We start from the raw sequence: 101,204 nt of genomic DNA, 5'->3' as shown, positions 1-101,204 counted from the left end.
GAGTGGACGTCCACCTGAGGGACAGGCGACGTATGTCCTCACAGCCGCTAGAGAGCGTCCCTGTCCCGCTTTAGAGAGACACTGTGCGAGCTACTTGCAGTGTTTCTGATTCGTTGTAGAGGCCTTTTCTCTCTCTTTCCTCATCTGATACAGCAGGCATTGTGTCTAAACAATCTCAACTCAAGGTAAACTGGCTTCCTTCGTCTAAATGATGACCGTGAGATTCAGTTTGAAGCACCAACATGAATGAGAAGGGATACTATTGATCTGCACAGAATACATTAGTAAGTGGAGGTTTATTTAAGATTATTTAGTCAAAATAGAATAAAATGAATGCTTTATTAATTCATGTGGTATTCGTGTCATCATTGAGCATTGGAAATGTGTACTTTTTGCTTTGCTGTCTGATCTGAAGCAAAGATTTATCTCAAGGTGTTTTTTTTTCTTCAACCAACTCGTGTTTTATATATTTCGAATGGTTAAATGTTCCCTTTTAAATTTAGTTCAAACTAGAACACCGGCACATGGTGAGCAAAAAGTGCAGTCATACATTGTTGTGTTTCCCCCCCATCACATCCAATGGGCACTGTGTATTTTGCTGTCTCTCACCAGTTCAGCTGCAAATGCTTTGGAGCTTGTAAATCATACATGTTTTTACCCCCCCCCCTCCCCCCCATCCACGGCTCAAATACTCATGTCATTCCAAAGATTCCAAGATGGTGAAGGATGTTGCATCCTTTTGATCTACATTCCAGTACAGGGTGCCCGATCCCGGGTATTCTCCGTAAGGAGAGCCGATAATATCCGGCTTGGACATCCTGAAGTTATGACAATGGAACCATGTTGTGCTGTCTCTTTAATTCAATTGTCATGTTAAAGTTGCATGTTAAAATGTATCACCGTCCCTCTTCTGCTTTACTAGAAATGTAGTTTGACGTATAAATCCACTAGCCATATTAGACCAACCTGAAACTACTGATGATAATTGGACAAATAAACTGAATTGTATTTAAATGCTATGCTCTCACAATGTAATCAGACAGCCTGGGATAATGTAGTCTGTCTAGACGGTGACAAGCCTAATGCAGAGGATGTATGATGGGCCAAAGAGGGGCCCAAATCCAGCTGTTAGAGCCAGAAGAGGGGATTGAAGGGAAGAGAAAAGTGTGCCAAATTGATGTTTTGATACTGTACAGCTAGGCTATAACCTGATATAATTGAGCAAAGTCATTCATGCCAAAGTGTTATTCGCCATCTGGTAATTGCACTTGATTCATGCCCATTAGACCTATCAGGATCAAAACAAAAAAACCTGGCAGGCTTGGAGGCGAGGCAGGTGTGAAGATGTAACAGATGAGGAATGTTTTCTTTCGTTTATCATATGTTTCCATGACAGTTTTACAGATATGACCAGATATGGAACTTAGTTGAATAATGACAATTGTGCGCTGGGAGACTCTCTGCCTCATTTTGGAGGAGCTTTTACTGGTGTCTGTCCAAATAACCTCCAAAGCCAGTGTACAGGAATAAACTTATACCGGACACTGCTGTTTTGTCCTCTGTCGTTTTTAAAATTCATTTTGGGATTTCAAGGTCCCAAGGTTGAGAGTTATTACAAGCTCTTTGTAGTATTTTTAGAGTTGCTATATTTTAATTTACACTTTGCAAAACAAGAAAATTGAAACAAAGAAAGGAGTCAGACTTCCCCCAAAAAATGTTCTTTTTTGGAGTCTTGTTAGAGTTGTATGAGAGTGTTTGGGTTGGGTTAAGGGGACATTATGTCTTTGTCCTTTCAAAGATTCTGCCTACGGCCCCCAGCCAGAAATATGTGTCATGTAAAATGTTGTCCTGGAGGCACCAACTACAGAAGCAGTTTTCAGTCCTTTTCCAGGTGTTTATTTACCGGATTAATTATGGGCCATTTCTTAACTGCTGGATGAGATGATTTACATCTTACAGCTGTGCAAAATCATCTATTTTAACGTGAAATATTTGAAGAAACAAAACACACCAGGCTATATAGGCCTTGCTTTGTAGCTTAAAGGTAGTTCTTAACGTCCATTTTAAATTTGAAGTTGGTATTGTTTACTCTACATTTTAACCGACCCGCTTTACACTATTGTCTTCTACAGGTAGTTTATAATACTTTTACTTGAGTAAAATGTCTTTGAAGAAACAGTAGTTTAATAAAATACAATACGCAACTATTATTGAGAGAAAAGAACAGAGGGAAAGAGCGGTGCCCAGACTTGGAGAGCAATGGAAAAATCCTGAATGTATCAGTAAACAAATTCATATAATCATCAAGTGACCCCTCATATTTATTATAGGAACCATGCATGCAGATGACATGAATGAGATGATCAGAAGCTACCGTGTTATGTCTTCCTATGGGCACACTCTCTTCTTTCCTTTTGTCTGTGAGATGTTCTGGCAAATTCCCAGAGGAGTCGTGCAGGGACATGCTGAGGAGAATGAATACGGAGGAGGGGGATGGAGACGAAGGGGAATGTGCAGAGGCCACAGGTAGATGGATAAGACCGATGTGTCTGTGTTCATCTGCCGCACCATTCTGCTGCCAGCAACTTGACCTCAAATGTAATGATGGAGAACATGAGGGATCAGATAAGGTCTTAAACGGTCAAAGGTCAGGACCATTACATGGAGTGGCAGGTTTATGGGTTTGGACTGATAGCTGTATACTTTTTAAGTACATGGTTTCCAAAGGATGTACACACAAATACACAAATACGGTCTCCTCTCACTACTTATTTCCATCAATCATTGGCAGGGCTTAGAAAACATGAATTTGCTGCTTCCAAAATATAAGAGCTCAAAAACATTTATGTTTTAAAGAAGAACACATAAATAATAAATAGAATAAAAACTGTTCTTTGATATCGAGATTTTTGAAAAATGTCAGCACTGTCAAATTATAATTAGCTCTGAAAACACTATTTGTTTGCTCCCACTTTCTTTTAATCTCAAAATCTTTTTTTTGTGTTATTAACCAAGTCAAGATATAAAGAAAAAAGGATATACAGAAAAAATGGTAGGTATCATTTCTTAAAGGAAACTATGATTGAAAAACAATATGGGAATCTCTTCAGCAATAAGTAACACAATTATTTGAATGTGACTATTTTTACTTACACGTTGAATAAACACACCACTAAAGTATTTTCATAAATCACATTAAGAAAAACTGAAGTATCTTTTCTAAGAAATTAACAAATAACTGAGAGAACCTTTGTGTTTATAAGCAGTGTGTTGTTGGTATAATTGTTCAAACACCCAATGAAACATTAAGATAAAGTTGATAAGTTGATTTCATGATTAAGTGCTCTAGTTTTCTTAACATTAGACCGCCGGTGTTTTACATTTAGAATCATGCAACTCTACTGCATTTCATATTAAGTGCATTTCACATAAACAACCCTCTTCATTTATATCTCTTGGGCTTTGAGTCGATGACTCCTTCACCCTCTTGACATTTGTCGGACAACCCGAACACTCTGCTTCCCCCCACTTCCGTTCCTCCCATCTCCGTGCTGGTCTAGTTTTCTTAACATTAGACCGCCGGTGTTGTACATTTAGAATCATGCAACTCTACTGCATTTCATATTAAGTGCATTTCACATCAACAACCCTCTTCATTTAAATCTCTTGGGCTTTGAGTCGATGACTCCTTCACCCTCTTGACATTTATCGGTCAACCCGAACACTCTGCTTCCCCCCACTTCCGTTCCTCCCATCTCCGGGCTGGTCTGCGTGGTAACGGTCTGCATGGTGACGGTTTGCGTGGTAACGGTCTGCGTGGTAACGCTCTGCATGGTAGCGGTTTGCGTGGTAACGGTCTGCGTGGTAATGCTCTGCATGGTAACGGTTTGTGTGGTAACGGTCTGCGTGGTAACGGTTTGCGTGGTAACGCTCTGCATGGTAACGGTTTGCGTGGTAACGGTCTGCGTGGTAACGCTCTGCATGGTAACGGTTTGCGTGGTAACGGTCTACGTGGTAACGGTCTGCGTGGTAATGGTCTGCATGGTAACGGTTTGCGTAGTAACGGTCTGCGTGGTAACGTTCTGCATGGTACCGGTTTGCGTGGTAACGGTCTGCATGGTAACGGTTTGCGTGGTGCCTTGCTGCCGTGGTAACGGTCTGCGTGGTAACGCTCTGCATGGTAACGCTCTGCATGGTAACGGTTTGCGTGGTGCCTGGCTGCCGTGGTAGCGGTTTGCGTGGTAACGCTCTGCATGGTAACGGTTTGCGTGGTAACGGTCTGCGTGGTAACGCTCTGCATGGTAACGGTTTGCGTGGTAACGGTCTACGTGGTAACGGTCTGCGTGGTAATGGTCTGCATGGTAACGGTTTGCATGGTAACGGTCTGCGTGGTAACGCTCTGCATGGTAACGGTTTGCGTGGTAACGGTCTGCATGGTAACGGTTTGCGTGGTGCCTGGCTGCCGTGGTAACGGTCTGCGTGGTAACGCTCTGCATGGTAACGGTTTGCATGGTAACGGTTTGCATGGTAACGGTCTGCGTGGTAACGCTCTGCATGGTAACGGTTTGCGTGGTAACGGTCTGCGTGGTAATGGTCTGCATGGTAACGGTTTGCGTGGTAACGGTCTGCGTGATAACGCTCTGCATGGTAACGGTTTGCCTGGTAACGGTCTGCGTGGTAACGGTCTGCATGGTAACGGTTTGCGCGGTAACGGTCTGCGTGGTAACGGTTTGCGTGGTAACGCTCTGCATGGTAACGGTCTGCGTGGTAACGCTCTGCATGGTAACGGTTTGCGTGGTAACGGTCTACGTGGTAACGGTCTGCGTGGTAATGGTCTGCATGGTAACGGTTTGCGTAGTAACGGTCTGCGTGGTAACGTTCTGCATGGTACCGGTTTGCGTGGTAACGGTCTGCATGGTAACGGTTTGCGTGGTGCCTTGCTGCCGTGGTAACGGTCTGCGTGGTAACGCTCTGCATGGTAACGGTTTGTGTGGTAACGGTCTGCGTGGTAACGGTTTGCGTGGTAACGCTCTGCATGGTAACGGTTTGCGTGGTAACGGTCTGCGTGGTAACGCTCTGCATGGTAACGGTCTACGTGGTAACGGTCTGCGTGGTAATGGTCTGCATGGTAACGGTTTGCATGGTAACGGTCTGCGTGGTAACGCTCTGCATGGTAACGGTTTGCGTGGTAACGGTCTGCATGGTAACGGTTTGCGTGGTGCCTGGCTGCCGTGGTAACGGTCTGCGTGGTAACGCTCTGCATGGTAACGGTTTGCATGGTAACGGTCTGCGTGGTAACGCTCTGCATGGTAACGGTTTGCGTGGTAACGGTCTGCGTGGTAATGGTCTGCATGGTAACGGTTTGCGTGGTAACGGTCTGCGTGATAACGCTCTGCATGGTAACGGTTTGCCTGGTAACGCTCTACATGGTAACGGTTTGCGTGGTAACGGTCTGCGTGGTAACGGTCTGCATGGTAACGGTTTGCGCGGTAACGGTCTGCGTGGTAACGGTTTGCGTGGTAACGCTCTGCATGGTAACGGTCTGCGTGGTAACGCTCTGCATGGTAACGGTTTGCGTGGTAACGGTCTGCGTGGTAACGGTCTTCATGGTAACGGTCTGCGTGGTAACGGTCTGCATGGTAACGGTCTGCGTGGTAACGGTCTGCGTGGTAACGCTCTGCGTGGTTACGCTCTGCGTGCGGCTGCTCGACATGGAATGCAGTGCTGGATTTTCCACAGGCGTCCGTGGAATGTAATCTGTTCCAGCCTGGTGTCGCCTCGGAGGGAGACAATCTCGCTGCTGTGACATCGTCTGGTAAACAAAGAGGGCTGTGCTCCCCTGGACCGCTGCCTCCTGCCCTCGACCCAACGCAGGGTTCCCATGGTCATGTGTGTGTGTGTGTGAATATACAAAACTCTTCCTGGAGGCTTAACCCACACTCACATTTCAAGAGATACTCTCCAAGAAATCAAGCTGTATACGAGGGCCGCTGCAGTGAGTCATACTGCTAGGGCTATCCCCGGAAGTATTAAAGGACAAAGTGACATCTGCCAGCATGAATGGTGTGAACAGCATTTTGTCTTCTTTGTAAATTTATTTTACCTGATGGTACGATGGCAAAATAATCATATATCACAATATTTAGATGTATTATTCCATCATGATTCCACAGAAAGATGATAAGTTGCCTTTTATAAATTATATCCGCACCCAAATGAACATTTAGCGAGCTTTGGTGCCTGGCTGCCGTGGCGATACTGAGATACTTACACACAGTTTCTGTGCAATCATTCTCCAAGAGGACGGTGGATGTATTAAGCCCCATTAGGAGGGATGAGTACCTTCAATGAACGAATGGATGGACTGATGAGTTGAGGCCTGACAGGTATTGATCAACCACCACAGCTTAAGTCTGTCCCTGCGGACTCCACCACCTGAGGCCTCCTCTTTTCTTTTTGATAAAAGCCAAGCAATGACATCAGAGTCCAGGGAGAGGGTCTGAATCTATGAGGAGCCTTTTCCTCTTTTCTCCCAGAGGATAAACCAGATGCTCAAAGATGTTGTCCTTTGTCCATTGTAACCCACTTGTATGTCCAGAGTTTCTTCCCCAAGTGAGTCATCTAGCCGACCGATTTGAGCATTTCCATGGAAACGCTGCATACATCAGAGATGTGTCACGCACAGTAACTTCTGCATGTTACAACAAAAGGATGGAGGTCTGCACTTTGTTTCATGATGTGTAATCACTGTGTAAGTAGCGATAGTCTATTTGCCAATTTGTGGTTTCACTATCGATTTGAATCATCTGAGACAAAACAGGCAAGTGTGGTAGAGGTGACAGACAGACGGATCTTTACCAACATGCTGAGCAGTCGATTTCTTCATCACATGATGGTGAATGTGTTTGACACTGATGGAAAACAGTTTTTCTCCGTTTTTACGCGCAAAATGTCCTACAGTTATTAGTCTCCCCTCCAAGCAAATGATTTATGCAATATTGTCTACTAGAAGATACCTTTATGTATTGATGATTTTAGAAGCCAATATATGTTGAAGTAATGCTGCTTGCATTACATAAAAGGGGGTAAATTTAACATAAAACAGTTCTGATGAACATTTGGAAAACATTTGGCGACAACAGACATTCAACTAAAGGATGATCTACATTTTTGTACACTCACAGCACTTTAATAGAGCAACATCGAACAGCAACGCAGCAAACATCTACAATCTACGTAAAGAAATAGAGGAGTAATGCCTACCTGAGCAGAAAACGAGATTACAGGCTGCTGAAATGCTCTCAATGCCGTTTAATGTGCTTTTCATTAAACTTTAGAAAAAGATTAGTCTTGGTTGAACATTGAGGAAAGCTCAAAAGAGACTTAAAACACAGGAAATAATATTTCAATTTTATACACATTTAAACTCCTTTCTTCCCCAGTCCGTAACCAAAGTGCTTTTGTTGCCTAACATGACCACATGTGCCAAACATAAAATGAGCAGCAAATTAATATAATTTCCTTTCTTTCTCCATTACTCTTCCTGTGTATAACCGTAAAAGTGATCATCTTTAATACTATACAGGTCTGTGTATCTCGATTTAACTTAGTTGTTACTATCATGTTGTTTGCCCTTTAACTCAGTTATGTTGTCCTTTGACAACCCCTCTTCGTATCTACACCGGCTGAAGGACAGGTGTTGTGTCTTGGAGAGATTCTGAATGTCTAGCCCTCTTTTAAACAACATGAAACTGGCTTGAGCGACAGGATCACGGAGAGAAAGGGGACTGGTATAAATGCATCTCATGTTCCACTCTACCAAGTTGTTTGTGTTGGGTTCGTTTTCTTCGAGGCATGTAGCCTCCAAATTAAAGTACACCGACTGCTCTCAAAAACAAAACCGTCATGTGCCGTAACTCCAGCTGCAGAAAAGAGAGAACAAACTGTACTAAGAAAATTCTGATAGTCCCCCAAAGTGCTGTGCTTCTCATCAACACTGCCATGTGGGTGTGTTTCCATCCACCTGCCGCCAAGAGTCAGAAAACCGACAGAACAATTGATGTTGAAGCACTCTGTGCGGCGCCAGAACGCACATTCTCGTGTCCGATCGGCTGCAGTCGTCCCACGTGTTCCTGGAACAGGGAGGACACCAGAGAGCTGGATGTGGACATGTCAGCAGCCGAGGTAAAAATAAATGATGTTGCCGACAACGCCACCGAGGTAAGAGCTAAGAGCCCTAGGAACTCAAATAACTAAAACTAAAACCAGGTTCTTTCTACTTGTTCCTGTTTAAAAAGGTACAGTCCCGCCACGTGTCACAAGGATACAATGCAAATCAAAACTGAAAACACAAATTGTTAATCATAATAAAACATGCCATCATGAATTAATAAACCAATAAAACATGCAATTGTCCCCAATCGTCCCCCCCTGTGACAGACATGTGTCCACTCCTCCATGGGGTCAGGAGATGAGACCTCCCGCCTGAAATGGTGCAGCTGGGATTCCCGGACTTACTGCGTAGCATCATGGGAGGATTGTGATGCAATGATCGGCTGAATGAGAGGGATTGTTCCTCAGCATGACTATGTGTGTGTGTGTGTGTGTGTGTGTGTGTGTGTGTGTGTGTGTCGGGCCCACGCCGTACGTCTGTCAAGTCCAAAGTCACGTCAGTTCTTTGTTATCATTAAAGTTAAACTTAAACATATTTATTGTTTATTTCTACAAATGCACGTCTATTTGTGTGCATGTGAGCGTGTGTGTTGCCTGTCCCTGCAGTGTCCCTCACTGAGGGTTCTTTGTGTGCGCATTCTATTGGTCCCATGTGTCTTCAGCCTCCTCAATTCAGTCTATTTCCGGGGAAAATCACCTCACAAACAGCAGCACCTCTGATCTCATATCTGACTGATCCCATTTAAACATCTGGAGTCCTTGTTAAAGCCTGAGTCACCACTGGGTGCGTTGGGCTCCACTATGTACATATCAAATGTATAAGTCTTACAACACAACGGCCACGGATCTTGTGAAACATGTAACAGGTGATTCACGCTCTGAGGCGCTTGGTGATGAATTGTAAGTGAATCACTTCCACTCGGTCTTCTGGTGGCTTCCTCTTCTGATCGAGGGCTGTTATCTAAGGGTTGTCTCACACTCACACGCGTGTTCTCCTAGGCCCCGTGACCTTCTATACATGACTCATCTGCTGCCAGTAGCTGTGGGAGCCACTACTTTACATTGCTTTTCCAGTTAGTGTAACTGAATCTTCACTGAGTGGGAAACAACCTTTAGAAGTAAAACTCCTGGAAATGATTGTGACGGTTGTGTCAATAAGACAAAACACAGCTTAGAGCACCTTTCTTCAGGAGGTTGCGTGAGTGGTGTTAAAGTCATAATTATAGTGTGTGAAGTGAATGTGTTGCCCAACTTTGCTCTCATTAGACTGTCAGAGAGTTGAGAGTTTCTTTCACTTCTGTCATCTAACAGTGTTTAGAGTCTTACAGGTTAGTGATTCGAATGATTATTAACATGTTCATGTCTAGTTATCTTTCAACCAGGCTTTTAGGCAGGGTACCAAGCACCAATTCAGAACAGAAGGCTGAATCTCAATAATGAGCAGATTATCTGAATGCTTTTTAATTTAAAAGTCTTGGGACTGCTGGTAGCATTGTTTTTTTTTTTTTAAACAAAAATGAAAGAAGATTAGTCCTTTGAGTTAAGGTCCAAATAATGTGTCAATTTACTAGAATCAATGTTTGAGCAAAAGTAAAAAAGACACATTGTTATGAGAGGCTTCCAAAGGCTTCTTTCAGTGGATGTTTAAAGCAATCTTTCATCTATTGAGTTTTGAGAAACAAGAGCATTGGCAGAGAGAGGGGTTTGGCTGACCTCTGAGAGGTCACAGTCCGTTTTCTGTTAAAGTGCCAATTATGTCGAGCAAGTTAAATTAACGGACATTTAAGTACCTTTGTGTGGGCAACGCTGTCTTTTGTCTTCACTGGGAGCCCTGCAGTCCTCCCCTACCTAGTTTCTCAATTATTGATTCAGGCTTCAGCACATTGATCCACCCCAACAGAGGGGGGGTCAGCTATGGCACAGCTGTGTCATGTGGGACCACCATGTCAGTCTCCTAAATAACCTAAACAAATCGTTCTCACTCTGAGTGGAAATTACAGATATTTTGTATTTTGTTGGTAAACTTAAATTACAAAGTGTCCCAAAGTTTACTGGTTTGATAAATCAAGTAAAAAAAGCCCCTAACCCTTTATCATTTCCTTAACCCATTCAGTTCATAGAGGAACCGAGGAAGGTGGTGTAAACACATTCCAGACACATGCAGAGGGAAAACATCTGTAATACATTCAGAGTACTGCCCAAAACACCTGCCAAAACTCCTCCTCCAGAAGCCACTTTGTACGTTTCTAGAAGCTGGGAGGTGTTTAAACGCCCCACCCCATTTCCTGGCTTCGGCAAGTGAAAATATACAACCCGTGACCACTAGATGGTGACCTGCGGGTCAGCAGCACCGACCACTGTGTCTACCACGCAGGGGCGATTGGATTTGGCCCCGCGGGGGAAAAGCCTCAGATAGAGTGGAGGAGACTGCTGCTGCTGTTAAAGTAGTAAGAAAAAAGAAGAAGAGGAAGGAAAGAAAAAATGTATAGATGAGTGCAAACTATTTCACTTTTAGATTGAAGGTTCAAGTCAGATGAGGAGATCCATGAAGGGTTAGCAAAGGGAAAGTGTGTAGAGAGAGAGAGAGAGAGAGAGAGAGATAGAGAGAGAGAGAGAGAGAGCTGATTTGAGGTAGTGAAGCAGGGCAGAGAGTGAAGGGGGGGGGGGCGGTGGTGAGGGGGGGTTGTGGGGGGTGGGGGGGAGTGGTTAGCCCTTCTCACTGCCTGTATATAGAGAAGACAGAGTCTGACGGAGCAGATCCAGTGAGAGAGTGAGGAATAGAGAGACAGAGTTTCTACCTCTCTACCTGTGGATGACGTCTTGAGCGACGCAGCAGCAAACTTCTGGAGTTTTCTATCGGATTAGCACTCTTTCTCCCTCAGCTTAAGGTAACACAAGTTTCCTTCACTTTTCAAACAGCAGTTCTTCTCATTACCAAACTCCAGGCAGGTGGAGGCTCATTACAGTATGATACTAATCTCATTTTCTTTTAATATCTTTGTGATTCATGGGTACTTTTAAAGTCTTTTAGAATTAATGTTTGCCTGAATGATTATTTTCTTTGAGATGAGATCCACTCTGCTTTATGTTCCAAAGGCACTGAACTTAAGCAAGTCAAGTATTCACTGTTACAATATATTTACCTTCTGGGTGTGGGGTTGTAGGACACAATATTCAAGTTATTAATAGGTTCAAGAATTTATTTTAACAAGGTAACGAGGTTCGAATGAGTTTGTCGTGACTCCTCTTGCAAAAAGGGCTTTATGCTGATAAATAGATACCTGAATTATCAGTTGTGTAATCCAGGAATATCTCAAAATTCAGCAGTGTGAAGGAAAGTGAAAGAGTGGGGTCATGAGAAAAAGCGTTAAAGGTATAGTGCTTTTTTTTGCACCTCTCGCCATTATAGTAGATAGTTTAGGTTTGTAGTTGTCCATATTGTAATACCCAACCCGAAATGTGTCAATGTCAATGCAGTGGTGAGAATGGTTCATTTGGAAAAATTACATTTTTTACAACCTGGTTCCTGGAGGTGCTACTCTCATGTTATATCATTTGGGTTAACTGACCTATTGATAAATAAATGCCTGTGTTGATGACTTTGTTGGAGATTCCTCACAGCTCGGTTTACTGAGATCAAGCAGGTTTAAGTTGTGACTGCGAAGCGGAGAGGAACTTTCAGCCGAAAGGGTGACAATGCAGCTCTTCTACTTTTACTGTTTGATGTGTGTATGCACTTCATGCATGTCCATGTGTGCGCGTGTGGGTTTCCCTTTGAAGGGCTTCATTTGTCCCGTGGCTGCAGTGTGGGATCGGTAGCTGAGCTTTACACTGGTGGCCCACAAAGAAGCTTCCAAACCATGTTGCACACGACTAAAAGGAGCCGATATCTGTTTAAACGTTAAGCTGAGACCTGCACCCAACACAATCAAATGTGGTCTCACTTTGAAGCTGCACGTAGAGTAAAGTTGTTCTTCACAGGAAAGTTGTTGTATCACGTAATGTCAGCAGCAGCTTCTTTACACTTCCAGTCAGACCCGAAGCCCTCAGCTTATTGAGCAGAGTGGGAAGATTTTATTGCACTACAGTCTGCCACAACAAAACACTGGTGTTAAGGAGGTGACCTGCCCATCCCATGCTGCCATATGCCTTTGTGTGTGTGTGTGTGTGTGTGTCTTGGCTAGGAGGGCGGTCATGCAGAAAGATCTTTACCAGGAACTGGCTCTATGTGTAGCTTGTCCATTGGGCTATGAGATCTGATTAGGAAATTAACGATGACAGTATTGTTAGGGTGAAGAGTTGTGGATTGCTTGATGTCCACATGTGTACACTCCTTGAAAATAAATAGTGTGACAATTGAAACCATAGAGTAACTACTGTATATCACCTTATCGATATAGCTGACCAAAAAAATCTAGTTCATATGAAACAAATGCTTCAAGTTGACTTTTAACAGAAGTTTGTCAACTTTTGATACATTTCATTTCTTAAATCACTGAAACCAATGATACACAAGTAATAGTACAGCACTGGTGAGATCATGCAGTCTCTGTGACTGTTAAACACACGTTGCAGGTTGAAGGTTCCCCTCTGCCTGCCATGCTTTTAGATAACCGCTGTTGTCTCTAAGGACCATTAAAGCTGGATGTGGGCTGCGTCTGCTCATTCAGACAATTTCTTGGAGTGTGACAGATTAGCTTTGACAGCAGGACATTGCTTTATTTTCCAGGACTGAGATAACATGCTGATCTGGGACGATAATATTGTGAACCTCACCCAGGTCCCTCACAGATAAAACAAAACGTGTATTTACAGCTTGATGTATATTTCATTGCAATGCCAACAGTGCTGCATTAGTGAAAATACTAATACTAAGCAATGAGGAATACTAAGCATAATGGGGGACTCACATTATCGGCTAAGACTTCAGCACGTACTTGTTTTCCATCATTTCTTGTACCTTTAAATATTTAGCTGCTGTTTGTTTTGGATGCTTGAAAGGGAAGTTGGAAGGATAAGCAGAAGATTCCAGGGATCACGTGGGTCTGCTGCGAGCTCTGTTTAAACACAGCTCTTGTGTGTGCTTCCAAGTGCATGTGTGATGGTGTGTTTGTGAATTAGGCAGCGGGAGGTGGATAATGTGTTGGCAGCAGTCACCTTCTCCCCTCTCTTCCTGTGGATTGGAAAGCTTTCAGAGTTTCGTCTCTTGTGGGGAAAAATCAGTTCATAAAAATGCCAAAATCAATGCTAGAATGGACTATACGAGGCAATGTATTAAATCACGTCACCTTTTACTTGACATCTGGAAATGTTATATCCTTCCTTTGACAGATTTATCATGAAGCTCTTCCTGTTGTCTGTGGCGGCGCTGCTCCTGGTGATGGGAGAGAGCACCGCGGAAAGAATCCTGTCGAGGAGGACCAAGAGGGACCTCGCCAATCCGCTGCATGTCGGAGGCATCAGGGACCCGTACGGCTCCTACTGCAAGAGGCGAGGAGGCTGCTGCCCCGGCAGAGACGACCTCTGCACGGTTCCCTACCTGGACACCATCTGTTACTGCGACCTGTTCTGCAACCGGACCATCGCCGATTGCTGCCCCGACTTCTGGGGACATTGTCTCGGAGTGCAGCCGCCTTTCATAGGTAAAAAGGAGTTTGCGTGTGCATCAGGGAGTTTTGCAGGTGTGCACGGGCCCTGGCGTAGTTATTTAAAGTCCGTCTGAGAGCAACGCGGAACCCCACTAAGTCTGTGCTGTGACACCTGCAAATGAATACATACCTGCTTTCTTAGACTAGAAAGAAACACGCTGAAGGTAAGGGAACAGACAACAATTATTGGACACATGCACGCCTTCTTTTGGGGGCGTATCTCAGAAGGTCAGCCTGAAATAGAATATATACAATATACTGTACATATGGGGTCAGAAATACCCTCCCCATTTCAAGTGTCCACAGATTTAGCGCGCCAACCTAAACCTCTGAGAGACCCCGAGGTGTAAAATGTGCAAGTGACAGCAGAGTGCAAACGGAACAGTAGGCTTCTTATTAACCCAGACTGGGGGGGGGGGGGGGGGGGGGGGGGGGGATGGAGGTCAAGAGAAAGAATGCGGGATATGCGCGGGGAGGGGGACTCAGACAACGGGTGCGGGACGGAGACGGAGGGGTCGTTGCAGGTATGTGTTACCTGGAGGACACAGCGGGGGCGTGACGGGGTGGCACGCTGATGTGAGTGCGCACAAACACGCATTCGACCGCGCGGCTTCAAAGGGCCGCTGAAAGGCCCTCAGACGGAATTCCCCAAAGGTGGGCTTTGCTCATTCTGTCATTTAAGTCGGTGTTTGTCGCTCTCATATTTGCTCAAAGAAAGAAAATGTCTCCTTTGTGGTATAGCAACCGACGAAACTGCATTTGAGCCACATTAACAGAAGCGCTTTATACAGAATGCTTGTAAATGAACAACTCTTTTTACACTCTGCAGTAACTGAGTTGTGACGGACTGGGTGAGACAGCTGCGACGACGCTGGGTAACAGAGGTCCTCAGTCATAAATCCCACAATCAGCTCTGGGCCTCACACCAGAGACAAGGAAACCTGCTCACACTGTAAATCCTCAGCCAGTAAATTCCGCCTGAGACTCACAGTGACGGCACCTTCCACCGTAAATCAGCCTGTAGATAAACATCCCTGTTAATCTTTTAGCCAACTCCAGTTTCATTCTCACAACCTGTTAATGTGCCAGGTTCAAACTTCAAGTGAAGTTTCCACAACAAATGCCGATGCTCTGTCGCTGCTTCTCGATTTCTGTGGTTGGTTTGTGGCGATGTGGACCAACGGACCGTTGGACCATTGCAGCTCACTAATGTTAATGGTTTTTCTGGTGCTTGGGCGTGGACTTAATGGCAAGCCTCTTCTGAGGCCCTTTTCCTCAATGTCACTAGCGGATGGTGAAGTGGAGCAAAAGCTGGTTAATGCATGACAAGGGCCCGGCAAGCATGGGAAGGCAGGAAAGAAGCTAACGCGACATTCCTACACTGGATTATTGGAGCCCGGAGCTCCTTTGAACTCACACAAAGACCTAAACACTACACACACACACACACCTGAGCAGTTAGTGACTTTTTTTTTTTACTGTGGTCACAAGTGAAGGAATTTTACCAGTAGAGTTGTGTCATTAAGTGAGAGTGCTTTATATATGAGTGCATCTCTGTCTCCCATTTGTGGATTTGCTTACATAAGTTACCCCTCTTTGTCTCCCAGACACCTGCGAAAGAAATGGAAACACGTTCTTCACAGGGCAAACATACAAAGAGAACTGCAATTTATGGTAAGTAAGCCTGTCTTTCTTCCTATGACTTCTCTTTCAGCCTCCTAAATCTGGGGCTTTCCCTTAAATGGACATTTAAGTCAGTTGAAGCTTGAAAAAAATGCTTTGCCTTCACTGTCTCTAGATGCTCTGTGCGCTTAATATGAACCATTGCATGTTGGTTGCATTGATCACATGATTTTCATACCCACACATCGATCATGTCTACTTGCACCTTCTCTACTGTGTGTCACACCTCTTTGTTTGTAACTGGCATTTTTTTATACAAACTATAGGAAAAGCCCAGATATAAAAGAATGTAGTGAATGATGATGATGTATGTAACTTGACAGCTCCAGGGTGCTGGTATTGGGCATGCTGGCTCATTGCGACACTTTAATAGAAGGGAGCCATTGTAATCTTGTTAGTATTACCTTTCCTCCAATAGCAGGTCAAAAAGCCTCGAAAAAGGTGTGAACGTAAAGAGGTAGAAAAGAAAGAAAAGCACACTTAGAGCGTAGTCATGGTTTTAAATGAATTGGAGAGCTAACACTGAAAAAAGTCTTCTATTATTAATTCCAAAGCTTTCTCTGTTATGGTACATTGTGAAATGCTTTATGTTACATCTGTAACATGAGAAACGGAACAGGATGAATCAAAACAGGCCCCATGCTGATGTTTCTGCTGATCTAATAATATCCACAGGGCCTCGGCCTTCTGGGTGATGTGGTCGATCTTTGAATTATTTTTACTTAGATGCAAATCGGCTCTCCTCTAATGCACAAGAGTGAGGCTCCATATCGTAAACACGGAGCTCATGTATTCTTGTTTTGATTAGAAGTCCTTTACAGTCTTGTTTTCTATTTCCAATTGGACAAATTTATAAAACATCGCTTTATTTTTGTAACCTTGACATGAGCTTCAGTGTCGCTGAACTGAATTTGAAATGAGCTCTCAGTGGCAGCAAAGTGCGTTTTTATAACAATGGCTTCCTGCACGCTGAGGGCACCAGAGCTCATGTGGCTGTTGACATTTTTCGTCATGATAATAATAACAGTCGAGGAGTGTGAGAGCAGATCTTGTGCGACTGGAGGAGAGAGACGCAGGAGGTCAAGTAAGAGAAGGCAGGAAGAAGGGAAATTGAGTTCTTCACCTGTCCTCCACTGCGGTTTCTCCCGTCTGTGTCATTTGATGTTCCTCAAAGCCCCTTTGTACGTGTGGGAACATGAACACTGGTGTTGATTTAACATCCTTTTGTAGATCCCTCTTCAATTTCTCCTCCCGCATGGAAAAAACACACTCTGGCTGTTTGTCTCGACACGTCCAACCAAAACAACGCCGACCCCGCTGATCTCCACCTAAAAACCCCGCGGCTGTTCAAATCCAGAAGCTGGACTGCGTCAATCTGACAGGCCCCGAAGTATGACTTTTATCCTGGCGGCTCAATCAGCTCTGACGTGTGTCGGTCGGCCTGGTTGGCAGTGGATGAATGTCCTGCTGCGAGTTAAAAATAACTTCCAATATGCTGGTTCACGAAGAAACCGTGTTTATTTGCTAACCCTCCCCTTCGGTGACAAACAAAAAAAGAGTCTCTACACACATGCCTGTTGAGGCAATACACATGATGCTAGAAAGATTGCACCGCAGCCTTGGGACACACACAGACACTCCCTTTTCCTACTCCTACTCTCTCCACTTATTAATTCCCTGATTGTATGTCCTCCCAAGTTTCAGAATCAGGGCTGCAGGGCGGAGGAGAGGGCTTCCGATCTCTCCCTCTGTTCCCTACAACGTGTCTCATTAGCAGGCATCAAGCTCACGCACACACTGTTATCCGAAGTGCTACATGCCTTCACTAACCACACGCAGAATGTCCCTGATAAAAAAGCTGCGTTTTGACTGTCAGTATTGCAATCGTAGAAAAAAACTGTCCTTCAGCTTGAAATAACTCCCGGGGCAGATTGTGTCAGTGCTAGAAAGCATATAACACAACCAGAGTTAGCCTGAAAGTAATGCTCATGTTGTGTGTGTGTGTGTGTGTGTGTGTGTGTGTGTGTGTGTGTGTGTGTGTGTGTGTGGCGATTTGTGTAGCAGTATTGTGCTTTCTTAATGGGATCAACCCAACTGGGACCTTTTCCTGAGCTGTGGGCATCCCGATAACTCCTTATCTGCTCCAAATGACCCGAAACGCGACGCCTCCTTCTCTCTTTGGCGAGTCAAGGCACCTCATGACATCCACGTGTGTGTCTCCATGCATGTCCGTGTGCATGTGTGGGTGAAGAGGGTGTCTTTCTCTAATAGGGGTGTGACGGAGCAAATGTGGCCTGCCGCTGACACTCTGTCTCCTCGTGTCTCCTCCTGTCATCATCCCTGTCTCTGAGTGCATGCCCAGTACTTTTACTGTGTGAATGTATTGCTGTCTTTGACCTACCTGTGCTGAGCTGCATGTACTTGTTACTGCTGGAGGAGGAGGAGGTGAAAGGTCATTGTCTCTTTCCTCCAGTCACAGCCATGAGACCGTCGGGGTTTAATCTCTGTCGCTGTGTACGAGGATGCGGCTTAATGTTTAAAAATCATCTTTGAGATTGAGAGAGCAAAGTCATTTTTTTTAATCACTGAGAAAGTGTGTCGTGATGGACGCAAATTACTTTAACTTTGTTGTTATTGTTTTCCTTTCATAGTACATTTTTGGAAATGATCCAGTAAGTTAGCTTAGATCAGCATAAAAAGTCCAGACACTGCAAACAACACATATTGTGTTAATTATTGAGCTCGAGAGATGCTGATCGGCAGATTGTGTTACTGACAAATCAAGGCTAGTTGTTTCCTAATGTTTCCAGTGTTATTAATAAACTAAGCCAAGCTAACTAGCTGTTGGCTGTAGCTTTATATCTATTTCATAGACGCTAATTGTATAGAATTGTGTGCACAATATATATAACAGTAGTAATTATACAAATAATTAAAATGAGTTATTAATATAAAATTAGAATATCTGCTGAATAAATGGAGACGCACCCATTTTGTTTTTTACCATTTTAAAAAGTCTTGTCTAAGAAGACAGGTGTTTTTATGGACTATATGTGATGCAATATTATGTAGATAATTGTACTTTCAAACAATTAATTAGTAAGTTTACTAAACTCCTTTGAAACTGACTTTCACACAGATGGTGACCTATCTGGACAATTTGAAAGTGCTGTTACTTTACTTTTAAAAAGTGTATTGTTACATCGTATTTTGGAGCAGATTTGCATTTTTACTCCACTACATTGTATTTGAAATATTTAAATTACTTTTGCTGATGAAACTTTGAATGCAGGAATACTTTTAGAAGTAATTTTACTTAAGTAAACAAGGATCATGATACTTCCACAAGCACACACACACACACACACACATTCTCTCATCATCAAAATAAGATCCTAGCACAAACAACTTACACTAGAATTCTTTTTAGTGAGTCATCCGGTTATTTTTGAACCTCCCCTGAGTAAACGTTGTTGTCGTCATTAATATCCTGCTTCTATCTCTTCTCTCATCTTCTTGACTTCTTCTCTATTTAGCCATTATTTTTTATTATGTTACTGACATTTTTCTCATTAACTAGATATTTGGGAACTCCACTGAGCCCTTGAATATTTGTCTATCTTAGTCCTTCTATTTTAGCTTTTGACCTCACTAGCGTAAGCACCCACATGGAACTCATGAGTAATGCAATCGCAGCCGCTTATGGTCTCACATCTTCGCCCTGTCTGTCTGTCCTCTGCAGCACATGTGGGGTCACAGGACGCTGGGAGTGTGAGCAGAACGCCTGCCTGATGGAGCCGGACGTGATAGACGGCATCAACCGAGGCAACTACGGGTAAAAAAAAACCCGACTTGCTTTAACGCACATACTTGATGACATGATATTTTACAGTAACATCTCTATCACACATTCAGATGGGAGGCAGCCAACTACAGTCAGCTCTACGGCATGACGCTGGACGAGGGCATCCGCTTTCGCCTGGGTACGCAGAGACCGTCCAGGACCATTATGAACATGAACGAGATGCAGGTACAGGACGCTGTTCATCCCTCACATTTTACTTCTGAGGTTCATAGGACAAGTGGACAGTGTTGATGGTCATTTTCTTTGCTCAGGTGCTTTTAAGCAAGACTTGAAACTCTTGCCATACCCACTTTTTTTTTGCATAAAAATGTTTCCATACAGAGAGTTAGTTGTCGCTGGGTGTTACCTCTTAAATCCAGTTTTGCTTTCAAACTCTACTTTAAAAAGGGTTTTCACTTTTGCACCTATTGTCCCATAGATCACATACTCTGTATTTACCGTTCCCACATGAAGCGGTTTGAGGTCGCGCTGGTGAATTGTCACAGTGCTGCTGCGGCCTGTCATTTCTTTGAAAGTTCCTGCGTACTTCCTGGTAATATTATTGTGAAATGCCAGTTTGGAACCTATTACAACAAAGGAGCGCTGATCAAAACGTATAATCATGGCGGCTTGTTGGTACGAGATGGCGTCTCGGGCTGGAAGCTCAGCCCTCTCTGATCCACTCAGCCTTTGTTTATGCTCGGCCCAGACAGATTACATCAGATGGAAACCAAACCATCAGAGAAGATGCAGGGGACGGGTACCGGAGAGTAAAGAGCAAACCTCGTCTTCAGTCTGCACCCCCCCACCTTTATGCATCCCTTCATCCACTGCCCCCCCCCCACCCCGCTGTTTACCTCTTCAAGCATTCCACGACTAACTTCACCCCTAAAAACCTCCCAACTCCCCCTCCTTCTTCCGCTGTCAGCGTGTCCCTACCTGTGCCAGGAACCAGACTAGAGACTTGCAGCCCATTCATAAATGGCTCTTTCCCACTGTCCTTTCATGTCTGAAGGCAGACTCTGTGTAAGGGTTGGGAAAATATGTATTCGTTAATTACTTTGAAACTTTTAATCTGGTGTTTTAGGATTCCTTCTTTTGGACTTTGACCCTCTAAGCTACATTCCTCAGTTATGTACGAGGTGGCCGATGATGCTTTGAATACCTTGCCATTAATCCGAAGAATGGTCCACAGGAGCCTGGCTCTTTTGGCGAGAGAGAGAGGAGGGTGGGGGGCTCTGTTATCACACATGACACACATGAGATTAAGGGAGCATCTGACCTCGAGTGGAGACTAATGGATCAAGTATGTTTGCTATGTTAGAAGCACCTGCCAGTGAACACGCGCTGTCAGGAAGATATCTGCACCATCATCCTAATCAGGATTTATCATCACAGCGATCTTGGTGCCTACATGAACGAGTTGGGTTGGTTCAAATTACGTATTGTTGGTATGTTTTCACAGAGAGGACCGGAATCGAAGTTCCTGTCTGTTTTACAGAGATTGACCCCTGGGTCGAATGGGCCTGAGTGCTTAAGGCTAAGCCTCTTCTACTGGAGGATTGATTAGCAGACTTGTGTAATCGGCCTGGGATCAAAACTTGTAATGCAAAGCTGTCCACAAGTACTTAGTTGCAGTTAGTTTGTGGGCAAATAGTTACACAGCTGTAACTCTGTGTTGGTAGTTTGAATCACTATTCGTCCTTTATCTTTCTTTAAATTCTCTTTGATATTGCTGTCTACATCTTACTCTTTGAGTGTGACGGCGCTTGAGCTCTATTGATCTGACCTGACCCGTTGCTCCTCTTTATCAGATGAACATGGATCCCGAAGGTGACAGTCTGCCCCTCTACTTCAACTCAGCCGAGAAGTGGCCAGGGAAGATTCATGAGCCGCTGGACCAGGGAAACTGCGCTGCATCCTGGGCTTTCTCAACTGCAGGTACAATACCTGAAGGCAAAATAAATATCCAAACACTGATGTCTTTGCCAGAAAAGGTCGTCCTCAAGTTTATGGTTGAAATATTTTGTGTTTCTGTGCATAGAAATCAGTTAAGCAGCACCTGCCAAATGTTTATGGATATGTATGATCACATCATATCACATTTAGTCTCCACACAAAATCCTACATAGTTTACAACAAATCGCTACGTGAAGGTTTTTGAATTTACTTTTATTCTTAAGCATATGACATTTGATAATAAACCCTGTTGTTTTCACTAGCTGTGGCCTCAGACAGGATCTCCATCCAGTCAATGGGTCACATGACTCCTCAGCTGTCCCCGCAAAATCTCATTTCCTGTGACACGCGCAATCAGGGCGGGTGCGAGGGGGGGCGCGTCGATGGAGCCTGGTGGTACCTCCGGCGTAGAGGGTAAAGACTTTGTTTTCCTTCAATCTACCATAAAAAAACCAAGAGGCGAAGCAACATATTAACCTTTGGTGATTACTTTGTAACTTTTAGAGATATGGCCCATTTTACCGTAACCCCTCTCCTCTGACAGAGTGGTGACGGAAGGCTGTTATCCATACCGACCGCCGCAGGAAGCACCGGCGGAGGTTGGCCGCTGCATGATGCAGAGCCGCTCCGTCGGCCGGGGGAAGAGGCAGGCCACGCAGCGCTGCCCCAACGCACACAACTACCAGAACGACATCTACCAGTCCACACCGCCCTACAGGCTCTCATCCAATGTAAGGCCTGCACAAACACAACACAATGGATGCATCCACTGGTATTACCTTTTAACATTTTCCTCTACAGTAACCAATGCTTTAATAAGCAATAAGCTTGCTGTACATTTTTGGGGGAATACCTTGCGCTACAATACTAAATGACAATAATCTCTTTCACTTGTTTATTATAATTACTTACTCACTGAATCAATGAAGGGCCGAGAGTTGTGTTTTTACTTGGATGTTTGCCACTGTAAGCGTGAAGGAAGTTGGATTGGGAGGTTGATGGAAATTCAATTTTGGATGGAGAATACAGGCCAGAGAGTGAAATAAACCAATTTGCAGACTGCACTTTGGATATCATCGTTCACAATCAATATCTACTAAAGTTCAAGATTCAAAAGCGTATCTGGAATTAGATTTCTGTTTTATACTTTCTAATAATGTAATCTATTGATGGTCAGCCAAAACAGGGAGCTGAATAAACCAGAGTTAATCAGTCCTTACAAGAGCATAGTTTTGAGTTGATCAACGACTGATAATATGTTTTTTTATCACTAGGTAATTCACATGCAAGGATTTTGCCTTGTGTTTCGTGCATACAATAACCATATTGAGAGGAAATTAAATCACACGCAACATTTGCAACAGTAAAAAAACTATTTATACAATAGAAAAATTTAAAGTATTAAAAAACAGAAAAAATCCTATAAAAGATAGTTTGTAGAAATTTCCATAGGAAGAAATGGTGAGCTGTGTTAGGTTGATATTTAAAGGGATGATTACAAATCGCTTTGATAAAAAAGCTGGGTTTATTTCCCAATTTAAAAAAACTGGATGATCTAAATCCATGATGTTCTTCGAGTCAGGTATTATTCTACGAAGCACTCCTGCCATGCCGAGCTCAGTGCATCTTCTCCCATTCAAAGTTGACCGCTGAGCTGCATCCATCATTGCTAAATGACGGCTAATGTCTCTCGAAATCATTACAGCCTGTTGTTTTTGACTCTCAATGGCCTGTAAATTCAATAAGCCGGGCATTAAGGCCAAGGGGCCCTGCTGGACTCAATGTTGTTATATGACTTTAAACATCCAGGAGGTTGTTTTTATCCTCTCCATTTCACTAACAGGCGGTGATCTTCCTGTTCTCCTCTCTCTCCTCTACCTATAAATTCTTGTATTGTCTCTCTCAGGAAAAGGAGATTATGAAGGAGATTATGGATAATGGCCCTGTGCAAGGTAAGGCCAATTCAATGTTTTATCGTCAACATTTGCTCTCAAGTGAGTGTTATTTAGAAAAAAATGTACTCCCAAGGGACTGACAAATTCACACCCAGCCTCGTGTCAGGAATCCAACCTGGGATGATGTCGTGTTTGACCTTGTTATCGTGGTGGTTTTGACCTTTGTTTCCACATTGACCCCGACTCACCCGGTCAGAAATAATGGGTCTCCCCGTCAGTGTGGTTGGATTGACCTTCCTTTACCAGCTCGCCTCACTGTCTGGTGCCCATCTGGAACATTGTCAAGTACACTCAAATAGAGGAGGGAATGTGTGTGTGTGTGTGTGTGTGAGCCTGTTCCAGCTTCTTGGTTTATTGTTTAGCAGTCCAGGACAAACTTATTGGCTCCATGTCAAGTTTCCTTTTTACCCTTTGAGCTTCTCTTGGACACAAAGGTCGAGATAAGTGTGTGTTCCTGTGTCTTCAAACATTTCCTTTGTGTTAGTTGTTAATAAATAAAGAGTCCACACACGTGACTTATGGCAGGGAATGGAATGAATTTCTCAGCTATACATCCAGAGAGCCTTTTTGCATTGACCTGAAAGATGAGATAATTAAACTAGATTCAGTGAACTGTGTGAGCTTTCTCTCTCTCTCACACACACACGCACACACACACACACACACACACACACACACACACACACACACACACACACTATGCCGCCTTGTCTGATGTATGTGTATGTGACTCGGGGGGGAAACTGGAATTTGTTTGGTGAAATTAGGTAATTGCTTCTAGATTAGTTGCGCTTTGAGCTGTTTGATATTTCCCTTCAGTGTGTGAGATTTATACACCAACAAATTCTCCCTGCTTGTTTGTTCTTGCAGCTATTATGGAGGTCCATGAGGACTTCTTTGTCTATAAGAATGGGATCTATAAACACACTGATGTCAGCTTCACCAAACCTCCACAATACCGCAAACACGGCACACACTCAATTAGGATCACCGGGTGAGTAACCAGTACAGTGCAAAACTTTGTGTGTTTTTCTGTGAACCAACATCCTTATGACTGCAGAGCTCGATGGATCTAGTGTAAGTTGTTTGTGCTAGGATCTTATTTTGATGATGAGAGACAGTGTTCCCTGTCTCACAAACTTGTGAAGCTAACAAACTTGAATTGAGCAGCTGCTTGATTCAGAGCTTCACCTGCGTGTGTGTTTGCACACACAGCGGGAATGTACGCATGAACAAGCTTCCCTCTTTGAGACACACCTTGCCCCCCACCCCTCCTGCGACCTCCTCGATCTAGTAACTACGACGACCACAAATATGTAGGCGGGTAGACAGCCAACACACCTGGATTACCGGCCCCCACCCATCTGTCTCCCTCCACATCTCCGGGGTGCCTCCAGCCTCCGCCCTCCCCTGGCCTTCTGACTCACTGGCCCTCTGTTTGAGTCACCGCTGCTGTCCGGAAGTGTGTCCGTCTGTCGAGACCGTGACGAGTTGCCGCTCGCCAGTTTCACTTGACGAATTAGAAAAGCGAGCAGCAACCGCATGGTGGTGTCCAGTGGCGGCAGAGGAATGTGTGATTGTGAGCATTCGACTGTGCCACAGCGTCCGTGAACATCCGTCTCTATAGACATGGTCTCTCAGTGCTACGGTAGTCTCTCTGCTTTTATCTGACATGGGCATTGTATGAGATCATGTGACATCTTAAGGTATGCGTATGATAGACACTCCAACCTGTACTTAGCTTGTTGGAACTGCTCTGAAACGTCCCCCTGTAAAAACTGTGCACGCACGGGGGTCTTTCACAACGCTCATGTGACTGTAATTACATCTCTGCTGCAATAGACCTTAAGCTACGCATTGGGTGAAATGACGCTGGGGACGAGGACGTGGTTTCGCACCTTTCTCTTGGCTCCTTCTACTGCCGCTGTGATCCCTCACCACTCGCTGGGCCAGTGGATGTGGATGCAGCAGCCACACTGGTTCACGGGCAGATTGCGGGGCGGGGGCGGAACGTAATGTTTTGAGCTCCAACCTGCCAGCAACAGGCATCAGTGTGTTTTCATAGTCCAAATCCCATAGCGGTGCGTTCCATTAAGCCCACGGCCTGGGAAAGTTTGTGGAAAGATCATCGGGGTCCAGTGTGGTGGAAAGGGCATTGTCTGGGCCGCTGATCCTGACTGCACCGGACAGAGAGAGGGGATCAATCCACGGAGAAGAGGTCAGAGGTGGGTTGAGTGGGCGTCGATGAAGGGCGGGCCACGTGGGCGCACCGGTACGCCCGGCATTGTCCCCGCCTGAGCAAGTGAGCTGATTGGAGGCCAGATTAGTGATCAGCAGTGGTCTGATTCTGTCTGGCTCTGTCCATGGCAAAAAATAGGCAGGCAGCCATGCATGTGGGATCCCACAAACACACACACACACTCACACAGGTGTGAATGTGCCCTCACTTACCAGCACAAATCTCATCTTTTCATTCAGGGTCAGATTGTAGTTACCATCTTTGTTAACGCAGATGTTTTGACTGTTTCTGCGTTTGTTCATCAGGGAAAAGGCATTAAAGACCTTCTCAAATCGAGGTTGGCGCCATCGGCCATGTGTTGTGGTGGTGGTGGTGGTGGGCTGCAGAGTTTGCAGAGCCAGAGATCAGCCACTGTATTTCCCAGCATTCCTTTCTCTTATGAAAGAAAACAAGTGATTGGTCTCTTGGGAAACCAAAGTCCTTGAGTGCAAAAACAGGATGGGAATTTGCTTTGGAGAATGTTATGACCACGAAGAGGAGCAAAGGCCGGCGTCTAAAAGTTGGCAGTGGCGAAGTGCAAAGTCATGAGCGGAATTTATTGGCCAAAGTTCAGATTCACATAGTATATTTGGGCATTTTCCATGTTGGTCTTGTCGTCGGTGAGTGAGTCACTAAGGCGGTGTTCCCTTCCTCGTAAACCCTCTCTCTCCTTCCGGTGAACGGACATGGCGGCGGAAAAGGGGATTTCCTTTCTGTTCTGGTTGGAATGATGCAGGACACTAGGTATCCAAGCATAAATACTTTTCAGGATGTTCTTAAGATAAAAATGTTTTTTCCCCTTTTTGAACAGTACTTACTGTTTTTCACTCTGAATAATATCAAGTGTGTTTTAGGTGAACACATTCATGGGAGGTGTCTACAGCGGAAGTGTTGGTTGGCCAGCATCCACGCTTTAAAAATAGCATTTCAAACTCTCACACATTTTATATCTGGATTTGAGGAGTAGTTGGTGTCCTGTTGTTTGGCTGTAATGCATTTTTGGTAACTATCCTCCCTGTTTTGTGCATCAGGTGGGGAGAGGAGAGACATTTTGATGGGACATCAAAAAAATATTGGGTGAGTCACCAACAACAGACAAACCCATGCCTGAATTTCCCCTCAAATGGCCAAAACATGTTGATCTTTCAAATGTAAAATAGATAAAATAGATTTTAAAGGGAGTGTTTCACTTCTACCTAATCTGTACTTTAATTTGAATATACCTTTTTTCCAGATCGCTGCAAACTCCTGGGGAAAGAACTGGGGAGAGAACGGCTACTTTCGTATTGCTCGCGGGGAAAATGAGTGTGAGGTTGAAACATTTGTGATCGGTGCGTGGGGCAGAATCACGATGGAGGACATGCACAGCCACCACCACAACCATCGTCGCCGGCACACTTAGAGACGCAAAGGATGTGAGACCTTTGTTTTTAGGAGAAGCACAACAAGAATCTCGAAAATTTAGCTCATCCCCTTCAGCATCAAGCTGGCTGGTACAACCTCAGAATCCCAGAGCCCCCGAGACCCTCTGATTTCATACCTCACTTCACTCCTGGCGTCAACATGACCTCTTATCTTCCCCACTTTCCCTGTAACTGAAGTTTGATGGCACCAAACCTACAAAGATGAACACAGCTAAGCTAAAGATCTTTTGCGTCGCCTTATTCTAAGGCACCTCAGGTAGCTACTGATCCAAAGACCACACTTCCCAGAATCCTCAGCGTAATATTTGGTGAAACATTTCAAAGACAAAGGCAGAAAGTCAGTCTGATCTTTTTTCTTTCTCTTTGCACGTCTTTGTTGACCTGAACCTTTAGTCTTTTCTAAAACCAGAATCCAGATGAATTTCTGAGGGACAGTTTGGACAAGAGGATATCCGAGAAGCGGATTATCAGACATCAGACCCTTTCAGAGTGACACACCCAGCCGAACCGTGTAACATGATGAGACATCACAGATGCTCTTACCTACACTTACGTACAGTTTAAAGTTTTTAAAGATGCTTTACAGTGCCATTGGCCATAAACAACACCACTGGACATTCTAAAGCAATTCAAAAAATGACGTTAAAAATGAATCCTAGCCCTTGAGATTAGACAAGATTAAACTTGTATAATTAGCTGTAGGTTAAATAAATTGTTTTATTGTTACAACTGATGAAAAAAGTCCCACTTACAAACAACTTATACATAAAAGCCATGTTGCCATTCTTAATACCATCAAACTATTTAAAAGATGAATCCCTGTTGCGTTAAGAGGAAAAAAAGAGTGTGACACCTTAAAAACTGAGTTTTTTTCAACCCGTACGAAAAACAGTGTTAGTGCATTATAGTCTTAATTTGCTCCACACTGCGTACACTGGTTCAATTTGAGCTAAAGACAATTCTTTTTTTTGTTACAATTATGAATTTTATTTTACTTCTCGTTTTACGTACTGTAAGTATTAACTTTCAAAACACACCCATGACTCGCTTTTCTACTTGAGCTTCCACATAGTTGTGACTGATCACCAGGAGGATGAGGTGGAAACTGCTGCTAACGTCCTGTCTGTGCTTCGGTAATCAACCTCAGTTTGTAGTCTGTAGCAAAACCACGTCTAACTAAGACACAACCCATTCAAGTCACACAGGTTGCAGATGTTTTTCTTTATGTTCTCGTTTTCACTTTTAGTGCTTTTTTTGTATGAAATCATAACACCTTCCGACTTATTCGCCGTGTGCTATTCTGTTTAGCTTTGTGATGTCTTTATTTCAGGGTAATTGAGGAAATGTCAGATCATCCTCACTTAAAAAGAAATAATTCTTTCTCATAACCACTTTCATCCTGGTTTTCTTTTGTTATAACTTCAAAAGGCTGTTTTACAGATACATGTTGGGATGGACAGACAATGTGCAGCGTGCTGGATTGATAAGCAGCATGTTTCTCATGCAATGAACTGAACCTTTGCTTTCATTCTTAAGTGAGCAAGTGCAGTGAAATATGGACTGCAGCCCATCAACATGAGATGCACAACAAGTTTGACAATAAAAATGAGAAGGACAAGGTTAAACTAAGCTCTGGCCTGAAGAGGTATTATTTCAATTTTTGTCATGAGAGAGAAGGAGATTCTTCTTTTATATATATTTTTGTACTGTATCTGTGGGCATAAAGCTCAACAAGCGGGAACACAATGACATTACATTTTATTTCCACCAGAGTTTGGGTGACATTATCTACCAAAGTTAAAAGACCTAATTACTGATCTCATGCAGGAAGAAGTATTAAAATCTGACTTAGTTTGCATTGAGTAAATGCATGTGATTGTTAGTGTCCATTCATTTTAATTTCAGTACATTGCATTATTTCAGGTTTATCGTTAGCTTGGACCTAAAGTATGATACTGAAAATCAGTGTCGGCTGACAGAACTTGTTTTGGTAGGGCCAATCAATTTCTGCAGACATCTAGCCCTGACAAAAACACAGTCTTGGGGCCAAACGATGATGGCCCAAGGCTGAATCTATTTCAAGATACGGATTGGCTAAAATATATGTTTGTCGCTCATGTATATCTTTAATCAGTAATTGGCTAAACTTCTTCTTGGACCTGCCTCTTTTGGGCCAGGCCTCAGCCCAGCTGAGACATGCAGACAGGCACAGAAAACGTGCAGGAAAAGCAAATAGTTTGCGCAGATATCTTCATTTACAAATATTACTGGGTATATTCCATATTGCAAAAACACAAATGCATACTTTTTTTTTCCTTTGGCTCAATGTGGGGCCAGTCCCCCATTGCCCTCTATTGGCCACTGCAATATATAGAAGCGGCCTTATAAAAACTCAAGTAAATGTGCATGAACGCTGCATTAATTATGATGATGCAAATCTATTCCGTTGTAACTTACCTTTACTTTCAACTCAACTTCTCCCAAAAGAAAACCACAACCCAGGTGCAGCAGCACAGAGCCACTTAGAAAAGTTGTGTATTTTATGTCAAATGAACCACTCCGTATTCACTGATGTGTAGACTTTATTTATGACGAGCTGTGTAAATTATCTACTGTACTTTTATTCCTAGTTTCCCTGTGCAATGTTTTTATTATCTCTTTTTCTTTTGTGTTGTGTGCACTAAATGCAATACCACGTTAGTATTGACTCGTGCGGCACAAATAAAGTCTTTCTAAAACGACACAATCTCATTGTGGACTTGAACCCTTTTGTGTTGCATGATTGAACTATCAAAACGAGGTCATGTGATAAGGGAGAATGCTTTTCTGTAGGTTGGATGGTTGACATGGAGAATGATTTTTGAGAACATTATGGGAACAGTGAGTCGCAAAAGGACTTGGGTGCATGTTCAGGGGGAGCTCCATGGGACCAGGGCAGTTTTTCTGCTGTGTCAGCAGACTCTTCCATCAGTAAGAGCAATAACTTGTGACCATTGATCAGTTTAAGACATGGCCGAAGGGTAAGCCTAATCCTCCACAAATATAATAATTAAGTATATACAATTATTATCGTTGTAAATTAATATAATTATACTCATAAAATGGCTTGAAGAATCCCCTGAAAAATCAAAACTCAAATAGCTGTTGAATTTGGATGAGCTTAAGTTTGCGAACTCTGTCTCAAAGACTCAAAAGATGGACTATTAATTTAGTGTTTACTCTTATACCTCCAGTAAATGTTTGTGCCTGGGGTTGGAAAAAGAAGAAGATCTGATTATGAACAGTGTTAGAGTTTGTAAAATCATTAAACTGAAAAAAGAAGAAAATCTTCATTCAGTAAACCGTATTTCAATAAAACAATTTGGGGAAATTGCCTCCTTAGATTTGTTTTGGTGGTGTGTTTAGCATGTTTGTATTTACATATAACACCTGGGTGAACATCTGCCTTAAAGAGGGAGAGTTTTCTAACATGGAAAGAGGACACCCTCATGTTCGAAGTGAGACAAATTGTGGGTCTACATAATTAGCCCAATTCAGCAAACGGCCCCAAATACCAGCAGGTTCTGTTGGTGAAAACTACACAAAAACACTTTGGCTAAAAGAGGGGTGAGCAGACCTTGAATTTGCCTTCCTGCATTCAATTCCTCACCCAGGACACCTTTTTTCATATCTTGTTGTCTTGTTGCAATATGTTACAAGCCCATACTCAGTCTTAAAAATATCTTCATTTTTGCACCTAAAATGATCTCCAATACTTTCGAGAGTATTTTGCTATGTATTTTTCTGAGCTGAGAAAAAAACCTGGATTTTGACCTGGAAACTATTTCTATATTTCAATCTCTTAGAGTAATCCCTGAGAAAATCACACTCATATTAACCACCCCCAGTGTTAAAAAATGTTCAAATGCTCAGAACTATCTTTGTTTTTGAAGGGACAGATGCATGTAAATACCTACTTAATCAACTCCTCAATTGTAGTAACCTCCCTTTCTAGTCCTGCAGAAAATGAGTATAATGAATCATTTAGTAGTTTTACTAGTATGTGAACATTTGCCAATTCATCCCACGGGTTATTAAGACCCGACCCTAGTGAAAGCTTAAAAGCAGCGATATGAAAGTATCTAGAGAAAAGCACACGATGTAACAGAGCTTATCTCTTCACAGCAGCCACAGGGACCAAGTAAGGGAACTTGGATCAAGGGATCGGCCCGAGGACTGTTTACATTTCTCTCATTGTTCCTGCGTCAACGGGTAGCCAAAGCATTCATTATCCCGGCTGCTTCTGCTTCTCTCCTCCCAGCTGATGGCGAGGAATTAGAAGAATTACAGAAGTACCAAGAACATTGAGGAAGGTAAGGGAACAATAAGTGGCTTGAGGCCCCGCCCTGGTTACCCCGGTCCAGGAACAGGATTTTTCTTCTCATGTTGTGTTTGTCCAACGTTGCCTGTTTGGCACACACTTGAAAAACCCTTTTCCATGGGCTGACTGCACTTGAATATACTCAGGGGATGTCAACAAACATGTTGTGGAAGATCACGCTTGGCTGCCAGAATCTAATCCCTTTTCCCATGAACAACAAACTAATAATCAATGTACATAGTTGAAGGGAATCTTTTCCCAACAACGTACTGAAGTGGGAGCAAATCAAACAGCTTCAGGGGGAATCCTGAGACGAACCTGTGCACTGTGTTCCTCCCAGGTATCTTTCTATGCTGTGTAGGCTAATATTACACACCTTCCAGCAATATACAGTACACTACTACTTTCCTGAAATTGCTTCTGCCATCTGAGACACTGAAGTTGTTCCAATGACTGTAGGCAAAGGATTGATGATTCAACAGTCTGCAGTCTTATCTGATGATTGATCCTGAATGAATCCCTATGGATCACATCGAAGTACGTGGAGTGGTTTAGTGCTGCCATCTTCTGGCGGCCATTCAGTACAGTTGTAAAAAAAAATCACAATGTTCGAGGATAAGCTTTATTTAATGTGCCAAATTACAATTGGAATGTTTTTATCAGAAAGTAAGTAATACCAATATCCTATTACAATAATTATACTTATTTAGTTCCTATTTGCAAATCATCGCCAAACTAGTTTCCACATTAAATGGAATATAACATAGAAAACATGTTTAGAAGACAGTCAAAGCCAGGATCAGCATCCAACGTCATCTCCTCAGTAGATCAGTTATGGCTGCCTTTTGTTTGATTCTCTTCTTTTTTTGGTTTAAAACTGTCTCGCTCTAGCGTGGACCATTTCCTCTCCTGCATTCACACATTCTGTATGCACATATGTAGAAAATACCTGCAATGGACAGAGACACATGTACACATGATGTAGAGATAACACAGTTCCATTCAATATTTCTACTAACAATGTTAAACAATCTGACTTTATAACATACGTGCATATATATATATATATATATATATATATATATATAGCTCTTTGACAATAGCATATTCCCAATGTTGGTGTAGTTTACGATCTGGACAAAGATTGATCTTAAACATATATATTTTCTCACCTGCAAAGAAGTTCATGAGCATGGCCACCCAGCCCAGTATGTAAGACCAGGAGAAGCGCCAGTCACCGAAGCGCTTTCCCAGCAAGTTGATTGTCACTCCAGTATAAATGGCCATACCCAACAGAACAAAGAAAGCTAAAATTGGGAGAGGGAGGTATATGTCAGTTATGATTAAGTTAAAGTTAAATTTGCATCAATGCAGGAGGAAACAAGACTCACTGGAGACAAAAAACATGATTCCTGCAGCAAAGGAGCGGTTGAACCTTTCAAAGGAGGAGAAGTGGGAAAAGGACATGATGCCAGCAATGATGCCTGCGAAGCATGACATCCCTGAGAGGATCATGAAGGCCCTGGTGGCATTCCAGTAAGCTAGAAGCAAGTGGGTAGAAATCATCAGATTGGATGTCATCATTATGAAGCTATTCTCAAACTTATAATGGACCTAATGCACGTCCCTTGCATTAGCTTTTTGAACGACATTGTGATTGTCATTACCTATGCTGTCAGTCTGCATGTAGCACTTGTTGGACATGCAGTACCTCCACAGGCCCTGGTGGGCATATTTTCCAGACATGCGGTACTCCATCCAGTAGTCAGTTGCAGTGGAGACCACCAACAGGATATTACCAACAATCGCGCAGAACAAGCCTCCTCCCATGAAGCTGTGCATCTTGAGCTGAGATAGCGGTGCCGCTGCAGAGCAACTGCAATGTAAAAAGAGAAAATCATGGATGGTAAGTCCATCATATTTGGCTATTTATGTACTGCAACAAACATTCACACACACTATTTATGTCAAATTGAAGACGTTTGGTACTTAAATAGACACATCACTCTATTAAGATGTATAATTGCTGAAATAGACAGTGTACATTACAAACATCCTGTAAAAATGTAGAATAATGTCCCTTAAATGTGTCATTCAAATGTATTCACTGAAATTCTGCTTCAAAGAACCCATTAAAAAAGGGGGTTGTGATAGTTTGAATTTGAAGATCTGTTTAAAACCACAAATGTTTCCAGCAAATTATGAAAGGCATCTATGGACAGCCATAAAAATATGACATAAACATCTAGAAAGAAAACGTTACTTTAAATATGAGCATGTAAAAAATCACATTTAAAGTTGCTTGAATCCTCCCCTTTTAGGTGATACACTTGACAACCGTTCAATCAAACATACAGTATTTACCTCTTCTTCAGTGGAACCATCACTATAAGTTGAACAAATGCAAAACAAAACCACGGTGAAAGTTACGATGTTGCAGTTTCTTGCTGTTGTCCCCCGTCCCAATGTCACACCAGTGCTTTAATGAGGTTTTATCTGATTCCGCCAGCCTCTGTCCAATCACAGTCATCATCTATGAAATGTGTTGCTCTTGAATACACACACAGAAAAAACGTAAAATCTGATCCCTTACCTTGTTTCCGTAAATGCACCCTCTTTGCTGCCCACCTTTCTAAAGGTAGAGATGGAAACGAGTGGAGGGGAGAAGAGAGAGGCGTTGCTCACTTGGGGGCAAAGAGACAGAGAGTCGCAGACAATTCGACAACCAGAAAGTTGCCCCCCCCCCGTTTTTCTGTTGATGAAAGCAAAATGCTTTGCCTCAACTAGTCTCCCTGTGTGAGATGCGCTTGAATGAAACACCACAGGGGTCACAATGCATGTAACCCTGTACATTTGAGTGTGTGTGGGGGTTTGTGAGGCCTTGAAAAAGGGATGGTTGTCTATGTTTCTATTTTTTTGTAAATGGTATGGCCTAGAATTGGGGATATGCATAGGTATGCAGGACTGTCTGTGTCAATGTAACATGCTGAAACACACACTTTTCTTTCTTTTGAAACACAGAGGCAGTGGGGTGGGACACATATGGAGGGAGCGCTGTATAGTGGGACACTGTCTCTCACTACCTCTTCTTAATTAAATATAGATAAGTACAGCATATATTTATACATATATATATATATACATATACATAATATCCTGAGATGAACTGTAGGGCTTAACAGTATCTACTCTCTTTCTTACTCTTTTTTTGTCTATTTACCAAACACATTCAATCCCAATAAAGGTAATGGACAAGCGATTTAAGCCCCATCTACTCCAGTGGAGCTACCAGAGGCCAACAGATTTTAGTTGTACTTCATGAATTTTGAGATCTGCAAGCATTTTTCCTGTTTCCAGTGGTCTCTTTGGATAAATATGGGTTAAAAAATGGTAAGGAAAAATGTAAGAGAGCATGTTAGCATTTGTACATTAAATCCCCTCTGAAACAGACCGGGTTCTACCGGATGACTCAGGCCGGCATCCACACAATAGGCCGGATTTACATTATTATTTCTAAATTCAAACCATTATAAATGTCTAATATAACATTAGTTACAGGTTTGATTCCAGGCAGATGCCCCCCTAAAGGAGCCTGACCATTCGGGACCATATTGAGATGTATTCACGACTAAAGAAAGACAGCAAACTTAATTAATGTGACAAAAAAACAGCCTCGTCCACTGTTAGCGCTCACACAGATGCAGACACAGAATGATGGGATGCTTGTCAAAAAGCAACTGATCATGACATTTTGTCGCCTCTGATTCGGTAAGAGCTGTGAGCGTTGAACTGACAGACCAACACTGAATATGAATCATATGCCCTACGTTTTTTTTTTAAATAAATGCAAATGAATAAATTGAATATTCAAATTGTAATGCAATTACACCTTGTATTAATAAAAAATGCAAGGGTGTTTTCATCTAAATTGAAGTTGTGTGCTGTAGCTGAGGTTACATTTAAGCATTCATCAAAGGAATTGTGAATTAAATGTCAGTAAGTTATACAAATATGCAAGACCACTTGATCGCAATCCATTTGATCCAAAACATCACATTCCCCGGTATGCGGTACCAACAAAATAAAAACACGTTTTCAGGTGATGCTAGAGATGACCAGGCAGCGGACTTAGGAACTCCTCACATTCATTCTGGAAAGACGTTTGACCTTTTATGATCCGGAAGCTGACGCCAGACCCCAGCTGTTCCATCGGCGGAATAAAGATGGCTGACCAAGGCGCCGCAGATCCTGGGAATAACAATAATAATACACCTGAAGCATCGGAAGGAACTATTATTAAGGTTACAGTAAAAACCCCTAAAGACAAAGAAGAAATCGCCATCGCAGAGGATGCGTCTGTCACTCAGGTTTGCTCTTTTCGCATGTGGGGAGCTGCTTTGCGGTTCAGCGCCTGCTCTAACGTCATGCCCACAACTTCAGCTAGGAAGCTAGTTAGCCATGTTAGCATGTGTCGCTACTCTTACCGGCTAACTGGTAGTACGTGAAATCAAAGATGTCGTGTTTGGCGAGAGTATTGCTGCTTGGTTAAACAAGTGATTGGTGTTATCAACGTTATAGACAGCCAAAAGAGAGATATAACCTCGTTAATATTTCGAAATGGCTAATCTGCTAGCCAGCTAACGGTAATAGTTAGCTAGCTTAGTTAGCTAACTCTGCTTACAAGCTAAGCCAACGATAGCTTGGCTAAACTGTAGCCAAACAAGTGTCAGCTGACGGGTTGCGTTTTAGCAATATTGGCCTGGAACCATGGAAGTGGTTTTGGACCAGGGAAATGTTAAATTTCTTCTATTTCCTATTTTAGCTCGAGAGGCTTGAAAGATGCTAACGCTTGCTATCACTCTAGAACATTCTCACTGCTGCCACTGAGTCATTCAGCTTTCTGGGGAATATTCAGAATTCCCCGAGCTAACGTTGGCTCGGCGACGAGTTGAAGTGAAACCACGCAATCCATGTAGGTTCCTGTGACAGACATGTTTGTCTGGTTGTGTGCTTTTCACGGTTATATGTTCACAGGTGTTTCACGTTGAATCATTGGACTTAGATCCCTCACACAAGTGTGTTGAAATCTTTATCTAACGTTACATGAAGCATTACTGTATGTAGAATATCTTTCATTATCTGCGATGCACATTTTGTTCATGGAGCTGTGACATGTTCAAGATGAGGACTTCTGATTTCTTTGTCTTTTCTTTGCTTCAATCCTCATCAGCTGCCACAAAGTATGTTTTATTTGTCCAAGCCCTCACACTAAACTAAATAACAGGAAACCTGTTAATAAATAGTCAATAGTAAGAAAATAATAATTAAGAACGTTCTAAATCACAGATAACTGATAACACTGACTTGACATTCATCCTCTTCTGTTAATCTGACTTTTTGAAGAACTTAATTTTTTAATGTCTTTTTTAGTAGATCCACCCAATCTGTTTCAGGTATTGTAATTCAGTTAAATGTAATTAAAACGTCCAGTTTTTAACTGACAATGAAAGATGTAAAAGACAGCTGCTTCCTTCAGGATTCGACTAATTTCGGTGCAAATTGTGCTTTCGCACAAAAGTCAAAGTGTGACTGACTTGTCAGATTTGTGCTTGGACCGCTGCTGATAGGATAATTTCAGAGGAAATTCTACACGGCCCGGGGTTGAAATGGAACAAAAAACATTTGAGCAGCTCTACCGACATTGATCATACTCTTGATATTATCCTTTTAATTTCCTTTTTATTTCCCTCCTGTTCATTTTTCAATCTATTCATTTCTTGCTCATTTTAGTTTAAAGAAGAGATCTCGAGGCGGTTCAAAGCCAAACAGGACCAGTTGGTTTTGATTTTTGCGGGGAAGATCTTGAAGGATGGCGACAGCCTCAGCCAACACGGCATCAAGGATGGTCTGACAGTTCACCTGGTCATAAAGACAGCACATAAGTATGGCTAAAATATTATCCCAACAAAATTGTGTTTAACCGCAGCAATGATATGTAATAACTATTGGCGTACATGAGTACTTGATTTCACATGTGCCATTACTCTGTAGGGCAGGAGATGGCGGTAGCACCTCAGCCTCAAGCTCAACCACCACTCAAGCAGGCAATACCTCCACCTCTAGTCCAGGTACAACCCCCTCCTCCACAGCAGGCTCTACTGGCACTGCTGTACCACCTACACAGACGCCCAACCTACTGAGTGAGTCCACATGTGTGTTACTATTTACCCTCAAACACCCATTATTAGCTCAGCTTTACATGGATGATGTTTTGATACCATCACTCACCCATCTGCTGTCACTCAGCTGGCTTTGGTGACCTGGCTGGTCTGTCTGGACTGGGAATGGGCTCATCTAACTTCATGGAGCTCCAGCAGCAGATGCAGAGGCAGCTCATGTCCAACCCAGAGATGCTGTCTCAGATCATGGAGAACCCGTTGGTGCAGAACATGATGTCCAACCCAGACCTGATGAGACAGATGATCATGGCGAACCCTCAGATGCAACAGCTAATGGAACGCAACCCTGAGATCTCCCACATGCTCAACAACCCTGAGCTTATGAGACAGGTAAAGGAAATAGAGAGGGGCTGAAAGGCAGAGAGAGTGGGCCCTTGCATGAATACACATTTTGCACCATTTATTTAGGATTTTACTTCCTGTGTTTAGAATGAACTACAACTGACTTGCATCCTGCTCCTTTTATCTCATCTCCCAGACCATGGAGCTAGCGAGGAACCCGGCCATGATGCAGGAAATGATGCGAAACCAGGATCGGGCCCTGAGCAACTTGGAGAGCATACCAGGAGGTTACAATGCCTTGCGGAGGATGTACACAGACATCCAGGAACCCATGTTCAGCGCTGCCAGGGAACAGGTACCTTGGAGGGATTGTTACTGAAAAAAATCCTTGTTTGTTTTCCGCTGTGTTAGTAATCTTTTATAGCCTAAAGTTTGGCTTTACTTGCAGGCATTAAAGGGTTAAATATTTTTGGACTTTTTTCACGTTTTCATATGTGTCCAATCTTTCCCTGTAGTTTGGTAGCAACCCATTCTCAGCTCTAGGTGGGAACTCAGAGTCTGGCGCCCAGCCATCACGGACGGAGAACCGTGAGCCCCTGCCCAATCCATGGGGGCAACCAAATTCTTCTAACCCCTCTGAGAGTGGCGGGGCCTCCACAGGAAGCACGAGCACCACTGGAGGAACCAACCCCAGTGTGTCCAATCCTCTGGGCATCAATCCTGGCAGTCTGGGCAATGGTATGTAGGATTAACGAGTTTGTGGTTATCAATACACCTGCTTGCTAAGTAATTGATGTAATCATCTGTATATGTGTTTACATATATGTTTGTTGTCTGTGTGGTGCAGGGATGTTTAACAGCCCAGGCATGCAGAGTCTACTGCAACAGATCTCGGAAAACCCTCAGCTGATGCAAAACATGCTCTCCGCTCCATACATGCGCAGTATGATGCAGTCACTGTCTCAAAACCCAGAGTTAGCCTCCCAGGTATGAAAAAGAAAGATGTGTGAACACAGGCTACAGGCCACTGTACTGAATTAAAAAAAAGGGTATTTTATATTTGTGTCGTTATTTAGACCCAAAGCTTGCTTTAGAACGCATTGATTATACATGTGGTCCACAAGGTGAATAACAATGTGTTATGTTGAGCTTTGAACTTTGTAATAAAATGTAAATAAGTTCTAGCCTGTTGTGCATTAGGCAAATAAGCCTACTCAATGGAGGGGATTGTCTGTTAAGCTCATTGCCAGCAAGTGTAAGAAAAAACTACCAACAGTCAGCCCCGACTTACTGGGTTCTAACGAGCAATGCTGACTACACCAAACCAGAAAATCCATAGTGAAGTTCTGCTCAAACAGTGAAAAATGGCACAGGGAAACTCAAGGCTTTTATTTTGGTCATTCAACATTTTGGTGTTGATCCATGTCTAATATAATTATCAATTGTCCTTTTTTCTGTCTGTCTCTGCAACAGGTTTTGATGAATAACCCCTTGTTTGCTGGAAACCCACAGCTGCAGGACCAGTTCAGATCTCAGTTGCCCATTTTTCTGCAACAGGTATCACGCACATTTTAGTCCGATTACTTGAGTTATTTCCCCCAGTAAGACACAAACACATCCCTCATAAATGCAATAAGGAATGGCCCCAATAGTTTTTTCTTCTTCTAATTATAAATATTGCATTTGTTACTATTTGACCAGTTCTTGTAAGCTGCAAGTAATTTTTTCAGAAACATGTAAAATGTCTGAATTTTCTCCTTTCAGACATTTAGCAAGTCTTTGGCTTGTTTTGTTTTAGCTGCATTGAATGGAGTCGCTGCTTGGAAGTTTGGTCAATTCATTTTTCCACTGTGTTTGGTTACAGATGCAGAACCCAGAGGCCCTGTCAGTGATGACTAACCCCCGCGCCATGCAAGCTCTAATGCAGATCCAACAGGGTCTGCAGACACTGCAGACAGAAGCACCAGGCCTCATGCCCAGGTATGCTCCAACTGACGCCTACACAGATATTGCGTTATTTGTTAAATTTTTTACAACTCATCCTTCTTTCTTTTTTTTTGGTGTAGTTTGATGACAGGCGGAGTTCCAGGCGGTGTTCCTGGTGTAATTCCTGGTGGAGTTCCTGGTGTAATCCCTGGTTTAATTCCTGGTTTAGTACCCGGTGGATCTCCTGGAGGAGCTCCAAGTGGAGTTCCTGGTGGAATTCCGGGCATACCAACAGGTGGGGGCTTGCCAGCAGAGAACCCGGCTTCCTCACCCAGTAGTGCAGGAACAAACGCCGCCCAGCAGCAGCTAATGCAACAGATGCTCCAGATGTTTGCCGGAGGAGTTGGAGGAGGAAGTGCAACGGTACACGGACGCACCCATGCAAGGATATTGCATCTTCCACACCTGTATGCTCTATGTTTTTGAAATAGCATTTATTTTTGCACCTGTAGACCCAGACCCCAGAAGTGCGGTTCCAGTCCCAGTTGGATCAGCTGAGCGCCATGGGCTTCATCAACCGCGAGGCCAACCTTCAGGCCCTTATTGCTACTGGAGGAGACATCAACGCCGCTATCGAGAGACTGCTGGGTTCACAGCCCTCGTAAAGACATGCAGTACATACTGACACACAGACACGTGCATACATACATACCTAACTCATAAACACACCCAGCATCAACAGAGAACCAAGAGAAATTTAAGTGTATTGTCCCAAACTTTACAGAAGACACTTGGCAGCATCTGTTAGACTCTCATTGTACATCTGTTCTCAGATCATTCCCTAGTATCCACACTTTTTGGCGTCATTGAACCAGATCTGTGTCCCAGAGTACTGCTGTAGAGCCGGACTCTGAACATCTCTCATCTTGAGGGGGTGTTCTGGTGCAGAGAAAGGAGCGAAAACATCTCCTGAAAAGGGACTCCCAACCATTTCTTTATTCCCTGTTTTCTTTGCATAAAACTGGAGTCGAGTGTTGCAGGCATTTACATTATACAGATTAAACCCATGTGATGTGATTGGCTGTGGCTCGGATTTACACATGGCCATTGTTAGGCAGATTGTTAGCGTTTATCTAGCAATTCCATACATGAAGAGTTTCTGGTATACTGACAGGAAAACGACTTGTCCATACAGACGCTCAACCCCAGTCCGCCCTGAAACCCCATTCTCAAGATTCTACATAAATAGCTGTTTTTGTCCAACAACTCTCACTATTTATTGCAAGCGCTTGACAAAATGACGCCCTCCAAACTTACCTTAACTTGTAATTTGTCATTCCAGATAAAAGTGCCCACTCACAGGTGCACAGTGTCTTTTCCTTCTGAGGCACCACGGCTGTGCCTTCTGTCCTTCCCTTCCCTGCCCTGTAAGAGCTTTGTCGGCAACGACACCCCACACACAGTGGTTGATTAGAAAACCCCCTCTAAATTCCACATGGCGTAATGCACGATGGTAACCATAATCAAATATCACATTGCAGCCTCTCGTAGCAGAGGACGCTGTAAGAATGAATACGATTGAAACAAATAAGCTTTCCTTACATTTTAATCTGATTCTTCTTTGTTCATTATATTTTTCTTCTTTTGAGGTGCAGTTAGTACCTAGAGATGATTAGGATTTGTCTCGCATAAAAGAAACATTGAAATCAAGTGAGTAAAATAATAAATGAATAAATAACGGAAAGGCTGTACAAACAATTACAGTATGGTGGCACTATACAATTTCTAAAATTCAAGTTGTAGGTTGTCTTTTTCTTTTCTTCTTTTTTTTTGGAAAATCTCAGCATTGTAGTTGTGGTTACCTTGACAACTGCTGCTATAGCTTTGCTTTGTCTGTTGACCTCAGCTGGAAAAAAAATCCATCTCACAATTGAACATGTTGAAACTAACTTTTAACAGTACTGTACTAAAGAAGAATAAAACATGGTCAAAAACAGTCCACGCCCTGTGTCAGGTGATTATAGCCCTGTGAAGATCTGTAGCTTTCTATTCATTGTGTTCTTGTCTGGAAGTTAATATAAAGTAATTAAATCCATAATCTGCTACTGTTGTTTAACATGAAAATGAGCTGTGTTTGGGTAGAAAATCGTCACATTGAGAGGTAGGTGGGCTGTTTATTTGGTCCGCTTTTGTTCTACACATCACATTCCCCAATCTTTTCAAATAAAGGAACGGTCCCCCGAAATTAAAATCAGGTTTCTGGAAACCATCTTAATTAGATCTACATTGCCCAGTATTACAAATTTGCCTTGAGTAGTTTTAGAATGCATAGAGCATACCACGCCATCTTTCCTTAGATCTTGTAGACAATAGTTGTCTATTGGTATCATAAATTTATAAAACCAAAATATTCAATTCTAATCAATATTTTCTTTAGACTTTTATGGGCATATTTCCTGTTTGGAATTTTGTGTTAACTAGTAAGTACAGAAAGGTCAGCCAATTGGTAGAAATTGAGTGTCACAGGCCGAATCGAATCCACACGCATTCCTGTAGCCATCAGATATGTGGCCACGCCGCCCTGTAGTAAACAGACCCACCTGTCGGGTGAGGTTCATTGTCAAAAAAAAAGAAAGAATGGGTGGAGTCTCTTCCTGACTATTAACTGCCAGTGGTTCTACCTGTTTCACCGGCTCTCCACCCCCCCCCCCCCCCCCCCCCCCCCCCCCGAACACTCCCTTGGGTGTCAGCTGACGAGGGATCGGCAGGCTGCCGGTCCGTCTGTCCTGCGGCACGAGCCTCCTTTATCCAGAGATAAAGGAGGAAGCGAGTAGCAGCCGCTGAGCCGGCTCTCTTTTCTCTCCTCTGTTTTCACCTTTTCACCCTGCACGCTAGAAAAGGAGCTACACAGAGTTTGTCCTCATCTTTGGCTTCTCTATATTTAACAGGTGGAACAGAATTCCACTGTCACTAAATGCAGCATGGGGTCCGATGATTCGTACAATTTTGTCTTCAAAGGTGAGTATTGTTTGCTTTAGCTGTGAACGTGTCGAAGAGATAAATCTTATATGGTGTCTGTTCCGTAGAAGTTCTAAAGTAAAAGGCTTACTGATCATTTAGCTCTGACATCTTAAAGGAACTAATGATCACTTCCTGCTTAACTAAGTCTGTTGTGTTTAAGCCGTCTGTGATTTTCAATTTCGTTCATTCCGAAGTAACCTCATTCCCAGTGGGCCCACGTCCATGTGACGACACCGTGTCTGTTGAGGGTGACTGCAGATCTACTCAGATCAATGAGACCACTTTATGATTCCTCACAGGAAGGCGTAGTTCTTAACATTTTCCGTGGTATTTTGGACTTAATAAGTAAACAAAACCAAAAGAAGAGCGCAGACCCATTAACCAGACCCATTCGTCATAATGAACTAATTCCATATTCTATTGTTCGTTATTGTCTAAGTGGTTTTGATAGGGGAGTCTGGTGTAGGGAAGAGCAACCTTCTCTCTCGCTTCACCAAGAACGAGTTCAACCACGACAGCCGAACAACCATCGGCGTGGAGTTCAGCACGCGGACTGTTATGCTGGACAACTACACCATCAAGGCCCAAATCTGGGACACAGCTGGGCTGGAGCGCTACAGAGCTATCACCTCAGCGTGGGGGCACACACACACACACACACACACACACACACACACACACACATGCACACACACGTAAAAGAGACATGAAGAGGAGAGAGTCCTCACGTCAGTGTTTGCTCAGACGTGCGCAGTCTCTCCTCCTTCGCGTCACCACGCAGCTTCCAGTTTGAGTCAGAAGAGGAAACTCACATCTTCGTGTGTCCCTCTCCCCTCTCTCAGGTATTATAGGGGGGCAGTTGGAGCACTGTTGGTTTATGACATCAGCAAGCACCTGACCTACGAGAGCGTGGATCGATGGCTGAAGGAGCTGCTCGACCATGCAGACCCTCACATTGTGGTGATGCTGGTGGGAAACAAGAGGGACATGGAGTCCGTCCGCACCGTGCCGACAGAGGAGGGCAAGGACTTTGCAGGTCAGTTGGGACCCGGTTGAATCACTGAGCTTTTTTTCTTTTTAAAAAGCACCATCAAAAGCAACGTCAATATTGCTCCTTGAATATGTCTGGTTTTTTGTCGCTTGGACTATCCCAGAGAAGCGAGGTCTCATGTTCATGGAAACGTCCGCGTTGGACTCCACCAATGTGGAGGATGCTTTCAGCGACGTCCTCTTAGGTACGTTCAGTCAGCATGTCGACAGTACGCCCCCCCCCCCCCCTCCCCTCCGCCGAGGCCCTGGCGCAAACCGGCCCTCTTTTGTGTCATTGTTTGCAGCCATCCACAGGAAGGTGGCCAGCAGGGAGGTGACCCGCGGCTCCATTTGCGCCGTGACCCTCTCCAACCCCGTCGGACCCAAGAGCGAGGCCCAGGGGGAGCGCAGGAGCTGCTGCGGGGGCTCCTAGCAGAGCTGTGAGGACCCCGCTGGGTCAGGCCCGGCTCCCGCCGAGGCTTCAGCATGGTTGAGAGAGCGAGGAAATACAGAACCCCCCCCCCCCCCAATAGATCAAGATTTGTATATTGGGAAAATCTGTATTTTATATGCTGTATTTCTTGTGGCGGCGTGTTTTATTAGAAATAGAAGTGACATTTTTCTTACGGTTTACAAATAGGTTGTAAAGTTCTATTTCTTTTATGAGACAATGTCATGACTTTATTATCTTATTATCTTATTATTAGAAAGGTCGGTGGAAGAAAAACACCAAACCGTCATTAAAATATATCTTAAGTAAAAGTGCAGAAGTTTTGTCAATAAAATTTGCCCAAATAAAACTTTTATACCAATGACTATATTATAGGGATGTTATTAAAAATGCACGTTACCAATGTTTAGTGTTCGGGTGAACTAATTTATATGATTTAGGTAGTTCAATCGGCAAACAGATCATAGTGTTTGTGAACTGAATTGCATTTGAGTTTAAATATAACATTCATTTACTGCTATCTTAAAACTCTATGTACAGCACTTGACTAAATTAACAAAATTGGCTTCCGGGCCAAAACATAATATCTGTCCGTTGTAGTTGTACACATGGACCTTTTGAGGAGTTGCTTCATGATAAAGGGTCACATTGAAGAACGAGTGGGACGTGGTGGTCTCTCCTCCACCTCTAGATGTCAGTGCTGCTATTAAATGTAAAGCCCAGTTCCTCATTAACTCCGGCACGACTCACTCCGCCATCTAATCCCACTATTCATTTCATTAATGATTATAATATTAAACTCATGTGGCGCTGCAGTTTCGTCACCATGGTAGCGACCTCTGATGCCCTTTTGACAAGCTAAGCAGCGGGCCCACGGAGGAGGGAACTAATTGCGACTTTCTCCACAAATAATACATTTATTCACAGATCGAATGGTTTTATGTTGTAAAGACTATGGATGTAGTTGAATAGGCTCATAATGCACAACTGTGAGAATATAAATCTACTGCAGTGGTAGTTAATGGTATTTTGGACAGATAGTGCTCTGATGCTCACAGATGTGCATGTGGTGGGTTTGTGTCATGTCCCTCTTGTTTTAGCCCAAATGAAATGTCCACAGATTCTTTTATTACATTTCTTCTCTGTAACTATGATAGGGACGCCTCTGCACCGAGGTAAACATGTTTAATTATTCACTCTGAATAAGGGTATTTTTATTGGCTGAGTTAAAGCATCCGCTGTAATAATCCAAACAGGCTGAACAGACTTCACGGGTGAAAAGGTAATGACATCAGTAGATCTCCCTCAGCCTGACGATAACGGTTATCTGTGATGACATCAAAACGAAAGAAAAGCTTTCTTTGTTCATTGTAAGATTCTAGTCCTCCTGGATCTGTGTGCAGACCCTTTTCTGACCTTCTAAAGCGCTCGGAAAGACTTGGATTTATCACATACATGTGGTGGCTATTACGCACATGCTACTTGACATGTAAAGCCTGTAAAAAGTGTTTTAAACCAGGACTCATATGTTCTGAAGTGATGAGTGGTATGGCACCTCTGACCCCAACATGGAGCTTTTATCTGGTATGATGTGAGAGACCTGCTCCTCTGGCACTTTGTGGGTAATCATGTGCCCCCTTGAATTTTCTTTTGCAATGTCACATCTGTATGAGTATTATTATTGTGACCTTTGTGTTCTTATGACCTTTGAACCCATACCTTCCATCCATCATCCTCCCGTACCTCCTCCCATGTAGTAAATTTCCTTTTTGCACGTCCCTAACGTCTGTTGCACTTGGCCGTCCGTATTCAAGGTCACGAGTGTCCCTTAGGGGCGTCCAATGCAGCAGGCTGCCAGGGACAAACTGACGTGAGAGACCTCAGCACCGCTTCCCTTACCATAATATTACGCACCGCAGTTGCCATGACAACCCCAGTGTTTGTCTGTGAGCGCCGAGCTAAACGGCTGCAGGTGTGAAGCGATGCAGTGAACTATTCTTCAAGTGCTGCTTTCAACTCAAAGATTTGACCAGAAACAGCGTGAAATTGGATTGTCATTAACACATTAGAGCTGGTGTCACAGGTGAGCAGTCTTTGACATGACACGTTTCAGTCACATTAGCACAGGAAAAGTATTTTAACAAAAGCCATAACGGTTTACTTTTTCAAACCCACTGACCCTGACATTTTTCTGACAGCAGTCCAACATTTTTACACGCAGAGAGACCTGGCTGAAGCTCATACAGAGCCCTGAGCTTCCAAATGGGTCTCTGAGAGAAACGTCTTCCCTTCAAAGGGAGGGCCGAGAAAGGCAATAATACCACCCATCCCCTAATATGTTCTGCTCTTTCTCAGAGGATCACAAAACGTCTGGCACTACGTAAATGACAGAAGGGGCGTCAAATTGAGTTCATGAGAAGATGTGGCTTGTGGATGGAGGTGCAGTCCAGATGACATGGCATGGGCAAGAAGATGCAGGTGTTTACTTGCCACTGAGCTCTTCTCCTAAATGACCATGCACATGGTCTTTCGGTTAATATTCATTCAAATGTCATGTCCCTTTATGGTTTTGTCTTGTACGTCGGCCATATAATGAGGGCAGAGATATCTGCCAACTTTATGTGCATCGCTGATTAAAATGTTAATTCAAGCACACAAAGGCAGTGTGTGTGTGCTTTTTAAGAACAGTTGTTGAATTGACAACTTTCCAGGACTGAATCTCTGTGGATTTGCAGATTGTGGGGAAACACATGTTGTTGTTCACTCTGCTGATACTCAGGGGGGGGGGGGGTTAAGGAATATGAAAGTTGAACCAAGGTCTCTGCCAAAAAATACACAACATCTAAACTCTCTACGGATGTCTGTGTGGGCGCGCTTGATATGAGATATCAGATATGAACATATGTATAGATTCCACGCATGCAGTGTAAATGAGTCCACGCAAAAGGACCAATAAAAGCTTGACAGCTCGTGACTGTGTCATGTGTCGTGTGTGGTTTCCTCTCCACGCACTGAAAGCTCTGGGATGCGTCTAAAAATACCCCGACCCCCGAGAGGAAGGCGAGGATGGGAAAGCATTCACAGAATAAGAACTCGGGGCTCCTTCCACAGGCGGATAGGAGTCACCTTGTGGCCTGATGGGAAGGGTTTCCCTCTTGAAGGTTTGCTTTTTATACTTTAAATCTTTTTTTTTTTTAATGGTCAGAAACCTTCTCGGTCATTTGGGGTGTTATGTGAGTGATACACTGTGAACCCAGATGTGTTTATTGCTCTGGTGGCATGGAGGGTTGCAATAATCCAGGGTGGTGCTGTACACTTATTAGGGTCATTTCCGTCTGTTTACAAAGTTAAAAACAGATTTCTGGGGAATGTAGATGCAGGAGCAGGCTTGAACACGAATCGTGAGGAGATAAAGGCGGAGGAGGAGGAGGAAGAGGAGGAAGAGGAGGAGGGGGATCCAGATGGGAAGGAGCAGCGTCGCGCTGCAGGAGAGATAGAGAGGGAAGACAGCCTGTGGAGGAGAAGACGCGTCATCTCCGCATGGAGATTAAATAAAATACCAAAATCTAACCCTGAGCCAACGGACTTCCCCCGGTGCTGCCATGTATTTTGGTGAGTAAACGGTGCTTTCTGATGTCAAAGGAGTCTTTTTTTGTTGTTGTTTCAAACGCAGCGGAGTCACTTGTTGCTATGATGAGACGGATGCGCGCCTTGTGAAGTCAGTCCCAGGTTTTAGAGGATTTGCATCTCTTACAGGTTTGTTTTAGTTCACTTCGGTTTTATTGCGCGTGGCTTCACAACAAGAAAAGTAACACGCGTTCCGTATATTGGTGCATGGCGCCTAACGGGATTATAGGACAACACGTTTGACAAAGGAGAAAATATATAGAATTATATAGCTTTAGATTATTACATGCAGTTTGTTGAATTATGTTTACTGTTATTTTTTTTAGACTTTAAGAAGTATCAAAACAACCCGCGTGTGTGTGTGTGTGTGTGTGTGTGTGTGTGCGCGCGCGCGTGTGTGTCACCTGGTCCACGTGTGTCTTCTATATGTCATACATTTTTTATAGTAACATCTCACAAAAGCACACTGGGGTGCGAGGGGCAGCTGCAGCCTTTCTCTGGTGAAAATGACGTGCACGCTGAAGCAAATAACCTTATCGAGTACAACGTGACGTGCGCGTGCATATTCTGACATGAGGTTAAAAGTGGTTTTATGCAATCAGAGTAACGCCAGGGCGGATGGGTGTGACCTTAATTATGATTACTCGCGCGAGCTTGTCTTAAATCGATGTGTAATCAACCGGAGAGAAACTAGAATCTAGAAATTAAGCTTCCATAACCAGGACTTTAGTTACTACTAAACAAGTGTGTGTGTGTGTGTGTGTGTGTGTGTGTGTGTGTGTGTGTGTGTGTGTGTGTGTGTGTGTGTGTGTGTGTGTGTGTGTGTGTGTGTGTGTGTGTGTGTGTGTGTGTGTGTGTGTGTGTGTGTGTGTGTGTGTGCGTGTGTGTGTGTGTGTGTGTGTGTTAAAACACATTCGGAGTAGACATAAAAGCCTGCTCACTGTGAAGGAAGTTCACTGAACGTAGACCAGACTGCCATTATGTTTAATCACTTAATCCATAATGATCATACACGTATGTAGTATGAGAACGATTTTTTTAAAGTTAAAAAAAATGTATATAAAAATACAAACAAACCAAACTTGAACAGACAACCTCATATTTGATGAACCTAATCTCAATCTGCAAATAATATTACACTCTAGTGAAGTGGTAGAAAAGGACTAAATGCAACCCGCTTCCACATTTTACTACATTGTATGTAGACGAGCAGGAGTTTCAAATTGACAATAAAGTAAACTAGTTTTTGATCTGAGTGCTTCTATTTCAATAATGTGAAACTTAAATAAAACAGATGAACAGCAAATCTTTTTTTCTAGTCAGCTGTTTAAAAGGCCAAATAATTATATTATATTCATCACATGAAATTCTGTTCATTGTATTTTATGTTTATGGGCTTTTTTCTAAATAGGAAATCCCCCTGATCTCTATTAAATAATTTACCTGTCCCCTCCCCAGGTAGTGTGTGTCACAGCGCTCTGCTGCAGCTGGCCCCCCCCACGCTGGGCAGAATGCACCTCAGCCCGGACCCGAAGCCCCACGTACCCTTCCACCTGCTGCCGGGATTCACCAACGTGAGTTCTGTCAGTCATCGCGGTTGTCACGGCAACCACGATCTCACCAACTATGCCTTTTGTAAAGCCAATCTAAAATCCCCAATCGATCAGTTCATCGCGTCGATTTCCTGCCGCCGAGTGTTCATTTCATGCAGCAGTCCTGCCTGCGTGGAGTTATTTTTTTTTCAAACACACACATGCAGGAGAGAGCTGTCTACACCATTTCCAAATATATCCCCTCTGATGCAGAGAGCTGTGACATTTCCACACCAGCTGGAGGGTGGAGCTCATTCCTTGATATTCCTCACGCAGCTCCTCTCGGAGCGATCTGTCCCCGTGTCTGTGAAAGTGGAGAGAAACAAAGCCAAGTCCGGGCCTCGCAGAGAGTTGATGTGTCAGGCAGAGCTGATATGTGGGCAACAGGGGATCGTACTCTATGCGCCTCCATTTTTTTCCAGCCTCGATCAATGCAGAGTGAAAATGGACCTTGACCCCCCCCCCTGGCTGCTACGTATTTGAACACAAAACCCCTTTATAACACTTCTATTTGGGCCGAGCACATGACGCCAAAAATAAAAAACCTGATGTGTTTGTTCACCAAACCTGTTAGAAAACCTGAACTTGAGAGTTGAGATGACTCGTGATCACATGACCGAGTCTGGCCAAATACCCGTGCACTTCGAGGGAAAATACCTCCCTTCTCATTACTTTGTTCTTGACTTTAAACCCTGATTTTGTCTTTGATGTTAAGGACAGATACAGACTTTAAAAGAACACAGGAGTGTGTGTGTGTGTTCAGTGTGGTAATACTGCTCTCTGATAGGGGACCCTCGCCCCCTTGTCGAAAAGCCATTCTGCCACCTGAGGAGGTCTCGCCCCCCCCCCCCCCCCTCTATTTCACCTCTCTCTCGCCTCCTCACCCATCCTGTGCACTTTACTGTGTTGTTCTTGCTCCATCGCACTCTTCCCTTCAGCTCTCTTTTCTTGTATTTTCCACCCGTCTCCCGCTGTCATCTTCCCCATCTCCCACGCTTTCATGCATTCTTTCTTACATTCAGAGTTTTTGACTCTGCATCACTCCATCACTGGCCGAACCCACCCTCCTCCCTCCCTCTATTCATTTTCTCTCTTGCTCCTTTAAAGCCCTGATATATTGCAAATTCACAATAAAATGTCTCGCTTAAACACATGTTGAAAGATGTCTTCTGAAGACTCACAAGAGTCTCTCCCTGCAGAGCTTCTCAACTATGTATAGCTTCTCTTCTTTTATTCCATTTTCAACACTTCTGCCACTCTGAGGGGGGATATTGTCTTGCCTGCAGGGCTTTGTGTTGGCTCGCTGTAATTCGCCAGCGATCCAAACCGGGACTTCAGAAGCTAGTTTGGCTTGACAGAATTGGAAACTAAAAAAGTGCTCTTGATACCGAGCAAATACCAATTTAAATGACAAAGAACCCAAAGCAGCAGCTCATTCATCATAAGCCACTTGCTGCTTGACGTCATGTGCACACGCATAACAGTCACTCTTGTATACAACATGAATCCAGGCCCATTCATCACTGTACATGTTGAGGCGTTTGACTGTGGTCCAGGTATCAGTCTGCTTCACTTTACTTGGCCATATGTTTCCGCCTCAGATGATCCATCCAGATGAGAACTTCTGACACGCAACCGCTGTAGAGGATGAGGGCCTCAGAAAGAAAGAACTGATGTCTACTGAGGTCTTTGTTTAATGTAAAGCACACTGAATTTACTGCCTTTATTTGTTTTAATGTCCCAACCAGTTGAGAGTGTGGATGTAGTATGTATGCACGTAGGTTTTCGGGGGACAAAGAGCATGTCTCCATCACGTAAATCATTACGTTTTAGGGTTAAGAGTGTGTTTAAGGTTATAGGCTCAGAGTAAGTCTCCAGGAAATGAATGAGTCAATGTAATGAGGCAGAAAGATGACTTTGATCAGCCGGACACGGACGACGGAGGCAAAGACTTCAGAGGGCAGCAGATGTGGGGGGAAAGTTACACGGGAGTAAATAGTTAACATTATTGTGGCCATGTTGTTAGTGACATGCATTGCAAACTCACTGTACATGTCCCTGCTTATTACGTCTAGTTACTGATTTTTAAAAAACCTTTTATGATTCCATGATTTGTGTATCAGGTATGGTGCGCGATATTTTGATGTGTTTTTATGAGTTTTACATAGACAGACAGCTGCAGGGAAACACAGAGATAAGAGACCAGTGACTGCAGTGAAACATTCCACTGCAGCTGCCTGGAGGGATGATCAAAGGAAATGTGCACACACACACAAGCAGACACACACACACACACTGACACACACTGACTTCCAGACAGTTTCAGTTGCGTTTTTAACGTTTGAAGAGCAAATAATTCATCTGTGACACTCAAAACCGAATGTCTCTTGGAACAGTTAATCTCCTCAGGTATTCATCACAACAACATATACGGACAGATTTCCACGTAGCCTCACTGATTTTGGATAATTATGTGGCCCCCTGCATTTAACCGCATGTAATAAGTTCGTAATGCTCCAGAAAGGCCTGTTGGGTTTTAGTGTACCGGCCCATTAAACCCGTAATGTTCACAGGTGATGTGGGGTCTGTTAGGGGTTTAAATGTTGAACAGAGACACACACACACACACACACAGAATGACATGCACAGACTGCATGTTTGTTGCACTGACAAACAAACTCAGATTTGTGGTGAAAGGGCACATTTTCTGTTTGTGTTGAAACACCATCAGCAGGATGTGATTCAAGGACCGGGTGATGCTCAGCACGAAGCTCTCACTCCCCTGTAAACTGTAGTTCATAGTTTGTCCCTTCGTGGAGAATGGCGGCCTGGTGGTCAGGTGGGACTCAGGGTGGACACGCTTGACCCTAGTATTTACGTGTTCGGAAAATTAAATCATCAGAAAATGATAAATGACTTTTTCCAATCTCTCTTTTCTGCAAATGCCACTGTGTCAATCACTAGCACTAGCATATACCAACTGCTACTAAATCATATACACCATTATTGATTACTGTATCTAATTTAAGCTGCACGGCTATATCTTATTATTTTTTTCTCCTCTCTTAAGAGAGAATTGAATGAAGCAAGCCAAAGTATATTTCACAGTGTTTTGACCAACAGTGACTTGACACTGGACAACATCAACATGACTGTTAGTCATTGTTAGATGGCCCCTTGTCAGCAACCCTCAAGCTTTTGACTGGCAGCTTTCAAATGCAAAGGTGCTAAGGGCTTCATCGACACTTAGTCACTTAGTCGGGGGTTGGTCGAGGTCTTGCCACATTGGATAAAAGGTCATTCATGCACTTTTGTGTTCATGCATCTGGGTATTGGAGAATCACTACCCCATTAGGCTCCTTCTTTCAATACCTTAGATTTAATGGATCTGGTTTTCTTGAAAGGTGCACATAAGTAACTAGCAGACAGCCTGCTATTAACACTAATGGTGATCACTTCCACTACCTACTCAGTCCTTCCTTTTACGACCCTGAAGTGGTCGTGACCTTAATTCCACGTTTCTGCTTTGTTGCAGATGGATCACATCCGTAAAGCTCTGATTGGCCCGGGCTTCGGACTCCGAACGCCGCTGAAAAGGAAGCTGGGTTCCTGCGGATTCTGTCCGCTGAGGTGTAACCCCGAGGTGGGCGTCGTCGTGTGGGAAACACGCACATCGAGTTGTTTTTCTTTCATAGGTGCTTTTATTTCTCACGCACACCCTTAAGTTATTGTGTAGTTAAATGGCTTAGACCTGAGGTTAGACCTGCCCCATTTCATAATCGGGCGAAATGTGCACACCTCTTAATATTTGAGTACTCATTCATTATACCTCACTAATCTGGGATTGGCATCTAGCGGGTTGACCCAGACTTCCCTCTCAACATTTTCCAGCTCATTCTGGGGGATCCCGAGGCGTTTCCAGGCCAGCTGGGAGATATAAATCCTCCAGTTCTCCCTCTGCGTCTTCCTTCTATGTCTATGTGTTCAAACATCTGTTAAAGGGAAAGCCGCCTTTAACACTATGTGTTGGAGCTACATTTAGATTCAAGTGATGTATTGTTGCTTGATATGAAAACATTTTCAGGTTCATATAACGTAATAATGATTGACCTCCTTCTTGTTTGCTGTTGTGTGAGCAGGCTCAGGCTTCTACACACTATACTGGCAGCAAAAACTCAAAAAGGCTGAAAGCGATGGACACCCCCGATTTAAAAATCAGGACCTCTGAACCGGTTGCCAGGGAAACCACATCGCAAATCCTCCCGTCCCCCTGCTTACAGCCCTCCAGTGCAGACACAGGAGGTGTGTATCTCTGCAAGCAGTGCCTGTGTTTGAGAAAAAATTACATATATGACAATGTTATATACGTAATATACAAATATATACCGCTTTTTTCAGGCATGATTTTTATTCTTTGATGTGATAAACCTCCTGCTGCTTCGGGTTTCACCGTGAAAAGCATCAAATTTGAGAATTACTCTCCGCTCCTTCTCATTATCTACATTTACTGACCTCTCAAGTGGGCTCCTAAGATCAAAAACACGTTATTGGTCTATGAATATGATTAGTAGGTAACTGTGTATCTGAGAGAGTTTAGCAGTGTGTGCATGGAGATGTGTCAATGTAACTGCGGAGGTGAATCAAAGCGTTGACTGCTTTCCAGCATGTTTGTGTGTCTCAGTGTCGAGAAGATTGAAGAATCGTACTTCATCCCTACTGTGAGAGTGTGTTTGAAGGCTGAGGGCAAGAGTTATAATTTACCGTTTTAAGGGAAGTGGATGAGATGACAGGAGAGCTCTCTGAAGATGTGTTCAACAAACAGCCTTGTCGGGCTCCAAGAGTTGGGAGTCAATAGCAACAAGCAGACACCCACTCAGCGTAGCAGAGCTAATCATTGTTATTTGCATTGAATCCTTAAATCAGCACACGCTCCTCCAGGGAACTTCGACCAGTCAGTCTGACAGAAGACAAAATCAACTTTAACTCAAAGTGCCGGGAGTTAGAGCATTTTTTTGTGATTAGGGATGTTGAGAGCTCATAGACACCTGTAGATTTGTCAGATTTTATCTCTGTGTACATCATGAAATCAGTTCTTCTTATTGTAAACAGTAAAAGTTCCGAATGGGATAAAAAAAAAAAAAAAATCCCGCTTCGTGGTCTCTCTGCCTTTGCTGACTCTCTTTTCTCTCTTCATACCGTGTTTTTGTTTCTCGCTCCACGTACACTTTCTTAGTGATAGCTTTCGGTTTCTTTCGGCGTGCATTTCAGAGCCAACGGCAGTGAGCCGCGCATCCGAGGCGTCACCATCGGGCCGCGGCCCCGCTGACCCCTTGAACAGACCCTCTGACTCTCCGCTGGCCCCCGGCCCGAGGACACCGGAGCCCGAGGAGCGGAGAGACGGGCGGGTGGATGCGGCTCCAGAGCACGAAACAGAAGAGGAGAAGGCCTTACGTCTGCTCTACTGCTCCCTCTGCAAGGTTCCTGTGAACTCCGCCTCCCAGCTGCATGCCCACAACAGCGGTGAGGACCCCGAATGCGCTGCCGTAGTCGAGCTTCAAGTTTTTGGTGGGCTCTGTTGACGGGGGGGGGGCTTTACGTCTGCTCAGGCACTAAGCACAAGACCATGCTGCAGGCCAGGAGCGGCGAGGGAGCCATCAAGTCCTTCCCGAGGACGGGTGTGAAGGCCAAGTTGGTGGTGGCGTGTGAGTCACCAACCGGACTGCAGAACAAAACGTTCCACTGTGAGATCTGCGACGTGCACGTCAACTCAGAGACGCAGCTCAAACAGGTCAGTGGTTGGCTGTCGGACTGTTAACACAGAAACGTTGATGATTGCGGGTTCAGACCTGTTTTAAGCATCGGCGGAGATTTGACATTTGAACCTCAAGTCGTCAGACTAAATTGAGATGATCCTAATTTGGGAGACAACTGGTTACTATAAAACGAGAAAAATACCGCCAGTAAAATCTACTTTTTGTTGCATTGCTCATTTTTAAAATAAAATACATTTTAAACAGATAGAAAACAAATAGAGCAAGACATGAGGCAGATGTTAGTGACAGAAGATACAATTATTTGTTTGCTTTGCAATGTTATCTTTAAGAAGTTGAGCAATAGTATTTTTAAAAGGTATTCAAATGATTTACTTATGGAAAAGGACCAGTTGGAAATATTTCATTATCAACATCTCACTTAACTATTGCAATGTTGTGAGGTATAATAGTGTAATCAGCTAAAAGTACTTGATTTCATTCTGCAGAAAAACTGTCCCCTGTTAATGGAATGGTATTACACATAATCATATTAGATTGAAAGCAGCGTTTAACTGATGTAGCATCATGTGGAACTGTTTTAAACTGCCTTGTTTAAAATAATGTCATTGGTTTCCATCCTGTTCTGAGAGAAATATGGGGCCAGCAAAGAAGAAAAAACAAAGCTCCACTTCAAAACAGAGAAAGAACAAAATATTATAAATAAATATTTTTGAGGTATGCATTACAGAGTTGCAATTGAGGGCCGTACATATTTTCTGTCAAATCCCGGCGCGAACATCTTACACCTGTTGCTGCAGTTAAAATCACAGATCCCCCAAAATAATGAGAGCCTTGTCTTTTTCAGCGAGCGTCGGGATGCCACGTTAGCATCTCTGTTCGTGATATGAATGCTGCTCGTGTTTAAAAGTTTACTTCGGCCAGGTGCTCATGAATATTTAGAGGTACACTGCCGATTTTGTGGCCGTAGCCATCTGTTTGTGCTTGTCAATCAAATTAAAAAGATTTCCAAACCCGCCCCTTCATAAATATTTTAAATCTCAGTCAGAGCCAGCAAAATATCAACATGAATCACCAAACGGAGAACTTTGATTAAGCTTCCTTCAATTATCTCTTCTCGGATTATTTAAATTTCCCCCAAAAGGCGACCGATGTCTTCGTTTTTGTTGCGGCTGTCTGAGTCTGACTGCTTGTTTGTCTCTTCTCCAGCACATCAGCAGCAGGAGACACAAGGATCGAGCGGCAGGTAAACCAGCCAAGCCTAAGTTCAGCCCTTACGCTCCCGTCCAGCATCACCAGGGTCTCCACGCGGTGAGTACTCGGCTTGATTAACGGCGATCCGTCATCATTGTGCTTGTGCTTGACTTGTGTGACTCTTTGCACCCTCTTCCAAGAAGCTTCACTCCCTTTTGTCAGCGAAACAGGTTGAAGAATCTCATGGCTGATATGTTGTTATCCTATGACCCTGTGAGAGGGAAGACAGTTTGAGCCTCTATTGGCCAAGTAGCTGACAAGACTTTATCTCCTTGTCCTTTTTTTTTTATAACTTAACGGGTCGATTTCCTTTTCAGAGACAAAAACCCTTGATTGCAGTTTGTTTTGTCTGTGGTTTGCAGATATGTCTCGCTCTACAGAAGAAGCAGGACCTGACCAAACCTCTGGCCTCCTGCCTCCTGCAGCGTCGACTCTCACAACACCCTGTTGCAGCCGCCGCTGCCGCTGCCATGGTGATACTGCCCCCCTTCCCCCTCCGCCCGGCCTCGAACGCCAGCCCCGCCCTATTTCAGAGTCAGACCCTCCCCCAGGCGCTGCTGCATCCGGCACCGGGACCCATCTGTTCTGCACACACACAGGTTCTTTTTTCCCCCTACTGACCCCGTCAACGTCTCAATCCGCTCCGAACTGCAGCTCAAAGCAGAGACACGAAGAAGACAGTGCTCCACTAACACTACGTGCTGCCGGTGTCATGGACCAGGACCCAAGGTTATTTCACGCGCCACGAAACCATAGACTAGATTGCGATGGAGGAGATGCAAAGAAGCAGAACAGTATTTTCTGATGTGATCATTTGGGCAAATGTGTTTCAGGGCATGTGCATCGAGCCACCATCATGTCCAACTTTTACCACACTGTGTCATTCTTTCAGTAATAAACACTTTATATATGCTGATAATCTTTTTGACAATCAGAAAATCGATTTTTAAATGGGCAATTCAATTAAGTACAGATATGATATGTTAGATGCATTATGGTGAACTTCGAAGATCTTTACGGCGGTGTGTATATATATATATATATGAAGAGGTTTATTACTTTCCAATAAATAACACAGCAATCCAATGCTCCATTACATGGTGTTCATATGTTGATACGTCTTTGTTAAGACATATACTTTAACAAACTAATCTATATCGGTCTCTTCAGACAGTGCTAACGTGGAAGCACATCACACCCAAACCCACACCCACATGCAGTCAGTCGCATTTCATCCTCCTTTGAAAAAGACAGAGATCTTTGTATAGTAATGAAAACAGTGCAGCTACAGCCTTTACTTTGCTGGGGAGAATATTTACGTTTTTTTTTCCAGCCTCAATCAATGTGTGGCTGATATTTGGTAAGCTAACGTTGAGTTCTAGAGGTATAGAGTGCGTGTTTGCGACTGCGTAAGTGCAGCCAATAAGGGGTTTTGTTTCATTGCGATAATCAAGATATGCATGAAACACCAATCATAAGTACAATGATAAACAAACACAGTTTGGGTTTTCACTTGAACATATACAGATACTGATTGAGAAAACAAATTAATTTAGTGAAGGAGGACTATTATAACTATTATCAGAGGTTAAAGTTTAAACTCACTCCATAAAAATCAGGTGCTGTGTGATAACAGCTTCTCAACTTTCTCCGACCTCTCAAGCTTTCTTGTTTTTTTCTTGTTTTCTTTCATCAGTCGACTGACACTAAACTGGACCAGTCAGTCGGATATCTTTTGCTTCTGCCTCACTCGGCAGCTCCAAAGTAAATAATTTCACCGCCCGATTCCGAGGATTATCTACCAATCAATCACAGACTGGTGATTCTCCAGTTGTCAGACCAGTCATTATTATTATTAATCGCCTCGGGGTGATTGTGAACATCTGTGAGTGGAATTCCCAATCCTCCACAAGCTGTCAGAATCCAGACCTCCTCAGGCTTAACCCTGCCCTCTCTGATCCCTCTGTGTCATCTTTCTCTCGTTATCTCGCGACACGTCCGCTGCTTCTCTCTTCACAGCCTCTCTGTCCGTCACCCCTCTGGAGGAAGCACACGCAAACACGTCGGCAACACACAAGCCCGACTTGGCATTCGGGGAATGTTTCATTCTTTGCTACCTGGAGACAGTACAAAGGTACAAAGAAGACCTTTGCAGGCCATATGAGTTTTTTTTAACTTTTGCGTAGGTGGTCATGGGTCCGTGCAACAAGACTGTGAGGTTTGGAATTTTTGTTTCTTTCATGAAACTCAACGGGATAAAAACACATGAAAAAAATGCAGTTTTCATTTTCTAAACAATAAATGTCTTATATAAGTAATACATTTTTACTTGTGCGTTAAATAAGTGCAGCATGAATTAAATGTAATGAATCAGCTGATATACATTCCCAAAATACAACTTCAAGATGAGAGTAAAAAGTAATAAGTTTTGGCATTAAGGGAACAGCTCAGGTGAGCAGTCCTACGCCAAAAGACTTGAGAAAGCTGCCCTGGGGAGCAGCGATCCTCTGGCCATTTAGCAGCGTAGACAAAAGGTGAATGGCAGAAATGTCGCACAAGCACCATCTGTCTGAATGTCCTCTCGTTGTTGCCCTTGGCAGCACCAGAGAGGATTTGTTCAGTCCCCGCGAGGCTTCACGTTACTACGTAGGCCGCGCGCCGCGTATGGCACGGAGCAACGTGAGGATGTGGGCCGTGAGTTAAATGGCTCAGCGGGCCGTGAAGCACAATGACCAGTGGTTTTTAATCAGAGGATTCAATTTGTTATAGTGTGGGTTTGGAAGATCTAACACATCCTAACATGTGGATGGCTATTGGAATAACCTTTCTTTAGTTTTCCATCAATATAAGATCCATCAAACAAGAATCTCATTTCCTGAGCTGCTTCTATCGTTACACAATCTGTGTAATGATTTCATTACCGAAAATTGTGAGTGTGGCAGCATACTTTTCTATATTAAAAAGTAGGACTGTGTATTCTTGGCCCCAGTTGAGGCGACTGCACTGATTAGAGATAATACTTATCATGAAGCAGATGGTCTTTTCATTGGCCATTCAGCGTCTGGACAGTGATGGGGGAGCCAAAGATGTGATTGGACAGAGATGAATTGGTTTTCTGTTAATAATGATACCAGTGTATCACATCAATAGATAAATAAACATGTACTGGCTTTTGTTGCACTGAAAAAGGAAACTAATTAATCCATTCCGAAAGTCGAGTGTCCTACTTTCTCTGGCTGCCACAATGCTGAGTGCATTTTAATCAATTATTCTGTCCTTCTGTACCTGTGATAACGTGTTTCTCTCGTCTTGACACGTGAATAGCTGGAGGTGTCATTAAAATGACTGTGTGATAGATTTGTCCATTAAATCAAGCTAACCTGAAACTCTTCCTCTCTTGCTTTCTGTTTAATTCAGACTCACAAAGCACACTGCTCACTATTTCCCTGCTGTGAGGCAACAGCTGCAGCACTTAGTGGCTTTTTGCAAGAATAACACACCTTTTAAGAAAACAGAAGTGATGTTATGAAAACAGTGAGTCATTACTCGGACCCCTTAACTACAGTAAAGTTGTTGCTAAAAGAACATGTTAGCTTCAGGTCAGGGATCTTCAGCTGAAATAAAATGTTATTTATTTGGTATAACTTAAATACTACGTAACCTTAAAAATGCAGTAATTGCCATTGAGAGCAAACAAACCGTTTACTATTTCTGAGGAAAGTCAGCTAAATCAAGAGCTGTCTGTATACATTACTTAATAAGGGTTCTAAAGTGTTTCCCAGCTGCAACGCCCCACTGAAGTCATTAGTTGTCAGCGAGTGACACTGACAAAACCCAACCACACTCCTCCTGTAGCCCCAATTTGACATTTAGTAGGCTGTTATGGACACTTTCTTGGACCCTCACTAACGCTGGGTCCAAATGGATGTTACATCATGCAATGCCATGCAGGAAAGGTCTGACTTTCTCCCCTGCACTTTGCCAAGTAAGACATGGCGGTTGGATGTTCAGTATGCAAAGTAAATGGGATCATAATTATGTATAATAATAATATTCATACAAAATCATAAAAATCTCAGGAAGAAATGCATGTGTGTATGCATGAAGGTAAGTGTATACATATACCATATGTAAAGAAATAATCATATTGGACGGTGGATCAATTCTTTCTAGCTCAAAGAATTACTGTGTATTCTAATCTTGGAAGAGCCAAATGAGGTACTGAACCTTCTTTTTATAGTAGTATAGTAGTTTTGCTTTGTTTGCCTGCCACGGACAAACATAAAAACGGTCAAAAAAACTAAAAAACGATGCTGATTGAAGAATAATTACCGATCTAGCGTGCTATGTGTGTGTGTGTGTGGGGGGGGGGGTTACTGTTTAATTTAAAAGGATCCGAATATGCATACCAATAAAGCATAAAAAAACAGTTAGAGGGAAATGTACATAATTTATTATGTGCTCTGCATTAGCGCCATCTAGTGTATGGTAGTGTCACTCAAAGGAAGTGACGTCCTTCCAATTTACAGCCAATCAACAGCCGGGGCTCAATTTTGAACGCCAACTCGCGGAGAACGGATAGTCGGATGTGGTGTGTTAAAATGTTTTATGTTGCTAACTAACTTAAGTCACAATCATATTGTGTTCAAATACAAATAGCCCAGTGGTTTACGCGTTCGGGTAAGTTGACATTTCGGTTGCTCGTAGATGTTTCCATGCGGAGATACATTAACGTTAAATAGCATGCTAACCGAGTTAGCACGTTAGCTTAGTCGTTTGTTTTGCTGAGGTTTCTCAGCAGGCTGCTCCTTTGACAAACTACATAACGTTGAGAAGACATTTTTAAATAATCACAGATCCTGAGCCATGGCGAAAGAACGAGCCCGGAAGAAGTCCTTCCAGCAGAGTCTGGAGGACATCAAGGAAAGGATGAAGGAGAAGAGGAACAAACGGCTGGCCCGTGCTTCAGCCCCCAGAAGAGCACTGTCCAAAATAATGACCAACAACAGCAGCAGCAGTGGTATGGAAACGAGCCATGCTTATACATCGCTTTCACTTATACATACTATATATAATATACAACTATAACATTCACTTTACGTTTTTCTCCCAGTGGTCAACTCCATTCACACCATCCTGAAGGGTGTCCAGCAGAACAACAAGGAGCTGGCTCTTGGCCTTCAGGCTGAGAAGGAAAAGGGGAGACAGGCTACTGCGGTGATCCTGCAGCTGAAGAGGGAGCAACAGGCGCTCTTCCTTCACCTACTTCTGCTCAAGAAGAAGCTCAAAGAGCAAGAGGCTCTTGCACTTAGAGCTACAGAGGTACACCTCTGTGACCTAGGCTGTTGTTTGTTGATTAGCCATTCAAAGAACATTACTCTTCTTAATATTTAATTATCTCTTTTCATTTAGACTAAAGCTCCAAATGCCTTTGTGGAACCTGTCATGACAGAACCCAAACACCCTTTGGATTCGTCAAGGTAACTTTTTGGAAACAAAAATAAATTGCATATCCTTGGATGACTGAGATTTTTGACTTTCAGGATCTATTATCTCTAAATTTACAGAAGAAAGCTGTCCAGCCAGAACCCTGATAACCCGCTCGGGTGCAAATCCTCACCAATTTGTGCAGGTATTGCATACAATCACCACTGCTGCTAGTAGTACTATATATTACAGATTAGCCAGAACGGATCACTTATTCTCAGCTGCTCTTCTGTAACATTTTGTTAGTTATCTTTCTGCCTGGATTTGTAGACTGATTAACAGAACACATATTGGAATTTTTTTTAGATTACATAGTTTTTTTCACATTTCTGGAAGAAATTGGAATAGGCCCACTGGTTTAATAACTATTGAATGTATCTTAAAATGTAAACTGTGGTAATGATCGTGTGTTTTTTTTTTCCCCCCACAGACCTCCCGCCCTGTGAAAAAAACGCACAAACGGACCGGCTGGCTTTCCTGCCATCCACGGTGGATGTGAGACGTCGATATGCAGAAGGAAGCAGGAGGTCTGAGCGTGTGCGAAAAAAGAAGTCCTTGAGTGAGGGTGACCCCATCACAGGCGTTGGTACTTTGTTAGCGAGTCCCATCCGCAGTGACCAGGAAAATACAAATCCGCCTCAGCAAGAAACGGATCTCGCGGACCCCGTGGGAGACGGTGAATTTCAGCATTCTACCCCTGAACCCGCCCCACCCAAAAATAGGGGCAACCAACTGCGGCCCAGCAGGAAAAAATCCCAGCAGCAGCCCCGAACCAAACCGGTTCCTCCGCCACAGAAAGCAGAGAGAGGCCGCAAAGCAGACCGTGCTCCATTGAAGAAACCGTGGGAGAATCCCAAGCCCAGAGCTCGCTCCAAGAGCCGGGACCGGTCGGCCACGCGGGCCCAAGCGCCAATGCCGTCACAGGGGAACAAGCTCAACAGCTCGCTGGGTTTCAATGACACATTTGACTTTGATTGCGAGGAGGCGGTTCACCTCACGCCGTTCAGGGCCAAGGCAGAGGACGGTCTGCCGGCCAGGGCCTTCAGCGAGGAGGCTCCTCCGGCCAAGGCCACGACTGTGGCTTCCGAACAGATCGAATCGAGCTCCTCGTCGGCCTCCTCTGAATCGGAGGACAGCCTTTATGTTCCTCAGAAGCGCAGAGGGGCTCAGAAACCCCCCGACGAGACCAAATGGATCACAACTCGTAGAGGCCGGCGCTCTAAAGTCGTCCTACAGAAAGAAATCGTCCCTCCAAAACAAAAGAACCCTGGTGAGCTTTTGTGTTTGGTGTCCTTAACTAAATTCATATGTTTATTTTCTGTGGTTTGTCAGAGTTAGATGGCTATTATTAAACATATTAATTAATTAGTTTGTCTTTTGTAGTCTTTAGCGATGAGAAGTCAAGTCCTGAGGCTGCAGAGCCGGGGAAGAAAGAAGAAGAAGAAGCAGCGCATCTCTCCCCTGACTCCAGCTTCTCTAACAGTCCCGACCCGGCGTTTTTGAGACAGGAAAATCCACACGGTGAGTAAATGGTCAGAAACACGTTGAGTTTTATAGTTCTAGCTCTCAGATTTGTAATGTAATGTATTAGGGATACGCAACAAAGCTGTAAGGGCACACTGGATGGCGTGATGACGTTTTGTAGCATCCGCATATGATCTTCCAATTTCTCAAAATGCGTTTACTGGTTGTTTTTATGTTTGATCTAAATATTCAAAAATCTGATAACCCGTGCAAACCCCAGAAAAATTTCAGTCATTTAGCAAAAAACATTGGTTTTGAGACCTTCTTTCTGCTGCGTTTCCGAATGCGGATGACATTATCATTTTCTTTTATTATCATTTTTCTCTATCTAGTTCTCTATCTAGCCCAAAGATCTTGCTTGGTGTTACTCTCTTCTACCATGAGGCCCTCTTTGTTAGAATGTGTCTGAGCTTCAGTGTTGTGTTTCTATTCCAGAGCCTCCGCGAGGGGTTAATGAGAAGGATTGTTTGCTGGCAGTCAGCCCTCTGGTCGAAGTGGAGATGATGAGAATAGACAACGTCCTGTCTAACTTTGGTGATTCCTCGGGTGAAGCTCCTCCTCTTTTACCTCACCCAACGCCCCAGAGGATCAAGACGTGCAAGAAACGTACGTTGACCCGTCACCTTCTTAAATCTGCCTGTCAAAAGTCAAATCTCACAGGTCGATTGCTGAAAGAAGAGATACCCGTGACACCAGTGGGCACCTGGGAGGCGTGGCCAGAGCGCACCTTCATCCCCGTGTCACTTCTCGATGCATTTTCCCTGCAGTGTCCTTCGGTGGCTCTGCGCGTGCGCACGTGAATCCACGCAGCTGTTTTTGTTTTTTCTTGCCTTGGGTCACCTCTTTCGTCGCGTCTCCACAGGTGGTCTTGGTGTGAGGCCAGCAGGGCGGGGCTTGAGTCTGTGTGATGTGACCAATCTGTCCCCTGCAGCCTATCGCAAGTTCTCGCACAGTGACGCCCGATGCTCCACCCCTGTTCCTTCTCGCAAGCGGCGCTGCACCATGGTGGTGGACTACAAGGAGCCGGCGCTAAATGCGTAAGTTTACCTATCGCTGGCGCTCTCGCACACGCTCACATTTCGCCGTTTGAATGCTCAACGATGCCCGTGTCATGTCGACAGGAAACTTCGGCGCGGGGACAAGTTCACGGACCTGCAGTTCCTCCGCTCTCCCATTTTCAAGCAAAATCCCGGCAGAAGGTCCGTGCAGAAATCAAGGAATGCAATCAGCAGTCAGCAGGGGTTTGATAAATACAATGAGTCATTTGTAGGATGTCGCTGAAGGCCGCCACCTTTTGGCGTTTAGGCCCGCTGCGTCGGTTTTAATGGGATTTTTTTTGTTTGACAGAAGTTTTATATTTTTTTTTTGATGAAACACTGTGATTAGTTGATCTTCTTTGTTGGCTGCAGGAATTTCTTCTGTCTGTCTTTTCTCCTTAACCTCTCAAGGTGAATGTATTGATGTCTATTTTATGAAGGTGGACAATTCTATTTGACAGCATCTTGAGTTCTGTTTGATTTTATTCTGCATTAATACGTTGTATTGCTAATACATTTGTATCTTTTCTCAGTCATAATATACTGTATTATGTGAGAATAAATGCTGTTTCCTAATTTTCTCTATTGCAACTGTATACAAGTTTATTTCAATCGCTATGGTAGCATCATAATAAAATTAGCGTGTCCGCTCAGTATTGTATAAACAATAATAAATGAATTTTAAGGCGCTTGACACCATATATTTTTGACCTTTTAAAACTGTATAGATGTGCAAAGAGGTTGTCTGCTTAAGTTTGCATAATTCCATCATTGAGTAGACACCTGGAGGATTCTGTGTAGCTTATTCATTGAAGCTTGGCTGACAACTGCCGCTTGATAACACCTTTTGCAAACAATTGTTAAACGACCTAGCTATACAATTTATTTGATGCTATAGAAACTGATCTCATCAGATACGCAGCTGCTAGAACGTTTTTGGGTCTTCCCGTGCAGTGCAGTCGGACTTGAGCCTCATCAAGCTAATGCATTCAATTAAGTGTCAAACTTCTAACTTTTGCTCCTATTCTCTAATGAGTCAAGGGCCTCACTGAGACTTAAAGGACTTTTTTATTTGAAATGTAAAAGGCTACAATAGTCATCAGTATCAATCAAGCCCATTAAAATGTATTTGATCTTACGTAGGTCTATAAACTTAAATGAATAAATCTACGTAAATATACTTAAGTATTCTGAGGCACTTTTCTAACATACAAATCATTTTTCTAACATACAATGAGTATTTTTGACATGCTATACTAGCAGAACTAGCATTGATGACCAAGTGTATTTCCAGTAAAAAGACGCACAGGGCCGCTAGTCATGCATTCTTTGCCTTTCCGATGTAATAGCTTGGTAGACCTGAACTGAAATACAGAAGGCTTTGGACACTGAAAAATAGCTTGAAAATATGATTTAGCAGCAAAACAGTTACCCTTATAAGATATAATAAATTAATATTGAGTTGTGTAGTGTGACATTTGCAAGTGATAACAATGTAACAAGTGAAGGCTGGGAAAACCATTTATGTCCTTGAGTTGAAAACTACAGACCCTAAATTAGCTATAAAATAGGCAAATACTATGTCATTAAAACCAGTTGTACAAAGAGCATGAGATCATTTTCCAGACATCTTACAAAATGTATTTTTTTCCTAAAGTTTGAAAAGTACAAACACTTTTTTACAAAACAGCAAAACTACATCGTATTGCACAATCTTTTCATATATCTCCAAAGTATAAAGTTCAATCTCCTTCTGCAGAACAAACATAAAGAATAAATTAAGACCTTGTCTTAAGCATAATTCTTTTAAATTACAGAACATAAATAAAAATAAATTGTAGGTAATTGATGTTAGTCCTAACAGCGGTGATGTGTAAAAACAATTCTAAAAAAAAAAAAAAAAAAGTAACAAATACTTAATAAAAGTGCATTCAATTAGTCAAACTGCCCTATGTGGCTTATTGGGGAAAAGAAGATTGTTTTTTGTTCTGAAACAGAAAATATATGTTATGTACACGTTTTAAATATACAATTGGTATAAGTGCTTTAAAATAATTCAAATCTGTACATATTTAAAGTATGTATTCCTCTTTTGGCAGGATCAACTCATCACAGACAAGCTTTAACCTCATTAACTCCGGGCGCGCTCACAGGAACAAAGTGAATTGGACAGGAAACCGGAACTCTCCGTCCCGTTCTTCACAGGTAACACTAAGTCACGACTTCATACAATGCAGATGTGGTTACTGCTCTTTACAACTCTACCTGAGCTGAGAGGAAAAGGCAGACAATCAACAAGGCAGGGGGTGAAAGTAAGACAGGTGGAAAGGAGTCAATCTCCAATCAGCTGTCGCTATTTGTTACTTTTTATTCTCCACCTCAAAAATAATGACTGGTTTTCTGTCCTAGTTGAAATATATGATTCTTACACCTTCCGCTGCCCCGTGTGTTTCCATGGGCCCGTGGGATATGTGTTGAAATGAGAAGACACAATGACTCTTGTGCTTAATGTCAGCCACAGCCTAAATAAAGCCTTCAACTCTTTCAGTGTTAACATCAGTCTTAGCTACTGACTCAGGATCTGGGTTGGCATGCGTCAAACATCAAAATAGTGCCGATCTGAGACCCGTTTGCATCTTTTAAATTAAGATATGTGTTTCTGAAACCCAACCGCTCTGCTCAGTAGTCGTATTCCTAACTTCTCCATGCATACAGCTGTTTTTTTTCTACTTCTCGATGAGGCCTGCTTCTTTGATCTTGGTGTAAAAGAACTTCTCCAGTAAATTGGCACACTTGTAGTACTCGCTCTCCGGGGGGTTGTATTCACGACAGTTGGTGAAGATGCGCTGCATGTCGGCCATGAACAACTTGCGTGTCGTGTAGTACCTGCTCTTCAGGCGCTCGCTCATTGTCTTAAGGTCTGTGAGGGGAAAGAAATTGTCAAGTTTTTTGAAATTTTGAACCCTTGATTAAATATTTACGCTACCAAACCTGGAGCTCTCCTCCCAAAGTAAAAAGATACGCGACTAAGTATGTATTCTGAAATGATCCAACGACTTTTGATGCAAAACATTGTTCTCAAATGTCATTTCTCCTTTAATTGAGCTAAGTAATTAGCTGTGGCTCGACCCTCTTATACTCCAGACATGTACTGTAAGCTGTGTACGTACCCATGGGGAAGCGAATGACTTGGTAGTACCCGGGGGCCTCGGTTTTCTTCACTGGCTCCATGAAAGGCCAGGCATTCTGGTGACTCTAAGACACAATGAACAGTCTGGTAAGATTTAGATGTGTGTATTTGTTAAAAGGATATAATGGGCACATGTGTGTCCGACCCTTACTTTCACATGCTGGAGGATGGTCTTTAGAGTGCTGTACAATTGATCTGGGTCCTTCAGTTCCTTACTTGAGTACAGAAAGTAATAATAATAGTCACGTTAATAACCTGAATCCGTAAGTGAAGCAATGGGAAGGCTTTCTTAAATTTAAATCCAGCACAGTAGAGTCAAACTCACCCTTTTCCCACAGGCTTCCAGCCAGTTTCACCTTTGGATATCAAAAAACAAAACTTAAATTAATATTTCATACTTAAGACATCCATAAAAGTTAAATACTAACTAAGAGTAGTGTAAAAGAAAGATATACAGTTTACCGTGAAGTCATAAAGTTAACTTACGTATGCCAGGAATGCTCTCAATGGGAATCTGCCGAACTCCTTCCTTAAAACAGGAAAGCCCCGGATAGACTTTTCTAATCTGAGCCTGCTTCCTCTCTATCAGCTTCTTGATGATCTGAGGGAGAAAAAACACAATTAAAAGCTAATGAGTGCAGGAACAAAAAATAGAAAAAGAAAGCATTCAAACAGTTTAAATGCAAAAACACACACCTCCTTTTGCTTCTTGATAATGACAGAAAACTCAGTGTAGGGAATGCTGGGGTTAAGCTCACAGCCCATGAGCGTAGCTCCTTCATAGTCCTTGATGTAGCCCACGTACTTGGCCTTGGGGACCTTGATGTCCTTCGAGAAACCCTGAGAGGGAGGAGATGTCTGTATTGTTGTAGCTGTACAAAAATGAGCCCACTTAGAAAACGTCCCCCATACTTTAAACTAAAAAAATGAAAAGGGAACCATTACAACTGTATATTTACATTGGAAACATGTGAAATTGTCGAAAGAGAATGTTTCTTTTCTTGGAGGCCAATTAAAGTACCACTATATTCATATTTATGTAGAAGAGGTTCTGTAGAAAAGTGGGAAAGTGAATTGTGCTTAATGCAACCAAAGTCACCACAATACACAAATCCGACATGCACCTTAATGGATGTGACATGTTACCTGTTTCTTGAAGTAGCCGATGGCGTACTCATCAGCATAAGTGAGGAAGTTGAGGATTTCATGCTTTATGTGATATTCCTTCAGGTGGTTCATTAAATGGGTCCCATAACCCTGCAACCACGCAGCCAAAACAAGGCAACGATCAGAACCGAAACCATGTGACAGCATGAACCCACCAAGCACAAGCACAAGAACAGGAAGCGCTCCCACCTTGACCTGCTCGTTAGAGGTGACGGCGCAAAAGACAATCTCCGTAAAGCCCTGCGAGGGAAACATCCGAAAGCAGATCCCTCCAATCACACGGCCGTCTTTGATAAGTGACAACGTCTTGTGCTTCCTGTAAAGGGTTAGGGTTAGGGGTTTTCTCCAACTCCATCTCTGAATGTGATGAAAAAAATGCCGCTGTCACTCACGGATCGAAGACCAGGCGCGTGATGTACTCCTTGGGCATGCGGGGCAGCTGGTGAGAGAAAACGTTCTGGAGGCCGACGAGCCACATCAAGATCCTCTTGTTGGGCTTCTGGTTTAAGGAGTTTCCAATAACGTGGAATTCAATCACCCCCCTGCGCTCCTCCAGGCGAGCGGCTTCATCGCGAGCAGAGTGAGCCGACAGCAGACTGGTCTGAACGAGGGAATTGAAGCATGATCCTCACTGGCTGCTTCAGAGGTCTTAATATGCATTCTCTTCATTAATGTCCCCCCCCCTCCCCCCCCCCCCACCATTCCTAATGAAATGATCCTCGATATTGGACAAGTGGATCATTAACAGCATTATGCAATGCCAGGAGTAAGCTAATCAAACCTACCACATCTACCTCTATTACACTTACTACTATCAACAGCTCATCTATTACATACGTATGACATGATCAGTTATAAGCAGTGTGCGAATTGAAATGATGCTTCCTTCATACAACTATTTACCTCTGGAATGGCGGCCGGGTCGGTGATGGTTGCCATGACCTCATTGATGAGCTCCAGGGGGATGTCCCCCACCACTCTGGGTCTCTTGCTCTCCTCGTGGGGGAGAGGCTCAGTGGGTTTGCGCTTTTCTCCACCTGCGATCACGCATGGGCACAGAGGAAGGTGGTTTGCAGGACTTCTGCACCTGCACTCCAATAATTGCAATCTTTTCTTTGGGAATTTTCTTTGGAATGAATAAAGTTTTATATTTTAAACCTTCTCAGCAGTTTGGTAGTGTATCACCAACAGGCCTTTTGTTTATCATTGCAGGGTAAACAGTTGTGCAAATTATTTATGGTCCCATCCTGACTTGCTTTCAGTATGTTAGGCTTATTACCGGGGGTGTTCTTCTGTTTCTTGATACAACTTAAGGTCAAGATTCAAACATTTAAAGAAATAGGTTAGCTTCAACTTGAAACTTTGAATCAATTGAATGAATAAAAGTATTTGGATGGAGAGGATGAATCTTTGTCAGCTGAGGAGGTTCAGGAGCAAAATGCTGCAATAACCCGTGCGCATGGTTTGGATATAAAACACAAGCTCTTTCCTATTGCCCACTAAGGAATGTGGTATAACGCCGTGGAATCATGGTGACCACATGACTGATACCTGCGGTCGGCTCCGCTGCAGAAGCTGCTTTCCTGGCGGGGCTGACACTGCCGCAGGTGGATGGTTCCACCGACACGGGGCTGGGACTGTAGTACGACGGCTTTGCCACAGGGGACACACTGATAACTACAAAACAACAACAGTCTGAGAACAATTCTCACTCTATCTGAAGTTAGCTCGAAGGGTGTCTGTCACCTGGGCGGATGGGTATCTGCCCTCCTGGAGCTCCCGCCAAGAAGCCTTGGCTCCAGATGGGAGAGCTGTGGCTGTACACCTCCTCCTCCAGCATAGACAGGAACCTGAGTCAAAGAGATGTTTGTCAAGCATGCACACTGCTGCGCACCTGGATGCCGAGGAGGGCTGTGCACGTGTAGTGTGTCACGTAGTGCCGTATCCCTTTGGGTTTTTTTTCAATCCCAGAGTCACTTTTTTTCTTACTTGGGAAAGTGCGTGAGGATGAGCGTGCGCTTTTCAGGTGGCAACTTGTCCTTTTCCTGTCTCGCCTGCTCCAGCAGCTGTTTCCTCATCACGGTGAACACTGAACGCAACAGCGTCCGGCCGAAGATCTGAGTGGTCTCGTACCGGGGCAGACTGTCGCAGAACTGAGGCACGTTGCAGTAACAGAGCCACCTGCAACAGAAATAGCTCCTCATGAAGACATGTGATGCATGCTAACAGGGTATTTTGCGGGGACATCTGGCAGTGCCGCTACCTGGTGTAGTTGGCTTTGTATCCCGCTGCATCGTCATTGAGAACCCTCTGGCGTCTCTGAGAGGGCGTTTCAAGCTGCCAGTAGTTGATTTGGTTGAGGAACATCTTGGCCAGTTCCATTATGGTCTGACGTTCCTTAGAGGGAAGGTGACTGAATTTGTACTGGACAAAATTGTTCACCCCCTAATGGAGAAAAAGAGAAACTATATTTAGGTGGAGGGTGGACGCGGTTAGTGAACAGTGTGGTTTTCGTATTAGCGTGGTCGATGCGGCTGGTAGAAATGCGATCACCTGCTCGATGCTGGGCTTTTCAAACGGGGGACTGTCCTGTGCTTCTAACATCGGTTTGCCCATCTGTACGATGGATTTCCTCAACAGCTGAAAAAAAAGAGGACGAGAAAGGATTTTACTCAATGTGGGTCGTAAAATGCCGTATATTTTTGTTTGTATATTTTGATTGTAAAAAAAAGGCTTACTTTGAAGAGGGAAAAGTAGACCTGCTTAGTGTCGGCATCCTCCTCTTTGTGAACACATGTGTAGAGATACTCCACATCCAGAACAATACCTAAAAGTCTGTTCATTTCCTCCTCAGAAATATTTTCTAGATGGGTTACATGATCACCTAGGGCGGAAAGAACCCATTTTAAAATGGCATAGCTCCGTTTAGTATTATTATCCGCTGTAGCTTCCTCAGGGGCCATAACACGTATGTATGCAGACATACCCAAGGTGTGAGAGCAGCTCCGGCAAGGCTCCTGCAGGTTGACTGCGCTGGACTGCTGGTCGGTTCGTGGGGGGGTCGGAGGGGGGTTCTGACTTTTCCAGCCGTTGCACTTACATGCTCCCTCAGCCTAGGAAAAAAACACAGTTTAAATGAGACCCTGCTTCGAGTTAGGCACAGGATATTATTCATATTATTTAGAGGAAAGAAAAGGGGGGAAAAAAGCATAGAATAATCATTTGCTAAAATGTTTTGTTATTTGTGGTGTTTTGTGGCTTTCAGGTGTAGTTGCAGTCACTTTATCCGCTTTATTTCAAATTATGCATTTTAAAACTTGAAAAATACAGAGCACGCTCAGGATAAAAGAGATTTGATATGCAGGATTCCGTTCGCTATCAGGAGGTAGGGGTGAAGAGGCCTGTCAGCGTCAGCTGGAGCTGCCACACTGCGCATGCGGGTGAAACAACAACAAACTCCGCCCCTCCGGCAGCTGTCACCCTGTCAAAACAAAGACCCCGTCGCTCTATGCGGATGATGCGCTGCGTAAAAACGATCAAATCCACTCAGCACTGGGGCGCTCTGTAATTCCCCGTGAAAAGCCTCAGACCGAGCACGAGCTCTCTCTCTCTCACACACACACACACACACACACACACACACACACACACACACACACACACACACACACACACAGGGATGCAGCCCTTGTGCAACCAGCCTGCTGCTCCCAGGCGCCAGCGCCAAGCCGATGTTTACGTCCACCGACCCCCCCCCCCCCCCCCACCTACACAGACACAGTAACGTTGTGCACACAGTGGACACCTTACAGCTGGAAGGCCCCTGCATTGCAGTCCTGCAACAATAACGCTTGCATTGTCTAGATTATTAATGTCGCCCGGGCAATCTTTGGTTGGTGCATGCACGATGAAAATTTTTTTTGAAGTGCGGCAATGGCTTCCTTTGCTGCGCTTGCATTTTGTAAACTCTTTGCAACCGAGCCCAGGAAATAGGATTCATTAAATAATAAATACACCGCTGTGTTTAAAAACACAGGCGTTTGCAAAATAAATAGCATACTTTGCAGGATGAATACACGCCGAGTTTTTCCAGTTTCTTCGGCCGAGGTGACGCGCGGAGTTGCGCCTTCTTCACGGCGATACGTGCGGATCCTCCAGCGGCGCCGGAGCCCTCCGTCCCCCCGGCTCCAGGAGCGGCCGGAACCAGGCCCGCTGCCCCGATGGCCGGCGAACCTTGCTGAATCCCAGCGTTGTCGGCCATGATTCACACGGAACCCCGACGGGAGCCCCGGCCCCGGGGAAATATTCGCTCTGCCGTCCGCTCTATTCCACCAGCGGAGGATCAGACATGGCGCTCATCCTTATTTTCAATGTCTCGCTGTAGGCCCATTTTCCTCCGCTAGGGGACTCAAACGGGAGAGGCCGAATCCACGGCAATTCCGAGAGGAGAGGTCGCGAAACGCAACCATTCCGAGCTCAATGTCAAGGTCAAATGAAAGAGAAAAAAAAAAATCCACATAATTAGCACCCGGTGACTGGGGAATAGTGGTGTTGAGTAGCATTACGTAAGTATCATTGAAACTGGAATAATAATAAAAAATGTTCATAAAAGACTGTGTTTAAGTCCTTGAATGATGGGCTCTAATCAGATTTATTATTATGATTATTTTTATTGCAGACCAACGGTCTAAAGAATTCAAAACAAGCGTTTGCCAATTCAATATCAAGCCAAGAGGCGTGTAGGAGAGTAAAACGAAGTTATGACCCACAATCATCAAACACAGGGAGATTACAGTAAGAAATGATCATATTTATTTCAGTATTTATTTGGTCATTACATACCAGAACTGTAAAATGTACGACGAAAAAAAACATACAATTTACATCCTTAAATGTGTTAATCAATTTATTCATGAACCACCATCGTGCCAGCTGATAGTTGTTACACTGAACCACAAGGTTACTCAATTGTTATGGAGGGGCAGCCAGGTGGTTAATCAATGAGTATCATATTGTGTCCAACTCGTCTGGAGCTTTTACATCCAGTTTTTCAGGAAGATCGGGTCTGATAACAGGAAGACGTGCTGGACGAGTAGCCGGATACGACAAGAAAAGTAATTATGAAGTGCAAGAAAGAGATCATGTTAAAAAAATAGAAACCAAAATGTTTGGATATTATTTTTTTTTCTTTTGAGAAAAAGATACAAGAGAGACAACTAAATAAATGCAATTTCATTTTTTGTTAATAACAATACATACATCTATAGGAACACCACTGATTCTAATTTAACCTTTTGTGTGAAAAAACAGGAACAGCAACAAATCTCCAAACGCAGATTGTAGCTGTTGTTTCCCTGCTAACTGTACAGTTTTTTTTTTATGATTAGACAACTCCCTACCGAGCATTAGTCCTGTGACTGGTAAATTGAAAAAAGGTAGACTACACTGCAACAACATATTTACAGTATATTATTTATATATTTATATATCACACTGGCTGTAATTATGACATTAAGATATATTCATGAGCGATCATTAGTACAAGGCATGAGAAAACAGTTGATCACATACATGTATGCATCTATATGTGTGTGTGTGTGTATATATATATATATATATATATATATATAGGTGTGTGTATGCGGATGTGCAACACTAAAGTGAGGTGAGTGGTAAAGGGGAAAAGAAAAGTCTCAACCTTATGAGTGAGAGCTGTAACAGACTGTGTGTGTGTGTTTATATACAATTAGAAGTCAATGTAATGTGTCTGTTCAGGTGCAAATGTGTGTTCAAAGACACACACACACATATAGAAAATAAACACTTAAAAATTACAGAAATGGACACGTGTAAGTGAGGCTATGGATGAATTCTGTCATCAGCCAGCCAGCGCCGGCTGTACAGAGACACACGACTGTGTCGAAAGCACTTCCTAAACAAGAGAAGATGGCAAATCATTTTGATTCAGAGGTGATTATGAAGCAGCCTTACATATTGCAACTCCCAACTCACTACCCCCCCTCTTCGCTTCTTCTATTTTTCTTTTTTTTCTACCAGGTGCCAACCCAGCAATATTAAACATAATGGAAAAGGTCATATGATACAGATAAAATCATCCAAAGACAGAAACCAAGAGACCAAGGTTTAACCGCAGGGACGGTCTGCACAAGACGTGTGAAGGGACGCAGCATCAGGAGATGGGGTTTGACACCGATGTGCCCCTCAGAGGCCACACGTGCCTTGTTTTGAAGAGAGCCGGCTGGAACAGTTTTTTTTTTTTTTTTGCTGTGCTGCATTGGTCCTCGCAGACACTTTCGTCACAGATTTAATACTGTGAAACATTGCACAATGCCACTCGGGACAGCTAGAAGCAGGCATGGCTCCAGAATGGACCCTTAGTAATGTTCACTAGTGCTACTTTGGGTTTAGTGGGGGAAAGGACATGGACAGGCGGGATAATCTAAAAGGGACTACAATCCACAAACAGTTTTCAAATTTAAGATAAAAGGATCCAAATGACCCTTAGAGGTTTGTGTCTTTCTATCTCTGCCTTTTCGATTTTATTAGATTCACAAGAGTACCCTTCTTCTTCTTCTTCTTCTTCTTCTTCTTTAACAGACATTTCTGCGCTACTGCAGACAAAAGGTTTGGAGTTTTTCTATTTTGGGCCGTGTAAGTATATAGGTTTGAAAAAAACATTGCAAACAATAAGTAAGAAAATCAAAAATGAAGAAATGCAGTAATAAAAAGACCTCAAAACAGGGAAGTGGCCACTTCCTCTAAATTAAACGTGTATCTACAAGCTGAAAAGGAATGGAAGGCCAGGAACACTGATGCTGCTATTATTTGCTGACACTAATCAATCAACACTAATTGAATTATCTCATTTTTTAGGGGGCTTAAACCAGGTCGCAGCAGAACCGTGATGACTTGAAGAGAAGTGGGGGCTGGGCCCAGGGCATCGTTTTGCACATCAGAGAATTGAAGATAGGAGTACAACACATTGCGTTACTGCGGTGGCATTCGCCGCATTAGTTACTGCTCTACAGGATGGTTGGAAGGAAGCCGTTCTCCACGTCAGTTACTGCAGCACGGAGCCTTGACTGGCTGGGCGGCCTCCGTCAGGTCCACCCCCCGGTTCCGCCCGCTGCTGGCTCCTGCGGCCTGCGGCTCACTCTTCGGCAATCTCTTTGCTGTCAGGGAGAAAGAACAACAACAAAAAAACACCACAATGAACAACAACCAAAGCAACAACAACCACAAGACTGAAAGAAGTCTAAATAATTACCCACCAATGGCCATAAATATCTCATTCACGTTCATAGATGTCTTTGCCGATGTCTCCATGAAAAGTAAGCTGTTGTCATCCGCGTAGGACTGGGCATCCTTTCAACACAACATAAACACCAGTTTAGTTTTCATTAGAACATGCATTCAGTGGTAACACAACTATTTGATGCTGTTGCAGATGATTTTAAATCATGTTTTGTCTATGTTTTGGTTATAAATACATTTAAACATATTACCAAACCAAAAAAAAAGAAACAAAGCTATTTATAAAAAGCAGTAGATCCATATTCACAAAAAATGATAAACTGAGACCGACTGTCATGACAGGTGTTTGTTCGCTCTGACCTGGAAGTCCACAGCTCTCTTGTTGGCTAGGTCAGCCTTGTTGCCTGACAAAGCGATGACTATATTAGGGCTTGCTTGTCTCTGCAGCTCCTTCACCCAGTTCTTTGCTCGTGCAAACGACTCCTGCATGCAGAGAAAGAGGAATATGTCAATACCGTCATGGGATCAGTATCTTTAAAAAGGTGCTTCCTTTCTAAAGCTGACATTTTCATATAGGCTACCGGCTGTATTTTGAACTACAGCTGCAGTAATCTTAGTTCACCTTGAGGGGATGATTATCTTAAGTATTTTCTGTCCAACTTTAAAGGACCAAGTAAGACGTTGTAAAATCGTATTGCGAACTTGGTTGAGGGGCGAATGAACGTGCCTCGTTTGTGATGTCGTAGACCACGATGGCCGCCTGGGCTCCTCTGTAATACATAGGTGCCAAACTGTGGTAACGCTCCTGACCGGCAGTGTCCCAGATTTCAAACTTCACTGTTGTATCGTCTAAACACACCGTCTGGGTGAGAAAGGCAGCTGAAAAGGACAGGATAAGCTAGTCAGTATCAGATAAGGAATATTTACACAATATATAATATGATGCTCTGAAACCGTTTTATAGACGACTACAGTTCATGAATATATATATATATATATATATATATATAAAATAATAATAAAATGTCCACTTCAGAGAAAATGGGCCCGATGACTTTTTTAACTCAATTTGGCGCTACTTTACAAAAAGTGAAAAAAAATTCGGACAATTGTGAAAAGCACCCAGTTGGCTCTTCGGAAGTGCACCGGTCATACATATCACATAATTGCACAACAACCAACTGGCAGTGAACGGGCAATAGCCTGGTTTGTTGATATGAAACTCACCCCCTATCGTGCTCTCCTGGAATTCATGGAACTGACCCTTGACGAAGCGGAGAACTAAGCTGGACTTTCCAACAGCTGACTCCCCCAAGAGCACCAGCTTAAACTGACAGATCTTGTTCCCGGCGTTGGGTCCATTGGGTCTCGTAGCTCCTCCCCGATTGGCCATGACCTAGTCAGATCCCTGAGTGCTGTGTGCCAAACCTCACTATGAGGACTCCTGCTGAGAGAAGCAAGAAAAGAAAGCGGTTTTATGGCTATCAAGGAGTAATTAATATGACTCAGCAAGACTGTGCAAGTTTAGAATGATGAATACAGTCTGCAATACCATCTTTCCAAATAAGGGGAGTGACAATTTGTGGCCAAATTTAAAAATACATAGAAACATTGCTAACTAGAGCGAGGCCAATAGTCACCATTTATCAAAGCAAAAGCAGGGAATGTGTCTGAAGTTGCAGTTTTCAAAATTTGAAAGCAATTAAGATTACAATAGAATATGAATTGTTTGAATGTATGCTATAATGGGTTACTTTACATCCTGCAGTTTTGAATGAATAAAAAATAAGTTATATAAATATGGCCAACTTCATGGTGAAAGCTCCTCAAGTATGTAAAGCTTACATTTAACTATAACACTGTTATTGTTGACTCACGGTTACAAACACATTAAGCATTTCTTGGCTTTGCGTATGACATTATCCATGGAGACCTTATTAAGAAGTAAAGTTCTTTCTTTGGGTTTCAAGTCTTTCACCCACCCATATTAGTTGGTAGAAACTATGTATGGATACATGCCTCACATTCATGGATTGCAGAATAACTCATTTAAGACTGAACAGCTGACTAATTTGTACAACAGATGGCTGTTGTCAGGAGGTAAAAAAAATCTGTCTGATTGGCAGAACTGTTTGCCAGGGCACTACTGCAGAATATTTTACATTCAGTTCCTTATCGAAGAAACACATTATAGACTCACTAGCAGAAATAGATTAAAAATACAGAGCATACTCACATATGCTTTATAATACAATGAATTGCAATGGCTACGCATCAGTAGGTCAGTAGTTAAATTGGAATATGGTTCTCTGTGGGGTGTTCATGGACTCCGCAGTGAAGACTGAGGCTGCAATATGACATTATCTTACTTTTGCTTAAGTTGCTGATTTGTTTACAACATATGGAGTAACTTGCCAGATCCGTGTGTTAAAATACCAAAATACAAAATCAGGGAATGAAGCAATAACACTACATTGTCAACAAACACTGCGCACTGCAACGCTCACACACTGTGTGGCTCTTACAAAACACTCCTGTCAGCTGGACACCGTTCATTATCTGTTTTGATCTCAGACGGGACGCCGTTTGTTCATATTGTTTTGTTGTGTAGCTAGCTGGTTAGCATTTAGCCAAACATGTCTTTTTAGCAAACTGGACAGTAATGTTGACGTTAGCCTCCCAACCCATTCCGATGAAGACAAAAAACCTCAGGCTCAGCTAACAAATGTGCATAAAACCAATACGGTGGGTTAACGAGTCAGCCGTTGTATATCTAAAAACACGTTATTAGATTAGACTGTCGGGCTGGTTCGTCCTTTAATGGGAAGTTGGCAACCCCTAATTAATAAACACCAGTGTTAGCATGCTAGCACTGTTAGCATTCCTCCCACTTACCAGATTCCAACCATTTGGTGTTAGCTGCTAGCTGTCACTAAAAGAACGCTTGACGAACCCCATAATCCCCAGCACTTTGCTAATGACACTGCGTCTACACAAAAAGAGTAACCACTAGACGCGACAAGGGGGGCCTGCATCTCTGCATCCTCTTAGCTATCGAACACCACCGACAATAACATTAGCTAGAGGCAGCTAGCGACGGTGCTAGCTAACGTTAGTGCCCGATGAGCGTTAGCTGGTCAGCTGGACACCACAAGTCGTAGATTCGCGTCAAAGCACACTACCTGACGGGCAGACGATGTTCGGAACTTGAAATGCCACCGCTGTAGTGTTTACGCAGGGAGCCCCGGACACCGTGGTGGGGAGGTGTTGTGGGAAAGAAAACACAAGAAAATAATTTCAACAATCCCGTCACGTCTCCTCCTTTCTTTCTTCTCGCAACTTCCCTTTAGAACCAAAACACAAACAAGTTCTTCCGGCCGCGTGCCACGTCACACAGCCCGTCGGGCCTCCGCCGATGATGCCTGATGATGCTACCAATAACAAGGATTGCACATATGTTTTGGATATATATTGCACAAGTCTTTATTTTGATGATGTTGCATTGTTAAACAGCCACATCTGATATAAATATGCCTTTATTGTCGTTTATTAAAAGGAACAAAGCTGAGGTAGGACACACATAACGTGGTGTGCCAATACATAAAGATTCCCTTAAAGTTCCTTCTTAGTTCTGGTTTGCATCAGGTCTCATGTGCTGTGAAATTCTGAATAAAAGGGGCACATTCATACATGTATAATATATACAGTATATGATCATACACTATGAGTTACACTATATCTAGTATGAACATGCATTGTATCAATATGCATACATATGGGTTTAGTTAGGTATGAATACATGTATACACACACACAGAGGGAATTAGAGGGAAGAGTGATGTGATGTTTGAGCAAGACACAGAGAAAAGTGGAAGTGAAGAAATTTGCATTAAGTTACACAATCGCAAAAATGAATTGGGAAACACTTGTGTTCAACAGATAAGCTCCTGCTTTAAATATATCACTTGGGTGGAATAAATATGCAAATGGTATTCATTTGAATGACCGCCTGCAGCCTTCCACAGATGCCCGCGGTGACAGGAGAGAACTGCAACACCGCGACGAGCCGGTAGGTGGCGGTACAGCAAATTTACTCCTAAAGTTTAACCAATCAAAGCTCCGCCCTGCTTTTTCTTCGCTTCCGGTCAAAGCCATATCAGCACGTTTTATTTTGTATTTATTGTGGATTATACATTTAGTATATATTTATCCTTTTTAAGTCTTATGACAGGGATATCATAAGACGTCTTTTGTCTAAAGGCTAAAGTTCACAGCGTCGAGTCATGGAGGAGGAGACGGTGGAGACACCGGAGGAGCAGCTGGCGAAGCAGCACCGCAAAGAAAAGAAAGATGCGCAAGGTATCTGACTGTTTTCACGTCCTCTGTCTGCTTCTTCGCGCCTCATGTGTGGGTTTATTTCTTGGAATTTCGCTCAATCCGGCCCTCAACAAGCCAAGCTGTAGTGTGCAAAAAGCGTATTCACGGTATGCACTTGACCCTATCGCATAGCTGTCATTCTGTTCTAGTCCCTTTTGTACATTATGTTTTATAACAAGTAGCTCACATTGAGTGTGATATCTGGGGGGAAAATCCCAGTGAATGTCAAGAGAAGAGCTGATGCACAGATCCATCTGCTCTTCTTGTCATTCTAACTCAGATAAATTAGTTCATCGAGAGAGGTGCAGCATCAGGTCGTTTTTGTGGCCTTATTTCTTCTCACCAACAAGCTAATATATCGGTACATCATAGAAATTTGTGAGCGCATTCTTCCTTTTAATCACCCTGGTAATCATTTTTATTTGTACCTTTATACGAGAACTGTATTTAGTATGTAGGTGTTATTTAGGACAATCTGCTCTTGTTGTTAATTTTCAGCTAAAATCCAGAGCATGAAAAATGCAATCCCCAAAAATGACAAGAAAAGGAGGAAACAGTTGACAGAGGAAATTGCAAAAATTGAGACTGACCTGAACCAGAAACATGACGAAGAATTGAGGCAACTCAAATCCAAAACCAACACAGAGGTACCTGTCTGCACTCCAACGATTGTCAAATCTCATAGCTACGCAATTACATTTTACATTATGGAACACGGGTACAATTTTCAATGTGACCCCCTAAATAATCAATTGCACAACAAGTATTTATATAAACACATGACTGGCTCTAAAGGAGACGCATGTATTTATTTGAAGTGCACATACAAGTGCACACACATGGACAAATGAGCAATCCAAATGTGATTTCTTTTACACATTTGTATCTAATAATGCCAACATGAAGTGTCAATGTGCAACATAACTAAAGCTCTTTTCACTCCAATCTAAAAGGTAGAGGTGTTAAATGGAGTGGAGACGATGAAGATAGCTGATGGAGATGAACAAGAGGAGGGGAAACAACCACGTCTAACCAAGGCCCAGAAAAGAAGGGTGAGATAGTTCCCAACTCAAAAAGAACTGTTTTAATTGGTTTTTGTTGATGCCCACAGCTTTATAACTGTAATTTAGAGCTCAATGAAAGAAGCACACTTCAAGCTAATCAGAAAATTGAATTCCCATTAACATATATCAGTACTTGTATGGCATGTAATTCCATTACATTTCATTTATAAATGTAGTTCTATTATTCATGTGTTTTGTTTTCCTCATCAGTTTTGGTTTTACATGTCTTTTTTACAAGTAATATCATTTTTGTCCTTTTAATTGATTCCTCAGGACAAGAAGGCTGCCGAGGAGAAGGAGAGAGAGAGCAGGATCGCAGAGGCTGAGGTACAAAACCTGCAGGGTGTGAGGCACCAGGAGGGTTTAAAGCTGGCCCAGAAACTCGCACAGCGACAGCTTCAGATCAAAGAGATCTCCTCTGATGGCCACTGCATGTATCGTGCCATTGAAGATCAGCTTGCAAAGCGTTCAGAGGTACATCATCTTGTTATAGGACGGTTGTAGCTGTAGTTTGAAAACTAATTGAAATGTGAAACGCAAAGTGTATCGGCTCTGCACTGTAGTTACTTCCATTGAGAATGGAACAATGCTCCTCTGACAGACATTCAACATATTCTGTGTTTTATTCCAGCCCGGATCAATCACCAGCGTGAAAGAACTGCGGTCCAGCACTGCTCAGCGCATGAGAGGCTATGCTGATGACTTCCTCCCTTTCCTCACCAACCCCAACACCGGTGACATGTACACAACAGGTAGCAAACAATCCGTCATGGAAAGTCTGTTATACTGTGTACACAAAGTAATCATGTGTGCGTGTGTGTATGCGTGCGTGTCTGTGCGTGTGCGTGCGTGCGTCTTGGTTTCCAGATGAGTTTGACAAATACTGCAGTGATGTGGAGCACACAGCAGCTTGGGGTGGACAACTGGAAGTAAGCTGTTGAAATTGGTCACAGATGCACTGTGCTGTCGCTCTCTGCACTTTTCAATAATTTTCTTTTTCCTATCCCCCCCCCCCACACACACACTCCTCCGACAGTTGCGAGCTTTGACCCAAGTGCTTCACCTGCCAGTCGAAGTGATCCAGGCCGACTCCGCAACCATAAAAATTGGGGAGGAATTTGATAGTGAACCCATCACCCTTGTGTACGTTGCATTTATCTTGTCTGTAAGGGATACAGGTTGCTTTAGAATAATAGTTCAAAATGTATAGCCAGTCGAAATAGGGCTAACGTTACATGTACTTCACATAGGTTCACGTAGGACGTTTCTATGACCCTCACGTAACTACATGATAATAATGAATTGATAACCTCACGGTGATCCCGCAGCACACCAATGAAGCAGAAGATGGAAACTTGTAGAACTTTAATCTAAGCACAGACAGTATTAAATGCCACTTTTTGATCAAACGTTTTAGGGTTTTGAAAGGTTTATCTCAGACCTCTTAACTGACAGAATGTTTTTTCTCCATGTTTGCAGCTATATGCGTCATGCCTATGGACTAGGAGAGCACTACAACTCTGTGGAGGGCCTGAAGGAGCCGCTCAACGCAGAGGAGAGCTGAGAGACCGCTGATTCGTGGTGTGATATTAACCAATGTGTGTTCGAAGAGCCCTAAATACAAACGTATTTGGAGAGACCCCCCCCCCCCCCCTTCAATACAAGCTGGGTTAATAGAGAATATTGCCGTTGTCTGAGTAGCTTTCGCCATACAGAATGGTATGTGTCTGTTCAGAATTCAAAAGATGTCAATGAGGACTGTGAAATCTAGTTGGGAAAACAGTATCATTGTGCTAATGAAATGCAGTATAAGTAACGTGTCAATGATTTTATATTGGACGGCCTTGGTCCTAATGACCACCAGGGTTTATTTCAGTCAATTGGGGAAAGCAGCGTGTACAGCATACCTATGACATCAGTTGGCACTACTTTAATCTAGTTGGTGAACAGATGTTGATCATTCATGTCCCCCAAATGTCAACAGAGTCACTGAGGGTTTTTTGATCTTCTTTAATGTTCTTGGAATGAACAGAATGATGATTTTACATACACACATACAATACTAATAAGTTATGTCATTGCTGTATTTTTTTGGGGTGAAATATTACAAGTTGTAATCTGTTGTTAAAACAATACTGATTTCATTATCAGACTGTGGAAGCTGGCTATTACTTTCCTTTAACTGAAGGTGATCATATGGCATCTATTAATTCTTAGCAGGTGTTTGGCAAGAATTATCTGTACTCCTGTCTCAGTTATTTTATTCTAAATAGATGTGACATTTTACCACAGATGGTCTCTCTCAGGCCTATTGAAGTGGTCAGTTTAATTAAATAGTTAAAACATATGTAATTACTGTGATGGTAAAAACAACACACACAAACTAGGCAACAGAAAATGTCAACAATGACACATTAATAACTTATAGTTCATCCTTGTATACTGTTCATTTAAGTATTTTTTTTAAATCTTAAATTCAAATGACGTGGGATATATATTCATATTATTGTATCTATTAAGTATTTATTTGACATATATGAGTGCCAGTTATGTACTGTAGGTGTATGTTCTATACTGAATTCATTTACTTTATGAAGAAAAATAAATCTATTGTTTGATTGTTTGAAGTGTTGTCACGTAGTTTATGAATCCTTCGTAAATAAAGAAATTATATCATTGCTCTTTCTACAAAGAAACCCCAGAGAAACGTAAAACCTCTGAGGTCCATACTGACCCATTAACATCAAGTGTAGGGCTTCCTAATTCTCAAAAATAAAATGGACAAAAAATAAATCAAATACCGAACGCTCAAATAATCATTTAACAGTAAATAGACTATTTAGACTAGCATTCAGTGCTTTATTTTTGTAATGTAGATTTATATTGAGATATTTCTACTTTTGCTTGAATAAAGTAGTTCCCCTTGTAGTAGGAAATGCTGTGTGTTGAGAACTGTACATTTCTACAGTAATTACTACAAACTAAAGCATGTTGGAACTTCCTGATGTGCTCACCGTTCACCACTAGAGGCCGCTATTCCTCAGACTCCCTCTCAAAAAGCGTCTTGTTGCCATGGAAACCTGAATGTTACCGCTTTACTGGTCTTAGACATGACGAAGTCAGTGGTGAGAGCTTTATATGGAAAATCAACTTCCTTAAATTTAAGTTCCAAGAAAATAAAGGTCGTCCCCACTTGTATTTCCAGAATAACAAACCTGAAAATCCTCCTGCTGAACAACAACTCCATCAGCAGCCTTCCTGCAGAGCTGCTCTCGCTGCAACACGTGAGTCTTCTTCGTTTGTCTGCTTTCCTCAACATGTTTCACGACCACTCTTCCAATCACACAGATTTGTGACTATATCCTTCTCATGCCTGCAAGCTCGCTGAGCTAAATTTGGGAAATAATGCCTTGAATGACATTCCTGCTTCCCTGGGCCGTCTGCAGTCATTGACCAAACTCTATCTGTACAGCAACCAGATTACAGCCGTGCCACCTGATGTGATAGGTAAATTCTGTTCTAAATAATCTCATAAGCACCTAGGAAGATTTATTTAGGCAGAAGAAAGCTCATAAGTATTGTGATATTAATATTTACAGATGGTTTACGAAACCTTGTTGTGCTTAATCTGAACCACAACCAGATTCAAAGACTTCCACCAGAGATTAAAAGGTAGGTTATGCAACCATGGTATCCAAGAATGAAATACCTGCAAAGACTAACACCGATGCAATAATTAAAGCCTGCAGTGCATATAGTTACTTTTTGATTAGTAACTCATTGCAATTGCTTCTTTTTAACTTTAATAACATAACTCCATGACATGTAACCAGTGTTTTGGGCTATCTTTCTGACCTAAAATCTCTTTTAATCTCTGGTCTGCCACCAAAAGGGCTTAAAAATCTAACATGTCTTAAACACAAATGCAAACCTGTCTCTATCATTAGTTTGAGCAGGCTTCGACATCTGAGTGTGCTGGACAATAAGCTGGAGGAGGTGCCTGATGAGTTGGGTCATCTCACCAGGTTGACCGAGATCAACTTGACTTCCAACAACTTGTCCTGTTTACCTCAGCAGCTGTACCAGTGTAAAGAACTAACCAAGTTACACGTAGCCAGAAACCAGCTTACCAGCCTACCGGAGGTGAGTTTCGGCTGGTGTGATGTTCATTTATTTTAAAAGTCATCTTCATGAGCGAAACTCTCACCCTCCACTCCACACAGGGAATTGGGGCACTGGGCAAACTTCAAGTCCTGGACGTGGCTGGAAACAAGTTGTCCGTGTTCCCCGTTGAGGTTTGCTGTGTTAGGGTCTAAATCAAAAACATTTTTGGAATCACCCCCCCCACCCCCCCAAATGACACAGGTCCCTTCCCCCCATGTAGTTTCACCTGCTGGCCCTCAGGGAGCTTTACTACGAAGGCAACAGGTTTGTGGGCTGTGAGCCGATGGCCTCAGCGCGCGATGCACAAGTGCTTACGTTAAAGGTAAAGTGTCACAGAAGTAGGGCAGAGAGAACACTTTGAATACTTTCCCCCTTTTTGTGTTTAGCGCTGTAATTGCTTCACCTCTGTTTGCCAGGAACTGGCTGGCAGATTTGTCCTGCGCGAGGACAGGTATCGGTCCTCCCTGGTGCACATGATGCTCCCCCACTACCCGACCCTGCCGGCCCTGCTCGCCCATGGCAACTGCTGCGCGCTCTGCCTGGATCCCTTCCTCGCCACCTGGGTGGAGTGTGTGCATTTTGTCAGCCTGAAGAAGGTTGGTTAAATATGTTTTTGGGTGAATTTTTTTTTCTTCCAAAAAAATAGGATTCTATATAGAAAGAACAAAATGGCTAATGTAATCAAACGTGTGTCTTCATTTTCCTTATGTGTGTTTTACAGGACATGAAATTGAGGAGTTCAAAGACTATTCCAGTGCGCGCCCTTCTTTGTTCATACAAGTGCCTTAATACGGATGGACACTCCTACTATGGCGTTGCAGCAAGATAAATACAAGTTCATTAAAATGTACTATTCATGATCTCAATCACTGAACCTCTCTTTTTTTTAAACTAAAACTGTGGAAACAGATCTGTTAATACACATATTTAATAACAGGTGATGTCCAGTGTGAGAAGAGAACGTCTCACAGGTGCCATTGGACTTAGCCGTCACTAGGTGGCATCGAATGAACATCCAAAACCGTCCATCTGATCGGCTCCTATACTTTTACATACAGGTTCAATTGACGGCAGGTGGAATACATTGTTCCTTTGTGCCAACCATCACTTTTCTATCCCGACAATAGAAGTTTTTGCTTTGACAGCTGGATACTAGTTCTGAATACTATATTTTTATGCAAACTATACTTTGACTAAAACCTTTGTACGTGAATAATTCCAGGTGTGATTTTTTACCCTGGCTCGTCATTACAGGTATTTCATATATAAGATGCAGCTCCGTAGGTACCTATACTATATTAGCTTATGTTCTGTTTTTCTGATCCACATATCTGGAACAAACTCCCAGAACGCTGCAGTTCTGTTGAGAATCTGAGCTGCTACAAATTAGATTTGAAGACATTTCCTTTTATTGACAATCTACAACTGTCAATATTAAACAGCACTGCAACTTTTATTCTATTTTTAGCTTTTTAATTGTATTAACTTGTGCTTTTAATTCCCTCAATGTTCTTACTTGTTTGTAGACTTCCTTTTCTTTTATCTAATATTTTGATGTTTTCATGTGAAGCACTCTGAATTTCCTTGTTATTAAAATGTGCTATACAAATAAACTTGGGCTGCGTGGCCTTTTTCATATCAAAATGTTAAGCGTTACCAACTAATAATTGTATGATTTTGTCCACCTCATTTATATCAACGAGTGGAGGCTAAAAAAACGGAAAAATAAGTTTTTATTGCAGTACGGTTCATACAGCCCCATAAACCTGCATCCTTTAACCAATCATAAAGTTGACTTTGCCAAAAACCAGAGGATGTAGTCCAGGTCTGTTATATTAGACTACATTAGTTTTAGGTGTTTAAAGCAATTCCTTCATTGCTGATGAAATTCTAGTTTTACCTGGATCAAGGTTCTACGTGATGTGTACCTCTGTATACGCTGGCATCCTAACCCGCACATACATTTTTTTCTACTGAGATCCTATTCCCTTGTCAGGGTCGATCAAGCTATACTGAGACTCCATGGCTGTCCCATATCTATCTCCATCTCCAGCCAGTGGCATCTGTTCCAACCTGCCAGACAAGAGAGAGATAGGGGGGGGGAGAGGGAGAGAAAGAGAGAGAGAGAGAGAGAGAGAGAGAGAGAACTTCGTTCCTAGCAAATTAATTTCCCATCCACGCCTCCAGAGCTTGCTAGATCGTTCAATGGCCGCTGCTGCATGTGTCTACTGAGTCGGAGCCTCATGCATAAGGCATCAGGTTTAATTGCAAACCCAGAAACTAATGACTTTGGACTGGTTAACAGCAGGGGAGCCATCTCAAGCAAACTGAATGAAAAATCAGCTCAGAGGAGAGAAAAAAAGAAGCCCAGCTCCTAATTGATGAATAATTGAAGCGGCGAGCTACAGGGCATAATTGTGACATTTTGTTTCAATCAATTTCCAAGTGGTGTGGGCGAAAGTGCACTTAAAAGGGAAAAGTCAATGACAATGAAGAAAGAAAGGGAGAGATAGAGCTAGCGGTTGGAGATGGAAATGGACATTGGGTCTTCAGTCATTACAGTGACATTTTCTAGGGCGAAACACCACACTCTTTAAAAACAGAATTACTTTTCTCTCTCTTTACAATTCACTTTGTAGGCTTTATTTCAAACTACTGTTTTGCCAAAGTGAAACCTCTTTTTCTGCTGTCAGACAATAAATCCATATCCTTTTAAAACAATTTCCGTTGTTCATTTTTCCAAAAAGTACATTTCAGAGCCAGTGTCCGTTTAAGGCACAGAACGACTACAATTAGACTGGAATCTATTTAAGAGGATGTATTTGTGTGGTCAGTAAAGCCTGAATTCAATTTACAGTCGGCTTTGTAAATTGACTGTCAATATGAGTATGAAGGCATTGTGATGGAGCTGAACACCACCCCAGTTGGTCATACTGGCAAACAGAGCCACTGGGGCACCGGACTAGATGTTTTTTTTAATCTCTAATAACTGACTATACTAATAAATATGCTTGCAATGTGCAGCACATCAATGCTTCACACAAAATGCTCTCATTAAAATGATCGGTAACATTTGACAAGAACTACTCCTCGAGTAGGTGATCAACATACACACAAATGTCTTATTCCTTTTCTTGCAGTTGGATAAACATATTAAATATGGTCATGCATGTGCAGTGAAGATTAAGCTACGCTCTATTAAGACTACTACTACTAGCGCTCTAATGCTAGTGTGGCTTTTGTACAGGTTCAAGTTTTAGGTTTATTAATCCAAATGAAACTTGCACACAACATGCTTGTTTTACATTTGCCATGAATAATAACACTGGGCACCACTATATTGCCAATTAAGTCTCACTGTTTTGCACTTCACAGGAACATTTTTTGCCTGGTTACATCACTACCAACTTTGCTCCTCTGCCTGCGGCACTGGAAGAGAACTGTATGTTAACATGTCTACGTTCAAACTTTTTAAAGATGTAATTACCAAGACTAAGAATACACAGACACTGTTTAGTTATGGGGGAAATTTGAGAATAAATTCATTATAATTTCACTAAATATTCACTACGTTTACATAATGACCTAACAAATTCAAATTGTTTCCAAGAGGTGTATATGAACGTGCCTGATAAATAGGTCATTCCATTCCGCTGGAACCGTATTAATAGGTGGAAGGCCTTCTCGAAGGCAGCAGATGTTGGGGCCTTATGCGTTGGTGGTGGCCTGGTGGCCTCGGGACTTTGTCGGTCTGGTGCGTGGTGTCAAGCCTTATGCATGTATTCACACATACACACAGGCCTCTTTAACCCACTGCGGAACAATCAAATACAAATCAGTCCCCCCCACCCTGCATTGATGGAGCATCATCAAGATAATTCTGCCCGCATCGCTTGGTTTTCATCTGGTCTCTTCACAAAACACTTTATCCCCTATTCAGAGGGCCCTGTGTTTTCTGTACAGAATATTTCTGCCACGCACAGCTTGATTGACGTCTATGGAAATGAGGAAGTTACATCCTCAAAGGAGACACCATACGGATGGGAGCAGCACACTGACGAGAGGCATCTACAAAAAGCCATTGTAGATTCCTGACATGCCTAGCATATGTTAATGAGCCATTCTCTTTCTCTGATATAATTACTGTGAGGGGATATTGCCTTTGGTGGAAATATCTGTCTCGCATGCTACGGCCACCACATGGGGGTGAAAAAAAGTAAAGAATGACAAAGTAGTGGGTGCATAAAATCTCATTTACTGTGCTTGGAGGTAAAGAGAGAGATGTTGGCAAATTCACTCAGGATGATGTATTGGGTAGAAGCCGCCGTAGGTTCATTACACACCTTCTTTGTTAAAGCGCTCTTCTGCAGCCTTGTATAGTCTGTTAGAGGATATTTAGTCTGTCTTGTCATTTGGACCACTTTCTCAGGATGTCTCCTAGAGGAGCCTATGGCTGCTTTAGCTCTAATCGCATCTTAGACGAAGAAAAGCATGTGATATGTTCGTTAAAAAGAAACGTGGGATGCTGCAAGATCATAGGATGCTGGATGGAAGCTTTGTGTTTGCTGCTGAAGGTCAAGCGCAGCCTCGTCTCTGCAATCACGACTGTGACGTTGATGTAATGTTCTGTTTGTACCATTAAGTCTGTGTATCTGCCTATGAATCAATACATTTACACTAAAAGACATAAACAACTTTGTGCAACTCGTTGGAGTAACAAACCCAGCTCAGCATGTCATTCCCACAGCAGCACTGTAGAAGGTTTAGTCGTTTTCCAGAGACCCAACAAAGTCGCGATTGCCGTCTTTCTCTCAGAAAAAATGATTTGACACCAACTCACCCTGATTTCTCTTCTTCTGTCCTCGGGGGCAGCCGCGGAGGTGCTATTAAAATGAGTAGCATTGATTGCTGAATTAGGGGGCTTGTGACTGAAGAGAGAGAAAAACAGCCATTCGATAGCGAGCGGTAGGCCAGTGTCATAGCCGGGAGTGCACACCACTCCAATCAGTAGGATCTATTGTCGTGCATCGCTGCCCATGACAGATCTTGGTATCGAGCCACTGGCAGAGTACCAGGGTATTGTCTGGCTGATGGCTGCACAATCAATACTGTTGTGTTACCAGTGCCTGTGGGCACTAGGGGGCACTATGATTCTCTGCTGGCTCAGATGAGGATGCACTGATGCACAGCAAACTGAGGTATGCCTGATGAATCAAAGAGATAAAAACAGCTAATAAAAACAGGAACAATGAGCTTTATTGGAATGGGTAAGCTTAATTGAAGTCTCAGCCCGTGGAACAAAGCATCGTCAAAGCAAAGAGCCATGCGAGACTATCGAATTTAAAAAAGTTCACCCAAATGTAATAAAAGGTGTTGGCTCACGCTCATTGATGCATATCAACAGAAAAATAGACCACAAAGACACCAGATGTACAAGACAACAACGGAACCAGTTATTCATCAAAATCAACACAACTGAACAAAAGTGCATCCTTGATTGGGAACAAAAGGGAGGGGGGGGGTTTTACAGGAGATGGCTCTGAAGATCGGTGGACTGTGAAAAGATGCTACAATACAAAGCCACCCAGATGTGCCGGTTGAATAACCTGGCTTCCTTCTAGTTGTGTTATTCTTTTTCAGAACACAATATAATATGTAAGAAACACTTGCATTGTAAGAGAGTAAACTGTCCTTTGAGGTTACGCCGAAGCGATGCCATTACCGAGCCTTTCCTCATTAGAGTCTCCAGACAAGGGCCAGAAACCCTCTCTCTGCTGGTTCTGGGTCAGCGCGGATCACACTGACAAAACAGCATGCCGCAGTTGGTGAGGAAACAAAACCGTACTGGGAACTTCAAAAGAAAAATAAATCTTTAATCTCGAATGCCTTTGAATCTCCTCGAAAGTTTCCACGGGTTTGGTAATGATGGAGACAGTGGAGACGGATGAGGAATCTATTTGGGAGAACGTCTTTATTCACCAGGGGAATATAACTGAAGGGGAAATCAAGTTGAAAGAGATGGATGCTGAATTACATCTCTTGATGTTACCTCTGATAGTTCACTCAGTTGGAGGCCGAGTGGTATTTTATGAGCCATGTTTCAATGCTGTATTTCTTTATTGAATGATATTCCTTCACATTACACCCAGGTTGTGATATCTCTCCTTACTCTGTAAGTCTGTTTCTCAACCATCTTATTAAATTCATCATTCAAAACAACTTGGCAAATGAATTCCGCCTGTCAGACACACAGCGGCAAACCTGCTGAGTCGACCCCACTAGGTCTTTCGTCTCCCAGCTCCGCTCTACTCTATCATCGATGTGATTGACGGCACACAATCTGAAACCCCAGTTTGAGGTCAAGTGATGGCCACTGGAGCATGCCCGGGATGGCAGTGCAGCAGGCGGGTGGGACACCAGGTAGCAGCATCTGGTCTCCGGGTTTTTCTAGAACACACACTGCCTGTGGCGCTGCAGGCTTGAACGGCCCAACATCTGTCGGGCGATGTGCAGGCCCGGCTGGATGAGCAGACCCAACCCAGCCGGGCAGCCATTCGAACGTCCTGCCCGAGCAAACGTCCTTCAGGAATATGTGGCTTAATGTCTCTCTTATCTCAATCAGACTCTACTCATTCTACTCAGCTGCTGTCACGTTTTTTTCTCCCTTTTTTCCCCCCTCCTACGTCAAACAATCCACAAAGCAGCTGTGGCCTCCATTGACGAAACTGAAACTAGAAAGAACCATGTTGTGCACATTTCAACCATGTATTCTTAAATGCAATCAATGGCATGAATAAGAAAGGTGTTTTTAATGCTCACCGCATATATTGCCATTTCCACAACACTTGCTTTTGCAAACAGAGACATAACAAAGGTGTCTTCCTCACCACAGTGTATGAGTCACTTAGCATTCATGCATACTTAAGAATTAAGTCCATACTATTAGTTATGCAAGGCTGTAGGGCTACTCGGGAGCTAAAACGTTGAGTTTAGAAGGTATAACATTGACCATCTAAATTTCACATACTAGCATTCTAACATTTTACAATTAGGACACAAGGACAGCTGAGACTAATAAAAATGTAGGTAGCTTTTTAATCATTTGAATATATATTAGGCATCAAACAGACAAAAATGGCACCAGATGAAGAAAAATAAAGATGTCAGCAGATGTCAATCCGCCCAATAGTTGTTGGAGATTTGAGTTGACATCCTGGTGCTTCTGTAGTAATAGTTAGCAGGATTCTCCCTCTGGGGAACATGAATGGCTGAACATGGAAGTTTACCAATAGTTGTGGAGATTTTACAGTCTGGTGGACTTACCGACAGACTGACAAAAACAAAGTAATAGCTGCCCTCTGCTCCCTCAACAAGTTTTAAATACCACGCTACACTTGAACGGTTCTAACTAACCTTTGCATTTTGTTTTTTTATGTACAATCCCAACAAACTTAAAATTCATAGGTTAGAGCGGCGTAGGCAGAGAAAAGAGTTTATTATTTCTGTGTTCAGAATGACAGGGACCTGCTGTGAATAAAGAGGCAGCAATTGTAACCTTGCCAGGATAATTGAAGGAACTTGCAGCCACTGTCATGTCAATCAAGCATTCTTGTGAGGTCTCCCCCGTGAAGGGGTAAACATTTCGAAGATAATTAGGAGAGAGTTCAGTTTGACGAATGCCAACCCTCTGCTTGTTGTTTCAATGCATCCAAAACATTCTGTATGTGATGTTGCCTTTGGATTTTCTGGAGGAAATATGAAAGAGCTGCTACATTTACATTCACATTTGTCCTGTTGCTTTTGCCTCTAAGCTGAGCAACACCAACGGAAGTGAAAACAACAATGTTATAACGGCTCAACATTTCACGCAGCTCAGACCAACAGAAAAAAGAGCAACATGATGCATTATGCCCGGTTGCCGCCGTTCCAATCCAGCCCTGCCGACACCAGATGGCTGCCTCTCCCATAATGCAGTGCGGTCGCAGATGCCAACAGACGAGGTGACAAACACTCTGCAGGTGTCTGTCCCTCTAAGTCCACCGTGTGCGTGCGCGTTTGTCTGAGTGTATGTGTGTGCACGCGGGCGACAGGGGGACAAAGTGCATCTTCCTTGCCGGGAGAGGTGAGTGTAATTGATAGCAGAGGACAACCTGCAAGAAGGAAGTGCCATCCTCTTCCTAATGGATGAGTTGGCACGGAATGGCACAAACTCCTCGGACAGATGTGGCAAACGTTGCTCATTATTGAATCTTAAACGAGTGAACTGAGAGTTTAGTTTACCGACAAAATGATGCGCGAAGCTTCGTTTCCAAAAGCACTGATCGGTCTGGAGCGATCTGCAAGTTGTGCAGTAGTGTTGGGGGAAAGTCTTTATTTATCAGGGCCTCAAAAGACGTAATTACATGCATCCATAACATTGCAAGCCGCTATCAATGTGACTGCGTCATTTTATGCTGCAATGTAGGAGTGCTTTTGGCTGCACTCTGCAATCTGTTTCCTTTCCCTCTGTGTGTTGGCCCGGTCCAGGTGTGGCGGTTGGCACGGGCTACTAGAGCCAGGTGAGCAAGCTGCTGGCCAGGTGCCCCCCCCAGAGGCTCACTAGACTGACCAGATACCAGATGGCTGTGGAGCACCAGCAGGCGGGCACACACACACATACTCATGCAAGTGGGCCATCTCACATATACTTTTATATACAGTGTGTATACATGTATAAACATAGAGTGACACCTGACACACACAGTTTGCATTAAAGGAGAGCTTTCAGAAACATTGCAGCCCCCACCAGTGAGTTTTGTAGTGAAATAACTAACTTCTTTCCTAGCGATACACAACTCCCCCCTTCTTGGCTCACTGGAATGTCACTCATAAAGTCTGAAGCTCAACTACATCCGGAGGAATTTTGACACTTCATGGGACTTCAGTTTTAGTTCTTAAATAGATAAATAGTTTTAAGAGATTCAAATATATTAACTATATTTACCTCTTTACCTCTCACCATCTAATTAAGATTTAAGGTTTTCTTTTTTAATTATTGTGCAAATTGAGTCCTTCAAAACTCTTATTATCTTATGTTTACATTGCCTCACCACCTTTACCGAACTGCAATCCAAGCTGATAATAGATCTATTTGGATTCAAGGGATGCCAATCCGGAGCTTTGAATCTCGGCCTAAACCCGATAAGCTTGACTGGGGTGTTTATTTGATTAAGAATCTAATTCCCTCTGGCTCAAATTGGGTCAAGTTTAATTTCATTTATTTTGAATCCATATTGCATTTTTGATCCGATGGTCTTCACATTGCAATTTGATATTAATACACATCTCGTGTCTACAATCAGCCAATAGAGGAACCTCTAAAGTTAACAAATGTTACTTCATGATGAAATCATTTGTCACATTTTCATGTCAAGTATAAAGTGACCCTTTGGATAAAGGTAAAACAGAATACACACTCAAGTCGGGTTATTTTAGGCCACAGTTTTGTAATTTTATTATCGAAAATCAACTCTTTGCCTTTGATCATTCCCTTCATATTGGACAAGATATCTTTTTTATAACTAACACCTTTACACTCTAATACAGTCTCAATAACCTGTTTTAACTCCATCTACAGAATTCCATCTACATTCAAAGCAGCAGCCAATGACTTAACTGCAGAAGTGTCTGAGATCACACACACTACATAGCTGTTCCACACGCATTCAGTGCATAATATCCAGCTTTCATACAGAGACAATGACAGCCGTTACTTTTGCATCAACTGACGTTTCATAAATCACACTTGTGGGCCGGGCCAGGAGAAGACGGATTGGCCGTCTGTAAATATTTATTCAGTATCTCTATAATTAAATAGAACCAATGCATCATGTCGAGCATACATGTGCTGTGACGACAGCTCACAGAATAATAAAGTGTGGAACAGCCTGGCCAAACATTTGTTGTAGATCTGAGTGAGACAGCAAGACAGAAATCGACGGAGAGCGAAGAGTTCGTCCAACATGTTAGAATAGCAAGGGATGGACTTCTAAATGCACGATGGGATCTGACAAAGAGTGATAGTGGAGAGGAAATCAACAGATTGAATGATAAATACCAAGTGATGAAGGAGAGAGAGTGAGAACGAGCAAGGAAAGATGAATCTGAGACGTCAGAGGAAGGAAAGAAAGAGAGAGAGAGAGAGAGAGAAGGAGGCAGGGCGGGAAGGTCTGATTGTGGAAATAGATTCCTGATGGTCTGTCAGGAGCTATTTGACCCAACATCGCCCTGTCCTGAAGGAGAACAGAGTAGGAATCAGGATTCACTGGCATCAAATCCACCGGATTCTCTTCATACCAAAGATGTAACTTTACAATAAAGTCAACTGTACAATACTATTTCGGTTATAGTGTATTTTGTGCCTCATAGAAAAAGCACTCATAGATTCAATTTTCAGAATAAATATATTTACACTATTCCTATTGTATTTTTCCAGTATTCCTCCTTTTCTTTAAGTCTGATTAAACGGAAATTCCAGGCTAATAATTTATGGTAATTCTTAGCTGGAGGAGTGATATCTTAGCGGGTTTGACTGAGACCAAATAGGGTCAAATACATCATATCCGGGTCTTTGGTTGGTAGTGAGATGGAAAGTCTGTTGCAGAATGTAGTTCGCTACAGTACGTAGCTGCCTTACAAAAGAGAAAATTGAAATTGCCATTGGTCTTATCGTCATGTAAGAGTGAACCCTAAACTAAACTAAGTCATATATATAAGAATATAGTTAGGTCAGTAAAAAATGAACAGTGACTAGGACTGACAGTTAAAGTTATTTCAATAAATGAGACAAAAGTGTGTCACATCCCCTATAGAAATCCTCTAATGTGTATAAATTGCCCTCCAGGACCGTGTTCCCCACGAAGCCCAAAACCCATCAGGACACCCTGACAGGTTGCCACTGGAAACCATTTTGAGAATTATCCATTGGTTTCCATTGGTGGAAACCTCTTTTTAACATAATAAATACATCAAAAATAAGCTCCCCGTGACGCCTCTATGTGTAAATCACTTACTACCTGAAGTTGCAAACAAATGACTATCATTACTGGTTCAGAGCACGTTTTGGCCAATTAAAGTACATTAACTCCTGTTTGAGGCTGGCCTGACAGTAATGGTTGACAGGTTGCCACTGGCAACCATTAAGACATTCCTCAATAATGTGCCCTTGGTTGGCAGTTGAGACCACATTTTAACATAAAGACGGCATTACAAATTTGGACAGATAAACGCGGCAAACAAGAACCCAAAATAAAAACATTTTGTTGCATTAGGGACATTTAGATATTCCTGTTATATATACCGAATATACATGTATATTCAGTCAAACGCTGATGCCTAATTTTAAAAAGTTAGTATTCGACTCACATGTCTCAGTGGGTGCTTTGCTCATTAGTATGCAGATTGTGTCTGGATTTGAACCATAAGGGAGCTGGCATTTCTGATCTGAGACATTTCACGCAGATACGGAACAACTTTGCAACCTCCCTCAGGTCTCCAGACATCCAGCCACAGAAAGTCTTCATCTATCTTCCCTCCCTCTCGCACCAATCATTTTTTATGTCAAGGGACAGCAGAAGAAGCCCCATGTAAATTTCAGCTAAATATCTCAGCTAGTCTGCATTGCAAAACTCTTCGATATTTGACATTTAGAGTGAAATATTGATTTCACCAACAAACCATTCACCAGTAAAATTGATTTTAATCAAGATGAAGCCTGTGGTGCTTCTATAATGTTTTGACATTTTTATTAATACACAGCATCGGGGTAAATTAATTTCATGTTGTCCACAGAGACGACTTTATGAATTGATGAATATTCTATTGGCCCTGTCATTCTTTCACCATTTCATTATTATGAAAACATTATTCGTGACAACCAGCACAAACAAAACTGAATAATGTATGCAACATTAAACATTGACAACCATGTGTTTTACGATATTAGCCCACCATTGCATGCAGGGCCTAGGTAGCCGCTACCCAATGCTTTAGTTTGGTACACAGCCCTAACTCCCCATGTCTCTTTACCCCCCTCCCCTCCCCCGCCCCCCCCTCCCCCACACACACTCACACCTCCTCAGAGAGATGGATGGCATGGATTCCCTTCCTTTTCCTAGGCCAGCATCCAGGTGCACAACAGCTGGGGGACCCAGAGGGAGGGCGCTGGGTGAGGAGGGATGGGGGAGTAAGAGGACCAGGGACGCGTGGATGGAAGGAGTTGTTTCAGGAAAACACGATACTGTTTTTTCTTGAATATGATGAATAATGTCTTTAGAGTTCAATAAAACGCTTCTCTACCAGTTATCCAGTAATCCATTTAAAACTAGGCATGGACATTTGAAACAAACCTTTTGTTGTTATCCTTTGAGACAACAATCTGATTCTTCTTTCTGTCTAAAATGCCCAGAAACTGGATAATACTTTCTCCTCTTATCTTCCTTCTCTCAGTCCTCTTCCTCCTCTCTTCCACGCAGCTCCTGTCAGACGATTCTTTCCTTTTCCACAGCTCACAGGTGTGTCATTCCTGTCACGGTGGAAAAAGGGCTATTCTGTGCATTCTGCTACACTTGCAAAAGGCATTACTCACTATTGACTGACTTTTGAGTGATGTAATTGGATAAATGATTAATCAAAAAAGCAAACAATCGTTAGTTTCAGGCCTAATGACTTGTATGTTTTTAAGTCTCTGTCTTTCAACATCGCAGACAAGCTGGAAACAAATGTATCACCGATCAAACTAGCCGGGAAGATGAGATACGATGCCCCGACTATCCATATGTTGTGAGGTTTATATGAGGCTTCATGCGGCGTCTATAGGAGCAGTCCGTGTGCTATTTGAATGTTATGGGATGGATCCACTGAGCAGGAAACAATGGGGTTCAAGATGACTGATGGAGGGAGATGTCCCACTGTGTGTCGGGGCAGACAGTTTCTGGATGTGATTTAAAGTAAGTATATTGAGGGGGGGGGCGTTCCCAGTGCATTACCTCGTACTTATACAAATATAAGACAACCACAGATACACCAACATGTAAATAAACCTTTCCAATGAATATAAATGTGTTCCATAGAGACCACACACAGGAGCACATCCACACCCACTGTGAGCGGTATCAGGTGTAGTCGTGGGTCCTGTATCTCAGCGTGCCATCCATCATTGGTAAAGCCGCAGTAGGCAGTATACAGTGTACAGTGTCAGTTTGGCCTCAGCTCCTCATTCAGTCCTCATTAGCCATCAATCCCCTCCTCTCTGCTGGCTGCCTGCATGGGAAGAGACCTCCGGACTTCACCTGCCAGCAAGATGTTCCCCTTAGCAGCACACACTCACACACACACACACACACACACACACACACACACACACACACACACACACACACACACACACACACACACACACACACACACACACACACACACACACACACACACACACACACCGGAGTGAAAGCTTGTACTTGCTCGGCCCGTGAGGTCAAGGTGAAATATTGAGAGGTTATAGTTGCAGAGATGTTTGTTTGTCCTGAACAACTGTACATCTTAAAGATGTACGACTTCCTGATCTCATGTTGCTAAACAAGAAGTCTCCATTGAAAGCGTTTGAAGTGATAAAGCGTGGGTGGTACTGCTTTAAACCCAATCATAAATTGCTAGCTTTTTTTCTCCGCAAATTGAACAAGTATGTATGTCTGTAAATGCTTCTACTTAAATGTGCGTTTCATTGTGTCATTTTTTGTGAAACCACTGTGGCTGTTTAAACTAGAGAAGCTGCATGGCAGATTACAGGAAGCTGACATTGCTTAGGGGGAGATTGAAAGGGGAGGAAGCGAGTCTAAAGAAAAAGGAGAATCCTTTTCAGTGGGTTTACACTATTCCACACGGACATAAGCAAGCAAAGCATATTTTTTTCTCTCCACTGACGCACCGGCCAGTGTCTGGAGACCATTGCTCGACATTGATGGGCTTTTGTCCTTGGCCTGTGTCACTGCTGAGGAGACTAAATGTAAGGTTAGGCCGTTCCTCACACAGAATAATTGGAAGTTTGATTCTGTGATTTGTTTGTCTGTTATTTCACGTCAATCGTCCCATTCTGTTGCAACTCTGATGAGTGACCCTCCTCAAAGTGTTTAAGCAGGTCACTATACCCTACAAATGTTTTATCATATGATTTCACCGCCATAAATCATGTTGAACTCATATTTGCGGGGTTGCTTTTAAACAAATGTCACTGATAAAAAAAGCCTTTCAGCCTCACGTCCTTTACCCCTGACTTCCTCACGCTTCCCCTCCTCCCCTCTTTTTTCCTGCTCATTCGGGTTCCTCCATTCCTATCTCTTCCTCCACCTCGCCTCATCCATCTCTGCGTCCCTGTCTCTTCTGCCATTTTTTCCCCCTTTGCCTCCCTACTGTTCCCTACTGCGTATCTGAGAGTGAGAGAGAGTCCTGACACATGGGCCCAGTTCCTTAATAATGCCATTCAGTGAGAACACTATTAGCAGATTACCCTCGGCCCAGGGCAGCCTAACCATGTGCAGGAACTAGATAACCTTGTGTTCAGTAATTTAATATCATCACTTCCCCTCTTTTCTTACCACGCTTTACAACACACAAATATCCTGCTTGTCCCCTCCGGTCCTATTTCCTGAGAAAGAGGGAGGGTGAGAGAGAGAGAGAGAGAGAGAGAGAGAGGATTACAAGATAGTGACTTCTTGAAGATGCTTTTGCTCTGCTTAGAAGTGTGGCAAATTGTCCCTTGTCAATGGATGTGAGAAAATACATAAACAGGCTTATAGTGAAAATTCCATCTGATTTAATGCAGTGAATTTAGCTCCGGCAACATCAAAGGAGCCGCCCATCTTTTTACAGTCCCTAGATCGTTTCCCCCTCCCTCTAGTTCTTCTCCTCAGGGGCTATCATGGCCCCAGCATGTACCACCTACCAGGGCAATATGAAAAGCACAGAGGAAACCGCGAGTCTCGCAGTTTGATTTTGTGAGAGTGGGTGGGAAATGCAGGGGCACGACAGGAAGTGTGTGTGATAGCTATCAGTTAAAGGAGCAAGCTGTTCGAATCCAAACTTTATCGCCCCACAAGCTGAATCCCCGTCCCGCATTAGCTGCTGTATCACGCTTTGTCCGGCTGCAGCTCTTTTTTTTCCGTCGCCAGGGCCAGCGCCGTCCTATCGCACACCGGCACGCTCCCATGCCGGCATTACCACGCCTTTATCTCATCTCCAGCAGGCCGGCGCGGCCGGCCTCCCCTCGGTCCTCCGGGCTACTTTACTAATAACCTATGGCTTATCAGTCACCGTGCACCTCTGCCTGTGATCAAAGAGCCAATTAATGGAGCGGGGAAAGGTGAAGCATT

General features: G+C 43.1%; 10 protein-coding genes across 16 annotated transcripts; 7 read left to right on the top strand and 3 right to left on the bottom strand.

The window, feature by feature from the left end:
- The first annotated feature begins 10,909 nt into the window (after nt 1–10,909).
- tinagl1 (tubulointerstitial nephritis antigen-like 1) lies at nt 10,910–27,079 on the top strand. Its single transcript, XM_037474587.2, has 12 exons — nt 10,910–11,060; nt 13,504–13,814; nt 15,428–15,494; nt 19,246–19,338; nt 19,419–19,533; nt 21,162–21,288; nt 21,570–21,720; nt 21,851–22,037; nt 23,213–23,258; nt 24,132–24,255; nt 26,571–26,616; nt 26,774–27,079. The coding sequence occupies exons 2-12, from the start codon at nt 13,511–13,513 to the stop codon at nt 26,939–26,941; spliced, it is 1,428 nt and encodes a 475-aa protein (XP_037330484.1). The 5' UTR covers nt 10,910–11,060; nt 13,504–13,510; the 3' UTR covers nt 26,942–27,079.
- Nucleotides 27,080–32,006: 4,927 nt separating this feature from the next.
- On the bottom strand, nt 32,007–33,207 carry LOC119219391 (lens fiber membrane intrinsic protein-like). Its single transcript, XM_037474572.2, has 4 exons — nt 32,991–33,207; nt 32,715–32,864; nt 32,496–32,630; nt 32,007–32,272 (listed from the first exon to the last, which is right to left on the bottom strand). Exons 1-4 carry the CDS (start codon nt 33,163–33,165, stop codon nt 32,211–32,213), a joined length of 522 nt encoding a protein of 173 aa, XP_037330469.1. The 5' UTR covers nt 33,166–33,207; the 3' UTR covers nt 32,007–32,210.
- Nucleotides 33,208–35,501: 2,294 nt separating this feature from the next.
- LOC119219390 (ubiquilin-4-like) lies at nt 35,502–41,766 on the top strand. The gene is made up of 11 exons (XM_037474571.2): nt 35,502–35,690; nt 37,114–37,265; nt 37,375–37,523; nt 37,630–37,892; nt 38,041–38,199; nt 38,360–38,582; nt 38,692–38,831; nt 39,318–39,401; nt 39,709–39,824; nt 39,911–40,193; nt 40,283–41,766. The coding sequence occupies exons 1-11, from the start codon at nt 35,547–35,549 to the stop codon at nt 40,433–40,435; spliced, it is 1,866 nt and encodes a 621-aa protein (XP_037330468.1). The 5' UTR covers nt 35,502–35,546; the 3' UTR covers nt 40,436–41,766.
- Nucleotides 41,767–42,561: 795 nt separating this feature from the next.
- On the top strand, nt 42,562–44,665 carry LOC119218729 (ras-related protein Rab-25-like). The gene is made up of 5 exons (XM_037473327.2): nt 42,562–42,788; nt 43,231–43,426; nt 43,634–43,827; nt 43,946–44,026; nt 44,126–44,665. The coding sequence occupies exons 1-5, from the start codon at nt 42,752–42,754 to the stop codon at nt 44,251–44,253; spliced, it is 636 nt and encodes a 211-aa protein (XP_037329224.2). The 5' UTR covers nt 42,562–42,751; the 3' UTR covers nt 44,254–44,665.
- A 3,054-nt stretch (nt 44,666–47,719) lies between these two features.
- Nucleotides 47,720–57,644, top strand: LOC119218726 (zinc finger protein 385D-like). 2 transcript variants are annotated; one of them, XM_062558691.1, is made up of 8 exons: nt 47,720–47,883; nt 49,361–49,472; nt 53,026–53,133; nt 53,630–53,792; nt 54,759–55,010; nt 55,097–55,278; nt 56,471–56,572; nt 56,878–57,644. In XM_062558691.1, the coding sequence occupies exons 2-8, from the start codon at nt 49,410–49,412 to the stop codon at nt 57,133–57,135; spliced, it is 1,128 nt and encodes a 375-aa protein (XP_062414675.1). In that variant the 5' UTR covers nt 47,720–47,883; nt 49,361–49,409; the 3' UTR covers nt 57,136–57,644. The 2 variants fall into 2 exon arrangements, with proteins under 2 accessions (XP_062414675.1, XP_037329221.2); XM_037473324.2 differs by having other exon boundaries at nt 49,357–49,472; nt 56,878–57,643.
- Nucleotides 57,645–61,024: 3,380 nt separating this feature from the next.
- On the top strand, nt 61,025–65,384 carry sgo1 (shugoshin 1). 3 transcript variants are annotated; one of them, XM_037473295.2, is made up of 10 exons: nt 61,025–61,106; nt 61,372–61,535; nt 61,629–61,837; nt 61,928–61,995; nt 62,083–62,147; nt 62,433–63,272; nt 63,386–63,523; nt 63,962–64,132; nt 64,389–64,563; nt 64,648–65,384. In XM_037473295.2, the coding sequence occupies exons 2-10, from the start codon at nt 61,382–61,384 to the stop codon at nt 64,805–64,807; spliced, it is 1,980 nt and encodes a 659-aa protein (XP_037329192.2). In that variant the 5' UTR covers nt 61,025–61,106; nt 61,372–61,381; the 3' UTR covers nt 64,808–65,384. The 3 variants fall into 3 exon arrangements, with proteins under 3 accessions (XP_037329192.2, XP_037329193.2, XP_037329191.2); XM_037473296.2 differs by having other exon boundaries at nt 61,059–61,195; nt 64,458–64,563; nt 64,648–65,383; XM_037473294.2 differs by having other exon boundaries at nt 61,059–61,195; nt 64,648–65,382.
- A 686-nt stretch (nt 65,385–66,070) lies between these two features.
- On the bottom strand, nt 66,071–73,302 carry kat2b (K(lysine) acetyltransferase 2B). Its single transcript, XM_037474870.2, has 18 exons — nt 72,981–73,302; nt 71,907–72,033; nt 71,659–71,804; nt 71,474–71,560; nt 71,184–71,365; nt 70,910–71,101; nt 70,667–70,770; nt 70,472–70,597; nt 69,824–69,957; nt 69,313–69,521; nt 69,110–69,236; nt 68,900–69,010; nt 68,450–68,593; nt 68,240–68,354; nt 68,079–68,109; nt 67,905–67,968; nt 67,734–67,818; nt 66,071–67,483 (listed from the first exon to the last, which is right to left on the bottom strand). Exons 1-18 carry the CDS (start codon nt 73,179–73,181, stop codon nt 67,290–67,292), a joined length of 2,379 nt encoding a protein of 792 aa, XP_037330767.1. The 5' UTR covers nt 73,182–73,302; the 3' UTR covers nt 66,071–67,289.
- A 412-nt stretch (nt 73,303–73,714) lies between these two features.
- On the bottom strand, nt 73,715–79,575 carry rab5aa (RAB5A, member RAS oncogene family, a). 3 transcript variants are annotated; one of them, XM_037474614.2, is made up of 6 exons: nt 79,378–79,575; nt 77,423–77,642; nt 76,923–77,074; nt 76,556–76,678; nt 76,213–76,306; nt 73,715–76,113 (listed from the first exon to the last, which is right to left on the bottom strand). In XM_037474614.2, the coding sequence occupies exons 2-6, from the start codon at nt 77,586–77,588 to the stop codon at nt 75,998–76,000; spliced, it is 651 nt and encodes a 216-aa protein (XP_037330511.1). In that variant the 5' UTR covers nt 77,589–77,642; nt 79,378–79,575; the 3' UTR covers nt 73,715–75,997. The 3 variants fall into 3 exon arrangements, with proteins under 3 accessions (XP_037330511.1, XP_037330513.1, XP_037330514.1); XM_037474616.2 differs by having other exon boundaries at nt 77,423–77,639; nt 79,378–79,574; XM_037474617.2 differs by lacking the exon at nt 79,378–79,575 and adding an exon at nt 79,091–79,281.
- Nucleotides 79,576–80,306: 731 nt separating this feature from the next.
- otud6b (OTU deubiquitinase 6B) lies at nt 80,307–84,257 on the top strand. 2 transcript variants are annotated; one of them, XM_037474994.2, is made up of 8 exons: nt 80,307–80,554; nt 81,071–81,219; nt 81,526–81,624; nt 81,910–82,110; nt 82,268–82,388; nt 82,504–82,565; nt 82,673–82,779; nt 83,116–84,257. In XM_037474994.2, exons 1-8 carry the CDS (start codon nt 80,479–80,481, stop codon nt 83,198–83,200), a joined length of 900 nt encoding a protein of 299 aa, XP_037330891.2. In that variant the 5' UTR covers nt 80,307–80,478; the 3' UTR covers nt 83,201–84,257. The 2 variants fall into 2 exon arrangements, with proteins under 2 accessions (XP_037330891.2, XP_037330892.2); XM_037474995.2 differs by lacking the exon at nt 80,307–80,554 and adding an exon at nt 80,563–80,679.
- Nucleotides 84,258–84,742: 485 nt separating this feature from the next.
- lrrc69 (leucine rich repeat containing 69) lies at nt 84,743–87,239 on the top strand. The gene is made up of 8 exons (XM_037474675.2): nt 84,743–84,920; nt 85,017–85,143; nt 85,236–85,308; nt 85,584–85,779; nt 85,860–85,931; nt 86,021–86,122; nt 86,217–86,396; nt 86,522–87,239. Exons 1-8 carry the CDS (start codon nt 84,747–84,749, stop codon nt 86,627–86,629), a joined length of 1,032 nt encoding a protein of 343 aa, XP_037330572.2. The 5' UTR covers nt 84,743–84,746; the 3' UTR covers nt 86,630–87,239.
- The last annotated feature ends 13,965 nt before the right edge of the window (nt 87,240–101,204 follow it).

This window comes from Pungitius pungitius, chromosome 17 (genome assembly GCF_949316345.1).
Source record: "Pungitius pungitius chromosome 17, fPunPun2.1, whole genome shotgun sequence".
In the NCBI taxonomy this organism is placed as follows: domain Eukaryota; kingdom Metazoa; phylum Chordata; class Actinopteri; order Perciformes; family Gasterosteidae; genus Pungitius; species Pungitius pungitius.
The sequence above is the reverse complement of the archived record's forward strand: the minus strand, read 5'-3'. Positions and strand labels throughout refer to the sequence as shown.

Excerpts from the sequence above, each read along its gene's own strand:
- tinagl1 (XM_037474587.2), top strand. The coding sequence starts at position 13,511 with ATGAAGCTCTTCCTGTTGTCTGTGGCGGCGCTGCTCCTGGTGATGGGA. Across the intron at positions 19,339-19,418 it reads ATCAACCGAGGCAACTACGG|ATGGGAGGCAGCCAACTACA; the intron begins GTAAAAAAAAAC and ends TCACACATTCAG. Across the intron at positions 24,256-26,570 it reads CACTCAATTAGGATCACCGG|GTGGGGAGAGGAGAGACATT; the intron begins GTGAGTAACCAG and ends TTTGTGCATCAG.
- sgo1 (XM_037473295.2), top strand. The coding sequence starts at position 61,382 with ATGGCGAAAGAACGAGCCCGGAAGAAGTCCTTCCAGCAGAGTCTGGAG. Across the intron at positions 61,536-61,628 it reads CAACAACAGCAGCAGCAGTG|TGGTCAACTCCATTCACACC; the intron begins GTATGGAAACGA and ends TTTTTCTCCCAG. Across the intron at positions 63,524-63,961 it reads GAGACAGGAAAATCCACACG|AGCCTCCGCGAGGGGTTAAT; the intron begins GTGAGTAAATGG and ends TTTCTATTCCAG.
- LOC119219391 (XM_037474572.2), bottom strand. The coding sequence starts at position 33,165 with ATGCACAGCTTCATGGGAGGAGGCTTGTTCTGCGCGATTGTTGGTAAT. Across the intron at positions 32,865-32,990 it reads CATGCAGACTGACAGCATAG|CTTACTGGAATGCCACCAGG; the intron begins GTAATGACAATC and ends ACTTGCTTCTAG. Across the intron at positions 32,273-32,495 it reads GCTCATGAACTTCTTTGCAG|GTATTTTCTACATATGTGCA; the intron begins GTGAGAAAATAT and ends TGTCCATTGCAG.
- kat2b (XM_037474870.2), bottom strand. The coding sequence starts at position 73,181 with ATGGCCGACAACGCTGGGATTCAGCAAGGTTCGCCGGCCATCGGGGCA. Across the intron at positions 70,598-70,666 it reads GCAGATACCCATCCGCCCAG|TTATCAGTGTGTCCCCTGTG; the intron begins GTGACAGACACC and ends GTTGTTTTGTAG. Across the intron at positions 69,522-69,823 it reads ACCCGGCCGCCATTCCAGAG|ACCAGTCTGCTGTCGGCTCA; the intron begins GTAAATAGTTGT and ends TCCCTCGTTCAG.
- otud6b (XM_037474994.2), top strand. The coding sequence starts at position 80,479 with ATGGAGGAGGAGACGGTGGAGACACCGGAGGAGCAGCTGGCGAAGCAG. Across the intron at positions 81,625-81,909 it reads CCAAGGCCCAGAAAAGAAGG|GACAAGAAGGCTGCCGAGGA; the intron begins GTGAGATAGTTC and ends TTGATTCCTCAG. Across the intron at positions 82,111-82,267 it reads AGCTTGCAAAGCGTTCAGAG|CCCGGATCAATCACCAGCGT; the intron begins GTACATCATCTT and ends GTTTTATTCCAG.
- LOC119218729 (XM_037473327.2), top strand. The coding sequence starts at position 42,752 with ATGGGGTCCGATGATTCGTACAATTTTGTCTTCAAAG. Across the intron at positions 42,789-43,230 it reads GTACAATTTTGTCTTCAAAG|TGGTTTTGATAGGGGAGTCT; the intron begins GTGAGTATTGTT and ends TTATTGTCTAAG. Across the intron at positions 43,427-43,633 it reads TACAGAGCTATCACCTCAGC|GTATTATAGGGGGGCAGTTG; the intron begins GTGGGGGCACAC and ends CCCCTCTCTCAG.
- lrrc69 (XM_037474675.2), top strand. The coding sequence starts at position 84,747 with ATGACGAAGTCAGTGGTGAGAGCTTTATATGGAAAATCAACTTCCTTA. Across the intron at positions 84,921-85,016 it reads AGCTGCTCTCGCTGCAACAC|CTCGCTGAGCTAAATTTGGG; the intron begins GTGAGTCTTCTT and ends CATGCCTGCAAG. Across the intron at positions 85,309-85,583 it reads CTTCCACCAGAGATTAAAAG|TTTGAGCAGGCTTCGACATC; the intron begins GTAGGTTATGCA and ends CTCTATCATTAG.
- rab5aa (XM_037474614.2), bottom strand. The coding sequence starts at position 77,588 with ATGGCCAATCGGGGAGGAGCTACGAGACCCAATGGACCCAACGCCGGG. Across the intron at positions 77,075-77,422 it reads CCAGGAGAGCACGATAGGGG|CTGCCTTTCTCACCCAGACG; the intron begins GTGAGTTTCATA and ends TGTCCTTTTCAG. Across the intron at positions 76,679-76,922 it reads TCTACGACATCACAAACGAG|GAGTCGTTTGCACGAGCAAA; the intron begins GCACGTTCATTC and ends CTCTGCATGCAG.
- LOC119218726 (XM_037473324.2), top strand. Across the intron at positions 53,793-54,758 it reads CTCCAGTGCAGACACAGGAG|AGCCAACGGCAGTGAGCCGC; the intron begins GTGTGTATCTCT and ends CGTGCATTTCAG. Across the intron at positions 55,011-55,096 it reads GCTGCATGCCCACAACAGCG|GCACTAAGCACAAGACCATG; the intron begins GTGAGGACCCCG and ends ACGTCTGCTCAG.
- LOC119219390 (XM_037474571.2), top strand. The coding sequence starts at position 35,547 with ATGGCTGACCAAGGCGCCGCAGATCCTGGGAATAACAATAATAATACA. Across the intron at positions 38,200-38,359 it reads TCAGCGCTGCCAGGGAACAG|TTTGGTAGCAACCCATTCTC; the intron begins GTACCTTGGAGG and ends CTTTCCCTGTAG. Across the intron at positions 40,194-40,282 it reads TTGGAGGAGGAAGTGCAACG|ACCCAGACCCCAGAAGTGCG; the intron begins GTACACGGACGC and ends TTGCACCTGTAG.